This window comes from Labeo rohita, chromosome 23 (assembly GCF_022985175.1).
Source record: "Labeo rohita strain BAU-BD-2019 chromosome 23, IGBB_LRoh.1.0, whole genome shotgun sequence".
NCBI lineage: Eukaryota > Metazoa > Chordata > Actinopteri > Cypriniformes > Cyprinidae > Labeo > Labeo rohita.
In genome coordinates this window covers 10,924,959-11,069,137 of record NC_066891.1, presented here as the reverse complement: position 1 = coordinate 11,069,137, position 144,179 = coordinate 10,924,959, and the positions used below count along the sequence as shown (strand labels likewise).

At 35.4% G+C, this 144,179-nt stretch overlaps 4 protein-coding genes across 6 annotated transcripts in view; 2 read left to right on the top strand and 2 right to left on the bottom strand.

Annotated features, from left to right (window-relative positions):
- The window catches only part of tbx18 (T-box transcription factor 18), a 10,354-nt gene extending 4,716 nt beyond the window's left edge, over nt 1-5,638 (top strand). Inside the window, exons 6-8 of the mRNA XM_051096662.1 lie at nt 641-705; nt 1,976-2,070; nt 3,841-5,638. Of these exons, the coding sequence (XP_050952619.1) occupies nt 641-705; nt 1,976-2,070; nt 3,841-4,502 (822 nt within the window). The 3' untranslated portion in view covers nt 4,503-5,638. The remainder of the gene's footprint in view (nt 1-640; nt 706-1,975; nt 2,071-3,840) is intronic.
- Nucleotides 5,639-83,937: 78,299 nt separating this feature from the next.
- Nucleotides 83,938-85,907, top strand: irak1bp1 (interleukin-1 receptor-associated kinase 1 binding protein 1). Its single transcript, XM_051096667.1, has 4 exons — nt 83,938-84,243; nt 84,321-84,386; nt 84,908-85,038; nt 85,163-85,907. Exons 1-4 carry the CDS (start codon nt 83,950-83,952, stop codon nt 85,416-85,418), a joined length of 747 nt encoding a protein of 248 aa, XP_050952624.1. The 5' UTR covers nt 83,938-83,949; the 3' UTR covers nt 85,419-85,907.
- A 2,769-nt stretch (nt 85,908-88,676) lies between these two features.
- Nucleotides 88,677-93,487, bottom strand: si:dkey-261l7.2 (uncharacterized protein LOC569751 homolog). Its single transcript, XM_051096669.1, has 7 exons — nt 93,409-93,487; nt 93,127-93,257; nt 90,297-90,386; nt 90,122-90,216; nt 89,814-89,977; nt 89,602-89,718; nt 88,677-89,500 (listed from the first exon to the last, which is right to left on the bottom strand). Exons 2-7 carry the CDS (start codon nt 93,249-93,251, stop codon nt 89,405-89,407), a joined length of 687 nt encoding a protein of 228 aa, XP_050952626.1. The 5' UTR covers nt 93,252-93,257; nt 93,409-93,487; the 3' UTR covers nt 88,677-89,404.
- Nucleotides 93,488-97,624: 4,137 nt separating this feature from the next.
- phip (pleckstrin homology domain interacting protein) lies at nt 97,625-142,805 on the bottom strand. Of its 3 annotated transcripts, none has more exons than XM_051096653.1 (39): nt 142,552-142,805; nt 142,382-142,440; nt 142,268-142,297; nt 142,057-142,116; nt 139,424-139,574; nt 138,775-138,873; nt 137,981-138,141; nt 129,789-130,010; nt 127,889-127,989; nt 127,511-127,581; nt 126,299-126,399; nt 124,561-124,601; nt 121,288-121,386; nt 119,442-119,598; nt 119,222-119,356; nt 118,989-119,117; nt 116,695-116,920; nt 116,419-116,538; nt 115,534-115,717; nt 115,183-115,288; nt 114,828-114,959; nt 113,449-113,540; nt 113,127-113,340; nt 111,186-111,299; nt 110,954-111,061; nt 110,742-110,866; nt 110,572-110,654; nt 109,880-109,991; nt 109,162-109,223; nt 106,488-106,640; nt 106,293-106,413; nt 106,063-106,188; nt 105,518-105,590; nt 104,354-104,410; nt 104,081-104,236; nt 102,353-102,505; nt 102,080-102,267; nt 101,601-101,995; nt 97,625-99,150 (listed from the first exon to the last, which is right to left on the bottom strand). In XM_051096653.1, the coding sequence occupies exons 1-39, from the start codon at nt 142,589-142,591 to the stop codon at nt 98,474-98,476; spliced, it is 5,433 nt and encodes a 1,810-aa protein (XP_050952610.1). In that variant the 5' UTR covers nt 142,592-142,805; the 3' UTR covers nt 97,625-98,473. The 3 variants fall into 3 exon arrangements, with proteins under 3 accessions (XP_050952610.1, XP_050952609.1, XP_050952611.1); XM_051096652.1 differs by having other exon boundaries at nt 106,488-106,643; nt 142,552-142,804; XM_051096654.1 differs by lacking the exons at nt 137,981-138,141; nt 138,775-138,873; nt 139,424-139,574; ... (2 more) ...; nt 142,382-142,440; nt 142,552-142,805 and adding an exon at nt 133,312-133,457 and having other exon boundaries at nt 106,488-106,643.
- Between the last annotated feature and the right edge of the window lie 1,374 nt (nt 142,806-144,179).

The window sequence follows — 144,179 nt, the reverse complement described above, 5'->3', positions numbered from 1 at the left end:
TGCATAATTTATTTAGGTTACAATGCTAGGAAAATGACTTAATTTACAAGATGTTTAATTGAAATAATTATACAAATTGCCTAAAGCAGTTGGGAGTTGAAGGGCTCTCGTTCTCTTTATTCATAGATCAAAGCCTCTATGAGACTGAAAGAATGAGCAGCACCCCATAAAGGGCAATTTATTTATAAAGAGCACAGTTGCATATGTGTTTATTTAGGCATACATTGACTTTCCTGTGCCAGCAGTTCAGAAGCAATGTATTGATAAATTGCAACATTAAAAAGAGAGAGAAGTACTTTAGAGATTTTATTTTTTATTTTTCATTGAAATTTGAGTTTGTTTTGATTTGCTGAAACAGATTAATACCAGAGCATGTTTTAGATAAGTTAAAGCTTGAAATCTTATCATCGTTTTTGTGTTAACTGCCAAGTTTTAGAAATGATGTCATCCATTTGTCTGAGCTTATAAAAACACAACACACATGCTCTCTCTCACACACATACGGAAGCAAAAAGCTTATAAAATAAACCCACACACATTGCATTGTGGGATGAGGGTCACTGGTGCTAGGTCAGGGCATTTGACATTACAGGCTTTGGGTCAGTAAGGAGAATGTGTTTTGTGTGTGGATCTTTTACAGATAACAAGACTGAAGATCGACAGGAACCCATTTGCAAAAGGATTCAGAGACTCAGGAAGAAACAGGTAAATTTAATATGTACAGATATTTGTTAGATAATACTGGAACTAAGGGAAAACTATTCTCCAAGGTTTTTAAATACATTTTTATTGATGTCAAAAACTTATCACAGCTGAGTCAAACCCATCTAACACAGAGTAGATCATAGTCTTACTAAATTTGGACAAAGTGTGTAGTTTCTGCTCTTTTTGTAAGGCAGCACAGAAATGACACTTCATAACATTTATATTTCTCTAGCTTTATTTGAAGAAACAGAACATTTTTTTGTTGAACTCCTTTTCTGACATCAGTATAAAGTTATTTCAGATCTATTAAACCATATTACAGGATTATCAGATAATTGTTTATCCAAAGGGAAAAGTCTTCTTTCAGCCAAACGAAAAGATTCCAGCGAAGCCCAGACAAAACAAACATAAAAACAGCGTCACATTAAAAACCATTATACAAAAATAAATGCATAAATGAAACGCAGCACAATAAAAATAATCTCCATCTTCACATAAAACAAGAGAAATAATAAACGCGCAAACAGGAAATGGAGGCTTGTGCGACGCTGACTCGCAAGCTCAGTGGGGAAGTTTAACTCTGCTCATTAGTTTTAAACGAGAGCGTTTTTAACACCCTGCTGAATCACACCGGACCACATACATCCACTCCGCGAGGTCTCGCAGAGCACTTAGACCGAGCCCCGTGGCTCAGTGTTATAGGAAAAGTTAAGCAGTTTGCTAAACAAACTCGGCCACTTGATAGCTCAAGTGGTGTGGCTGATAAAACTGGGGCCGAAACAAGTTGAGGCATCTTGTGTGAATTATCGCCTGAGTGGTACTGCGGAGGGGGTGGGGTAACGTCCACGCTAACAAGGCGCACCGAGCACCACCATTACTTCCAGAAAAAGCAAGAAAATACCCCCCTCTCTCTCCCTTTTTCTTTCTCTCTCCTCGTAAAGCTTTAACTGTGGCTTCCTGCACTCTATGTCTGATCCCACCGATAAAGCTATGTGAAAATAATTATAGCCTTGCCATCGCACACACACTTTATGTTCTTCATTACCTGCTCTGCTTTACTGGCCAAATACACAGTGATAAGGAAAGGGCCTTGCGCTAAGATGGCGCACACTGGATTGAACACACCGTTGGAAAGTTTTGCCAGTTCCAAAACACTCGACTGAGAGCTTTACTGAATCACCCTTGCCTTTGTATTTGTAAGCACATTGAGCGTTCTTGTATATGTCAAAAGAGTGACATATGTTTATTAATCACAATGCTTGTGTTGTAGAATGGGACTAGAGGCTCTGGTTGAGTCATATGCGTTCTGGAGGCCTTCACTGAGAACTCTGACATTTGAGGACATCCCTGGAATAACTAAACAAGGTACTGTGTTTGTTTTTCCCTGCCTTAATATATCATTGCACAATATGTTTATTAGTTCTTTTTAAGATTTAAAGTTTGTCACATTAGTGAAAATACAGAGAAACATTGTCTCTTCTATAAATAGGGTAGAGATGTAAGAAGCACCGCTCATACCAAGCAGGTTTTTGTTACTCAGTGTTGCAAATTCATGCTACTAACTTGAAAATAAGCGTGACTTGCCGTGGGGAATTTCTTAGTCCTCAGGCAAAACTCCTGATCGCACAGATTCCTACTGGAAATACAAGCGAATAAGATAAATGTAACCGCATCTTTACATGAATTTCTTTGGAATAACTTGTGCACAAGAGTTGTGCAACCTTAATCTGTTATTTTTTTTATTTTATTTTTTTTTTAATGTACTGCCATTATGACTTATGACATTATGACTAAGCCTGTATGACTTACTTTCTTCTGTGGAACACATAAGGGAATTGTAAAGTGACCCTGGACCACAAAACCTGTCATAAGTAGCACGGGGATATTTGTAGAACAACAATACATTGTATTGGTCAAAATTATTGATTTTTCTTTTATGCCAAAAATCATTAGGATATTAAGTAAAGATCATGGTCCATTTCCTAATGAAAATTTATAAAAACTTAATTTGTGATTAGTAATATGCACTGCTAAGATCTTCATTTGAACAACTTTAAAGGTGATTTTCTCAATATTTAGATTTTTTTTTTGCACCCTCAGATTCCAGATTTTCAATATCGGCCAAATATTGTCCTATCCTAACAAACCATACATCAATGGAAAGCTTATTTATTCAGCTTTTAGATGATTAAAATAAATAATAATTACCCTTGTGACTGGTTTTGAGGTTCAGGGTCACATATTGTAAAACGTCTCAAATTTTTAATGATACAATGAATGTCAGTTGGGTTAAATGTTGTTTGGAACAGTGTGAAGCTATATAAATTAAAGATTTTTCATTTTTGAGTGACTCTAAAAAATGTAAGAATGCACAAATATTTAAATGTATTTCCTGAAACAGGATGCCAAACTGCAATTTGAATGGAGAATTAAAGAATTCTAAGAAAATAATATAACAGCATTTTTAAATTTGAAATTTTAAAATAAACCAATTCTTTAAGTCTGAAATTACTATATTAGAAAACTGAAATTCTTTTATAGTAATTTAAGAATAAATTTGTATTTGTATTTGTATGAATTTATAAATGAACCGTTCATTTCCCAATCTACTGAGGTTATAACATCTGGTTCAAACATTACAATGCATATGATAACTTTTGTTAACTTTACAATAAGTAAATCCATTTCACCAGCTAATTACTCTTCAACAATGATGCTATCGACCTTATTTTTGCCATAAGAGTGGCCATTTGTACATTTTATGGGTGTGGCTTCCAGTCTCATCCGCGTCCAGATATTTTTATCTGTACAAAACAGCTAGTTTTGCTGCTTGATATTGCAAATTGGTGTGTATTACCATATTATTTTAATGTATTATCTTAATTATGAACACAGTGGTTTGTAGTGCAAACCATTCTACCGTTTACTGCACTTTGTTATTCTTCGCGTTATTTTCCTATAGCGGCTAGTGAACTGGGAGTCTTGCCCATAGGCTTACTTCTGCGCTGAAGAATAAGGTGGATAGAACTACTGCCAAAAAAAAGGGTTCTAAGACAAAATGCTAAAAATGCTAAAAACACATAAGGTCCATATTTTATGTCAGTATGTATCACTAAAATGTATGACTGCTCACAGGTGCAGCTGGCTCTCACGGTGTTGTTGGGTCTTCAGCACACACGCATCTCCTGTCCTCGTCCTCCTGCTCTTCCCCTACATTCCACCTGGGTTCTGGGGCGGGGCCAGTTTGCGATTACTCCACCTGCAGTCGAACAAGCCACCCACTCCATCGCTACGCCCCTCCCCTCTCCGCAGACTCCTACAGTCGACTGGCCAGTCCAGCCGCAGATGCGTTTTCCACTTCTCGGAGCTCCACGTATGTGAGCGGGACCGAAGGTGAAGCGTTCTCGTGCTCACAGACTGGCCTGCCAATCCAGATCCACAGCATGCCAAGCACAACCTCCCAGCTGCAGTACCTAATGCCCAGCCACACCCATAACACGTTTTCCACCAATCAGAGCACACAGGGATCCTATAACGGCTTCCGTCTGCACAGCCCGTACGGTCTGTATGGTTACAACTTCTCCACTTCTCCTCGCCTTGCCACGAGCCCTGAAAAGGCAGCAGCTACGCAAAGTTCATTCCTTGGCTCATCCCCGAGCGGGACGCTGACGGACAGGCAGGTTCTATCCACGGTGGACAGTCTGCACATGCTCAGTAGTAGTCAACAGAATCTTTTCGACTCACGGACTTTGGGGCTGACAAGCTCCACCTCCCAGGTAACAGCCCACATGGCTTGACCTGCGTCACAAAAACTTTGTCGGACTTTAAACTCAGCTGTTTCCTTTGAGTATAAACTAGTTTTGGGACTAGTCAATAGCATAATTTATAATCTGTTGGAGATTCATCACTCTCGCAAAAGAGTTGAGAGAAGGACATACTACAATGAAAATGTAAAGAACTGAGAGAAATCTGCAATATCATTTATGTTTTGTGTAAATGACAGCTGAAGATCACATTGAGGATATTTCTAATAGACTTTATATCATTCTGATGAAGCGGCGCAGGCTATTATTGGACACCAGGGTATGAAAATGCCTGAAGAATCACGTGGGAAGCCCAGAAAACACTTTACAGACAGAGCTTCACGGCATAAAAGGACATCAACCATCGGATCTCATCAAGGTTCAATGAGACCCCAGAACTGCTGGTAGGAGTGTGAGGAGTTTAACAGATGACTTTTGTGAGGCTGGACTCAGTGTCTTATGGACAATAAAACAGAGTTTGGCACTTAAAAGTGAGCAGACTGGGGAAAAAAAGACAGGAAGTTATATCACAAACAGGCTGCAGTTTGCTAGGTGACAATCAGCAGGTAACTGTCACTCAGAGCATATGTTATACTTGTTTGTGCTGAGCTTTTCAGCAGTGGTTTAATCTGAAACTGGACTAGGAAAAAGGAAACGTGGGCTAGTGTTTACAAATTCTCTCCAAGTCGAAGGGTTTTGGTCTGGATCAGCACTGCTGTCTGAGTCTTGGATCAGACAGGGCTGAATGAAACCCGATCCGAGATGATAATTCTCACACTTTATAAATACAACCATTGGCATTCTTCAGAAGGATTACAGTCCTGCCACGAGATACATGCTGATTCCAGGTCAGCTGTCTCGCTCTCGATCCAAGGACTGAAAAGAACGCTTTTCCTTCGCAGACATGTTAGCTTTTGCTAATTTACGTACTAAATGTAATTTTTCACAAATATGGAGAATATGAATATTATTGATACTGTGTAAAGATTTCACTTGCACTTAACGGCAATTTTAAATACTTGCTTTTTAATATCAGGCTTTCTTGCCAGAGTGGCCACAATAGACACTTCCTCCATGTTTGACTCTTGTTGGCCTGAGAATTTGAAAACCATTTGAGCCAAATAAAATATACCCATATGCTAAAGGATAATTGTGGAGTTGTGCATGTGCGTTTCAGCATCAGATGCTTCTCTTGGGGTCAGGCAAAGGTTCTGAATGCCTAACAAATGAAAAATACCACCAGGGGCTCCTGTAGAGGTGCACACACACAAACAAAATGCATTCATCCACACAAAGACATAAAGTTTGAATCTTTAACCTTACAGTTAAAACAGTTTAAAGAAAAAAAGATGAGAGATCACACATGTCAACAACGTTTTGATGTTTATAAACAGCATATTTTATGTTTATGTGACACGGTAAGCGAGTTTGACATCTTCATGTACTTATAATGTGGTTGGGTTTCAGTTTAGAATGTATGTGTGCATCTCAAAGAGGTTAAGCATGAGCTTCTAAACACTACTAACTTTCAACACCTTATATACTGCAAATATAAAAACAAAATATAGCTGCAAGCAGCAATTACCAGGGTTTAAGAGCTTTAAGACATTTGGGCATATATGAAAAAAGACATTATTTAGCAAGCCTAAACCACCTAAACACATTTTTAAAATTATTTTTGTCAAATCCAGCTAATTTACCATAGAAATATTATGTTTTTTAACGTTTATGACTGTTACAGTGCCAGCTGTGGTCCAATCTCCTTAAAACTTCAACATTTTTTGATAATTATTGACCTAGAGAGTCCAGAGAATTGTACTGCAGTGTTTTTTTCCAGGTGAAAAACCTAGGACTAGTTTGCAAAAGTAGGTTTTTGACATCTTCTCAATCATTTGACAAAGATTCAATTGACAGCAGTGGTTCTAGAGGCAAAGTTGTCCATAATTACGAATTCTATTCTATGATACAAATATTATGCATATGTTTGAAAAACTGTGCAATGTAAAATCATTTACGCCCTTGAAAAATGCAATATGGCACCCCAGAGGCCGATTTCTTTCAAATTTCTCACAGACCTTTGGGGCCATGAGTCGAACAGGCCCACTGAGTTTCCTTCCGATTGGCCTCCGTTAACCTTGTCGTTAATGGCGGCCATGTTTTTTTGAGATACGCAAATATCCTTATAGACACTTGTGGCATTTTGGACCAAGACCGTGCTCAGCGTTTTTCACGTTGAGAGGACAAATGGTTGCGTAGGTATAGGCAAGTGGCCAAGCGGTCCTGTGACCTCAGATTGAGCTCTTACATACGTGTTCTGAGTTTTTTGCGAAGATATCTCGTTCCGTTCAGGAGTTTTAGGCATTTTACTAAATTGGCCCTGTCCCTTTTGAACAGTTTTGCATCCCTTTGCCACGGTGAGTCGAAAGGCCAATTTTTTTTTTTTGATAATTATTGATATTTACTCTCCAGAGAATCTTTCTGCACTGGTTTGGTTCTGATCGAGTGAAAAACCTAGGTCTAGTTTGCAAAAGTAGGCTTTTCATAAAATCCAAAATATCAGAAAGTTTCACGTTCGAATCTGTGTTTTGTCCGGCATGAGCCAAGGATTCCAACGACACAAGACACTTGAGCCTGCGACTGACGGTTTTGTACTTTTGATTGCTGTAGCGCCCCATCAGGCTGACTGGGGCAAGGCTTGGTGATGTTGCTGGGCAGTGTGAGTACTACCATCCCTCCAAGTTTCAAGTCTCTACGACTTACAGTTTGGTCTGCACGATCAGTTTTACATGGAGATTGCTGATCCTTGACTATTTTAACAATTACACTAGGGTTTCAATTAGGGGACTTTATGAATTTTGGCTTTTTTTCAACTTTAAATATGCAAAGAGCACTAGACATTGGTATTAGCAGTCTTCTGTTTTAATACATGTTGGGTCAGTACCAGAACCAGTGAGACACCTGTTATGGCCTGAAGGTGATGGACAAACAGCATATGCAGAGAGAGAGAAGGTTGTTGGGTGCTTTTTTATTTTAGAACAGAGGAATGGTTGGCTTGCTGTATCTCACTAACAGGTGACAGCCCCCCTATGGTTGGCAAACCTTACATACACCCATATCCTTGTGCACACACACTCACATTACTGGCTCATTATCAGTAAACCGGAGGACATTAACACTCTGAGGCCAGTAAAGAGCAAACTCAAATTCATACATAACTTTTTAAATCTTAATAACCATCCATTATCAATCAACTTAAATGCTAGTAATAATTCAAATAAGTGCCTGAAAATAAAATCCCAGAAGCGTGTTTATTTTTGCCCATAATGATTTTCATATGCAGCATTAAAGTGTAATATAACTCAACTACAGATGCTTTTTAGATTGACTGACTAACATGCCTTGTGTACTGGTGACCACTGTTCTGCCAGGGCTCTCTTTTCCTGTCAGTGTGTTGGCATACGGATCATCTTTCGGTCCCTCTGTGCCTGGCACCGTTGTATCTCTACGTGGCCAACACAGTGTTACATTTTCACACTCCTGAGTTTGTCTCACAGACATCAATTATGCACTTCTAGAGGACTTTTATTGATTGTGCAATCTGTCTATTGCACATTTACATCTGTTCAGCATTCTAAGTACAGAGAGTTACAGAAAATTACGTCAGGCCTTAAGTCATTAAGACCCCAAAACAGCAGAGAAAGGGCAGAACATTACGTTCGACTGTTCACACAAATCATGAATAATTCATTCTTGTTTAACAGCTCCTCATACGTCCATTATGGTTTGGGAAGAAAGCGAGCCTTATTTCCATCTGGGCAACTTAGGCCACATCACATAACCATGCACTGTTACATATATTCATCCGTGAGTCTCCTGGTACATTACCAAATATATGACATTCAGCTTCAATTCCCACTAATAGCATGCTTACGGTTCACTTTAGCGAGGAGCCTCGTGTTCTGCATTGCATATGACTAATACAAACGCTGGGTACTAGATGATATTTTAGAAATCCATGTTCATTGCTTTAAGCTGTGACTCGTGACTCTTCTGGTAAATGGTAACTACACAGGTAAGTACCCATAATATTTTTCTCAAAATTAATTTCCTACCCTCATGCCGTTCCAAACCCATAATACCTTCGTTCATCTTCAGAACAAAAATTACGTTATTTTTTATGAAATCCTAGAGCCTTCTGACACTGCATCAACAGCAATGCAACTACCACGTTCAAGGCCCAGAAAGGTAGTAAGAAAATCGTTAAAATAGTCCATGTGACATCAGTGGTTTAACTGTAATTTTATGAAGCTATGAGAATACTTTTTGACTTTATTCAACAATTTCTTCTCTTCCATTCTTATTAGTTTTCGATTTCAAGATACCAAAATTCTAAAAGATATTTTTACTTCTATTTTCTCTATATTTAAAGGTCAACAAACATTGACCCGCTCCTTGTCAGAAATAGGCTGGAAACACCTCTAGATAAGGGAGTCAAACTGCCATGTCAAGCCCTTCTGTGTACAGGACATTTCACTCAGATGAAAAAAACAGGGAAGAATTTCCTGCAAGTGTGAAAGGACAAGTGGACAGCGTGTGTATGTCCGCTGACGTTCATGGGTGTTCCAGGAAGAGCACCTGTGGTGTGCAGGGTTGAGCTGTGCTGGTGGTGGCTGATATGTGTATGTGGGGGGGCAAGAGGGTCTGCGTGACCCGTTAATGGCCTGGAGGGTATTTGATGACAGTTGCAGTAATCTGAAGCTGACTGGTGTCTCTTACACTCATTTAATCTTTGTCATCAAATCCCACCATCCATCTGATTAATGGCTACGGTTCAACCCTGTTTTCAGAGCCTTATATCTTGCCATGATGAATGTCGATTTATGGCCATATTTTTCTCTAATATAAGCATGAAAAACTATTACGAAAGACTTCCTCATTCTCCTCCACCCCCCTTAACCGTTAAACTCTGTTTATGTACAGTATGTGTGTGTGTGTCTCTGAGAAACTGATATCTTCTATAATCGTCTTCTCTGTATCTTGCCAGGCGTCTAAACGATCTGTGGCTTGGATAAATCAAAACTGAAATGCAAATCATAGCTAAGGTCAGTTCAGCCCTCTCACAGTGACCCTCCAGTCAGCTCTCATCACACACTAGCACCTTCCATCACATGCTCATAAACGACAAGCAAACACAAAGGTATGAAAGTGATATGCTTTTTATTATTGTTCAGCCCTGAGGCAGTTATGTATGGAAGCCCATTTCCGGCATTGAATGAAAACTAAAAAAAATAATTGATTGCAACTTTTTATCTTACAATTCTGACTTTTTTCTTAGCAATTGAAAGTTTACATCTCTCAATTCTGACTTTTTCAGAGAATTGTGAGATATAAACTCACAATTGCAAGTTATAAGGTCAGAACTCAAAGATATAAACTCAATTTTAAGTTATAAAGTCAGAATAGCAAGATAATGTGAGTTTGTATCTTGCAATTCTGACTTTTCTCGCAATTGCAAGTATATCTCGCAAGTCTGACTTTTTTCTGAAAATTGTGAGACAAACTCACAACTGCAAATTATAGTCAAAATTGCGAGAGATAAACTTGCAGTTGCAAGATATAAGGTCAGAATTGCGAGATATAAACTTAATTTTAAGTTAGAAAGTCAGAATAGCGAGATCATGCAAGTTTGTATCTCACAATTCTGACTTTTTTTTTCTTGCAATTGCGAGTTTATGTCTTGCGATTCTGACTTTTATCTCAATTTTCTCTCAAAATTCTGACTAAATAACTCGCAAATTGCGTGTTATAAAGTCAGAAGACTCAGAACTACAAGATATAAACTCGCAATTGTGAGAAAAAAGTTAATTTATATCTTGCAATTCTGACTTTATTTCTGAGAATTGCAACTTTATTTTTTAATTTGAGAGTTTATATCTCACAACTGTGAGACAAAAAAAAGAATTGTGAGATAAGTCACTTTTTTATTTTTTATTCAATGGCAAAAACAGGCTTTCATAGTTATGAGGTTGAACTGCAATACTATGACTTAAAATTTGATTGGTTTAGACTTAAACTTTGTACATTTGTAGACTAGTTTTCAATAATTTAGGTGCAGTCTCAGTTTGTTAAAAAATTAAATATCCAATATTGGCCAATAAATATCCAAAATATTGCGCAAAAAAAACAAAAACAAAACAAAAAAAAAACACCAATTTTAGCCAATAACCAAATCAATTAATGCTGGTAAACTGTGGTAAATAACGCATCCATAATTATTTCCGGCACTGAATACATATTGATTGTGACTTTTTATCTTTTTATCTGACTTTTTTTCCTCGCAATTGCAAGTTTACATCTCTCATTTCTGACTTTTTTTTTTCTGGGAATTGTGAGATATAATCTCACAACTTTGAGTTATAAAGTCAGAATTGCACGATATAAACTTGCAATTCTGACTTTTTTTTCAGAATTGCATGATATAAACTCACAATTGTGAGTTATAAGGTCAGAACTGAGTAGATTAAAGCAATAAAATATTAGCCAACAAATATCCAAAAAAAAAAAAAAAAAACGCCAATTTTTGCCAATAATCAAATCAGTTCATGCTGGTAAACTGTGGTAAACAACGCATCCATAATTATAATTATATCCATATTTAATTATATAAATACACTGAAATATGTCACTGCTTAGAAATAAAATAGTTTTTTAAAATGTCACAAATCACAAATTTTCCAGATCAGTGGTTTCACATTTTTGAATGACATTCAGTTTTGTCTGAGGCGCTTTGTAGGACACAAACTAGATATGTAGATACTTTATATTCATCTTCGTAAACAGACATTTTATTGGAACATTTATTGAGTGACATTAAAAACTCACTCATATACTTGCAAATCATCATTTGCAACCTTTGGTGTTTTCTATACAGCCAAATATATTCAGATGATGATTTGCAAATATATGAGTGAGTTTTTTGCAAATATATGAGTGAACATTTTTGGCCAGAATCGGTTGCAAACTTGACCAGACTTTATGTCAATGATCAAACGTCTGGACAATGTGAAGTTTTTTAATTTATTTTATTTTATTTTAGGACAAAATAGTACATAATGTAGTTCCATTATTAACTATTAAATAATTATTGACCATAACATAAAAGGCATCACATTTCGATATGCAATTATTTGGAAGACCATAAATCATGTATGCAAATATTACATTATTACTATTGTCAAAAACTTTACCTTAAATCTTTTTTAAACACAGTGTAATCTAATAAAGAAAGAAAAAAAGGAGCAAGTCTGTGTGTAAAGGCCAGTTAGTAAACAGCAAGGCCATTTGTCTTTTGCACGCAGCACAAATAGTGACACCCCACACACACACACACACACACACACATACACATCTAACTTCTCTCGTCCCATTAGCAGTAGAATGCAGAGGGCCAGCATCCCCTCCTCCCCTGTTCAGTCCCTCCTTAATGCTATGGACAGACTTAGCACTGTCATTTATAGCACAGCACACCATCAATCTTAATAGAAGTGAGAAGTGCAAAGAGCCGATGAAACAGCAGCCATGATCACTATTTCGGCCTGGGAGAGGGAGGGAGGAGTAGGACAGGAGAGAGACGAGTGTCCAAGCCAGTAAAAGAGAGGAGGGGACAGGAGAGAGAAGCAATGAAATGCTTGAGAGGTTTTCATGTTACAGGAAAAAAAAAAGGGGGGGAATGAAAATCAGATTAGCTGTTTACATGACTCATCTAATAACTGATGATAAGAAAGTGTGTTTTGGCACAAATGAGTGTGTGTTCATTTGTAAATGTATTTTTCTGTGTCAAATCTGAGGGTCCTAAAATTATTCATAACTATAAAAAATAAAGCTTGACACTTGACTTTTAATTACGCCGTAGCGGAACTGATGGGATTAGCACCAGCAAGGTCATGGATTTGATTCCCACAAAACGCTGATGTTGTATACTGTAAATGCACTGTAACAACGCTCCTGCCAAATCCATAAATGTAAATGTCTGCCAAATACAACATTTTGGGATGTGTGTAAATGAACAGAAATGAATACAACCGGACTGATATTTCCAGAGGGAAAAAAGAAGCGTTTGCAGGGAAGCAAAAAGGGTAAAGTTTTAGTTAAACATGATATGCTGTGAATTACTTCATTTTATACACACACATACTTTTTATTAGGAAATTAATGGAAAATAACAAACCCTTAACCAGAATGTTTGAAAAATACATAGCTGTCATAGACTGCCAGCGCTGTAAGAAAAAAATAAAATAGTAAAAATAATAAGTATGAAAGATAAAACTGATAAAACAGCAAAAGACAGAACAGAATAATATGTGTGATGCTGAGAGGTTGAGATGAGTGAAATTTTCTCTCTACAAGGTGCAACAATTTTAAACTCCCTAAATCTAAATGAGTGTGTGTCATGATGCAAAGCATTCTGGATATATGGACCATGACCTTTGAGTCCTGCATTCCTTAACAGGCCAAGGACACAGCGATATGAATACAGACACGCACACACACAGATATGAGTGGACGATTGCTTGAAACCTTTCCGGTTAAAACAAGCTCAAGGTCACTCATGCCATCTAGTGCCCTTACAAACACCCCCACACTTACTAACATAAGAAGCATGTCATTTTCAGCTGTGAAAAATGACATCCTCATTAAATCTGCACTCCAAGGTCTGTCACCACATATATGCGCCCACACACAGACACACAAACACATATATACTCACATGAAAGAACAACAGCTGAACTAATACAATATTTTATTATAATTGCATCGTCTAAACACTTACCAGTTCAAATTGGCCAAGAATGGATATGAAATTGATACACAGAAACTGTTGTAATAGCATTCTGGCAGATTTTGAGCTATATACTGTATAAAGGCTCACAAAAATATATGTCTCTCTCGCTCTCACTTTCTCTCTGGTGGGCAGTGAGGAAATCTTGGTTTATTTAGGTTTTTGAGAAGAGCTCCGAGTCCCCCCCAGTTCCATCCGGAGGGTTCCTGGACTAGAGTCCACTCTCCCATGACAGCTACATCAACGAGCCGCGGCCCCAAAAACATGCTCTCGTATGCACATTATGTGCGCACACCCTCACACATGCTCTCTCTCTGTAACACACATAAAATAATGTTTCTAAGTTGTAAATAAACCAATGTTTTACAAGACTATATATTTCTACATCAGTATTTTGATGTATACATCTAACATTTTACTTCACAGTACATACATACATACATATAGTGTGTGACCTTGGACCACAAAACCAGTCACAAGTAGCACGGGTATATTTGTAGCAATCGCCAAAAATACATTGTATGGGTCAAAATTATAGATTTTTCTTTTATGCCAAAAATCATTAGTATATTAAGTAAAGATCATGTTCCATGAAGATATTTGGTAAATTTCCTACTGTAAATATATCAAAACTTAATTTTTGATAAGTAATATGCATCGCTAACAACTTCTTTTGGACAACTTTAAAGGTGATTTTCTCAATATTTTGATATTTTGCACCCACAGATTCCAGATTTTCAAATAGTTGTATTTCAGCCAAATATTGTCCTATCCTAACAAACCATACATCAATGGAAAGTTTTATTCAGCTTTCAGATAATGTATAAATCTTGACCCTTATGACTGGTTTTGAGGTCCAGGGTCACATATATGCAGGGCAGATTTGCTGGAGCTCAGAGGTCTGTCTTAGCATTACCCAGAGTCCCTGGAGTGTCTTCTGATTGGCTGTAGATGTGTTTACATCTGAAAAGGAAGGATCAACATGGCCACCCAGGCGGCCAGAAGTCCTCAGAGCTGTCAATCAATCAACACTGCTACTGACAACTTTGTAAATGTAACAGCCAATCAGAAAGCAGAGATCCAGTAACCAATTGGCACTCAGCTTCATCTTCAAAAAAACATCTTTAAAGAGATAGTACACCAAAATATTTGCACATCCTTGTGATGTTCTGCACCCTGTTTTTTATGTAAACTGTAAAAGGAGAATTTGGAGGAAAATTTCCATTTAGCAGCACTTCATATAGCAGTGAATATGATTTGCCACAAGGGACAAAAATTTCTGGGGACTTAATTTTTGTTCTGAAGATGAACAAAGGTCTTACGGGTTTGGAACCAAATGAGAGTGAGTAATTAATGACAGAATTTTCATTTTTGGGTGAACTCCACTTCCAGAACAACAATTTACATGTAATTTACTCACCCCCTTGTAATCCAAGATGTTCATGTCTTTCTGTCTTCAGTCATAAAGAAATTATGGTTTTTGAGGAAAACATTTCAGTATTTTTCTTCATATAATGGACTTCATTGGTTCCCCCGATTTTGAACTTCCAAAGTGCAGTTTAAATGCAGCTTCAAAGGCTCTAAACGATCACAGCCAAGGAAGAAGGGTCTTATCTAGCGAAACGATCTGTCATTTTTTTTTTCTGAAAAATAAATTTTTTATACTTTTAAAGCACAAAAGCTAGTGCTGCACAGGCTCTGGGATGCGCGTCCACAATGCTTCGAATTTTGAACGAATCTTCAGTGTGACTCGGGAAGAATGAGTCGTCTCGGGGACTGATTCGTTCAGTTGCGCATGCGTAACATCCTATTAGGTTCTGTACTGAAATTAGTTCACCTATTTCGAGTGTTCAGGTTTTTCAAGTCGTTGCTTTTATTGGGCTGTCACGTGATGAACCCAAAAACTTGTCAGATAAAAGGTGAGGTGACCTAATCATAGACTAAAGACCCAGGTAAACAATGAATTAATCTTTTCTGTTTCTTATAGCATTATAGTTTTGTCTTGTTTGTAGTTTGATCAACGTTTGTGTAAGCAGTAGATGTGTTAGGGAAGTAACACGTAACATTTTAATTATATTTTGCTAAAATGAACGAAATGACTCAAAAAAAAGATTTGTTCATTTTACTGAACAGGACTCAAAGGTCCGAGTCGGTAAAATGCTCCAAACTTCCCATCACTACTACGAATCACGTCTAAGTTCATCATCTGTGTACTCCGCTTCAAAAAGGTAGAGAATGGCGAAAATCTCTCTCTTATTTTCTCCTACAACTTCAGAATCGTCCAACATTGTTGTAGCTTTTTGTTTTTAAACAGCGTTTGACTTGCACTTTCTTAGTCTTCTTAGTTCCACCTACATTCCGTGTGACCTTTCGACGTGATGCAATAGTACGTAGCGCCGTGAACGCGCATCCCAGAGCCTGTGCTACACAAGCTTTTGTGCTTAAAAAAGTATACAAATTTTTATTTTCCAAAAAAAAATGTCCGGTCGTTTCGCTTGAAAAGAACCTTCTTTCTCGGCTGGGATCATTTAGAGCCCTTTGAAACTGCATTTAAACTACATTTTGGAAGTTCAAAATCGGGGCACCAATGAAGTCCATTATATGGAGAAAAATCCTGAAATGTTTTCCTCGAAAACCATAATTTCTTCACGACTGAAGACAGAAAGATATGAACATCTTGGATGACAAGGGGGTGAGTAAATTATTTGTGAATTGTTGTTCTGGAAGTGGAGTTCTCCTTTAAGCAATTATTCACAAGAACAGCATACAGGTTTGGAACAACATAAGGGTAAATAAATTTGTGGGCAAACTATTGCCTTAACCAGAGCGATCATGCCAAATATCTCAGGGATTCCACTGTCACTAAAACACAATACTAAAAAAGACATTTATGCTGACAGACTACGTATATGTATACATGTATGTGCGTGTTTATTATTGAGGAGGTGACTGCTGAGAGTAACCGATTTTACTGAAAGGCACACACAGAGTCTGGAATGAAAACATACACATACTGAGATGAACTAGACTGAAGCGGCCAGAGGACTGTTCTGCCATTTTAAAGTGTGTAAATCTATGTTGTGTATGTGCATGTGTGTGAGCTGAGCCGTTTACATTTAAATCAGCAATAATCCGAAGGAGTACCAAGGAGGCACACACTCAGGAGGAGTAAAAGAGCATAAGAAATGACCCACAGGACTACAGGAACTACTACACACCCACACACAGTACAGTGTGTGTACAGTACTAACTCAATCCACTGTAACAACAATCAATATTAGGATTAGAAAATCAATCAGATTCTCTTGTCCCATCTGTTCCTGTTAAAGCTAGTTAAACAAACCAAAATTACAGTGAGGTGAATACAAGCACAAACGCTGCTAGATATTGTAGGGTAGCTTAACACATTTGAATCCAACTGTGATTATATATAGGGTGTGAAATGAATGCATTAAATCATCTGGCAATATATTTATTGGAAAAAAATGATACTTTTTCCAGCAAGGATGCATTAAATTGATTAAAAGTGACAATAATAACATTTATAATGTTACAAAAGCTTTCTATTTCAAGTAAATGCTGAATCCTGAAAAAAACATTTTAAAAATGGACCATAATAATAATAATAGATGTTATTGCAAGACAGAACAAAGCTAACTATAATGATGTTTCACATATTTTGTTTTTGATCAAATAAATGCAACTTTGGTAAGCAGTCCTTTCAAGCAGTAGTGTATATGTATTTTTAGAGTTTATGCTACATTCAAGATATATTATGCAATAGGTATATATGTTTAGATTATTTTAGCTGTGTATATGTGGAAGTCTGAGGCAAGCTTGTTGAGAGAGACAGAGAGAGAGAGAGAGATCATTATTGCTGGTAGCCGGATGTGTTGGTAACCCCAGAGGTCAGACACAAGCACGGATTATTCCCTAATCCCTGTGTGTGTGTGAGTGACGCTGTTAAAACATACTCCAGTATATTGTGACTGCAGGTAGAGGAAGCAGGGCTTTGAGTTCCACGTTGTGTTTACATCTGACTGGAAGGAAACAGACATATGCAGACCATCCAAACAATCAAAACAATGAAGTCAATAAAACACAATGTAATAGAATTCAAAAAGCAATGTGAAATTATATAAAGCGATTTAATATAAACTATACACTGCTGTTCAAAAGTCTGGGATCAGTACGGTTTTTTAAAAAAGTCTTTTCTGCTCATCAAGGCTGTTTATTTGATTAAAAATACTGAAAAAACAGTAAAATTGTGAAATATTATTGCAATTTAAAATAGTGGTTTTCTTTTTTAATATACTTTAAAATAGAATTTATTCCTGGGATGAAAAGCTGAATTTTCAGCATCATTACTCCAGTCTTCAGTGTCAAATAATCCTTCAGAAATCATTTTAATATGCTGATTTATTATCAATTCTTAATATGTTTTTTAAACCTGTGATTTTTTTCAGGATTCTTTGATGAATAAAACATTAAATAGAACAGCATTTGCTTAAAACAGAAATCTTTTGTAACAACATACACTACCGTTCAAAGTTTGGAGACTGTACATTTTTTCTTTTTTCTTTCTTTGAAAGAAATTCATACTTTTATTCACCAAGGATGTGTTAAATTGATAAACAGTGACAGTAAAGACTTACATTGTTAGAAAATATTTATATATATTACTCAAAGAATCTTGAAAAAAAGTATCACAGTTTGCAAACAAATATTAAGCAGTACAACTGTTCCCAACATTGATAATAAATCAGCATATTAGAATGATTTCTGAAAGATTGTGTTACATTGAAGACTGTAGTAATGGCTGACGAAAATTCAACTTTGCATTACAGAAATAACTTATATTTTAAAGTACATTCAAATAGACTGTTATTTTAAACTGCAATAATATATTTCATAATATTAATTTTTTCCTGTATTTTTGATCGAGAAATGCAACTTTGAGCATAAGAAAACATTACAAATCTTACTGATCCCAAACTTTTGAACAACAGTGTATATAGTGATATAAAGTGAGGATATTATTGAACTTGATGTCACTAATATTATGTAATCACATAACATATACTTTATATATTATGTTTTCTAATATGTATTCCCTTACAGAAAAGTATAAAATACAATATTTGATAGTCTTTGTTGTATTAAACAAAAACAACAAACAAAAAAGTCTCAGTATTTTTTGTTTGTTGTGTTTTTTTTCGGTTTTGATGCTCGTGAACAGCACTATGAATCCACTCAAACAGATGAATCGAGAGATTTCGACGTGTAAAAGAGACACCAGCATTTAAGGAATGTATCAACTTTGCGGATCATAAGATCTGTGGGAAGAGTAAACCGCACGGGTATAACGGATAAGAGCTTCACCCGCACAACGTCTCCAGCGCTCACTGTACGGCTTATCAACCCTGCAGTCAGATGAGCAGCTTCTGCAGGCTCCAACAGGCCTACGGGAAACACTGAGATCATAGACAGACACAAACACAAACACACGTACACATCACATTGACAATGACAACTAAACTGTTCGTATTTGCCTACTATACAGCAAAACACATGCATGCACACACTCTGATTGCAATGTTGCATAACACACCTGAGCATCAAATCACAAAACTGTACATCATGACACCATGGCAAAAATGTTTTGATGGTTGCTTAGCAACTGTTCTATAATTATGTTTTTACTGCATGTAGTAAATGATCCAAATATCCTGTGTTGTTATTTTGTTTACATGCACCTCCATCAACGACTGTGTGCAACTTTCAACCAAACAGAGAAAAGGAGAATTTCTGCTTCCCAAATCTAGATTTTCAAGAACAAATGTGATCAATATATAATTCATTATCGCATATAAACACACACACATACATATTTTCTGACACCACACACTTACATTCAGTAGTACTACTTATCTGTACACAGGCATGTCAGAGTAGCAGGGAGTATCCGCTGCAGCGGTAAGGTTTTCCGGAGTGTATCACAAATGTGATAGCTCTCTGTACATACCCCGCATTCACACACGCAGACACACAAACACCTACACAAACTGCTCATTTGTCATCTGCTAGTACTTACTGTGCTACTCTTAACTCATGGAAAACTTACAGAAATGTGCATATCTTCTTAGCTTGTAAATATAAATATTTAAACAATAACAACAATTATTTTGAAGTCTACCAAGCCTGCATTTATTTGATCCAAAATACTCCAAAAGCAGTAATATTGTGAAATATATTTTTATTTAAAAGTACTACTTTCTATTTTAATATATTTTAAAATGTAATTTATTCCTGTGATCAAAGCTAAATTTTCAGCATCATTACTCCAGTTTTTAGTGTCACATAATCCTTCAGAAATCATTCTAATATGCTGATTTGCTGTTCAAGAAACATTTATTATTATTTTATTCTTTTTTTAAAGTTGACTATAATTTTTCAGGATTCTTTGATGAATAGAAAGATCTAAATAGTAGTTTTATCTGAAATAAATAATGTTTTTGGGGAAAAGAAATTATAGAAATTAACACTTTTATTTAGCAAGGATGCATTAAATAGGTCAAAAGTGATGACATTCACAATGTTACAAAAGATTTCTATTTCAGATAAATACTGTTCTTCTGAACAATAATAATAATGATAATAATAATTATTATTATTATTATTATTATTATTACTATTATAAGTTTTTTGAGCAGTAAATCAGAATATTAGAATGATTTCTGAAGGATCATGTTACTGGAGTAATGATGCTAAAAATTAAGTTTTGAAATCACAGGAATAAATTTTAAATATATTCAAATAGAAAACGTATTTTTAAAAAAAATAAAAATATATATTTAAAAATGTACTGTTTTTTCTGTACTTTAAAACAACATAAAAAATCTTACCTTTCAAAAACTTTTGACTGGCGGTGTATTTATAGCATTATGTCTATAATTAAAGGGATAGTTCACCCAAAAATGAAAATTCTGTCTTGTATGCACCCTCCCGTTGATCGAAACCCTTAAGACCCTTGATCATCTTCAGAACACTAATTAAGATATTTCTGATGAAATCCGAGAGCTTTCTAAAAAAGTAAGGTCAAAGACTGGCATGGTAAAGAAGAAACTGTTGAATAAAATCATTCGTTTTGTTTTCTTTGTTTCAAGTATTCTTGTAGCTTCATAAAATTAAGGTTGAACCACTGATGTCACATGGACTACTTTAATGATGTCCTTGCAACCTTTCTGGGCCTTGAATGCGTCATAGCCTTGCTGTCTATGCAGGGTCAGAAAGCTCTCAGATTCCATGAAAAACATCTTAATTTGTGTTCCGAAGATGAACGAAGGTCTTACAGGTTTGCAATGACATGAGGGTGAGTAATTAATGTCAGAATTTACATTTCTGGGTAAACTATTCTTTTAAATGTTGAATTGATTGACAGCCCTAGTGTTCACTCCTTTTATCTTTAAATGATTTTGTATTCCAGCTATATTTCTATGGTCTTTTCAGGAGCTTTATGTTAGGGCTGATCATTTTCAGACCGACCAAGTGCTTCACCATTCCTTTAACTGCTCTGGACCCGTGTCCTTTTGTCTGGGTGAGCAGGTTATTGAATCTGGTGTGTTCTGATTTGACAGATGATTTGTGTAAATGTTAAAGGCCAGTGGGAGCAGACTGGGGTTGTAGAGAGCAGGTTAGTGGTTTTACTGGAAGGTTTTACTGGTTTGATCATTACTGGCACCTGGAGAATCAAACAGATGTTGAGAAACTATTAAAAAGACACCACCACAAAACCATGTGTGAGTGAAAAGGGAGAAACTGAAAGACGAGGAGAAAGCAAAAGGCGTATGTGTATGCAAATTGTTAAACTTTTTTTTTTTTTTACATCAAGGTAACAAAGTCAGACCGCATGAAGCTAACACATACAAACAGACACACGCAGGCACTTGCACAGACAAACACATACTTCTCTTGCTTGTCAACACCCCTTATCCTGCCTTTGAACTGCAGGGATCCGGAATGACAAACAGTGGCGCCTCCATCCAATCCTAATCAGAAGATATATCTCATTCACACCCCTACAAACCCTCATTTACACACACACTCACTCACTTCTCACCCTTATCCTGATCTCGTTCTGTTGTCTTCCAGCATTTCTACACTTACTGATGTGAGCAGTGGGCCATGACAATCAGAAGAAAATCTGCCTTCTGATTGGATGACTCATTGGATAAGGGGAGGGGCTACAACAAGATCCCTTACATTTACTGAGGAAGCTTATCAACTTCAGAAAAAAGCATTTCATCTGAGGATGTTAACAAAAACAAACAGTTTCTAAAGAGCTTTAACCATTTTTGCAGTCTGTCTTCACTCAGGAATTAAAACTAAATTTCACAAAACAATTTCAAATTAACATGACTTGAAATTTTTGTAAAACATACTTCAATAATATGTTTTATTTACAATTTCAGAAAAAACGTACAATGTAATTTTTAAAGTATTTATTAAACCGATTAAATATCTATTTTAAATATCTATATTTATTTAAATAAACATTAAAAACTAAACAAAACTAAATTTTAAAAAATAGTTTTGGTTTAATAATAATTGATACATGTTTAGTTTACATTTTTACATGTTCAGTGTAACACACTTTTTTAAAGATCATTTGTGACAGTGAAACTTAAAATGGTAATTTTTTAATGTTTGAACTTTTTACTTTTCTATATTCAATGGCTGAATTGCAAAACATTAAAATTGCCATTTTATGTAGTGAAACTTTAAAGCTGTTATGTGTGTTTGTGTTTTCGTCTGAGTTTGTCACCCTAGATGTGTTTGAACAGGTTGATTGACAGCTTCCTACAGGCTTCTGCTGTGTAAGGAACAGCATGATAAATGGCTCTGATGGCATTAACCAACCATGATAAAGTGGGCCTCCTCACAGAGCCAGGTGGAACGAGCCGACTCCTAGAAGTACCATAAAGTTCGTCCCTCTGGTGCAGCTGGAATGCATGTCCTCACCATTACTGTTAGTGGTCATGCTGGTAGATGAGAGACTCCGAGTTCACTGCCATGACTGTGACATCAGACACTGCGGGATGGGAAATCAATACACCAGGGCTTCTAATTCAAGACTAGCAAGCTGTAAGTGCCAAAGTCCAACCTACTGCCAAACAAATTTGGCAGAATATTTACATTTATATAACCTTCTTAGTAATTTAGTAATTTGAGGCTTAATCTAAATTTTCTTAAAGATGAAGTGTGTATTTTTTGTTAAAAATAATGTTTTTTTCACTTTTGCATTATTTAACTGGGTATTTAGAGTTACCTAATAACCTAAAAGTAGGGATGCACCGAAACGTATCGGCCGAAATGCTTGCGCGTTTTGTCAGTAAAGCCGGTTCTGTAATCAGCGGTAAATGCCATCAGGTGCGTGATTTCACGTTGAGCCGTATATACTACACACAGCCGTTGTTCACTGACGAGCTGCGCAAATCCATGTTCATTATCAGTGTGAATTTGCGCAGCTCGTCAGTGAACAACGGCTGTGTGTAGTATATACGGCTCAACGTGAAATCACGCACCTGATGGCATTTACCGCTGATTACAGAACCAGCTTTACTGACAAAACGCGCAAGCATTTCGGCCGATACGTTTCGGTGCATCCCTACCTAAAAGTGTCTACCCCAGATAGATGCTGACCCACAAATGTGGACATACATCCACATTCAATCATTTAACACACTGAGTTTAAAACAATTCAACTATTTACAGCATATTTAGTTAAAGGAAACTTTCAGAATGAAAATGTACTGATAAATTACTCACCTATATGTGATCCAAGATGATCACGTCCTTCTTTCTTTAGTCGCAAAGAAATTACGCTTTTTATTTGTATACTTTTTAACCACAAATGCTCATCTTGCACTAGCTCGTGCTCACGCATTACATAATCAGATAGGCAGAAGTACCGACCTAGTATTTACAAAGCGAACGTGCAAAGAAAGTCAAACGCTCTTCACAAAAAAGGTAAAACAACAATGTTGATCGACAATTTTGAAGTTGGAGGAGAAAATGCAATGTAGTTTTTTTGGGCCCTACCTAATATACAGACAAAGAACTAACCGCACATGATTTTTTTAACATGATTATGCATTGAGTGAAGACGGGCATGCACATCGCAGAGCTAGTGCAAGATGAGCAGTTGTGGTTAAAAAAAAATATATACTTTTTTTTTTTTTTAAAGTGAATGGCTTTGCTAGATAAGTTCCTTATTACTCAGCTGGGATCGTGTAGAGACCTTTGAAGCTGCACTGAAACTGAAATTTGGACCTATATGGAGAAAAATCCTGGAATGTTTTTCTCAAAAAACTCACGCCTAAATAGGGCTGGGCGATATGGGCAAAAAAATTATCACAATAATTTTTTTTCATATCAGTCAATATCGATAATTATCACGATAAATGTTAAATCTTTATTTCTTTCCAGTTTAAAGTCAGATTTTTGCTCCAAAGTGGAAGTTGTTGTTGTTGATTCAAATGAGTCGCGCTGTTTTGTTCCGCTTTTGGCACATAAAAATTATATCGAACATTTATCGAACTCCTCATATCGTTTTATCGAGGAAAATTATATTGCGAAAATTATCGTTATCAAATTATCGCACAGCCCTACGCCTAAAGAAAGAATGACAAACATCTTGCATGACACTGGGGTGAGTATATTATCAGGAAATTTGTAATCTGGAAGTAAACTAATCCTTTAACAAAAGCTCATATATAACCATAATATAACTTCCATTTACAATAAACAATACTAAAATTCAGCATATAAGTTAACTTAAAAAAATAAAGCAACCAGCTGCAAAGCACAGCGTTTTCTCAAAAGCTGTAGTTATGCCAACTAATTTTTCGAAGTTTAAATGGTTGTTTTAAGTTAAATCAACCTTCTTCAACAAATACATTAAGTATTTGTTAAAGGGATAGTTCACCTATAAATTAAAATTCATATTTTTTCACCCTCAAGCGGTTCCAAACCTGTATGCATTTCTTTCTTCTGCTGAATACAAAAGATATTTTAAACAATGTTCGTAACCAAAACAAAAGGAAAGAATATTATGGAACAACCAGCAACAGTTTAGCTTCCAACATTCCTTAAGAAAGACAAATTTTTCATTTTTGCATGAAATATCCTTTTAAAATTTCAAATGGAGGTCGATTAAACTACTAACTTTAAGAAACAAATTTCCACAACTGTGCGCCTCTAAAGTCCACTTAAAACAAAACGTCTTAGCAGTTGATAGTTGAACAAACCTAACCATAAGAAACACTTAAACTTGAAAAAAAAAATTAAAGGGATAGGACAAAAATGAAAATTCTTTCATTAATTACTCACTCTCATGTGGTTCCAACCCCATAAGACCTTCGCTCATCAAATTAAGATATTTTTGATGAAATCCGAGAGCTTTCTGATCCTGCATAGACCACAATGCAACTACCACATTCAAGGCCCAGAAAGGTAGTAAGAACATCATTAAAATGTCCATGTGACATCAGTGGTTTAACCTTAATTTTATGAAGCTACGAGAATACTTTTTGTGTGCAAATAAAACAAAAATAATGACTTTATTCAATTCTTTTTAGACTATTTTATAGATGTCCTTACTACTTTTCTGGGCCTTGAACATGGCAGTTGCATTGCTGTCTATGCAGGGTCAGAAAGCTCTCAGATTTCATCAAAAATATCTTAATTTGTGTTCCAAAGATGAACGAAGGTCTTACGGGTTTGGAACCACATGAGGGTGAGTAATTAATGAATAATTAATGAATTTCCAATCACAATGCAAATGACCAACTGTAAATACCCTCATAGGTGTACGGACCACTCAAACATATCATCGAATGCTGAAGCAGTGGACTTCACCACCATTTTGGTTCTTTTAGCCCAGTTTGCTTACTCTGTATTCCCGATTAGCAGTACACTAGCAAAGTCAACAGCCTCAAATGTTCCACTGGAAACAAAAATATTAGAGTCGCACAGAATTGGTCAAACCTCAGACTTTCCTGTTAATTTATCAAACACAAACAAAATATCCACAGCTGACACTTAGATGTTAGCGTTGGACCTTAGCGCCTGAGCATTTGCCCGAATAAACGTATACTTTTAAGGGCAGTAGCTGAACTTAACAACAACCACAGAATCTCATCAAAATCCCATTACGGGATTGCGAAATATGTTAGGTGTTGAAAATTCGAGACTGGCTCTGCAAAAAGAGTGGTTACAACTTGATGCACTTATGTTTGTGCCAAAGGTGGTAGCTGTTAGCATTAGCAGGCAGCTGCCTACCGGTGGGTCATAGACGGCAGTCAGCAGTCTGGTCCTACTGAGCGTGCTTGGTTCCCATGACGACCTCCTTCCCCTTTCGCTGGCTCCAAGCATTGCAAATGTAGCATGGCGCTCTGCAACGCCCAATAACCCATCACCGGGGGCAACGGCCAATATCCCATTGCCATGGGCAACTAGTGATGCCTAGAGGAGCGGGACTGCATTAGGGGAAATGGAGGGAATACTGTGGGGGAATTCTGAGAGTGTAATTGAAATAAAATGGAACATGTGTCTTAAAGGTTGAGACCTGCTGGTGCAAGTGGAGTGGAAATATGGTAGAGGGAGTTAGCACTGAGGCTGTTTGTACAGGGACACACAATTACAGACTCCACCACAAAACTCTGGGTTAACAACCGCATACACCTATGCACAGCCTCACATAAATGCATGCACATTTGCATCAAAGTTAGTTTTCCATTCCATTTCCATAAATACACAGACGTCGATGTTTCAGTGGGTCTTTGTGGTCTCCACTGGCTTCAAAAGGAAAATGCATTGACAAGGTATGAAGAAAACATTAAAGACGGAAAATGCGATGAAAACATCATAACGTCTAATCTGCTAAATACATTGTTAAGCTCGTTGAAAAACTGTCAATAGGCGAGACACTGCAAACACCTCAACTTTTTTTTACTAAATTTCACTCAAGCGTCCTGTATTTTGTTTTCTTATAATACTCCCCCCTTTTTTCTTTCCTGCTCTCCGTTTCCCTTTCTCGCTCTCCTTTGCTGTCTCTCTCTCCTTTTTCCTTTATTGTGTGTGTGAGCGTGTGTGTATACTATGTGCTAAGTTTATTTTCTCTCGGTGCTAATGTAAATTCCTCATGAACACCTTCCATCACATACTCAATGATCCACAACGCAAGTCTCCACAAGAGACCGCTTCATCACACATCTTACACACACACAAAATACATACTTCTTAGACCATTTCACCTCAGGGACAACATACATGCACACACACAGCTATAAATGCTCTCAAAACGGAGTCACATTTGTTTGACTGCAGTTACTTAATTAGTATTTTGTCTTGTTTTCTAGTACAATTATCTAAACATCCTTGCAACAAGACACTTTTTAAAAAAGCGGAAAAAAATGCGAATGGGATATGATAAACTAATCCTTTATTTTAAGGACACTTAATTTTAGTGAGAAAAACAAAAACAAAAAAACAGTCAACATTACTGATATTTTATACATTTTAATTTAAAATAAATACTAATTAAACATGATTTAAACATTACATTGGTAATTTTCCCATAAACCTCAGTAAAGTATGGAAATCTGTTTCCTCCCCCTAAATAAAAAATAAAAAAGGTAATTATGACTTTTCATCTCACAATTCTGACTTTTGTTCTTGCAACTGCGAGTTCATATCTCGCAATTCTGACTTTTCTCAGAATTGTGAGATATAAACTCGCAATTGCGAGTTATACAGTCAGAATTGTGAGATACAGACTTGCAATTCTGACTTTTTTCTTAGAATTCTGAGTTTATATCTCGCAATTGTGACTTTGTTCTCAGAATTGCAAGTTTGTAGAAGTCAAAGTCAAAATTGCAAGATACAAACTCGGATTTGCAAGTAAAGTCAGAATTGTTTATATTATACTTATCTCACAAATCTGACTTTATAACTATATATCTAAACGTATTTACCCATGCATATTAATAATTTAAGATACACATTAGTACCTACCTAAAATGCTCATATTAGTACCTATATTGTACATTTTAGTCCCTCCAGTGACAGCTTTTGTACCTTTTTTTCTGAGAGCGCATAATGCTTAATATCTTCATCTCCTGGAGTCAAAGTTTGCTGTCCATGTTTATTTGGGTGCCTTTGACACCACATCTTCGCAGACAGAAGTGTTAACAAGGAGCTTGTGCATCGTGTGTGGCCCGGTGTGACCTCTGTCAGTGTGTGCATCAGCTTGTACATGACCCAATTTAATTTACACCTCAGTTCCCACATTACCTGTTGCTGTTTCTCTCTTTTTTTGAAGAGGCATCTACATCGTACACACAAGTGTGATTCAATGCATAAAAGATAAAGTGTGAGTCGTGCATTCCTGTAGTGGGAGTTTGACCAGCTCTGCTCTATCACACTAAAACAACAGACCACATACACCACCTTTATTACTAGCCACAAATCACACAGCCCACTCTCTCATTCGCCTTGCCCCTTTGCCCCTTCTTATCGCAATGCCTCATTCGCTCTCCCACTCTTTCACAGTTCTCTACCAACCTGATAATATCTAACAACCCAGGATTTTTGTTCATAACACTCCTAAGATTATAACTCAGAGTTCTTTGGAGGTTTTGTTGAGTAACTGACAAATTACTTGCAACATCCAGAGATTGACTGATTTCCCTTCCTCCACACACATACATTTGAAGTCAAAAATTTACATACACCTTGCAGAATCTGCAAAATGTTAATTGTTTTACCAAAATAAGAGGGATCACACGAAAATGCATGTTGTTTTTTTTATTTAGTACTAACTTGAATAAGATATTTCACATAAAAGACATTTACATATAGTCTACAAGAGAAAATAATAGTTGAATTTATAAAAATGACCCTATTCAAAAGTTTACATACGCTTGATTCTTAATACTGTGTTGTTACCTGAATGATCCACAGCTGTTTTTTTTTAGTGATAGTTGTTCATGAGTCCCTTGTTTGTCCTGAACAGTTAAACTGCCCGCTGTTCTTCAGTAAAGTCTTTCAGGTCCCACAAATTTCTTTGGTTTTTCAGCATTTTTGTGTATTTGAACCCTTTTCATCAATGCCTGTATAATTTTGAGATCCATCTTATCACACAACTGAGGACAACTGAGGAACTCATATGCAACTATTACAGAAGGTTCAAACACTCACTGATGCTTCAGAAGGAAAAACGACGCATTAAGAAAAGTAAACTTTTGAACAGAATGAAGATGTCTACATTTTTCTTACTTTGCCTAAATATCTTTTTTATTTTATTTAGTACTGCCCTTTAGAAGCTATAGAAGATACTTACATGTTCCCCAGAAGACAAAAGTTAAACTTGCCCTGATCGTCAAATTCAAAAAGTTTTCACGCCCCTTTTAGGTGAAATATCTTATTCAGGTCAGTACTACATAAAAATAACATGCATTTTGTGTGATCCCTTTTATTTTGGTAAAATAATGATCATTTTGCAGATTTTTGATTTCAACTGTATAAGTCAAGTCAAATTTTCTATTAAAAAAATGACGACAAAAAAACAACAACCTTCATTCAAGATATATCATTTTTTTTAAAAATCCCTGAATCTTATGCAATTTGGCTTCTCACGTAATTCTTGTGTATTCTCAGGTATTTATACATGCATATGTTTGTCTATATGTCCAGTGCCAACAGAAGGGACGTGTGATTGACTCTGAGGTTTGTCCATAAAGAGCCACATGTTTGGGTCCTTCATAAAGCGTAATGACAGATTGTGAGACTTGCACTGCATTGTTACCACATACATCGTGTCATTACAGCAGATCTGAGCACTGTGGTGGAAGATATTTACAATCAGGCAGTTTTTAGATGGCCTCAACCAAACTTAGAGTTTTAACTACCCAGACCCTGCATGGCTAGAGTTGCTAATTTAATCTAGAGAGGAGAGGAATGCTTAAAATACACACGTACAAACACATCAGAGGAACTTCAGCAAACTTCAGTTCCTCAAGCTAGTTTAAAAAAGGCAGAATCAGCTATGTTTATAACTTAATGCTCATGAACAAACATGTTAAATACATGAAACATAGCTTTTTAGGAGTTTGTGTGTGTGTGTTTGTGCGGGTGGTTGTTCAACGTAGCCCAATATGTTCAAGTGAAGAAACAGCGAGACAGTGCTGACACCACATGGTGAGCTCTGAGGTCAAAGGTTAAAGGTCAGGGCATGAGCAGTGGGCTGCTCTGTTAGGAACATGTATTTACATCAAGGAGTAACCTGCCAGACTTTCCTCAAGTAAAAAAAATGACATAACAGCATTCAAGGCTGGTCTACATATTTTTCTCTTCTTTAAAAGGATTTGTAATTACATAGTACTAAGAATAAAACTTTTTATTTGTGGATTTTGATCATTTATAATTTCTGAAAATATTGATCACAGCCTTTTTCTCGTATGATTATAATTAACCTTAAGTATTAAAAACTATGGCACATAATTAGGGACCTATAATTTCCGTAAAGCAGAAAATGCGGACGGATTTGCAGAATCCAGTCATAAAAATAGAATTTACTATGTAACGCGGAATGCCACGGACTTTGCCAAATTTTGTATGAATAAATCAACAGTAGGTCAGTACACATCAAAATGTGATATGAACTAGTGTCTGTGAATATTAAGCTGCAAAAATACTATTTAAATATGAATCCCACGTTCTGTGTGTCTCTGTGTGAATGAATGGTGCAGATGCACAGTTTCATTTAATACTCACATACTGAAGCATGTGTGGCCTCTGCTCTCAAATATGAGTGCATGAAGACACAAACATAATCTCTAGAACTGCTCTGAGAGTTTTATGAGCTTTATGAACATTTTACCATTTCTTTTAAGAAAATCATCATATCATATACAAACATCAACTTAAAAGTCTTCACAGCAATCAGTCACAACAAAAGTTCGGTTTAACTTAAATATTACTATTAAAACATTATTTTTAAAGGAATTTTTACCAGAAATCTTAATTACCAGCATTTATTTACCAGAAAAATCTAAATACACACAGTATTTCAATAAATAAATAAAATAATAATAAATTATTTTTTCATAAAATCAATTAATTAGACATGCTTTGATTATTCAAATTTAATGAAACCATTAAAATGGAATCCAGACAATTATGGAGAAAAATGAATTTGGTTAAAAATATATATACTGTCATGTGAAAAAGTTAGGACACCCTATTGAATTCCATGGTTTTCCGTATCAGGACATCATTAAAAAAAAACTGGTCCTTGGCTGGTCTTTCAAAAATAAAACCTCTGATGAATAACAATACATGACAAATTGCACCGTGTCATTATTTACTGAACAAAAATAAAGCCAAAATGGAAAAGCCATGTGTGACAAAGTTAGGACGCTCTTACTGTTAACACCGGAATTAAGAGGGTAAATAACAGTCAAGCACTGCTAATCAAATACCTTTGATTAACTGATCATCAGCAAGTCTGAGCACCTCTATAAAAACATAAGCTTTGACAGTTTGCTGGTCTGGAGCCTTAAGGTGTGTGTTAACACAATGCCGTGGAGGTAAGACATCAGCAATCATCTTAGAGAAGCAACTGTTGCTGCCATCAATCTGAGAGGTTTTTTCACAAGTGGAAGATATTTAAAACAGACTGTGTAAAGCTCAGAGAAATGGCAGACAACCCAAGAACTACACCTCAGACTCTACAGGCCTCAGTTAACATGTTAAATGATAAAGTTCATGACAATACCATCAGAAAAGTATGGGACAAAAATGGCATGTTTGGAAGGCTTGGCAGAAGAAAGCCTCTTCTATATAAAAAAAAAAAACATTGCAGCACAGTTTAGGTCTGCAAAGTTGCATCTGAAAAAAACACAAGTCTTCTAGATTATGTCCTTTGAACAGATGAGACCGAAGTGGAGATGTCTGGCCATAATGCACAGCGCCAAGTTTGGTGAAAATCTAAAGAGCATATCAGCACAAACACCTAATACCAAAAGATAAGCATGCTGGAGGAGGGCTGATAATTTTGGGCTTGTTATGTAGCCACAGGACCTGGGCACCTCACAGTCATTGAGTTGGCCATGAACTCCACTGTATATCAAAGTATTCTAGACTCAAATGCGAGGGCATCTGTCCGACATCTAAAGTTGGGCCAAAATTGGGTCATGCAACAGGACAGTGATCCAAAGCACACCAGCAAATCTGGTGAGGAATCAAATCTGAAAAGAATCAATGTGTTGCAATAGCCCAGTCAAAGTCCAGAGCTCATCCTGACTCAAATGCTGTGGTAAGAGCTGTGCATAAGCAAATGCCCACAAACCTCAATAAACTGGAGCAATGTTGAAAAGAAGAGTGGTCCAGATTTCTCCAGAACGATGTGGGAGACAGATAAAGTCACACAGAAAATGAATGATTCAAGTTACTGCTGCTAAAAGTGGATCTACAGGCAATTGACTCATAGGGTGTCCTAACTTTGTCACACATGGCCTTTCCCTCTTGGCTGTATTTTTCTTAAATAAATAATGACACTGTGTGATATGTCATGTAATGATGTTTATCTGAGGATTTTTTTTTCCAAATTTTAAGACCTGCCAAGGACCAGGTAATTTTTTATTATGTCCTGATACAGAAAAGCATGAAATTCAATATGGTGTCCTAACTTTTTCACATGAATTTGAAGAAGAAAAAAACAAAACACATACACATAACTCATAAGTCTTCAGTAAACAACCTTTTATGAAATGGAATGGTTCCTTGGATGCTGGAACCATTGTTGCCAATTAAAAAACTTTTATTTAACCATATTATCCTCATTCCAAATATTCTTGCCGTATGACAAAAGGTAGCTTTTTTAGGCCAGCTTTTTGTAAAAACAATTTTTGTATAAACAAATCCAATGATACAAAGATATTTCAGCTTAAAAAATATTCCGTATGCAAGGCCAGTTTTTGAATGGTCTTCCAGAACATCTGGAAGACCATTCAAAAACTGGCCTTGCATCCAGAATATTTTTTAAGCTGAAATATCTTTGTATCATTAGCTTTGTTTATACAAAAATTGTTTTTACAAGAATTATGAGTGGATTTTGGTGTTTACAGGACATCTCTAGTCAGTAAGCAGCATTTATTGCCACTGTGCCCATATTACACACATACTAACATGTTTACAACACGAATTAACACTAACAATGTGTAAACTGTTTACTGCTCATGCTTTACTCATTCATACTCTAAAATGTAAAAAACAGAGTACAAATTAGAGTATTTAACAAATTATTACATTTATGCACTACCATTCAAAGATATGGGGTCAGTAAGATTTTTTAAGGGACTAAGGCTTTTAATTTGGCAATGATGCATTAAAAGAAGGCAAAGACTTTCATTGTGTTACAAAAGACTTCCATTATGTATTATGGGCTCAAGTCCAAATCTCTGCATAGTATACATTAAAGGGATAGTTTAGCTAAAAATGAAAATGAACACAAAAGAAGATATTTTGAAGAATGTGGGTGACCAAACAGTTGACAGTAGCCATTGATTTCTATAGTGTATGTTCCATACTATGGAAGTCTATGGCTACCATCAACTGTTTGCTTACCAAGACTCTTTAAAATATCTTCTTTTGTGCTCAACAGAAGAAACAAATTCATACTGGTTTGAAATGATATGACAGTGAGTAAACTAACCCTGTAAATAGCAAATAGTCCTCCTCTACGTGTGCCTCTAATTCACATTCGTATTTCAGACTCAAATTCTCATTGTTCACTTTCTCTCTTTCTCATTCTCCGTACGCTCTGTTTGCTCTATCTGTCATCAGGCCCACCTCCTATCACACGTTCACAGAAAGGAAAACAGAATCTCCCTCCATCCCTTCATATGTCTCTCCTGCCATTCCTTCATCCATCTCAGAAACTCCGGACTAGTCAAAATAATGCTATCGCTAAGGAAAACACTGCCATGAGGAGGTGCCACAGCAACGGGCGATGACAGCGTCTGCTCACACATTCCAACCGGGAACTATCAAGAGGGACCATCTTCACACACACACACACATGCATCACTAAGACTAAAGTACACAGTTAATACCACTTCAGTAATTCCCTTCAGAGACAAAAATCAGAGAAAATGATGCATAAATTTAAAAAAGGGAAACACTTTCAAATGTGAACATCACAAAGAAACTTTATGTCTGAAAGGCAGTTTGTGTTGCCATTATTTTAGGTTATTTTTGTTTTCTTTGTGCACAAAGTAATCTTGTAGCTTCATAACATTACGGTTGAACCACTGATGTCACATGGGCTATTTTAAAGATGTCCTTACTACCTTTCTGGGCCTTGAATGTGGTTGTGCCATTGCTGTCTATGCAGGGTCTGAAGGCTCTCATATTTAATCAAAAACACCCTAATTTGTGTTCCGAAGATAAATGAAGGTCTTACGGGTTTGGAACGATATGAGGGGGAGTAATTAATGACAGAATTTTCATTTTTTTTTAAGAGTATATTTGCGTAACTAGGTCTTTTTTTATGCTAACTACCCACCATCTAAAACATATCATTTGTTTTAGGGTAGCAACCACACTTCATCTAACAGTTCAAGTTGCCAAAGCCATTTTATGGTGTGTCTTAGTCAACAATGTCACCAAGCAACTACAAATCGGGGACAGCTTTGTTTGTATTGGGCAAAAACATACAATGTACCCAGTATAAGATCTGTCTATCTTACAATGAGACTATTTTTGACCTGCAACACTATAATATTTTCAAAGTGCACACAACTAAAAAAACATGCATGACTTCTAAAGTTCTACTTGTTCAACAACTTCTACACTTGTTGACAAAGCTACAAAAAATTATTAGCATGCTTTATCCAACAATTTGCATAACATATACACTACCAGTCAAAAGTTCTTTAACAGTAAGATTTTTAATGTTTTTTAAATAAGTCTCTTCTGCTCACCACGCCTGCATTTATTTGATCCAAAGTGCAGCAAAACTAGTAAAATTTTGAAATATTTTTACTATTTAAAATAACTTCTTTCTATTTGAATATATGTTAAAATGTAATTTATTCCTGTGATTTCAAAGCTGAAATTTTAAGTATCATTACTCCAGTCACATGATTCTTTATTAAAATTTATTCAGGTTTCTTTGATGAATAGAAAGTTCCGAAGAACAGCATTTATCTGAAATAGAAATCGTTTGTAACACTATAAATGTCTTTATCATCACATTTGATCAATTTAAAGCATCCCTACTAAATAAAAGCATTCATTTTTATAAATATTTGGATCTTTCTCAACTCTTTTTAATTTTGCTAATAATAATAATAATAATAATAATAATAATAATAAATGTCTTATTAACAGCAAATCAGCATATTAGAATGATTTCTGAAGGATCATGTGACAGTGAAGACTGACATGATGCTTAAAATTTAGCTTTGATCACAGGAATAAATTAAATTTGAAATAGTACAAATATTTTCACAAAATTACTGCTTTTGCTGTATTTTGGATCAAATAAACGCAGACTTGGTGAGCAGAAGAGAATTTTTCAAAAAAACATTAAAAAACTTTTGACTGGTAGTGTAGCAAACCATTTCTGTAATTCTCAAATGAACAACAACAAATCACTCTGACAGAAGCCAAATGTGTAAAATGCTCTGTGTTTGTTTTCCAGAAATACATTAAACATACACTGTATCTGCAAACTATTTAATTTGTATGTATACACACCTTTACATTGAGTGAAATATTTATCTTATGAGATCACAAACACATTAACGCATTATTTTAGTTGTTAATTTGACACATACTTGTGTTCAAATGCTTGATTGCACAGTAAATATCACTGACATTTACGAGATCTTTCAACTTCCAACTCTTTGGCTAAAATGGAAAACAAAATGCTCTGACATCAACAGTCTCTCCAGCATATTCAGCCTCTTTCAGAGAACTTCTGAAAGAAAACCACATCAAAGAACGGCCAATATTAAGTAACGCCTGGAGTTTGTTAGAAGCTAATTGACAAAACCTGAAAGCTTAAGAAGAAAACTTTGCGGTCTGATGAGTCTAAAGTTCAACTCTATATTGAGAAAGCAAAGCACTATGTTAGACATACACAAAATACAGATATCCAGGAAACACCATCGCTACTGTCAGACGTGATGCTCATCAGCAGGAGGAACTAGAAGCTTGTTCTCTTCAAGAACAGCATTTATGGAGTCAAATAGTGAAGGTACAAAAAAAATCCTGTGTTTTAAATAAGATTCAAATCCCAAGACTGGGTGGCCTTCATAAAACACAGTATGTTCCTAGAAACCATTTCTGTGATATAATCTCGCTGAAAGGTCCAAACTGGCCAAGTCTGAACCTCCTGGCAAGAGCAAGCAGGTTTTGGGCAGCCATGGTAAAACCTACTAAAAAAATACAGTGACAATGTTCACGGCATTATAGGGTGTCATTTTGGAGGCTGTATGTTTTAAAGGTCACAGCCATATATCATTATAATCTAATGTATCTGAATGTCTTAAACCTATGTTGTACTGTAAAATATGCTGATAACCACTAGAATAAAACAAGTGGTAAAACAGAAAGCCATATGATGCTATATATATATAAATATATATACACACACATACACACACCATTTTCATGTCAATTTCTGTTACAATTATGTGTTTTTAACACTATAGTACTCCGTGGAATTCATTTTACAATTCACCTTTGCAAATGCCTCCAGACCACTAGAAGCAAAATAGCCCTAAAGCACCAAAGATCCACCACAATACTTTATTGTGTGTATCAGGTGCTTTTCCTTGCATACATTTCTCTGACACTAAAAATTATGACATTGTATATGGGCAAAAAGGTCAGTTTTGGTCTCATCTGACCACAAGACACAATTCCAGTTGAAATACAACTCCCGGCAAAGTTCAGGCACTGCAGTTTGTGGTCTGTGCTCAGCAATGGCTTCATCTGTGCATCCTTTCCTAAGCGCTTGTTGACATTGACGTGTCATCTAACAGCTGATTCTAAAGTGTGGAATTCGGAGCCCATGACCCCTGGATTCCTCTACGCCTCTCTCATCGTGTTCCTCATTCAGTGTGGGGGGCAAAATCCCCACGCATAATTTTCTGGCAAATCTGCAGTTGTTCCAGACTTCTGAAACGTTTTGATTTTAGCCTTTGTGCTTAGCGGTATTTCCAACTGTTTATGTATTCTTTTATATCTGTTACCTGATCTGAGCAGTTCAACAATCATCTGTCAATTTTCTGCTGAAAGCTCTGCGGTTTTACCCATGGTGATGGACAAAGGTATTTTACATGCGTGCAAACTCATATTTATACCCTAGGGAAACTAGAATTGGAGAAAGGCAGCAATACAGTTCTTGGAAACGGAGGCCAACTGTAAAGCATAGGATTTCATAACAGCCGCCACTTTGTTTGCCTTTAAATATTCTTAGACAGCGCCAATAGTTCTGAAACCTATGTTTTGGATATGCAATAAAATACTTGAAGTATGTTGTACTCAAACATGGCTACAAACATGTTTGTGCCAAAATAAGACTCATTTGTTTGTGCTGATTTACAGTTATGGACACAAATTAAATGTAGCACTCATTTAAAGGGTGACATATCACGAAAATGTGACTTTTTTCATATTTAAGTGCTAAAATCCCACAACCCAGAAAAACCTAACTTAAAGTAAGCCTTTTTTTTTCAAGCATGTAAAAAAACAAGCCGCTTAGATTTCGCTGTCCCGTGATGTATAAATGGGATCTTATTATAATATTAACCTGTACCTTTAACCTGCACATTTCCAACCACTGGGCTGTAAAACTGTGCAGTTTGCAGACCAAACCATAAGTCGTAGAGATTTAGAACTTGGAGGGATGGTAGTACTCACACCCCCTACAACGTGACCAAGGCTCACCCCAATTGGCCTGACGAGGGCGCTACAGCGAGCAAAATTACGAAATCACTCATAACTCCTAAACCATTAGTCGCAGGCTTAAGTGTCTTATGTCACTGGAATCTTTGGCTCAGATTCGATTGTGAGCCTACTACTTTTTGCAGACTAGTCCTAGGTTTTTCGCTCCATCAGTACCAGACCAGTGCAGAAAAACTCTCTGAAGAGTTAATATCAATAATTATCAAAAAAAGTTGAACTTTCGACTCACCATCGCAAAGGGATGCTTAAACGTTTGAAAGGAGTAGGGCCACTTTTAGAAAAATGCCTATAACTCCTGAATGGAATGAGATATCTTCGCCAAACTCAGAACACTTGTGTAAAAGATCAATCTGAGGTCACAGGAAAAAAATTGCAGAGCTTGGCCACTTGGTGGTGCTATTAGAGGGGAAAAACATAAAAATGGCTATAACTGGCAACCATTTGTATTTTCAACATGAAAATCAGTGTGCATGGTCTTAGTCCAAAGTGACACGAGTGTCTATAAGAACATCTGCATATCTCAGAAAACATGGCCACCACTGGCCGACGAAATTTGAGCATCTGTTAGACAACGTTAATGGAGGCCGATCGGACCAAAACTCGGTGGGCCTGTTCAACTTACGGCCCCAAAGGTCTGAGAGAAATTTGAAAGAAATAAGCCACTGGGTGGCGATATCGCATTTTTCAAGGGCGTAAATGATTGTATGTTGCGCAATATTCGTATCATACGATTGCACTCCTCGTTCCAGACAACTTTGCCTCTAGAACCACTGCTGTCAATCAAATCGTTTGTTAAGTGAGAAGATGTCAAAAACCTGCTTTTGCAAACTAGTCCTAGGGTTTTTGCTCAATCTGGAAAAAAAACAAAAAACACTGCAGTACAATTCTCTGGATTCTCTAGGTAAATAATTATCAATTTTTTTTTTTTTAATTTACCATTTGGGAGGCTATAATGGGATTGTAGCTAGATGGGATACAGCTCAGACCAGAAACTAACAATGAAATTAATTGTTCTACCTAATAGATTGTGTTTTATTAACGTCTACACCGACCCCAACCCTAAACTTAGCCCTTACTATAATACAAAAACAGTATTATTGTTGTACACCTCAACAAAAATAACGTTAGATCGAAGTGCGCATGCCCAGTAGCCAGAGCTGTTTCCCTTCTAGACTTAACCCTATAACTAGGTCGTTTAAAAAAGGGGCCTGTCCAAATTTACCCAAAATCCTATAAAGCCTAATAGAAAACTCAAAACTTCACAAAACCTGCTAAGCGAACAGGTGATTCTTAACAAGCATGCAAACTTTTAAGGAGACTGGACCACAGTTGGCACTTTAACAGTTAAAAAGGGACTCAAAAACACTGTATTTCCATGGTAAATGACCTGGATTTGCCAAAAATGCTTTTTTAAACATTGATTTAGGTGGGTACAGCCTTGCTAAGTAATATATGTAATTTGCTTAAATGCCTTAAGTGCTTGAACCCCAGTAATCACTGCTTGCAGCTATATTATAAACTTGCAATTTTTTCCCCAACTGTTTACCGTCAAAGACATAACCGACTGTTTTTGTAACTCCTGTGTTTTTAACATAAACTTGTGTGTATTTGACAGTTTAAACAGGATAAGACATGAAAGAGAACTTAAGCCCAGAGTATACTTCATATTTTTATGCGTACGCAAGGAACAGCGTACAGTGCTCACATTGACAAGCACTTTTAATTGAGAGGATACATTTACATGAGCTCAGGCTTAAAAGAGTTCAGAAATATTTGTTATCAGTCCCAACTGAACGGGGAAAAATAGAGCAGACACTGGACATGGACAGCCGCGTTCTGTGCACATGCTTCAGATGTGTGCTCTCAGAAAACCATATATCCGAAGTTTAAACTATTATGGTTTAAACCCATGATTTCAGTGCGATAGACATGATAATCAAAAGCAAACAGATTATTTTTTAGCAGAGTATCTGAGGTACAAGCTGTAAAGGCACAGCCCTATTCTAGAAAAGGGGGCGGGGGGTAAGCAGCTCATTTGCATTTAAAGAGACATGCACAAAAACAGTGTGTGTCTGTTTCCACTCAAAAGAGGCAATTTTACAATGATATAATAAATGATCTGAGCGAAGAGACTTTTTCTCTCCTTTCTCTGTTTGGGCTCAGGCTTTTGGGGACGCCATGGTTCTCCCTGTCGTTTGGTCCTCCATCAGCGGAGATTGTGGCTTTGCACGTCTCTCTCTCCTCATCACTCTCTCAGCATAAAGAGCTCCAGATGGAGCGGCCCAGCAGCAGCTGCTAATTGAATGGCACATAAAACAATTTTGCCATTGTCTCAGGAAGTAACCAAATCAACAGCACATTTATGACCACTGATGACCAGTTAAACATACAGGGAGCGGGAGAGAGAGAGAGAAACTAATTAGCTGGGCTTACAAAAACACTCATGATATCCTGGAGAGAGAGCGAGAGGCTGGTATTTTGTCTGTGGTTGTGGTAGGTAGGAGGTTTTTCTCCAGACTTAATGAGGCTGAGATAGGGAGGTCATGACTGGAGAGAAATGTAATGGCTGCCTTTTTGGAAGCACCTGGATTAACACTACATTAATGTCCTGAGGTTTATTAGCTGAAGTATAACGCATAAAAGTCTGTATGGATATACAGTACAGCACATGTACATAAACCATATGCACTCAACAATAAACACATACAGATTTACATTTTGCAACTCCCGTTGAACTTACATTAACACAAGCAAAGGTTAAACATGTTGGTTTAATATTAGATCAAAGAAAAACTATTTCACATTTTTAAAGAAACCCATATTTATATGGTCAATTACATGTGTGCGCTCTTGCCCCTTGGCACTGGGTTTTAGAGTGGCATGTGTGTATATAACGATTGTCGTTGCCTGACCATTCACCAACTTAGTTAAATAACCATTGGTAGAGAACCTGATTAAAGGGAGTAACAATCTGTTTCTGATTGTAAGCTTTAGCAGTACAATAAAAACCAAGAGGCCTTAAGATGTGATTAACAGATAAAGATATTCTTGAGCATTTTGAACAGACTTTCTATCCATCAGCGAATTTGGAGAAAAAAAGCATCACGGTTTCCACAAAAATATTAAACAACACATGATATGTTCCTCAAACTGTAACTCACACAAACATTGTCTGTTTATGATTCTCTGAATATTCAATTAATTAATTGAATTTATAAGATTTTCAGTGTTCTTTAAAGAAGTCTCTTCTGCTCACCAAGCCTGCATTTATTTGAACCAAAGTACAGCAAAAAGAGTAACATTTTTAAATATTTTTACTATTTAAAATAACTGCTTTTTATTTAAATATATATTTGTAAATGTAATTTATTCCTGTGATTTCAAAGCATTTTTTAGCATCATTACTCCAGTCACATGATCTCTCAGAAATCATTCTAATATTCTGATTTGCTGCTCAGAAAATGCATTAGTATTATTATTATTATGTTAAAAACAGTTGAGTAGAATTTCTTCTGTAACATTATAAAATGTCTTTATCATCAACTTTGATTAATTTCTATAATTTCTTTCCCAAAATTGTACTGACTCCAAGCTTTTGAATGGTATAGTGTATAATGTTACAAAAGCTTTTTATTCAGATAAATGCTGATCTATGGATCTTTCTATTCATCATAGAATCCTGAAAAAAAATGTACTCAGCTGTTTTAAATATTGATGGTGATGATGATAATAATAATAATAATAATAATAATAATGTTTCTTGAAACATTTTTCTTGAAACATTTTAAAACACATTTTACATTTTAATACAATTTCTGAACAATCATGTGACACTGAAGACTAGAATAATGATGCTGAAAATTTAGCTTTGATCACAGGAATAAATTACATTTTAAAATGTGTTCAAATAGAAAACAGTTATTTTAAATAGCAAAAACATTTCAAAATTGTACTGTTTTTGCTGTACTTTGGATCAAATAAACGCAGGCTTGGTGAGCAGAAGAGACATTAAAAATCTTTTGACTGGTAGTGTAAATTAATTAAAAAGTGAATTAAAAAGACTTGGCTACAAAATATTTCTCCTTTAAATAAATGCTGTTCTTTTGAATGTTTCATTCTTTAGAGAATCCTGTAAAAAATGTATGATGGTTTCCACAAAAACTATTTTCAGTGACATTAATAAAAGTTTATTGAGCAGTAAATCATCATATTAGAATGATTTCTGAAGAATCATGTGACATTGAAAACTGGAGTAATGATGCTGAAAATTCAGCTTTGTCATCGCAGGAATAAATTACATTGTAAAAAATATTCAAATACATATTCTTTTAAACTAATAATATTTTGAAATAGTATTGCTTTTACTATATGTTTTATCAAAAATACAGTTTTGTTTACAGACTTGTTTTCAAAAACAAAATAATCTTAAGTGTAGTGTGCGTGTGTGTGTGTGTTTGTGTTTGTGTTACATATAGTGGAGGAGGTCTGAGGAGGAAGTGTGTTGGAGGCCAAAGGGGATCAGTCACCCCCCCACACTACGACCTCATCATGAAAGTTTTTTAACCACTGACTCATTTATTACACACACAAAATCAACAGCTCAGTATCACAGCACATACACACACCAGACCACGTACTCCCATCCTTTCTTTCTGTCTCTTTTTAACTTTCCCTCATAAACATCATCTTCCCCCTTTCTCCTCCCCGCTCCATCTGTCTGCAGGGAATACATCTCTATCTTCCTCTGATAAGTGGAGAGGGAAGCGGTGGCGATAATTTACGACATCACGAGACATGAGAACATTCTCTCAGACAGTTGTCCCCATGGCAATGTGCCAAATGTAGGCGGGGCCTCAGGGAATACTACAGGAACTCCGAGCAAAACACTTGCGAACGATAATTGGGATCAAATACGGAGAAAAAAATAGCAGGAGCCAGTGATAGAGCGATAAGATGGAGGAATAAGCTGACGCCTTCATTCCTTCATGAATCACATTTATGGCATTTCATTTGCTGATAGCAGCGGTCCCTCCTACCTTTTCAGACATCGTTACACAGAAAATATGGGATGGTGAACCTTTGTAGTGTGAGCGTTATGTCCGCAGCCAGGCCGGAGGTTATTTATTGGCCGACAGAGGAGAGGAAAGGGGGAGAGCGAGAGCGAGGGATGAGGAAAGAGAGGAATGAGTGAGTGTGTGATCGGCTGCGGCCTTATTAGTGTGATTTACAACAGAGCCGCATTAGTTCAGCTTCATAAGAGCCCCAACCCACAAACACACACACACACACACACACTCACAAAGACAATTACATACATGAAAAACATCATTACCCACTGTAAGTCTGAGTCCAACTTTATGGAATTCATTATTTTACTGTTTTAAGCCTAAATAAATTAAGCAAGAGGATGTCACACACACACTTTCAGACAAAGCAAATCTTGAGAAATGTTCCTCATGAACCTTAATGACACAGCATGTTTTAATCTGACTCTCAGAAGGGGGAAACATGGCACAGTATTGAACATATTCACACACACAGTCACTCTGTGAGTACTTTAGGCAGAGTAAATATGGCCATTTGTGGGTTTGTGTGAAAGAAAAAGCCAAAGGATGAATGGAAAGACAGTGACAGGGAAAGGGAGAGAGGAAAAGTGTGTGTGAGCTGTTTTCATGCTCATGTTCTAAAAGGCATCAGGCGCTAATAAAGAGCTCGGAGTGAGCGGTTGGTGTTTAACATCTGTGAAAGCTATCAAGAAACAAAGAGGTGGTCTTTGACTCTCACTCGCTCGCTCGCTTGCTCTCGCTCGCTCTGTTTTATTTAATTTTTCGGCTCATATTGGCTTCTCACTTGCCAAAGCATTTACAGACTGTGAAAAGCGTGAAGAAAATGAGCAAAAGCAAGAAAAATGAAATGACCTCCACAAACCACTCAGTTAGGTCATTGCTGTTATGAAGCACAGTTTCATGTCTACATCATATATGGTGTAGCACAGGTTTTTAATGCCATGGACTCCAGTCCAGGATTTCTGTTTTTTTTTTTGGAAATTAAGAAATTCATGTTTATTCAACAAGGATGCATTACACTGATCAAAAGTGACAGTAAATACATTTAGAATGTTTCAAAAATTCTATTATTTCAAATAAATTTTGCTTATTTGAACTTTATTTTAATCAAAGAATTGATCAAAGAATTGATTTACACAAAAATATCAAGCAGCACAACTGTTTTGAATATTAATAATAAGAAATCTTTCTTGAGCACCAAATCAGCATATTAGAATGATTTCCGAAGGACTACGTGGTATTTAAGACTATGGAAGTCCATTCTGTCACTGAATAAAAATAATAACAGGTAATTGCAATTTTTTATCTCATAATTCCGACTTTTTCTCAGAATTGCATGATACAAACTTGCAATTCGAACATAAACTCACAATTCTGAGAAATAAAGTTCCAATTCTGAGAAATGTCAGAATTTGCAATATATAAATTTTATAATTTAGATTTTATATCATGCAATTGCAAGTCAGAATTGTGAGATATTAAGTTGCAATAACATTTTTTATTTTTTTATTGAGTGGTGGAAATGGGCATCTATAGGAGCCTGGAGTAATAATGATGAAAATTCAACTTCGTCATCACAGAAATAAATGACATTTATAATCATAAAAATAGAAAACAGTTGCTTTAAATTGTAATAACATTTTACAATAATACTGTTTTTATTTTGGATTAAAAAATGCATTCTTGGTGAACATAAGATGTGTGTGTGTGTCTGTGTCTGTATTAAACATAAATATGTAAGTTGCTTCTAAATTTATACAAAAAAAAAAATTGAATTCGTTTTATTTTTTTCATAAATTCTGTTTTAATTTTTCTAGCCTCTGGTTAAATGAAATTTTAGGGTTAAATTAATTAAATGAAAATGAAAAAATATGGTTAAATGAAAAAAAAATTGTCTTCTCAATTGAAATCAAGAAAATGTATTAAAAGTTTAACAAAAATTACAATTTTAACGCCATATAAAATATGTTTTATTTTTAGCAAATTCTGTGTTTTCCAATAATTTTCTGGATTCCATTTCTAAGTTTCATTAAATAATAATAATCAAAAGCCTCTCTAATTAATTGATTTTATTTTTTTTTAAAAATCTGGAAAAAAATCCTTTAAAAACTATTTTTTAAATACAATTATTATCTGTAGCAGCAATATTATTACATTAAGTAATATATTTATGTCACAGTTTTTTTTTCCAAGTTAGACCTAACTTTTATTTTGACAGGTTTCTGTTTGTATATGATATTGTGTTTTTTTTTTTTTTTTTTTTTTTTTTCAAAAGAAACTGTAAAATGCTCATGAAGTGACTCTCAGAGCAGTTCTAGAGATAATGTTTATGTGTTCATGTACGGCAGAGGTTAAAAACACCGCTAATGTCACGCACGCTTCAGTATGTGTGGAGTAAACAAAACTGTGCGTCTGTGCCATTCTCTTTCATCTTCTGCAAAATTTGCATCTAGTCCAGTCCAGATTAAAAATGTTTCAACAACACTGACATGTATTAACGTGTAATAATAACAGAATTTTATTCAGAACTATTCATCTTTCTTCTCCCTGTCACACACAGACAATTGTGCTACTTCCTCAGTCACTCCAAACCCTCTTGAGTCTTTCAGCAAGAATCTCAAATGTCACACACACTCAAACACACTCATGACTCTGACTGTGAGGTCAACAACCACATTAACACACACACACCGCTGCGAGGAGTGTCTCAGTGACATCAGACATAAAAAGCAGCGTATCATCTTTGCTCCATGAAAGCGGCACTCATGCTATCAGCCCCGTCACTCTGACTCGACCATGTGCGATAACTCTACGCTTGAATGTCTCCAGACAGCCCTTGAAACATATGTATGTCACCCCTATTTTATCTTTACGTGATGGGAAGCCAGGAGATGTCACCCATTATCACATACACACAAAACAAGTCTGTATCATTGCACTGCTGGTTTCTGTCACACACACACATTCAGAAGAATGTAGATATCTTTATGAAAGCATTACATATATGATCACTTAATACAGTATGTTATATATAACTAATATAGTTTATAGAGTTTGCTTGGCTGGGTTAATGTGTTCTATACTCGCTAAGATATTTAGTGGGTTATTTGTGGGTCAGCTGCTCCACATTGTTCCCACACAGGATTTTAAGAGAAAACCACAATGTTTGCATAAGTGTGTATTCTCTCTCTCCTTCTCCTTCTACATATCTGACATAGTTCTTTCAGTCTCCTATAGACAAGCAGAGAGATTTCATTGAAGCAGAGACAGAGGGGAATGAATAAGTGATTAAAAGGGGCGCCTGAGAAGCTCAAACTGTATATTTTCGTGCAGCAGAAGTTATCCTTCTCATTATCGTGGAAAACTGTAGCTTTCTTGCTTTATCTATTTGTAAACACAAGAAAGTAATGCATATGAAGTTCTATCCACTCTAACAAAGCATTTTTTTGTATAGTAAACTAATATGAATGGATCTTTGATGATAAGTAACCTGGTGGAACTTGTCAAGTGGACTGAAACTCCTACATTTGAAGGTCATGAAGAGCTTCAGAGTAATCTTTTATAGTTTTATTAATGTTCTAGAGTATTAAGAACGTTTTGTGGAACCTGTTCAAATTATTCATATGTTCTAGAACTTTTGAGAGAATCTGAAAATCCTCTGAACCTTGATGACTAGTTTTACTTGACGTGTATTCAATTTAAATTATTACTTCACACAAAATGACAGTTCTGTCAATTACTCACCCTCATTTTAAACTCTGGTGGCTTTCATTTTTTCATACAACCAATATGAATTAGAAAGGATGCTGTCAAACTGCCATAGAAGTAGTCCATATGACTCTTGAGCCAGTCTTCTGAACCCTTACAAAAGTTTGGCTTCAAGATTATACATTAATATTCACTGAAAGTAATACCTCACAGTAGCTCTCAAATCTCATTTGTGCTCGCACATTCAAATACATCCCAGACTCACTGGAAAAAAACGTGCCTGTGGTGACATCTCTGCAAAGTGATATTCGGTTGCTTTGTGCATGTTTCATAACTCTTTCGAAGTGAAATGTCCAGTGAATGGTGCTAAAAGCATGTTCAGTTTTATCTGAAACTGCATTGGTCATTGTATGTATAGCTGTGGTTCGGACATGAAATGTCTGGTGAGATGAATTTAAAGGTTAATGCTCTATTGCATTTGAAAGTAACATACCGCCACCACTAAACCCAACACAAAATGTGAGATAATGCATTAGCTGAAGCAAATCTGCAAGTCTTTCAGCTGTTTTATCATCAGACACGTACTGAGTGCTCCACGTCACAAGTACGATGATGTACGGGGGAGCTATCGAGCAAGTTTACTCCATCAAAAAAAGTGTGCTGAGGTCATAACATTATTATGCAGGGAACCACATTCAAATAAGCTTTATTAATTAATAATCTGCCCCTGTAAACAATTAGTGACAAGGAATTAATGTAGTTGGTGTTTAATTGACACCACTGTTAATTTCAGCTGGAAACCAGAGTAAATTGTCATTTTAAACTTTATTGATCCCTGCATTTAAGAGTTAAGATCAAAAGTTTACATACACCTTGCAGAATCTGCAAAATGTTAATTATTTTACCAAAATAAGAGGGATCAAACAAAATGCATGTTATTTTTTGTATAGTACTGACCTGAATAAGGTATTTCACACAAAAGACGTTTGCATATAGTCTACAAGAGAAAATAATAGTTGCTTTTATAAAAATGATCCCATTCAAAAGTTTACATACGCTTGATTCTTAATACTGTGTTGTTACCTGAATGATCCACAGCTGTGTTTTTATTGGTAGTTGTTCATGATAGAGTCCCTTGTTTGTCCTGAACAGTTAAACTGCCTGCTGTTCTCCAGAAAAATCCTTCAGGTCCCACAAATTCTTTGTTTTTTGGGGGGTTTTTTTTAGCATTTTTGTGTATTTGAACCATTTCCAGCAATGACTATATGATTTTGAGATCTATCTTTTCATGCTGAGGACAACTGAGGGACACAAATGCAACTACTACAGAAGGTTCAAATGCTCACTGATGCTCCAGAAAGAAAAACTCTTAATGCATTGTGTTTCCTTCTGAAGAATCAGTGAGCATTTGAATCTTTTGTAATAGTTGCATATGAGTCCCTCAGTTGTCCTCAGTGTGAAAAGATGGATCCTCAAAATCATACAGTCACTGTTGGAAAGGGTTCAAATACACAAAAATGCTGACAAACCCAAGAATTTGTGGGACCTAAAGGATTTTTCTGAAGAACAGAAGGCAGTTTAACTGTTCAGGACAAACACGGACTCATGAACAACTATCACTAAATCATTCAGCTGTGAATCATTCAGGTAACAACACAGTATTAAGAATCAAGTGTATGTAAACTTTTGAACGGGATAATTCTAATAAATTCAACTTATTTTCTTGTGGACCTATGTAAACGTCTTTAATGTGAAATATCTTATTCAGGTCAGTACTAAATAAAAAATAACATGCATTTTGTATGATCCCTCTTATTTTGGTAAAATAATTAACATTTCATAGATTCGCAATGTGTATGCAAACTTTTGACTTCAACTGTACATCATAAAGTTGAATACCTAGACATGCAAATAAGATGGTCAAAAAACAACAAACTTAACTACAAAAACTACATCATGAAAAGCTCATCAGCATGAATAAAGGTGGATGGAAATGTGACTTGTGTGGATGTTTCTTTGATTCTTTGTTCTCTCTATACTATTAATTTCAAGACGCTCTGTGTTGAGGTATTGCAATGGAAACATATCTGATTGGATTACTTATAAAACACTGGAATGGATTTTTATATGTAAGCGTTCTCCATCAACACACACATACACACACACACAAAGGCGGGCGCACACATTCCAGTTTTGGAACTGCGCAAAGCCTGCATTTCCCTTTTTAAGATTTTAATTGCATCCGCAGGGAAAAGACTTCTTTTGACACGTTAGCGTTTCTATTCTAAACCAGAGAGAGGGGGAGAGAGGTGGCATTTGTTAATGGCACAATGCCTGTGTTACCAAGTTTATACATCAAAATAACCAGGCAGATTATAAAGTGGAACAGCGACCACATAAAGACACCAGAAATGTGCAGTAAAGAGAGGCCTATTATGGATTTCATTAGTAAAAAAAAATCTCATGCACCCACTTACCCATACAGTACACACACACAGACATGCAGTGAAAAGAAAAACGTTAAGCCAGAACTAAATGGCACATAGTAAGGACATGTGTTGAGATTTATCTATCTTTCAAACACCTTGTGAGTGCACAGACAGCCTTCACAAAAGCGTGTCTAATACAGGGAAACTTTTTTTAAAATGGTTAGAAGTTTCTACAAAGTTTTGGCATTTAAAGGCAGATTATTAGCATAATGAATGCCACATCTGTGCTTGCAAAGCAGCATCTGGTTATACAATACTGAAAAGTTAAAAACGAATTAATTAATACATACACCACCGGTCAAAAGTTTTTTCATTCATCATAGTATCTGTAAAAAATTAAGCAGCAAAATGGTTTTCAACACTGATAATAAGAATCATTTTTGATAACTGAGCACCAATACTAACTAATGATAAAATCAGTTCATCAGCATCAAAAACATTTTAAAAATTCAATTATTTCAAACTTTTGACTGATAGTGTGTGTACATACTTCCAAACATACCGTGGGTGCAAAAGTCTCTGACCACTGTTTTAAAGCTGAAAATATTTCATCTTTATTTTGTATAAAATGTTAATGTAAAATAAAGAATATAAGCAATATTACATTTTCATATTTCTGGGTCAAAGGTCAGTTTTCTTTTGTTTGAATTAAAGTACACAAGATAATTTTTAATAGCTAATATGCTAATAATATAATCTATAATTATTTTTATGAATTGTATTTTTTTAATACCATTTTAACAGAGAATGTGTCAAAGCAGCTTATTTTAATGATGCAAACAAATTTCAACTGCTGTAAAGCAGCACTAAAAGATGACAATAATAAGGTAAATTTTACAGTTAAAGGAGAAGTCCACTTTCAAAACAAAGATTCACATATGATGTACTCAGCCCCTTGTCATCCAAGATGTTCTTGTCTTTCTTCAGTCGTAAAGAATTTTTTTTTTTTGAGGAAAACATTTTTGCATTTTTCTCCATATAATGGACTGATATGGCGCCCCGATTTTGAACTTCCAAAAGTTCAAATGCAGTTTAAATGCGGCTTCAAACGATCCCAGCTGAGGAAGAAGGGTCTTTTCTAGTGAAACGATCAGTTTTTTTCTTTTTTTTAATTACAGTTTAAATACTTTTAAATCTCAAACACTTGTCTTGTCTTGCTCTCCCTGAGTATTGTGCATTGTGCCTCAAGACAGTTAGGGTATGTCGAAAAAATTCAATCGTATTTTCTCCCTCAAATTCAAAAATAATTTCAAAATCATCCTACATCGCTGCAGAAGTACTGACAGTCTTTGCAAAGTGAACATGCAAAGAAGATCAAACATCCTTAACAAAAAAGGTAAAACAGCGATATAGTTGAGGGAGAACATGAAATGGGAGTTTTTCGACATACCCTAACTGTCATGAGGCAGGCAGAGTAAGACAAAATTAGCGTTTGACATTAAAAAAGTATATAATATGTATTATTTTTATGAAAATAACCAATCGTTAAGCTAGATAAGACCCTTCTTTCTCGACTGGGATCGTTTACAACCGCATTTGGGATTGTTTGAAGCTGCATTTTAACTGCACTTTGGAAGTTCAAACTCGGGGCACCATAGCAGTCCATTATATGGAGAAAAATGCTTAAATGTTTTCCTCAAAAAACAACTTCTTTACAACTGAAGAAAGACATGAACATCTTGGATGACAAGGGGGTGAGTACATTATATGTGAATCTTTGTTTTGGAAGTAGACGTCTCCTTTAAAGTCAGTTCATTGTTGATTCAATTCTGTTTAATAACTGTGCAAAGATAATCAATTATGGAATGACATAAAGACATTTATTAAGGAGCTCTAGAGAAAACAGCGATGTCATCATTGGGTGAGTAATTAATGACAGAATTTTTATTTTTGGGTGAACTATCCCTTGAAGTGTTCCCAAATAAGCAAGTAAATCAAGGTAAAAATAGCAAGGATAATCTTAAACTTTTGGACAGTTCATTTACAGACATAAAGTACCATAAACAATAAATGTAATAAAAGGTTGCTCTGTGTCACTTCGACAAAATCTTACACTTTATAAATGCATGTAAGCAGTATATGTGTGAGTGCATGTTGGAGGATGTGAAACCCATTATGTAGCTAATTAAGGCTGGTCTTGTATCAGCCTTCACCCCCCTGTAGAGAGTGTCACCCACTGTCACTCCCCTCTGATGGCTTTACCATCTCAGTCATACCAGAAAAGACCACACACACCTTCAAACAAAAATTACAGGCACTGACACATTCACAGCTAAACTCCATAATCGTCATCATTTCTATTTTAAAAAGAAAGAAGAATTACGGAGAGAGTGTTTACTACAGGACCGAAGGTGCCGATGAAGTTCAAAAGCATTCAGATCTTCCAGAGAATTCACTCTTCTACAACAAAACCAGATTAAAGCCCAAAATGACATCACTTGGCCTGTACTGGTTTCGACATTATTTTTCTCTTCTTTCTTTTTGTCATCTGCAAATCATCTACAATTACCCTCAATGCACCCACCAGATTACCATTATCACTATTACAACATTCCCCTCTGCTGCCTGGAGACAGAAACAATCCTCTAACATCCAGTCTGCTCCAGTACGGCACAGGGGGGAGCTGATGCTATTAGCTGAACTTGAAAATACTTTTCAGAGAAAGAGTTTACAAACGCTACAACTAATTCTCTAGAGGTTGTTTGAAAGACCTTTTTATATAATGTTTTCCTCTGAACCTTTGATTTCTTGCTGTAAAAGATATCAAGTAATAGTAGTATATTTATCCTATTCAGCCTATATTATTGGTCCTGTAGTTCATTCTAATTAAAATGTACAAAATTAAGTTTTAATGACACATTTTGGGGCTGTGTTTTCCTGGTGCAAAAAGTGGATCCGGAAGCAAAACCGAGTTAGAACCACTGCAGTGATATTCTACAAAACAGGTTCTGAAATACATTTGATTCAGTTCAGATCCTAAACTCCAACCCAGACCAGTTAGTTCTATATATCTGATGTGCTCTTTAACAGAGATGAACATTATGAGAGCTGTCAACTCGTTGCCTTACACTGTAAAATGTGAACAGGTATTTATGATGCACTGGTATCTCATCAATACCCTCTACATAAAGTCAGCAGCTCAGAAATGTTTTCATATTTTCCATTGTGTGTGCATATGACTAGTCTCTTCCTCTCAATAAACCAGACCGTTCTGGCCCGCTGCAGGCTGACCATAATCGCACAGGAGTCATATAACATACTACACTATCACAGACAGTAAGAACGAGATAAAGAGAAGAGACTGTCTATGCGTGTATCCTGGGGGAATTAACCAAAATACTTAGTAGTCTGTTTCCTGGACAAACATTAGCCTTTAAAAGATAAGTTCACCCTAAAATGCTAATTCAATTCACTTAAAGTTTTCAAAACGTTTTTACTCCTGTTGCTTCCAAACCAGTATGACATTCTTTATCCTGTAAAATATTTTGGAGAATGTGCTAGTCAATCTACACATTTCTGCAACTGCAAAGAATTGGAGAGTTCAAGCTTCAGAAAGGCAACAAATGAACAATTAAACTGCCATTCAAAAGTTTGAGATCACTATGATTTTTTAAAGAAGTCTCTTCTGCTCATCAAAGCTGCATTTGATCAAAAATACAAAAAAAACAGTTATATTATGAAATATTATTACAATTTAAAATAACAGTTTTCTATTTTAATGTACTTTAAAATATTATTCATTTCTGTGACGCAAAGCTGAATTTTCAGCATCATTACTCCAGTCTTCAGTGTCACAAGATCATTTAAATTTATTATGAATATTGAAAACAGTTATGCTGCCGAATATTTTTTTTGAACCTGTGATACTGATTTTGGGATTCATAGATGAAAGTAATAGTAAAAAATACCCAAAAAGAACAGCATTTATTTAAAACAAATCTTTTGTAATTATATTCGCTACCATTCGAAAGTTTGGGGTCAATAAATCTTTTAATTCTTTAATTCAGAAAGGATGTGTAAAATTGATAAAAAGTGATAATCTTGATAAAAAGTGATAAGATTTCTATAGGCTCCAAATAATTAAGCAGCACAACTGTTTCCAACGCTAACAATCAATCAGAATATTAGAATGATTTCTGAAGCATCATGTATAACTGAAGTCTGGAGTAATGATGCCAAAAATTCAGATTTGCATCACAGAAATAAATTATATTTTGAAGTATATTAAAATAGAAAATTATATTGCAATAATATTTCACAGTTTTACTGATTTTTCTATATTTCTGATCAAATGAATGCAGCCTTGATGAGCATAAGAAACTTCTTTAAAAAACATTTTAAAAAATTGTACTCATCACAAACTTTTAAACGGTAGTGTAGGTGCTTTATTCCAAATCTTCTAAAGTCATATGAGAGATTTGTGAAAGGAACAAGCCGCCATTTAAGTTACTATCCACTGAAAACCTGCCCTAGCATGTGGGAGAAACAGAGATGTCCAATTTGTTATTTTCAGTGAATAGACTGATTGAGTTCACACTGGTCTAAATGATTCATTTCCGCATCAGGTCCATTCAACTCTGTGATTCAATGTTCCATCCTAACAGTTTAACAACTCACTGAAGGGGACAATTACCAGTGTATAATTCGATAGTCTGTTCCTCACACAGAACTTATAAGGCAGAAGTCATATTGACAACATCTAGACACTTTTTTTAAAAGCTTGAAAGCTCAAATCCCCATTTGCATGGTAATGTGCAACCAAGTTTTTGCATTCAACTTATAAGAATGAAATTCATACTGTTTTGGAACTATATGAAGGTGAGTAAATGATGACAGAATTTATATATTCTGGCGGACTATCCCTTGAATCTGATGCTTGTGAGTTCTTATGTGATCTCTGCCGTGGTTAACAAAACGAATGTAGACCGGGCATCCAGAAATAGCCTATTTTAAGTCATCCAGAGACCAGAGTGTGTATATGTATGTATGCGCTCTCACCCTGTCTCTCCAATATTTGTTATTTAGTCTGTGGCTTTGAAAAATCCGCACACCGCACACACATACACACTCCTCTCTTCCTCTTTCTTTCACGGCACATACACACAGCATGTCCAAACAGCCCTGCAGGGCTTTGCGGGCCAGTGTATACCCAGCTCCGTCCAGATAAAGGAGAACAAGAGAGGCCAGGCTGAGGGGCAAACAGGACGTTCGATTCCTTTGGATGGGATAATTTACAACGTTGAACTTTGACTCTCAAAAATTTTCATGCATTTCATATATGACTGCCTAAAACAAAATGAAAGTGACTGTGTGGAGAATCGATTTGCGATTTAACTCTCTCTCTCTTCATAAGAAAATCCCATTTGAATCTTAGTACATGAAAAAGATTAATCAACAAAATTGCAGGCCAAAAGATGGGTCAGACCAAAAAGAACAAAAATAAATAAACGGAAGGCCTGAATGATCATTTAATCTGTGACTTGCATTCAGCAAACGTTTTTTTTTACAGAAAAATGTGGCAAATCTGTACTCATTATCCAAAAACAGCTAATTACAAAAAAAATCACTAGATGAATCACTAAATGAAATGAACCGTTTTACAGCAGAGCTTAAAAAAAAGAATTGATTGACATTTTGGTTCTGATTTTATGATTAGCATGATTATATTTCCATGTTTTTGCAAATGTTTGATTTCTCTATGGGTTGAAAGCTTTCCGTAGAATGTGGCTTTTGGTTTAGGGTATTTTTGAATCCAACGCAGTGAAAAATATCCCAAACATTTTAACAGTCTGTCTTCAAACGCAACCTCATGTTCCTTTCAGTCTTTTTTAGACCGCCTACATTTAATGAAGTTTCAGATGAAGGAGATCCCTTTTGTGCTTGTTGGATTGTACAACCGTGTTTCCTGGTTCAAAAGAACCAGGCGAAGGAAATGCTTTATATTCATTAAATCCCAAAGCAAATTGTAATCTCACATGCTCATTAAATTAATTTAAGACAGTAATACGATGATTGAATTTCCTAATGTTTTCAAACCTACAAAATACATTATAATAAAACTACTCATTAATTAATTTAATTATTCATATTGCTAAACCAAAAACCTTTTTGTCATTGTCATTGTACAAGTTAATAATCAAAAGGCCTTCAAGCTCTGTGGCTATTTCAGCTTATTATGTTAAACAAGCAAGTTCTTTCCAGTACAGTCCACAGTAGGGTTTATTACATGTAAATGAATGTAATGCTGCCAATCCACAGAGCATCTCATTATAGCACCAAGTCTATTTGTGAATAAGAGAAAGAGACAGAGACAGTGGTGCCTGGCTCCCCCTAGTGTTTCAATATGAATTCATACCTTCAGTTCATCTGTATTAGTTCACTTCCAGTATAAAAATTTACTGATAATTTACTTACGCCCATGTCATCCAAGATGTTCATGTCTTTCTTTCTTCAGATGAAAAGACATTAAGGCTTTTGAGGAAAACATTCCTGGATTTTTCTCCATATAGTGGACTTCAGTGAGGATCAGTGGGTTGAAGGTCCAAAATGCAGTTTCAATCCAGCTTCAAAGGGCTCTACTCGATCCCAGCTGAGGAACAAGGGTCTAATCTAGCGAAGCGATGCGTCATTTTCTAAAAAAAAACAAACAAACAAACAAAAAAACACACAAATGTATATACTTTTTAACCACAAATGCTCGTCTTGCACTATTCTCAAGTCGACTTCCAGCATTATGTAGTCACATTGGAAAGGTCACGCATGACGTAGGTGAAAGTGCCGACCCAACGTTTTCAAAACAAATGTCCAAAGAAAGTCAAACGTCCTTTACAAAAAAAGGTAAAACAATGATGTCAGATGTTTTTGTAGTTGGAGAAGAAAATTAAATTTAGTTTTCACCCTACCCGACCTTTTTGAACCAAAATACACAGACGAAGAACTAACCACGCGAAGTAACAAATAAAACAAGCATTCGTTGTTAAAAAAGTATATACATTGTTATTTTATTTTTTTAGAAAATGACTGATCGTTTCACTAGATAAGACCCTTATTCCTTTGCTGGGATTGTGTAGAGCCCTTTGAAGCAATTTGGACATTCAACCTGTTGGCTTCCATTGAAGTCCACTATCTAGAAAAATCCTGGAATGTTTTCCTCAAAAACCTTCATATCTTTTCGAATAAAGATTGAAAGACATGAACATCTTGCATCTTTGAATGACATGGGGGTAAATTATCAGGAAATTTTTATTCTGAAAGTGAACTAATCCTTTAGCAAAGTTCTTACCTTATGTTCTTACTCTTCAAAGGAGAAGTTTCCAGAACAAAAATTTACAGACAGTTTGCGGGTTTCAGTGTCCAAAAGGCAGTTTCAATGCAGCTTCAATGCTCACTTGTAAACACTGGGTTGGTACTTCTGCAGCAATGTAGGATGATTTTGAAGTTGGAGGAGAAAATGAGATGGGAGTTTTTCAACATACCCTGACCCGGATTACACAGAGTACACATGCGCATCGCAGAGCTAGACAGGACGAGCATTTGAGGTTAAAAAGTATATATTTTTATGTTATATGGAGACTATATGGAGATAATAAAATGTTTTCCTCAAAAAATAATTTCTTTACGACTGAAGAAAGAAAGGCATGAACATTTTTGGCGACAACGGGGTGAGTACATTATCTGTAAATATTTGTCCTGGAAGTGAACATATCCTTCTTCTCTCAGAAATTGCTAGTAAATTCCACAAATAATAAAGAAACGGCAAGTAACACTTTAAATTTAAATGGGAAACTTTCTGGTAAAATGCATTGCAAAAATAAAAAAATAAATACAAGTGCTGGTATGTCTTTTTAGTGTAATTATAATGAATAGGGACAGATTTTTTTAAAGCTTCATAAATGATTTAGAAGCACCACAAAAGTGGCCCACATGGCTCAACATTTGGACATTTTAAAGCAATTAAGTTCCAATAAGAATTATCAATCCAACTGCAAACATCATTTCACCACAACTGATGCAGCAGAAGCTTTCATAAGTGTGTGTGAATGTTTTAGTGTTTCATGTGTTTAAAGCAGAAGTTCCAGGTGTTTGTTAGTTGACCAGATCTCCCTGATTACTGTTCCACTGGGCTTGGTCACACACATGATATCTTCATCATATTTATATAAAATCCATTCTCTTTCGGACCGTTCCTCTTCAGGAGAGAGACAGAGAAGGAAAAGTGACCACTCCTATAAAGTTTCCTCCCAGAGGGGAAAGCTGATCTGGTAAATTTTGACTCCATACATGTCAATGTCACCGACTGTAGCAGTTAACCGTGTGTATTTGAGCATGAAGGAATGGTCTGCACATCACAGGATCTGATCAACAACAGCTTTTCAGCACTGCACCCTTGAATGCAAAGCCACATCACCCATTACAACAGTTACATACGGTCTCATATTGTAAATGGATTTAAGGCAAATGCAACCCTCAACCGTTAAGAAGGCCTAACAGACAGGCAAAAAAACAAACAAACACAACCTCACAGAAACGCACTCAAATCGCACACAGGAACAGTGGTTTTTGAAATAAGATATTAATAAGCATCTACTTGAATGGGTAAGACTGAAATACATATATGTATTTAAAATGCAACCGTTTCTTTTAACTGTAATGTGGGATTTCCATTTCTAAGCTGGTTATATTAAACATTATGATTTCTCTCATTCATTTTTCAACATGCATATTGTCTCTTCCTCCTTATATTGTCTTTGGCATAAGAGCAGCACAACTTTAGAACTCATCAATCAGTATCAATCAATACTGAAGCAGCGTAACAGTGGCAATGGTCTCTCCTCAGCAGCTGGAACGAGTGTGTGTGTGTAAATTCCATCCTAAGGTCAAGGGTCAAATGTCAGGCTCTTACACATATGTCTTCTCAACAGGAGCCTCTCAACTCCTCTCAGATGATCACACACATACGCACCAACACAGTTTCTGAGAGTGATTTGGTGACAAGTCCAATTTCAACTTGAAAACAAAACCTTGTTTTAGGCGGTCATGCAGCTATTTGCTTAAAGTAAGATGGTTTTTTGAGGGGGGGGGGTCAAGTGAAGCGTGCGTGTCAAGCCCTCAGGTGCATTTGTCCACCTGCAACATTAATTGGTCGAATGCTCACTGGCTCACGCAGACATTTGCACAAACTCTCCCTTTGTGATCCTTTCAACCCCTGCAGACAGGGATCCAAGAAGCATGTGTGTGCGTAAGAGTGTGTATGTAGGTAGTTATGCGGGTGGTTAGCAGGCAAATTGAAATTCCATCCATCCCCTTTACCCTCAGCCCAGTCCAGCACAGCTGAAAGTCAAAGTGTGCCCTTTTCTCTCTCTCCTTCTTTGCTCTCTTTAAAGCATTTCTTATCCAAACAGGAAGTTGCCTCCTGACCTGCAGGATGTAAGAGAACACCAGTGGAAATTTCATTAGACTGCACTGATCGCTCGTGGACGAATTAACACACCAATTACCCGCCTCACTGCACCTGTAAAATTTTACTATGTGTCACTCTGACCAAGCCCGGCCACACCGCCTCTATATGTGTGTGTGAGTGAGTATGTGTGTGTGAGTGAGTGTGTGTGTAGGACTGGGAGAGTGCTTATGTCTGGATGATCCGTTTCAGGATATTTTTCGGGATATTTTCGGTGTGCATGTGTAATATTAATGCAACTTAGTAAAAATCATTAGTTCTGGAGTCAGCCTATACTGGTGGCACTGCACATTTTTGAATCACTCAAAAGAATCAGTTCATAAGAGTCATTTGTTCAGAAATTGGTCTACATTGATGGTGCTGTATTGTAAAGTCCCAATTTGCATTCAAGAATCAAAATTAGAGAGTCCTAAATCATAGTATGTTAAAATGAGTATCTCAAAGGTATCTGGGTGCCCTACTATTTCTACTGGAAATTCGAAAAGCAGATCCATGCAGTAATCTAATATTGCCCACATTCCACTGCACTGTGGATTTGGTTCTGATCTACAAACATGAATAAAACGTGTTAAAAAACTACAAACATGGCAGATAAGCTAGACCAATGGTTTTCAGTATTTTAAATAAAATCTTTTCTTGTTCTCAACCCTAGAATAATGCCTGAATAAAGCATCGACTGTGCTTGAATAATGCCTGAGAAAAGCACTGGATGCTACAGAAGAATACTTTTTTTAAGGGTGTTGATCTGTCCTCAGATCTTGCTTGAGTATATGTTATGCTAAGAGTATGTGTTCTGTGTGCATGTTCACAGTAAGCCATAAGCGTAGTCTCACTCACCGACCGATTTGGTCCAGTTCCTCTCATGGTCAGCTAACCATGACCATCATTTAACACTAGCCAGCACGGCACACACAAACAGATACACACTAGCAGCTGAGTGACAAATGGTGTTGATTATATAACAACTTTCACCAATAGATTTGCTGTGTTTAACAAAATAAATACAATTTTAAAAAAGTAAAAACCCATTCACAAAGACATGTTTAGGGCCTAACATTGACAGAAGCGCGCATTCAGATCCTTTGAAAGGTTTTTATAGAATAAAATAGAATAGAATAGAATAGAATAGAACAGAATAGAATAACATTCAACTTGGCATAACTAATTTGGATCACAGCTGCATATGGAAAGACTGATGTAGAATAGAATAGATTAGATCAGATCAGAACAGAACATCAGAAAAAAAGGAGAATACAACACAATACAAAAGAAAAAAATCAACATATAACTACCCTGAATTGAATCAGAACTGTATATGGAAAGATTGTAATACAGAATAGAACAGAATAAAAAAAGAACAGAACAGAATATAATTTTAAAAATCACCACTGAACTGTCTTGAATTGGATCAGAACAGCATACAGAAGGACTGCAATATAGAATAGAATAGAATAGAATAGAATAGAATAGAATAGAATAGAATAGAATAGAATAATCAAACATTGAACTGGATCAGAACTGCATATGGAAGGACTGTAATTTAGATCAGAACAGAATAGAATAGAATAGAATCAGAACTGCATATTAAAGGATCGTAATATAGAATAGAATAAAATAAAAAAAGAACAGAACAGAATATAATTTTAAAAATCACCACTGAACTGTCTTGAACTGGATCAGAATGGCATACAGAAGGACTGCAATATAGAATAGAATAGAACAGAATAGAATAGAATAGAATAATCAACACTAAAATGTCCTAAACTGGATTTAAACTGCATATGGAAGTACTGTAATTTAGAATAGAATATAATGGAATGGAACAGAACAGAATCAGAAGGGCTGTAATACAGAATAGAATATAGAATATAATAGAATAAAAAAAAATCAACATTGAACCGTCCTGAATTGGATCAGAACTGTATACAGGATAGTAATACAGAATAGAATAGAATAGAATAGAATAGAATAGAATAGAATAGAATAGAATAGAATATCAACATTTAACTCTCCTGAATTGGATTAGAACTACATACAGAACAGAACAGAATAGAAAATCTACACTGAACAGTCCTGAATTAGATCAGAACTACATACAGAAAGACTGTAATACAGAACAGAACAGAACAGAACAGAATAGAATAGAACAGAACAGAACAGAACAGAACAGAATAGAATAGAATAGAATAGAAGGACTGTAATATAGAATAGAATAGAATATCAGCATTAAACTGTCCTGAATTGTATCAGAACTACATACAGAAAGACTGTAATACAGAATAGAATAGAATAGAATATCAACACTGAACTGTCCTGATTTGGATCAGGACTGCATACAGAAGGACTGTAATACAGAATAGAATAGAATAGAACAACAACAACAACGTTGAACTGCCTTAATTGGATCAGAGCTGCATATGGAAGGACTGTAATACAGTATAATATAATAATATAATTAACTTTCAACTGTCCTGAATTGGATGAGAGCTGCGTATGCCGGGACTGTAGTGAATATCATTGAGTCAGAGGTGAAGTATAGTGTTGTTGTGTTTGACACTGCTGGGTCAGCGGTCTCTCTCTATGCTTCTATTCATCTGCACTATGCCTTTGAAGCTGACTCACTTTACCCAGTTGAAAAGGGCTGATGTGCAAATGAAGAATGATCAGAGGGCCCAAAACTTTAATATTGTTATTGTAGGACCCCACCGAGGTTTGCAGAATTTCTCACCATTTCAGTCTCACTCTCTTCCTGTCTCCACGGAACACACTCTCACAAACACACGCTGCGTTATTTTTCTCCTAATCTTTTTACTCTGATGTTTGTATGTAAAATTGTGAGGTTTGTGTGTGTGCTCAGCGCTCTAGGAGTGTGAATTTGTAATGTATTTGTGCTGGAGTTGTGCAGCAATGTTGGGAAATGACTATAAATACACTCAGGCCTTTAAAACCTGCCTCTCACCACCGGCCTGGGGCCCGCAGCCTGTTGGCCAAACAGAAGCGTTGCCCGGGGAGTGAAATCCAAGTAAGAGCGGCGGGATTCGCTTATGCTTTTATCCCACCAACGCTCGGAAGTCCAGCAGGAATGTCCCGGAATCCTGCAGTGATAAAATAATCTCTGCATCCTGCTGAGAAACCACAGATTGCCTGTGTGTGTGTGTGTTTGTGAGGGTGTGTAAAACCGAGAGAGAGCGAACATGGCCTAACCTCTCGCACTCGCATCACCCACCTGTAGATGTGCGAGCTGCTGTTAGTTTCTCATTCTTCTTATCTACTGGCATGTAGAAATACAGTATTTTATTTAAAGATGGCAAATACTAATGCGTCAGGATGGTCTAGTGATCTAACAACCAAAAAAAAAATACTTTTAATAGATTTAGTGATAGTTAAAATTAACAACAATGGAGCACCAACAAATTAAATACATGCACTACTTTTAAATAAGTCAAATGTATTTTATCATTCAATTGGTATGACGGCATAATCTAGTCCAAGTGTCTGACATTTCTCTGCTGCGTTTTAAACCAATTCTTTTGCCGTTGTTAAAGAGGTTTTGTGTGATCTGAGAGCCAGCAGAGGTCTACCCTGCCCTGAGGAGAGGGTTCCACTCACACGTTTTATTTCACATTTTTCCTTTTATTTTCAACTTCCCTCAATTTTCTCCATATGTCTAACAGCCACAACTGCCGCTGGAGGGGTGTATGCAGGGTGGAAGGAAAGAAAGGAGAACAAAATGAGTGTTAGAGACGGAGAATGCAAGGCCTGTCTGAGCCAAATATGACCCATCAACACCTCGGTCATCTGGATCTGTGGAAAACTGGAGACTGTGTGAAATGTAATTTATATATTTGATCATTTGAAACTTAGTGGATCTAATGGCAAAATACAGGTAAAAGAATCAAAGAAATGGCAAGTTTAGGACGTGCTCCTTCCTTCAGATGGATTAAAAATGAAAGTAAAATTCTGTCATGAACTACTCGCCCTCATGTCGTTCCAAAAATCGCATGAACTTTGTTCATATTTGGAACACAAATTAAGATATTTTTGATGAAATCTGAGAGCTTTCTGAACCTGCATAGACATTCTTTCATATAATTCGATATTCAATATAATTATCACAACAAATGTCAAATCTTTATTTCTTTATCTTTCTTTATTAAATTAAGTTTAAAGGCAGATTTTTGCTCCTAAGTGAAAGTTGTAGAAACCAGACCACTGTGATTTTAAACTACTCTTTATGGTCAGAACATGACAAACATTTCATGTTTTTTAATTTATTACTTGAAATGTATTACTTTTCAGTAATCTGACAGTAGCTTGAGATAGAATGCAGATGTAAATTTATGTTCATTATCAAAAAGAGTAACATTTATAAAAACTGTAACAACATTTTTATTTGGTGAGATTTAATTATTCTTTTTGGAGTTTTATTAAAATGAACTATTAATCTTCCATAGTCGCATACATTTAGATCATGATAACCACAGTTAAAACCACACATATAGCACCTCAATACCATGAAAAAATAACTATATGGTTTCTAGGTATTTGTGTGATTCCATGATGCGGAAAACCTGGATGGAATCACTGAATCCAGTCAGAAAAATTTGCTTTATGGAATGTCACTGAATTTGCCAAATTTTGGATGAATAAATTAAAAGCAGGGTAGTACACTTATATCAAAACACAATGTGGCCTAGCGTCTGAATATTACGCCCCAAAATACTATTTAAATATGAACCCTGCATGTTCTGCGCGTGTCTGTGTGTCAATGAAAGGCGCAGAAGTGTGGTTTAATTTACTACATACACTGAAGCGCACGCAACCCTTGCCGTGTTTTCAGCCTTAATATCTGAGTACATGAACACAAACAATCTCTAATACTGCTCTGAGAGCCTCTTTTGAGAAAAACTATCATCATATCATATACTAACAGAAACGTAAAGGTCTTCACAGCAACCCGTCAAAAAAAAATTTGATTATAAAAGAAAATATATAACAAGAAAATATTAATCTTCGTTAATTAAACCATAAAAACAGTCTAGAAATCCAGAAAAAATTTAAGTGGAAAAAAACGGAATAGACTAAAACTTGACATGAAAATTCCACATTTATGCCACAATGGTAAATGAGGGCGATTTGTAGACTGGAAAGCCAGTCTCATTGTGGACAGCGTTTCTCCTGTTTGTCAGCGCTGTTTCATCGGGTTCTAAACTAGTTTAAATCACAAGTCATTTTTTCGCTGAATTCAAGTGCTTCACACTGGATCTCACAGTGCTGTTTAGTGGTCATGTGACCAAGAATTATCAGTAAGTAAACGCATCTGCCATTTGAACTTTGAGCCAAGAGGATAAACGGTCCGTGTGGCACCGTTCAAATGAGTAGCCATGTTTCCTTCTGCTTTTGCTGCATAAACATTATATACAACATTTATCAAACTCATGTTAATGCTTTGAGGAAAATAAATTATAGTCATCGTTTTATCACCCAGCCCTAATAGAAAGCAACGCAACTGACATATTTAAGGCCAAGAAAGGTAGTAAGGACATTATTAAAATAGTCTGTGACATCAATAGTTCAACCTTTTATTTTATGAAGCTACGAGAATACTTTTTATGTGCAAAGATGCAAAAAAAAAAAAGATGATATATATTATTTAACTTCTTCTCTTCCGTCTTCAACGTGCGTCGTTATTTTTGTTTTCTTTGCGCACAGAAAGTATTCTTGTAGCTTTATAAAATGAAATTTGAACCACTGATGTCACAGACAAACATGACTTATTTTTGTCACACAGAAATATAGTACGGCCTCAGACATTTGTAAAATAAATAAATTAATTAATTAATTAAAAAAAAAATAATTAAACATTTTGGACAACTTTTATAGTACATTTCCTTTGAGATTTTTATAATCCTTGGTAACTGTCAATCTTTGTTGCACAGACAAGAGCAGCAAGGACATTCTACTAAACATCTCTATTCGCCTTCCACAGAAAAAAGAACGTCATATAGGTTTGGAACGACATTAACTATTGCGCTAAACTGACTTGTTCCTTTTCAGCCTTCATCCTTTCCCGTAGCCTCTCTCCTCTGTGTACTTTGCTCCATTTGGTCTGCCGTTCCCACACTCTGTATAGTGAAACTGTCAGTAAGTCTCTCTCTCATAAACTTGTTGGGTATAGGGTGAGTATGTGTGGATTTTGTGTGTTCAGTGGACCGCGGCAAACCCTGCACCAGCCAGGGTTTAATCATCAGGGTGTGCCCTACAGTTCTCCCAACCTCCCTCACTCCCTCACTTGCGCTCTCTCTCCCTCTCCAGGTGTTTTAATGGGATTTGATTTTATATCCGTAGCAGCAGTAGAGCCATATAACGGGACTCGTTTTGTATCCATGACGATCACACGCACACACTGCGGCCACATGTGAAGTTGAAAGAGTGTGCGAGCGTGCACGTGTGTGTGCACGTATGTGCGTGTGCCCCGCTGTTCTCCGTCTCCGTGAAGACAGCGAGGCCCTCTTCTGGCGGCGCGTCAAAGCCGGCTATCACCACGGGAGCCGTGGGTATGTTTACAAGGAAGTGAGTGTAAGCTCTAAAAACATCCAACAGAATCAGATCAGAGCTGGAGTGCGAGTATGTGTGTGTGTGTTTGTGAACACTAAGCTTGACTTTACCTCCCTCCGGTTTCCCTGGTATAATATATCAAAGCTTCTCTTTATGTGTGCGTCTGTATGTTCATCTTTCTCTTTAGATCGCCGTTCGCTCTTACACACCTGCCACCGTACGCGCCAAAACACATCCACACAAACTCAGACCCTCATCAGAGTTTGAACGCACAGTGGACGCACAAAAACATGAGCACACAATTTTAGATATGGACATACCTAACTCATAAATGGGCATAAAAATATTTTTTTTAGTATCTCAATTGCTTCTCAAAGAGATTTATGTTTGAGATTTATGTTTCTGTCTTTCTACAGAAGATTCAAAAAAGCAAAGATTTTCCAAAGTCCACTAAAGGTCTCTATATGAACTCAAATATTTCTCATCCAATTCTTCTAAGACCAAATTATTAGAATGGTTATCCACATTAATTTTTTATAGCTCTAATATTACTGTACCTACAGGCTTACATACAGGATTCATCAAAATAAAACAAAAATCACAATATGACAGTACAATTATTTAAAGGCAAGAAATGTTTCAAAGTAATACTGCAAAATTAAACATTTTCTTAAATACTATTATTCTACAATAAATTACAACAATATTTGTTTGTTAAATATTTTTATTTAGTAATAATTTAATTTAGTAAAAATTTAATGTAATTTTAATTTGTGCAGCCTCATTTTGAAATGAAAAAATAAATAAATGACAAAATAAAATAGCAATTTGACCTTTTTCCCCAAATTTGTGCTGAAAGTCAAACAATCTTTTTAGAGTAATGAACTTTGATAAAACATAACTAATATTTCAATCAAGACTCCTGAACTATGAAAAAGGCTTCTTCTTCTGGGAAATTACTATTGTGATAAAAAAAAAAAAAAAAAATAAAAAATCTTATATACTATTCTTATTTTAATATTTGTCAGTTTGTTCATTAAATTTTGTAATAATTTAATTTAATTTAATTTTGTAATAATTTAATTTAATTTTGTAATAATTTAATTTAATTTAATTTAATTTAGGCCAACTTGTGCAGCCCTACAAAGCACAGTAAAACTGGCAATTTTTAATTGCATTTTAAAATGAAACTGCAATATTTAAATGAGAAAAACAGCAATTTGACTTTTTTTCCCCTAAATTTGTCAAGTCAAACAATAACCACATTTGTATCTATTTTTATAGTAGCAAACTTTGATTTAACATAACGTATATTTCTGTTACAACTCCTGAGTTATGAAAAGGGCAACTTCTGGTAAATTACAATTGTGATCAAAATTTTCTTAAATACTATTATTATTTTACAGTGAATTAAAAAATTAATATTTCTTAGTTTTTAATAATTTAATTTACTTTAATGTAATTTAATTTAATTTAATTTTTCAATGTCTCTTGTCAAAAGCATTATATCAATATATGGATAGGTCTGTAAAATATTTTTCAAGAGACAATCTGTGTGTGTCCAAGTATTGAGACCTCCAGTACACCAGCACCAAATGGTGTGGATAGCTGAGGTCACAGGTCGTCCAGGAGGACCTAAAGGGCACAAAGAAACAAATGGCAGCTCTAGTGGCAGAGTAAGAATTTGTTGGTAATGAGACCTGGCTTCTCAGATGCTGGATGCTTGTTAAATCATATGCCTGAAGTTGTTCAGCATGGTTTCTTTGAAGTACCTTAAGCATCTTTTGCTCAAGCAGGAAAGAGTAGGATAACTGTAATGCTCAATAAATGTTAAAACGTACTGCGATAAACTCCCGTGGATGTGCTCCCACACTTCAATCGTCTACCTCCAAGAACAACAGACTATTTTAGCAAAAGATGTCTTATGTAATATTTGCTCCGTAATCAGAATTTTATTTCCAATTATTCAAATCAAAGTAATGTAATTTACATTCATTACATACCATCATCACAATTTTATAGCATGGATGTTATGAAACATCAGCCTTTGATTACTTCTAGATTCCAAATCGATGAAATTACACATTAGGCTGAGTGAGTGCTAATATGCCAAAGATGTTTGTATATATAAATAAATGAGCAGAAACCAAAGTGTTACAATCATCTCTTTTCTCCTAATGTGTGATCCTGCATTAAATTACCACTAACTGTCTTTCAGTTGTCCATAAAAAAATATTATTTCTACAGTGTGCTGATTCTCACAGGATATGTACGTAAAACCTCACTGTTGTGTGTGTTTTAGTAGCGTTCACTCTGAGGAGGTGTAGTGTGGTCAAAATCGAGAATGACAGGACAAGAGGAAACAGGGGGCGAGTCAACTTCCTACACAGAATGACAGAACCAATCACTATCTCAGACCACACACACACACTCACACATAAACTACCTCACACATTCATACGGATTTATCAGTTCACACAACCCTAATTTAGATGGGAATTTCCTTACGAAAAAGAGAAAAACATGATTAACTTAGTTTGACTTAGTGTTTATAAATAAAACCTGTTATAAATTAGTCAACAACGAAAAATGTCTCCAATTTTTCATTCTACCGTTCTCCGTCATTTATTAAATACAGTTGGAGACTCAAATGTCCTCATTTCTTTCAGTTGACCAGTCTCAGCAGAGAAGCTGAAGGAAACAGATGATTTGAAGCTCAATGTTGAAAACTTGAGTGAGGTGGACCGTAACAAGAAACAGATGCTCGAGTTGCTCTCGTTCCTCCCTGTTTCTCTCTCTTTCTTTCTCCACTCCCTGTCTCTGGCTGCGCTACAGATTACATTTTATTTTCATCTCAAAGTGGCTTATTAAACATTCATTTAGATAAAAATTTAATGTCTGTACATTGCAGACATGCTACAGACCTCAGAATTAAATTCAAGAGAATAATGAGAATAAAATCTGTTATGAAGATTACATATTGTAGCCAGTGACTTTCTATATTTGTACTGTTAGTAGTTATGCTAAAAAGTAAAATAATAATAAAAATATATAGAGAGAGAGTTTTAGTACTACGTTATAAAATAATTGCAAGATTATTCTAGTAATTTTGACTTTTTAATCAAAATATTATGACTTTAAAGTCAAAATATTTTGACTAATAAAGTTGAAATTGTGAGAATAAAGTTTAAATATTTCACGAAATTATGATAATTAAGTCAAAATATTTTGAGAATAAGGTCAAAATTACAAGAATTAAGTAGCAATTACAAGATTAAAGTTATATTTTGAGAGTATAGCCTATATTGCGCATGCCTACTAAAATATTAACTTTAATTGCTACGATTTAATTCTTGTAATTCTGACTGTATTTTCAAAATATTTTGACTTTATTCCTGAAATATTTTACTTTATTTTCAAAATATTCAACTTTATTCTTGAAAATATTGTAGTTTATTCTCAAAATATTTTGATTTAATTCTCGTAATTTCAACTTTATTCTAGTAATTTCAACTTTATTCTCAAAATATTCAACTTTATTTTGAATTTTTTTATTTTTTATTCTGGAAATATTTCGTCTTTATTCTCACAATTTTGACTTTATTCTCATAATTGACTTTATCCTCTTAATTTCAACTTTATTCCTTAAATATTTTACTTTATTCTCAAAATATTCGACTTCATTCTCATAATTTCGAATTTATTTTGAAATGTTTTATTTTATTCTGGAAATATTTCGACTTTATTCTCATAATTGACTTTATTCTCTTAATTTCAACTTTATTCCTTAAATATTTTACTTTATTCTAAAAATATTCAACTTTATTCTCAAAATTTCGACTTTATTTTAAAATATTTTATTTTATTCTGGAAATATTTCGACTTTATCCTCTTAATTTTGTCTTTATTCTCAAACTATTTTGACTTTATTCTCGTAATTTTGACTTTATTCTCGAAATATTTTGCCTTTATTCTCATAATTTTGACTTCATTTTGAAATATTTTATTCTGGAAATATTTCGACTTCGTCCTCGTAATTTTGACTTTATTTTCAAAATATTTTGACTTTACTCTCGTAATTTCAGCTTTATTGTCAGAATATTCTACTTTTTCTGCTATCAAATGTGCAAAAACATTAGCTACATTTAAATCTAGACTCAAAACTCATCTGTTTAGCTGTGCATTTACTGAATGAGCACTGTGCTTCGTCCGAACTGATTGCATTATGTATAATCATTTTCTGTTTTTAACTGTCTTAAATTTATTTTAAATACATTTTTAAATCATTTTTAAATCATTATATCAATCAGTTTTTACATTTTACATTTTTTGTTTTATTGTTGTGATCATTGTTTTTATGATTGTTCTACTTCCTTTTTTGTGATTATTGTTTTTATTATTGTTTTTATGATTATTCTACTTCCTTTTATGTAAAGCACTTAGAATTACCTCTGTGTATGAAATGTGCTATATAAATAAACTTGCCTTGCCTTGCCTTTTTTTTTAATTTTGTTTTATACTGTTAATATTTCAACATTATCCTTGAAATTGTGACTTTATTCTCAAAATATTACAGCTTCAATCTTGCAATCTTATATATATATGTATATATATATTTATTTATACACACACACACATATATGCATTCACACACAAATCTCAGACAAGACTGCATTCAAAAACCTGGTGTGCATTTCCTGCAATACAACCAAAATATACAGGGCAGACACAGCTGATCCGACTAAGCTCGGACAAATCTGCCAAACGGTTATCAAATTAAACCAAATTAGCGAGATAACAGCACCTCACAATGCATATATACTTTCAGACTGGCTTGCGAACCTCACAAAGGCTCTTCAAATAAACCAGTGACAAACCAAAACACACACATCCGTCTAAGGGGGGATGTGTGCTGTCAGCAAGGAGTCGTGAGGAATATTGCATTAAAAGAACAGGAGAGGAAAGTGAAAATTGACACATTATTATTGTGGAAGAGGAGGACAGCGCAAAGGAAACAGAGCGAGAGACCCCAGATCTAATCGATTCCATGCTCGCTTGTTAAGATACGCTGCTTTTCTTCTGCTGACACATAAAATAAAGAGAGCTGGTAATGCTATCTCTGAAAAATCCACTCCACCAAGATCTTGCTAAAACAGGCACAGCTGTTAAATGGATTTTCTCTTAATGTAAAGCCAAAGTAAGACATCACTGTAAAAAGAGAGAGAGGGAGGCAGATGATATCATCCATCTTTCACCCCTTCCTCCTCCTTCATCCCTCGTTCGGCTAATTTAATTGTCAAGGTGAAAACGGGAAGTTCTGTCGTTTTGCTTCATAAACATCGACCAGTCATCGGCTAGTGTGTATTAGCACAGGCTTATCTCCGGCGTGTTGCGGATGATGATGAATGCGCGTCTCCCTGAGGTCCTGTAGAGAATATATGTGTGAGCGAGAGAGCGCGTGTGTTTTTTGTGTATGACGGATGGTGTAACGAGTGTTTATGGTGCATGTCGTGTGGTCTTCAGGTTCGGAAAAGCGTTTGCAGGAGGTATGGTCTTCTCCAGAGGCCGATCGCGATCTGTTCCGGCCACAGAATCTCATGTAGGAAGGTTCACTGGAAAACCAGAGGAGTCTACAATATGACTTCACTTTCAGAAGAGAGACGAATCATGTCGAAGTAACGCACATGTAATTAGAAACAACCGAGGGCCAAATGAGATGATGCCAAAGGCATGAGTGTGTAGTTAAGTAATTCATTCTCACAGTGTTTTACGAACGCAAGGGCCAATTAGAGCATTGTAAAGATGTGAGGTCTTTAATGTGCCGGCCGCAGGTGTATTTGCACATAGTGAAAACGTTAAGATAAAACACACAGGGCTTCTGCATTCACTTTGCTAAGAGGGAACACATGGAGTGTGTCAGTGGGATCAGAAAGGTGCACAGCTTCATGCTTTATAATAGTCTGCATGGACCAGAGGCATTTGCTTCATTAAGTACCCCAACAATGCTTATAAATTAATACTTAATTGACAGCATTTGTTACCAGAAAAATAGTTTTCACTTGTCCACCCATTTCTTTAAATTTCCAAATTACAATTCTGTCGTTAATTACTCACCCTCATGTTGTTCCAAACTCTTAAGACCTTTGTTTATTGTTTATTGTCTGTATGTTGTTGCTGTCTCTGTGTACTGGAAGCTAATGACAGTAAAACAAATTCCTAGTATGTGCAAGCATACTTGGCAATAAAAAAAGATTCTGATTCATCTTCGGATCACAAATTAAGATATTTTTGATGAAATCTGACAGCTTTCTGACCCTGCAAAGACAGCAACGCAGCTAATTTCAAATACATTTTGTGTGCAAATAATTTTTATTCAATAATTTGAGTTTTTTCAACAATTTCTTAAAAATAAAATATGTAAGTTTTTGCTGATAAAGGGCGCATATTCCAAAAAAAAAAAAAGAAAAAAGGCGTAGTTTGATGACGCCGTGATTGATTGCGGAATCGTGGGAGTTATAGTCTTCATTCTCACAGCTGATGCAATCCGACGGGACTCGGGCAGAAATCATGTTCTTTGATAAGCTAATGTATTATTAAAGACTTATTAAGGTCACTGTAGTATGAAGCAGGGTGGGGTAGAAGGTCGTAAAAGTGAAATGAGGCCACTGGAGAAATTGCTAATGAAGGACGAGCGCGATACACGGCTCGAAAGCTTTTATTATGCCACAGTTGACCGCTTCCGCTTCTTCCGGTCATGCGTATGTAGGAAATGTTCCATCATACCAGATACATTTGAGGGTGTTGAACTGTTGTTATAATGCTACTCTGTGCATTCGTCACCTGTCTAATAAAATGCATAACATATTAAAACACCTTTGGGGTTTCCATGTTTTCTACAAAGTAAAGTGGAAATTGAAGGTGTCTGACGTCATATGCAGGCGATGCAATGACAGTCTGTTACACTAGCTAAAATTGCTTATTTCTCTGGATTTAAATATTCTTGGAAACATCTGGGATAACGGAAATACACAAGTCAGAATATACAACACTGTTCTAGTGGTTTTTGGATATTTTAATCAAAAAATCATATATTTTGCCTTTAAAGTCATTATTTTTGTTTTCTTTGCACACAAAAAGTATTCTTGTAGTTCATAAAATTAAGGTTCAACCACTGATTTCACATGGATTATTTTAACAACATTGCTTACTACCTTTCTGGGCCTTGAATGTGGTAGCTGTGCTGCTGTCTTCGCAGGGTCAGAAAGCTTTTGGATTTTATCGAAAATACATTCCATTTTGTTCTGAAGATGAACAAATGTCTTACGGTTTGGAACAACAGGAGGGTGAGTAATTAACAACAGAAATTTAATTTTAAACATCACTGACTCAACCAATGATGTAAGTTTGGGGGAGGGACTATATCTCTTTGTTTGACCAATGGCAAAAAAGGGCATGTTCAGAGAAACCTGTTCGAAACTTTTTTTCCCCAATTCAGGCTGGTGACGCTAGCGGTGCAGAAATTACACACTTAACATTTTAAAAGTATATAAAGTCACATCAATAAACTTTTTTACAGTCCACAGCACGGTTTATCCCTCCATTTGGTCTATTTCTTCTTAAAACAGAGATCAAGAGATTTGTGTTTGTACCTTTCATCTACGTTTGTTCCTTTACTGTCAATAATGAGGTCTTAAACCACTTGGTCTGTGGTGAAAACAAAACAAAGAGCCAGAGTTTCCTCTCTTTTGTCTTTTTATGCTCGCATTTTCCGACTGCGTTCGGTGACCGTGTTTTTTCCCCCCTTTCTCTTCTCTTCCCTCTTATTGTTGCTGTAAATCCGAAGGGCCTTTTTGCAGTTTTACTGGAACAGAGAGTCATTAAATGGTTGATTTCAGATGGCAGAGTGTGAATGTTTTAAATTAACTTTATTGATCTGCTAGTCCACCAGTCAGCCAAGGAAAAATTGACACCCGCTTGGCGCATGGGCAGTAGATTTGCACCTCGACCGTTTAAAACGTCTGCTTAGCAAGGCTGGCCGTGCTCCATGCACTCGCACTCTGCTTTGTTGAATACAAACACACTGAGTTGACTATTTGAGGACCTGAGAGACTGGTATCAGATAACAAAGTGAATTCGTATAGATGTTGTTCCTTTGTGAAACAGCACAGTACAGCACAGCATTTAAAATGTATACCCTCACCCTCACAATATTCAAATATTTGATCCAAAAATTTACACACTTCAACTTCAAATGACCGTTTGGAAACTTACAGTAATCGTCATTTATCATCTCAACAATCGTGTTTTTCCATACTCTCAATCATTCTCTCATTGTTTTCTCCTTCTGTGGACCCAACTGCTTTTAATTCAGCCCCAGCATCTAACTGCCAATCATTCTTTTGAGGGGGGCTTCCAGGGGTCAGCTGACACTTAAGCGTTCAAAGACCAGAGGAAGGAGAACTTATGGTTTTGATGGGTAGACTACTAGGTGTGTATTGGGGAAAAGGCATTTCTGTCAACGCCTGATTGTCTACTCACAGGAGAATATTCTTAGTTACCACACACACGCATCACTCTTTTATTTAGAACCAGTTCTATTTTTTAAAATAACATATTAGCCGCTTTTCCACTATCAGGTACGGTTCCAGTTGTGTTTCCACCTGAGCCTGGTACGGCATGGCACGATTCCAAACCGTTCTCAGCCCGGAATTCTCGGCACGATTAGACAACCGTGCTGAACCGTGCTGATAAGAGTGTGTGTGCTAAGCGGAAGCGCACCATTTGATCAAACAGCCAAGTAAACAGCTACGCTGCGTTCATAGCTCATGCATTAATACTGTCAATAAATGTGGTATTTTTTAGAAAGGTTTTACCTTCTGTGTCCGTCTCCACTGGCATGCTCCTCAGCATTTGTTGGTAACGTGATACCTGTGGTCGCCTTCTGTTTATTTAATTTTTTTGCGCCAAGAGTTGTGTCCTTTTTTTCTGTTATTTAAATAAGTAAATATCAGATTTAAAAAAGGAGTCCCAAAAACAGAAATATCGGATCATTGTCCATATGGCTGTTTACATTACAATTGCGTTACCAAAGCAATGACTGACGCATTTGTATTTACATTCCAAAGAATTCCGTTATCAGCACCACAGTGGAAAATGAAACCGTATCCATGCTGACTGACCCGGATCGGCACAGAACAGAACGGTTAAGCAAAGGGAACGGTTCAGCCCGATAGTGGAAAAGCGGCTATTGATGTTTGGTTCCATTAATGGATCTCAAGAATACTTCATTAAATGCAGCAAAAAATGCAGTATTTATCTATTCAATGGAACCAAACAATCAGAAAACACTGTGATCTGACTGATTGTAGTTTGACTCCTGAATCAAACACACACAAGTAACAAATCAGACTGGTTGTTCATATGACTTCATTTTGTTTGATACAAACTAAAATTTGATTTTTGAGTAATTTTTGAAGATAAATTTGAAGAACTACGAGATCAAAAAAAGGAAACATCCACAAATTAACTCTTTACAATAAGATTGATAACACGCATTTAAAAACTACAGTAGATACAGGACTATTTCTCGATTTTAACTGATTCTCATTTTTACGAAACAATTTTCATTCTTAAATCCCAAGAATCAATTAGTCTAGCCTGTTTTCAGCTAATGAACACAGTATTGTAGCCAGCCTCCCATCCAATAAATCGCAATAAGCTTTGAGCTTTAATACTTCTGATATGAAACAAAGTCTCAGATTTCAATCTCAAATTGTGTCCCTTTTATTACAGTATTCAAACAATAATTTATTTCAAAGTTGATCGATTCACGCTGCCACTTCGCTACCACAATCTCTCACTCCACATTAAAGGCTTACTCCACCCCGAAATAAAAATTTGTCATTAATCACTTACCCCCATGTCGTTCCAAACCCGTAAAAGCTTTGTTCTTCTTCGGAACACAAATTAAGATATGTTTGATGCATTCTGACAGCTCTCTGACCCTCCCATAGAAGCAATGTAATTAACACGATCAACGTCTAGAACTGTAGCAAGGAGATCTGTAAAATAATCCATGTGAAATCAAGGGTTCAACTATAATTTTATGAAGCTACAAGGATACTTTTTTTACGCAAAAAAACAAGAAATAACTTTATTTAACATGCAAACAGCATGCGTAGTTTGCATTCAGGGGATCCGCTCCAAAATAGAGCTATGGTGATGCGGAGGAGACGAATTGTGGAATAAAGTCATTATTTTTATTTTCTTTGCGTACAAAAAGTATTCTCGTAGCTTTGTATGGGAGGACCAGAGAGCTGTCAGAAAGCATCAAAAATATCTTACTTTGTGTTCCGAACATGAACAAAGCTTTTACGGGTTTGGAACGACGTGGGGGTAAGTGATTAATGACAAAATTTTCATTTTGGGGTGGAGTAACCTTTTAATGTGGAGTGACAGGTTGTTGTAGCGTGAATCACACGTGAACTGATCATCTTTCCCACTTCAATACCAGTTTCAGCATGAAATAAACATTAATAAATATCTGACGGTATGTTAAAAGGAAGAGTACAACTTACCGAAAGCTGTATCCTATCTCAAGTAATCACTTAATCAGTGTTTCAACAGACGTCAATAAAACTAATACAGCTTGTAAACAAAGTCACGTAACATCAAATTTCCCTTCAAAAAACATATTTGGTGATTATAAACTCATTAGTCAGCTTGAAAATTGAACTTTAGAGAGGAGCATTTTGCTAAACACATGCACCATATGACATATTCCTTATAACTTTACTGTTCCTCACTGTTTAATTTATGTTTGAGCAAAATCTTTCCATTTTTTTTGACAGACACCATTTAAATGTTTATAATTTCAAAAAACAAATTGGAGTAGAAATATAATTATGTAATAGCAACTGTATTATAAAGCGTCTTTCAGTGTAATGTAAGTGTTTGTATACAAATCAGTTTTGTATACAAATCAGTTTTAACCTTCAATATTATAGCAATGTAGTACCAACTGGCTTTCATGTATATTTTACAGCATTAGTTGAAAGATTTTTTTATCCTTGAGAAAATCTGGCATGTACTGTACCTGATATATATCCAAAATAATCAATAACAGATTGAATCAGAAATCGAATTGCAAGCTTATGAATCAGAATCAAATTGAATCGTGAAATTTGTCAAAACGCAGCCCTAGTAGATACAATGAATTTCCATTTCATGGCAACTTTAAAAGTACTACAAGAACCATTAAACTGAAGCATTCTGGAAGGAGGAACCTGAATCATTAAATTCTCTGCTATTCCTATTATTAAACACTCTATAATGTTCTCACTAACTCTCTCCTTGACATTTACAAACACACATGTAAACAGATACATAAATTTTATCAGCATTTCTTAAGTACACTTCTACTACTACAAAAAAAAAAAAAAAAAATCTCCGCCAACTCCTGTCTCAAATACGCCACTCATTCACTGCAACCTCACCAGTCACAAAGTACAAACACACACACAAGGCCATTTTCCTGTCTACTTGGTCTCCTGTGCGTCCTGGATGTGAATAGGTACTTCATTAATTTCATCTGTTCGAAGCTGAAGCCCAGAGAGCCGACTCCATCATTATACCAATAACTCTACACATTAATCTCCCTCCTAGACTCTGTTATTATACGCCACTGCCACGACTTACCCAAACACACACACATTCCCCATTCCTCTCCCCTCAATCTGTGGGCAGAAATATCACGGCTCATCCTCTATGTTTCGCCCAGATCCATTACGAAATACTGGACCTGTTTAAATGAGACCCCAGTAGAGGCTCAGTTCTACTGCAGGGGCGCCATTTTGGCTCGGGGAGTCTGGCTTAAAGCCTCAGCACGTCCCAGAGCAGCACTGTCTTGGCTCGACTCTGCTGTGGCAGTTTCCTGTAGCTCACGGAGGTCTGGGTTTTAGCATAGGCATGTGCTGCCCTGTAGAGCCAATTGCTCAGTCAGGCTAAACCCAAAGTGTTTAAATGAGAGCGAGATGAGAGGAACTGGACGTTTTTGCCTGTGCCAAGGTGAAGGGAGGATATGTGGTTGTAAAACGAACATTAGCTGGTGAATGAGCACTCAGGGCATCACATTGGAGGGGTTTGCAATGATAATTTAACATGTATGGTTATAGAGTTTGGAAACACTACCAGTGTTACTCTTTTAAATCACCACATTAAACTCTTACAATCTCTTTATCATAAATGTAGATTGTTTAGTTTAGATGGCAAGTTACATATAAATATATAAAATATATAATTATAATAATAATAACAAAAATGCAAAAACATAAAGAAATAATTAAGCCTGTCAAATAATGCAGAAACAGAAAATGGCAGGAAAATTTGTTGTTATAATTGTTATAATAATAACAACAACAACAATAATAGACATAAAACTAACACAAGTTATAAAAAAGACCTTTAAAAAAAGGCGAAAAGATCAGGAAAAACTCAACAACACATCATCAAAAAAGAAAAATCATAGAACAAATAAATAACATGAATAGAAAAACACATTTATAAAAATATAATAATAATAATAATAATAATAATAAATGCATAAAAATTCATAAATAATTAAGGCTGCCAAATAACGCAGAAACAAACAAATTGGCAGGGAAAATTTAGTTGTTAAATGTTGTTAGAATAATAATAATAATTATTATTATTATAATAATAACAACAGATGTAAAACTAATAAAATTATAAAAAGACCTTTTTAAAACTAAAAACAAAAAACTCAACAAATATTATAAAAAGAAAAAAAAAATCAAGAGAAAAATGCAATCAACAACAATAATAAGAATGTCAAAATTACAAATTAAACCTGCCAAATAATGCAGAAAACAAACAAAATAATTTTGTTTTTTATAGATTAAGATTTGTATTTTATGCCCATAAATACAGTTTTTAACATAAATAGAAAAACACATTTACAAAAATATATAATAATAATAATGCAAAAAATAAATAATTAAGCCTGCCAAATATAATGTTATAACAGTTTTAAAAAATACCTTTAAAAAAAAGATCAAAAATAACAAAAAACAAACCCAACAAATAATTTTAATAAATAAAAAATATGAACAATGCGATCAAAAAAATAAATAAATTAAATTAAATTAAATAATAATAACAACAACAACAACAATAACAATAATAACAATAATGAACGCAAATAAATTAAGCCTGCCAAATAATGTTATAACAGTTTTAAAAAATTACCTTAAAAAAAAAAAAAAAAAAGATAACAAAAAACAAACCCAACAAATATTTAAAAAATAAATAAATAAATAGTGTCCTCCTTATTACTTGGCTACCTTCTAAATAATAAATAAACTAACATTAAATATTGATTTAAACTGGAATTACATCATTAAAATATGATTAAAAAAAGACCATGGAGTGATGCAGATGACATGAAACAAACACAATGTCAGAAACTGGTTGTCAGGGAAAACAGTCACTATACAAAAACATCTGAACACAAAATGCAATGAATGACCAATCCAGAAACAAGTATTCAAGTAACCAAAATAAAATGTGTGCAATAAATCAACATAACTCCTACTGAATCTTTTGCTCGACAGTGAAAGTGCAAATGCACCAAACTCTCCTGAGTTGGTAGAATAAATTCTGGCATTAAAAATGGCACAGTCCTAAAGAGAAGTCCAGAAGACCATTCCTCTGAGCCCAGATGACCTCACATGTGTATTTTCCTCTCTAACATTTTATTTTTATATTTAATAATCACATAAAAAAAGCTTAGTGTGGTGAACCAGTCTTATGAGGTTACAGGGCCGGAGAATCTGAAAATGGCCTCTTTAATTCCATTCCTCACTCAGTGGGTCACGCTCAATTTTTCCCAATAGAATCGCGGCCAGCCAGATCACACGCTTCTCATCTTATCATCCTCTAAGACCGCTGCCAAATAATCGCAAGGCCCCTTTAAAAGTGTTTATTTATTTGTTTGTGACATTCTGGAGTTCAGAAAAACAATAATTCACTCTTGTTATAGATGCATACTGAAATAATACACTGTTAAACTATTAAAGGAACTCCCACCACAACACACACAGGATTCTTTCTGTGGTTAAAATGTATCAAGGGTTTGAATGACAATAAAAAGCAGCTTCAGATTAGTGGGGACTAGGGAGAAGTCCTGCAAAGATTTTCCATTATCAAAAAGATTTACAACTTCAGTCTATCAGTGCAACAGAAGAGAGACAGAGTCAGATGGCGGACATGGTGAAAGACCTATTTAAAGACTGACGAATCGTCAAGTCAAAGAAAAAATGCTTACGATCCATAAAACGGTTCCTTTATCCACACAATAATGCATCAAAACACATTCATATATGGGTGCCACAGGCCACAGGGTGGGAGGTGGGGGTGCAGCTGGCTCTCTCTCATTAGCCGAGTGTTTGGATCAGGAGTAGCTCTTGTTACAGCAGTAAACTGCAGCTTTGAACTTTTAATAGAGCTCTGAAATCCAACCAGCCTTTAAAATACACATTTCTGCATAACAGAGCGAGGCTGAAAGAAAGACTCAGAGAACGAGGGTGAGAGAGATGGAGAAAGCACAAGGGAGAACTAAACGTACGAGAGACAGAAAGCTGAGAGCTTACTAAAAGAGATTTCATAGATCTTAAACCACTCAAATACTCAATAGTCAAAAGTCCCAACAGCACTTAATTTTCCATCAGCGGTTTGCCCAGATGTGACTCAGCAGTGGCCCTCAATAGAAAGCCCTGTGGGTCAGAACCAAAGGTGAGGCATTAACAAACCAGCTCTAATGAGGCAGAACTGAATAAACAATCATATTTATCATGATTGACAGGTTGACATGATTGACGTGATACTGCAAAAGATGCAACGGCATTATGTTTCTGTCATTTAACATACTGACAAGCAAAAAAAGCGGTGAAAAATTAAATAAATAAATAAATGAGAATTATTTGAAATCTACAGCATGCTTATTCTAAACCTATACGTGAAACTTTTTTTTTTAAATGGGGAGGGAGAGTCCCTTTTATAATATGGTGTATAAACTGACAGTATTATGTTTCTTTCTGTTTCTTTCATTTTACACTACCAGTCAAACGTTTTTGGACAGTAAGATTTGTCTTTTTTTTTTTTTTTTAAAAAAAAAAAGTCTCTTCTGCTCGCCAAGCCTGTATTTATTTGATCCAAAGTACAGCAGAAACAGTGAAATTCTTAAGTATTTTTACTATTTAAAATAACTGTTTTCTACTTTAATATATTTTAAAATGTAATTTATTCCTGTAATTTCAAAGCTGAATTTTTACCATTATTACTTCAGTCATGTGATCCTTCAGAAATCATTCTAATATTCTGATTTGCTGCTCAAAATAATTTTTTTTTATTTTATTATTATTATTATTATTATGTTGAAAACAGCTGAGTAGAATTTTTTCAGGTTTCTTTGATGAATAGGAAGTTCAGAAGAACAGCATTTATCTGAAATAGAAATCTTTATCATCATTTTTGAACAATTTAAAGCATCCTTGCTAAACAAAAACATTCATTTCTATCATTTCTTTCCTCAATAAAAATAAAAACAGCAAATCAGCACATTAAAATAATTTCTGAAGGTTCATGTGACACTGAAAGACTGGAGATGCTGAAAATTTAGCTTTGATCACAGGAATAAATTACATTTTAAAATATATTCAAATGGAAAGCTGTTAATTTAAATAGTAAAAATATTTCACAATATTTACTGCTTTTACTGTATTTTGAATCAAATAAATGCTTGGTGAACAGAAGAGACATTTTAAAAAACAGGTAGTGTACTGACAAGCAAAGCAAAAAAAAAAAAGGAAAAAATAAGAGTAAATAAGGAATATCTGAAATCTACTGCATGCTTATTCTGACAAAATAAAATAGTTTTGGGGTAAAAATGTATAAGTTAAACATTTTTAAAAAATAGGGAAGGAGAGTCTTTTTATAATGTGGCTGTATAAACAGACTTCAACATGTACCCTTGTAGCTCTTCATTACAAAATTAACAAATGTTATATAGAACAATATAGGACTTTGATCTGAACTTGATATTCTGAAGTAATATGTCTATCACAAAGTTTTAATGTATATGTAAACTGTCATTCACATTTCTGAAGATGTAAACAAGAAATGGACTAATAACAGAGTGAAAATAGAGATTTTGTGTATAAAACTTGACCAAATGACATGCAGCGCATGAGTTTGTTTATTTGAGCTAATATGTATTTAAAGGCCATAGAGAAAAAAAACATGAGCACCAAATGTTATGAACTGCAAGGAGGACTTTTATTCTTTTTTTTTTTTAAACTTATACACTGTTGAAAAAAAAAGTTATTAGAGTACAGAGTAAGTTCCTGAAATGTGCATTTTCCATGCAATTAAATTCTGAGATTTATTTCACCAGAAATTTGCAAACATTTTTTATTCACTGTAGAGTCTAAATAAGAAGTTATATTTGTTTTATTTGTTGATAAGTTTTATTTGTTGAAATTTATCTGGCTAAAAGACAAAATGTGCATCTTATGCATACAACTAAGATACTTCAGCTTAATTTGAAACCGTCCAAACAAGTAGGATTTTAGAGGCTCCTAATGTCACTGACATATCTGAGTTAAACTGGAGCGCCACAGGGTTAACACATGGGAAAAGACACACAAATACATATACATTCATGCCCTCAGGCAGACTCAGCACCCCCTCTCCCCTGCTGAAGTCTCTAATCATGTCCAGGAACACGAAAGACAAGTCCAAACGCATTTTCCCAGGGCTCACAGCGAGCGGGCACTTTGGAGACCAGCCACTGCCAATCAATGAGAGAGAGGTCAGGTGGACAGAGGTGTCACATGACATCACAGACAGGTGGACTACGCAGGTGATCTCTGATGAAAATTAAATTACTGAAACCATTTTTTGGTGAATTTATGTAGCTTTGTAGTATTATAAATGGGGAAAAGAGACGAGTCTATCAAATTTAACACCAATGCAATGCAATAAAATAAAATTTAATGTTCAAAATGTTAAGGCAAAATGATGTATTCAAAATTTGAAGCCAGATTCGCTATGGCTGACACTGAGGTCATTTCTTTTAACTCCATGTAGGCCACAGAGAGAGGGATAAAGAGTTTATGTTATTTTTCATTTCCTGGGAATTGGCCTCGTTTCCACAGCTCGACTGCTGCGCTTCCGTACGCAACTTATCGGATCGCTTATCAGTCCGTTTGAAGCGCTCAGTGTCTCCGAACCCCACGCCTGCACCCACGATCCCAGCTTGAACATTAAATATTCCTTCCTTCAACAGAATGGCGGCGGTCCAAAGTCAAAGCCCACACGGCTAAGCAAATAAAAGAAGCCATTGCATGTATCTTGGCAAAGACACATCATCAGATAAACAGTTTCAAAAAGCTAACACAGAACTATGCGCAACCCGAGACAATATCAACAAATACGTCCTGAGCATTTTCGGACCGAGATTAGACGGAGGGCTTTATGGTTTAATACAAACAAACAGACGGGCTTTCAGTGGCCATGCATGAATCACAGTCTGCCTTTAATTCTTTATAATATGTACAATAATAATCTGAATATAATATATAATATTCCATTCTTTTTCATGTCACATTAAAATATATATATATATATTTTTAAAACTCTATGCTTAATAAAACAAACGTTTATAAAATATGTTTTCAATTAGTGCAATGACATGAACTGTGTTTTGAATTGTGTAAACTACTAAAGGTTGGCATCTGATTTGGAAACAAATCAGTAAATAAGTTTGGTTATAAAACAAACAAAATGTATAAACAATTACAATGTTTTAAAATGGCCTATGTCTTATATATATATTTACTTGATCCTTAAAAAATGATTAAATAAATATTGTGTTGAGAGATACACTACCAGTCAAAAGTTTTTGAACAGCAAGTTTTTTAATGTTTTTTAATAAGTCTCTTCTGCTCAGCAAGCCTGCATTTATTTAATCCAAAATAAAACAATACTGTGAAATATTTTTACAATTTAAAATAACTGCTTTCTATTTGAATATATTTTAAAATGTAATTTATTCCTGTGATCAAAGCTACATTTTCAGCATCATTACTCCAGTCGTCAGTGTCACATGATCCTTCAGAAATCATTCTAATATGCTGATTTGCTGTTCAAAAAACATGTATTATTATTTTTAATTATTGATATTATTATTATTATCATCAATACGTAAAACAGCTGGGTATATATATTACAAAAGATTTCTATTTCGGATAAATGCTGTTCTTCCGAACTTTCTATTAATCAAGGAAAACCTGAAAAAAATCCACTCAGCTGTTTTCAACATAATAATAATAATAATAATAATAATAATAATAAATGTTTTTGAGCAACAAATCAGAATATTAGAATGACTTCTGAAGGATCATGACTGGTGTAATAATGCAAAAAATTAAGTTAAAAAAAAAAATCACAGGAATAAATTACATTTTGAAATATATTCTAACAAAAAAGTTATTTTAAATAGTGAAAATATTTCCAAATGTTACTGTTCTTGCTGTACTTTGGATCAAATAAATGCAGGCTTGGTGAGCAGAAGACACGTTTTTAAAAAAGACATTAAAAATCTAGTAGTGTATATACTGACAGGCAAAACAAGGTGAAAACAGTGATATATAAACTGACAATATTTTAATAACTTCAAATACCCTACAAACTACCCAAATACCCCTTTTTTGAAAAAGTTCTTATTAAATTGTCCAATGGTGATATCATACTAAGCGGGTACTATTTACTATTAAATTATAAACACTTGAAATATTTTCAAATGATACAGTTTTGGAATTTACTAACTTGTTTCTAGCAAAATGAGTTCTGTTTGATTCTCTGATATATCTACTTGTTTTCAAACGCTCTATGTCCTTCTATGAATAGAGTCATGGCTTTGCTAGTTAGTTGATCTGTGCTGCCCTCTGCTGGTCATTTCTCAAGAAATAATTTGCTTTCAAACGCTAAGAGGGTAAAATGAAATGAATAAACGATTCTAACTATTTTAAATGTACAGACTGAAATACGTTCGTGATACCACCTACCAATACATACGTTTGGAACATTTCAGATATTGCTTTTGTGACGCACAACACGCTGTGACTACAACAACAACGACGACGACATTTCCCGCCATGCACTGGACACGTTACCATAGCGCCACGTTGGTTTACCAACAAAGATGGCGCACAGCCCGTCTCGTGTCTTTGCTACAGTTTCACCGACTGCTTGTGATGTATACCGAGACGAAAACGAATTGGCGTTTAACCGGGGCCGCAAGCAAACACATTTACACACGCAAAGCAACGCAAGAGTGGTTCAGATGACAGGCTGCGCGGAGTTATCCTGTCCTCCGGACCGCGCCACCGTCACCATAAGCGTCAAAAACAGTAAAGAAAATGTTAACGACGTGACCAACAGCGTTACCCGAAGACTGGAATACATACTACAGACTGTGAGACAGCATGATGTCAAGGTGCTGAATAATTACAATTTGTGCATTTCTAGAGAAAGAGAGAACAAACTATTCTAATAGTTTTTGTTTCCAAACAGGAGGAAAACATCACTGTGACCAAGCATTTGCAAAGAGAGGAAGAGCTCTTCCACATGCAAGCTGAGGTAGGACGGTTAACTTAGTTGTTGGATCTGTCCTATTTAACTTATTTTATAATATATGTGCCCCCGGACCAGAAAACTAGTCATAAGGGTCGATTTTTTGACATTGAGATTTATAAATCATCTGAAAGCTGAATAAAGAAGCTTTCTATTGATGTATGGTTTGTTGGGATAGGACAATATTTGGCAGAGATGCAACTTTAAAATCTGAGGGTGCAAAAAAAAAATCGAAATATTGAAAAAATCGCCTTTAAGGTTGTCCAAATAAAGACCTTAGCAATGCATATTACTAATCAAAAATTAAGTTTTGATATATTTACAGTTGGGGAATTTACAAAATATCTTCATGGAACATGATCTTTAATTAATATCTTAATGATTTTTGGCATAAAAGAAAAATCGATAAATTTGTCCCATACAATGTATTTTTGGCTTTTGTTACAAATACCCCTGTGTTTCCCAAGACTGGTTTTGTGGCCTAGAGTTGCATATTTTCTCCCTAATTATCCATTTTGTCTGTGCAGGTGCTTGTGGTGTTTTCAGATTTTGAGAAGATGCAACAAGCTCGCTCAGTTTTGATTGAAAAACTTGACAAAAGCGTGTGTGTTGGTGACCCTCACTACAGTCACAGTGCCGAAAGCCTCGGTTTGTTAAGGTGAACAATGCTTGAACAGTGTCAGTTCTCATGTAAACCTCCACTGTTAGCCTGAACATAGCTTTTTTATGTAGAATTATTAAATTATCCTCTTTAAAGGAGCATTTTTTTTTCTATTCTGCAGACGGCGAGTATGTTTGGAAGCTGTGGACAATGCCCGGCTAAAAGCCAGCGAGGCGTGTTGCATTTTGGGACAAGCTCTGGGACGGCCACTGCTTGTACGTGAGGAGGAATCACGAGAGTGGACCAGCGGCCAACAGGAAATGACTGGCTCTCCTCTAACACCACATCAGACTGGGGTTACATTAGTCTCTGCCTCTTCACGTGTGTTTGTGACCTTTGAATTGCGACCGAAGGACAGCAACAGGAGGAACTTTTGAAATTTCCGTTCAGCAATATTAATAATAGTACGTTATTTTATTTTTTTGCTGTTTCAACCTGTAAACAATGAAGCGAGCACAATAGAGGAACACTGTTATTCACAAAAGGGCCTTAAAAATAAACATATAACTTTCTACTGGCGTTTTAACTTAATAAAGTCCTCAAATTCCAGAGTATAATGAATAGCACTGTGTGCAGCTCATAAGATAATGCTAACATTTGTTCCAAACACTGATAGAAAGCATTGTTGAATTCTGAAAGCATACTTCAAATGCATACTTGCATATTGATGCATGAATGTGTCTTGAACACGTAACGGATGACATCATTATTTGTTTCTACTAGAAATCACTCACGGTCATTTATATTGTAATTTGTGACAACAACATATGGCTAGACATGCTAGATGACTAAAAAGATCTTACTCACAGCCTCTAACATGATTTGTCTTTAAAGTTAAAACTGCACTGAATGTCAGGGGAAAAATAAAATAGTGTGAAATATGCTACTTGTTTATGTGATCTTTATATTTGTCAGATGATCTATCTTTATGACACTGAACAAGATGTTCATACCCTGTTCTGAAGCTGGGAAAAACACTGTAGTGTTTCATACAGTAACTATTAAGTTTTCTTGATAGATGTGGAAATAAACTAAAAGCAAAAGCAAAGAGGACTGTATAGAGAGAAAAGCCTGCAGATTTTAAACAACAATAGCAAGGGGGTTAAGACACAACATAAGCCACAGATAAACTCTGTGAATAGAATCAAATGAAAAAAAGCCCAATGAGGCCTACAAGTATGCAGTTTTTGCGCTACTAGTGTCATCTAGTGGAACTACAAAAACAAAGCACGTTTTCAGACAACTTTTGCAAACGCCACTTTCGCGCCTCATTGCTTCACCAACTCAGCCATCACAAACACAGCTTTTAAATGTCTTAAAGGTGAATATAAGTGTTAGCAGGTATAACTAGGCTACATTCAATACAAGGTCCAACATAATAGCAATACTACAGGTAGTTTAGCTTACCTGTCCAGAAGAAACTCTGCAAGTTTGTCATATGGGGTGAAATCCAAACACTCCATCAAATTCCTCCATCTTGTAAAACCCCTGCCAGTGTTTACACTCGTTTCACTGTGCTTACTTGTTATTTGCCAATGTTCTTTAGTTAAGTTTTCGAAACTTCCTTGCACTTCTGTAACGGAATTTGAAGTTTGGTCCCAAATGACGCACTACTACCTGCTGAACACACTTCGGCTCAGCCTGCTACAGAAGCCCCGCCCCAAACTCTTGCTATTGGCTGTGCGGAGATACATAGGTTGACAGGCAGGTAAACCATCCTATCATTGAACGAACATTTTACGGCGAGGTCTAAGCGAATATTAACAACCAGTTGCTGTTATTAAACATTTTAATTAGAGTTTGAAAACAACACACAATCATAACGACTACCAAAGTACTTTCATAACTGCTATTTTTGATCCATCACTCCAAAAACGTAATGCTTGAAGAAAAAAAAAAACAGGCCACATATCTGAACCTGCTGAACCGCATTCATTTTATAACTCACTTTAGTTCCCATACTCATTAATGTGGCTAAAGCATTTTTATTAGTATTATGAGGATGTGTTTTTGGAGGAGCAATGTGTACTCGGTGGCAGTGTTGGGGGTAACGCATTACAAGTAACGCAAGTTACGTAATAATATTACTTTTTTCTAGTAAAGTAACGCATTACTTTTGAATTTCTTAGAAAATAACTGTTACTTTTTCAAACAAGTAATGCCAGTTACTTTTTTCCCCATTTTTTGATTGACAAGTCTCCTGTCAGGAAATTGTGAGTGAACATGATGTTACTGTATTCTAGACTAAATGTGAACATGCATTAATTCTTACTCACAAAAACAGATTCAGTATTCCTCAAAATGAATAAAAACAGTGAAATGCAAACTCAGAATATGACACAGCCTTGCAATAATTAAATATGTTAAATAAAACAAATATCCTTTATGTATTTATTCCCATTTTATTAACCAGTGTCTTTTCTGCTGACCTTTGATGATGCAATTCAACCATACTAATAAGCAAAAATTACGATTCATTTCACTTTTGGTGTAGAAGGGCATTAGAATTGTTTTATATTAAAAACAAAGAAGCTAGCCCTGCCCAGATTTAAAAAGTAAAGCAAAAGTAACATAATACATTACTTTCCATATAAAGTAAGTACTCTGTAAAAAACAATTTGAGTCAACTTAAAATAATTTGTAACCTGGCTGCCTTAAAATTGTAAGTTCAGTCAACTCAAAAAAAGTTTATTCAACTTAAAATGTTCAATTATAGTAAGTGACAACTTAGATATTTGAGTTGAATCAACTTAAAATTTTAAGGCAGCTGGGTTACTTACCCATTTGTTAAATTTAGCAGACACAAATATCTAAGTTGTTACTTAGTACAACTTAACATTTCGAGTTGACTGAACTTATTTTAGTTGACTGAACTTAAAATTTTAAGGCAGCAGGGTAACAAAATATTTTAAGCTGACTCAACAAATTGTGTTTTTTATTTTTTACAGTGTAGCGTAATTAGTTACTTTTTCAGGGAATAACGCAAAATTGTAATGCATTACTTTTAAAAGTAACTTTCCCCAACACTGTTCAGCGGTTCCCAAGGCATTATGGGAATGGCATATAGAGGGTTTGCACTTGTCATAATTTGGCCAGTTACCCGGATACGCGGCCATATTGGCGATACTTGGATGTAAACAATAACATGGATTGCATGGTTAATGTACTACTGAATATGTTGTTCTGCTAATTTATGCTGTCTAAACTATGGGGAAAAATGCATGGAAGCTGCTAAATCATATAGAGAAGGACTTATTAAGCAGGAAAAGGCACAATATTTTGACAAAGTTAATAGGTGGTAAAGATACATACCCGCAGTATTAATTAAGATATTAGCCTTAATTAAATATTTCACCTACCTGACCGGGAATGATAAGAACAAACACATGTTGTCAAGATTCTTTCCCTGGAAATCCTGGTTCAGTTTGTCCAACCACAAACATCTTTTGTTCCTCAGACAGTTTTTTGCACTCTTCTCCTTGATTTGTTATAACTTTTGGCAGTCTGTAGTACTCCAAATGTTTTTCCCAGTCCGACTGATTAATACCACCCAAAACAATAAATGACCAACAAATAATTGCTCAACAAAATACGCAGTTTTCGTTCGGTTCAGTGGGATTATTTACACTCAGTGCCGCCAATATGGCTGATTGATGACGTGTTGTGAAAACACTCTATAGACTGATGGCTTTCAAAAAAGAAAGACAATATTTTGAGTAGGCCTATTTTAAATAAATTAAACTTTAATAAGAAATCATGTATTAATGGCATGTATTCATTTTAACACTGTTTACCACATTCTCAATACTGTTTTAAACAAATCCTATTTTTCTCATGTAAATACATATACTAGATCATATTAACTGAAAGTTTACTTAATTGATTTTCTGGAATCTGTCTGAGTCAGGTCAACATGTGTGTATTTTGATCTAATGGCATTTTATATAACATTTCATTTCATTTATAACTGACCTTTAACACCACAATTGTTTTCCTCATAACTTCATCTCTTGCAAAGTCTACAAGGCATTATCATTTTAATAACATAAAAGCGATACTAAAAATTGCATTTTGTGTTTTAGTTCTGCCCTGAGAAAGCGCTTATCATATATTGACATATATTCCACAAGACTAAGTTTAATAACTGGACTTACTCAGTCTACATATATATGGAATGTAAACAAGATTTATCTCTCAAATTCGCTTCCTTTTGTCTTTGTTTTTTTTCCCATTGATTCAAAATAATCAATACTGTTGAGGGGTAGCAGTCACCATGCCTGTGTTTCCAAGTGTCCACTGTACACAAAATTATGGCGCCACTGTGTTTCAAATTGTTTTTAAAACCTCTCAGGTTTTCACTCCTTCAGTCGTCAGGGTAGATTTCTTGCAACCATTTCTCCATTACAAACTTTTCCCCATCGAAGTGTGAAAAATACCGCTCTAGAATAGGAATGTCAGGCTGTAGCACAAGACACAAACACTGATTAAGATCTAAACAACCTTTAGAAACTATCAGGAAAACACAAACATTATAAGAAGGAAATAAATATTCCTCTGCACCTGAAAGCCTTGAAAGAGCTTGACATTATACTGGGGAATGTATCCAATCAGTATTGATGAGGAATCAGGTCCACTGAACATAATTCTGTAATGAGGAGTGTCCTTGGCTCTCTCCAGCTACACACAAATACACCTTTTTAATGGACTACTGTTATATTTCTGTGGTCTAAGATTTCATTTAAATGAAAACAGTGTTTATGTACATTACATACCTCTGAATCGGTGTATTTCTTTCTCTTATACCACTCTGGAGGGGCTCTGAGTTCTGCATCCCATCCCACGATCACCCCCACCATCTTATTTTGTGTCTCTATCACAACTTGACCTACACGGTGCAGCACGTATGTTGGCCTGGGTCTTCGCACCTCTTTTGACACTGATCAGATATAAACAATAATCTATCATGTTCTGTTATGTGTATTTGTCCACATTCATACCCCAGTTACAAACAAATTAAGTTTTAATGCCAGATTACAAAAATATATACAGTATCTAAATGACTGCTGTTCAGACAAATTACCTGCAAAGTACCCGTGCTCATTATCATGCATCATCAGCTCGATTGCAAGCGCTTCTTCTAGAGTTGGGTACTCATCCTCTTCCTCTCCGAAGGTCCTGTAACATGACAATGACATCCCACTTCAGCATCTGAGTGAATCAGAATTTGTTTAAAAAGAAAATTTGCATATACTTACGGCAGTTTGGGAATCCAGGTATTTAGCCAGTCAACCCAAGCAGTCGTGTTCAAGTAGGATTTTCTTATAGAGTCCCACGTGTCAATTATTCTGAATATGGAAAGATGTAATGAGATATTTCAAGCAGTGACAAACAGCATCATACAGTGTCGATTATAATTTTGAACCTTTTTTGAATACATTTTAAACTGTTGGATATATTTTGACACCTTAATTGACCCATAGCAGGGAGTTTGATTGACAGGAAGTCTGACCAATCATAAACAAACCAGATATGAAAGTCAATTAACATCAGTGGACTTGAACTTCAAAATGATGTGTAGTTATGGCTGAAACAAGATATCTTCTGATGTTCGTGCTATAATAAGTAGTAAAGAGGAAGAGATGAACTGCAATGCTACGGCAATCTGTCACAACATTAAAGAGCCACAATATGGTATTTATTTTTTGAATCTCTTAAAATAAAGCTGAGACTTTGTTTCATACCAAAAGTATCTGACAAGACAGAGCATGGTACTTCTGGAATGAAACAAGCTTTCACTTTTTTTTTTAAATTCAAACAATAAATAGTTTTGTGGCACTTTATTGTGTTGAGACAGATCACGGAAACCGATCGTCTTTGCATATTTACTTAAAGCACAAAATAAACAAATGAACATCAGAACGTATTTTATTTCAACTGCGGAATGACGTCAATACAGACATTCAATACAGTCAATACAGTTTTTCCACCAATTTAGAGGAGAAGTCCACTTCCAAAACAACAATTTACAAATAATTTACTCACCCCCTTGTCATCCAAGATGTTCATGTCTTTCTGTCTTCAGTTGTAAAGAAATTATGTTTTTTGAGGAAAGCATTTCAGGATTTTTCTTCATATAATGGACTTCAATTGTGCCCCCGATTTTGAACTTCAGAAATGTAGTTTAAATGCAGCTTCAAAAGGCTCTAAACGATCCCAGCCGAGGAAGAAGGGTCTTATCTAATGAAACGATTGGTCATTTTTTTCGAAAAATAAAAATTTGTATACTTTTTAAGCACAAAAGCTCGTGTAGCACAGGTTCAGGCATGCATGTTCACGACGTACTATTGAATCATGTCGAAAGGTCACGTGGAATGTAGGCGGAACCACAGACCCAGTGTTTAGCAAACGTGCAAAGCCTAAGAAAGTGCAAGTAAGTCAAACGCTGTTTACAAACAAAAAGGTACAACGGTGTTGGACGATTCTTAAGTTGTAGGAGAAAATAAGATTTTTTCGCCATTCTCTACGGAGTACACAGACAATGAGCTTAGACATGATTCGTAGTAGTGATGGGAAGTTCGGATCATTTTACCGACTCATTCAGCAAAATGAACGAATCTTTTTTCGAGTCATTGCGTTAATTTCAGCAAAATCTGTGTCACGTAACAGCCCCACAAGATGAACGAACGACTCGAAAAACCCAAAGGCTCGAACAGGATGTTGCACATGCGCAACTGAACGAATCACTCCCCGAGATGACTTGTTCTTCACGAGTCACATCAAAGTGAACGAATCATTCAAGAACGACCCATGGACGCACATCCGAGAGCCTGTGCTACGCAAGCTTTTGTGTTTAAAAAGTATACAAATTTTTATTTTTTGAAAAAAATGACCGATCATTTCGCTAGATAGAAGGGTTTTATCTAGCGAAACTTATCTAGCGTCATTTTTATTTATTTTTTTTGAAAAATAAAAATTTGTATACTTTATTTGTTTCTCGGCTGGGATCGTTTAGAGCCCTTTGAAGCTGCATTTAAACTACATTTCGGAAGTTCAAAATCGGGGGCACAATTGAAATCCATTATATGAAGAAAAATCCTGAAATGCTTTCCTCAAAAACCATAATTAAGACAGAAAGACATGAACATCTTGGATGACAAGGGGGTGAGTAAATTATTTGTAAATTGTTGTTTTAAAAGTGGACTTCTCCTTTAAGTCCACCGAAGTTAATCTACTCTCCTGTCCCATTTGTTTGTCAGACAAAATGGCAGATTCAGCATTATGATTGACCAGATCGCCTGTCAATCAAGCTCTTTGCGAAGTGTCAATTGAGAAGCAGTCAAAAATTTGGACAAGGTTTGTTTCTATGATCTTCAGAACAAACAAACAAACAAAAAAGAACAATATTACAAAAATACAAGAAACTTGTGTACTAGACAAATACAAATTATGGCTATGTAAAAGTCATAGCTGACATTATACAGAATATAGTATACATTACAGTGAGAATTGGTCCCCAAACTAAAGTGTAATCTGTATTAATTAGTGTGACTTGTATTAATATGAATTGATTTATAACTCCACATGAGTGCAAAAGAAGATAGTTAAAAATGGTTTACCACCAAACCTGAAATACAGTGTCCCTGAAATAATTTTAAATTTTAGGCTAAAATTCACCAATGCTGATGTTAAATACTGTAAAACAGTAATACTTTGGACTATTATTACAATTTCAAATGATTTCTATTTTAAAACATTTTAAATGTAATTAATTACTGTGATTTGCTGCTAAAGAAACATTAGTCTATTATTATCAAAGTCGAAAACAGTTATGTTGATTAATATTGTGTGCAAACCATGATACATTTTCACAGAATTCTTTGATGAACAGAAAGTTAAAAAGAAATGACTATTAATTTTGATGAACTTGTTGCATCCTTGCTGAATAAAAGTATTACTAAGTAAAATCTTACTGACCCCAACTTCTCAACTGTAGTGTGTACGAGAGGATAATGCCGTTTTTAAAAGCATATTTTTCCATTTTAATTAGTCCCGTAGTGCGACATATATACACACACGTGCGTTTACCTCTGAGTGGCGATGTGTCGTTGTATCTCGGTACCGCTGGTCCATTTGGAGATGAGATATTGCGCAGGTAGAGCTGACAGCAGGAGCGTCAGCTGCATAATCACACCTGACGTGATTTGAGGCATCACTGCCTGTACATTCAATATCACAGAGATTTCACATCAGCACATTGTTACTGTTACTGCTGTATTTTTAAGTTGAAAAAAAATATATATAAAATATTTGCACGCTATATTTATTCTTTAATATTTCTTGAACAAATTGCAGTTAAATGTATCTTACCTTCTGCAAGAACTTAAATGAATAAACAGAATTCACTATCGCCACAGAAACTATTTTTAACTTGATAACAGGAAGAGCGCACCGAAACTCTTAGTTTGCTATGCGTTGTGTGAGGATTGCCTTGAAAAATGAATATGATATTTACATGCGGGTAGTTTCGGTTTGACACCTGCGCCTGTAAGTTGAACATTATTAGGCAGAGCGCGTCCAATAGCGGCGGCCCACGAGAGGAGGTGTGTACGCGTCTCGCGCCGCCACGTCAGGAACGGATGCAACTCTGGTACGGTTTTTTTCTCAATTGCTAGGACACTATATCCGTTTTATAAGCCAAATATCCTGAATCTTAACTAAAAGTTAACTTTTAATTTCTTTTTCAAAAATATAAACACTGTTTGTAGTTTCACACCATGTGCTCATGCAGACATCACTCACATTCATACTTCTGGTTTGTACAGTTGATTTAGTAATTATTATTCTGTGGTGATAGTTTTGAGAAATGTGTTTCAACTGCATTAGCAATTGAGGAAAAGCCTTTATTAAGATTTAATACAATGTAGGCTACATTTATATTTTATTAATGTATTTAATAAAAAAAACACCAGGACATGTCAGCACATTATAAAAACAGTTTTGAAATGCTGACAGTCTGTGGGGTTAAGGGAGCCTGTTTATATATATATATATATATATATACACACACACACACACACACACACACACACATTTTTCTTCCCGTAGTGGGTGCGGCAATTTAAAAAATTTATGAGTGGCTTCCGGTCTCATCTGCATCCAGCCTTTTTGGTTGTACAAAACAGCTCGTTTTGCTGTTTGATATTGCAAATTGGTGTTTCTTACCGTGTTTTTAATGTAATATCTTAATTACGAACACACTGGTTTGTAGTGCAAACAGTTTTACCTCTCTTTACTAATCGTTTTCCTATAGCGAATAATGAACCGGAAGTCTCACCCATAAGCTTGCTTCTGCGTTGAGGAAAAAGGTTGATATAATTATGGTACGTTTTCCTGACAATAAAAAGCAAGTGGTTTATTGCACGTGCAGTTACGTGCAACTAATGCACGAAAGAGGGCGCTGTTCACCAGGAAATGGATTATCATCAACCATTTAACGGTTTCATATGATACCTTGATCCTCATAAAGTTACATTTAGTGTCTAATAATTTTAAGAAGTGTCATATAATATGAATTTGATGCATGTTAGGTACCAATTCTTGCAATTATAAGAGCAAAATTTAATAGCTTCTTCTAGCTAAAGAAACATTGTAGAGTTTAAAGTCTTAAATTCGCAACAGAAATGTCTGAGATTTTAAAGATTTGATTTCTAGGCCTGGAGATCACAATTTTAACTGAATGAAATGAAAGCAAAAAAAATGTTAAAGAACAGAAGAACAAGACATTATGTGGAAACACAAATGTTTATTTCCTTAAAATATCAGTATGAACTAATGTGACAGCAGTACACCCTACACATACATTCTATTTAACGTCTTTATTTACATTTTTTCCTTTATATAAAAGTATACAAACTAACATAGAAAGACCTCTCAGTCTGAGGATATAAGACCAGAGAGGGGAAAAAAGACCCTGACCCCCACAAACATGACTGTACCTTCAGATTTGAAAGACCGGAGAATATACTAACATGCATCCATCTTTAATCTCCATTCTAAAACCTGTCAATCAGTCCGTGAGACGTCACTTCCTGTGCAGTATGGTGGAAATAGAGGGGTCGTGAGTCAGATATAATACAGTTCTCATGTAGCAACAGATTATAAACACCAGCTCAATAAAACATGGGGCTTGTACATAAACACACACACACAGAAATGGACATCACACACACTCCAGAGTCTCAAACATGCGTCACCTGCATATAAAACAGCCACATACGTTCCCATCAAACAGTCTTATACGTAAACTACACTCATTCAAAGGCTTTGGTTCATCAAACCAGTTTTAAAGCTATGGGCTGGATTAGCTCTATCGTAATGGATGACCCAGACCACAACTGCTGAAAGTACGCAAGAACCTACAAAATCACATGGCGACAAATCAGACCGAATGGAATCCGGCTCTCGTATACGCTGCATATGTGAGTCCGGACCTCGAGGTGGGATACAATACCTTCAGTTCTACATCACACAGACACGTACGTACACGCAAAAAAGTCAAGGCACATTCAAAACACAGAATACGACATGCACACTGCCTCTTGTGTGATTCGCTGCCCTGCGGTTTCTACCGAAGCCGAGTCGATGCATCAGAACGGGAAATATCAAACACAGTGTTTCAATGGGCAAAAACAAAGTCCTCTCTGCTAATGAATTGAGCAGTTCCACAGTAATTCAATGAGTTTAGATAATACAGAGAAAGAGACCTGCTCTCTGGGCTAGATGAGACTACAGGTAGAGTGTTGAGAGAGTGAGGCAATGGACTTGGCTACACACACATATTAATAACTCTCAATAGTGGTTTGAAGGAGCATCAAACAGTGGCGTCAAAAGTACTTGAACGCATGAGAAATGGCTTGAAATATATGAATGTCATTGCATTAAACATCAAAATATCAAACTTTTTAGGTAAAGAGAAAAACTTAAAGTAGGGCTGTTATTTTAAGAATTAATCTAAATTAATTTGATTTTTCAGTTTCGCAAAATTCTAAAAGTTTGGGGTAAGTACCTCTTAAATAAATACTTCAATTCAATGAAAATGCATTAAATTGGTCAAACGTGACATTTTTAAAGAATTTTAGTAAAGTAAAGAACTTTACTGTATCAATATTGAGCAGCATAACCGTTTTCAACACTGATAGTTATGAGAAATGTTTCTTGAAGACAAATCAGCACATTTCAACGATTTCTGAAGGATCATGTGACACTGAAGACTTGAGTTGAATGGCTGCTGAAAAATTACGCTTTAAAATATATTTTAAAAGAATTCATATAATCACCCCTATATTCATATATTAAAGTGTAAAATATGTAAATAAATTATTTTGAAGGATAATAATTCATAATATTTATTTTTTTTTTACTGTATTTCTAGTTAAATATACACAGACTTGGTGAGCATAAGAAAAAGCCCCAAATCAAGGTGCAAATCAGTTTAAAATTGAAATTGTTTTGTAATAATTTGCAGTCATTTTTAGATAATTGTTAAAAGAATAACTAACATTAACCATTATTATATACAATTTTTCATGACTAATATAATTAATCACATACACTACCAGTCAAAAGTTTTTGAACAGAAAGCTTTTTAATGTTTTTTTTAAGTCTCTTCTGCTCACCAAGCCTGCAATTATTTGATTCAAAGTACAGCAAAAACTAAAATTTTGAAATATTTTTACTTTTTAAAAAAACTGTTTCCTATTTTAATATATTTTAAAATGTAATTTATTCCTGTGACTTCAAAGCTGAATTTCTAGCATCATTACTCTAGTCACATAATTCTTCAGAAATCATTCTAATATTCTTATTTGTTGCTAAAAAACATTGCTGAAAACAGCTGATTTTTTTCAGGTTTCTTTGATAAACAGAACATTCAGAAGTCTGAAATAGAAATCTTTTGTAACATTATACATGTCTTTATCATCTTGATCAATTTAAAGCGTCCTTGCTAAATAAAAGTATTCGCTTCTTAAAAAACAAAACAAAAACAAATTATACTCACTCCAAGCCTATTACAATGATTTCTGAAGGATCATGTGACACTGAAGACTGGAGTAATGATGCTGAAAATTCAGCTCTGTTCACAGGAATAAATTACATTTTACAATATATTCAAATAGAAAGCAGTTATTCTAAATATTAAAAATATATCACAATATTACTGCATTTGTTGTATTTTGGATGCTGCTTGGTAGAGACTTAGTAGAGCAGAAGAGACTTAAAAAAATCTTACTGTTCAAAAACTTTTGACTGGTAGAAAAATTCATTTCCAAATTAACGTTAAACTATCGGCCATATTTTAAAACCTGCCAAGGAAAGTGAAATTAGTTCTGTGACAATCTCGCCCATCATTTATCTACAGGTGCCATCTAGTTTGATATTTCATTCTCCAATGCAATGACATTCAGATATTGTCCAAACACTTTTTGTGTCCACTGTATTTTTAAATCATGGTTAGTTAGGGATCACAGTGCATTTTGGGAGCCTGATAAAACAGGCATGGAGTGATGATGTCACTATTATCACACCTCAACGACTGCAAGAACTCGACACGCACGCACGCACACACACAAACACACACACAGTGGTCATGGGTAGATATGCAGCTCACTAATCTCTATCCCAGCAACAGATCAATAACACACGTTTGTACTGAATAAATCAATGCGCTGAAGCATCAAACGCACTCTCTCACACAAACTGGGGAGTACAAAGGAGCCACAATGTATCGAATGTATGAAAAGGCACAAGGTATTGCTAATTATATAAAAACATGCGTGAATTACCACTGCCACTGATCTTGACTTGCAGAGAAAGACGTTAAAAAGACAACACGCGATTTATGAGGTCCTTCTCTGCACTCCACTACAGCTTTACAGCCACTTACACAATGTTAAAAATAGATTTTTTTCGAACAAGTGTTTGATTTGTTGCCCTTAGCAACAACCGTGTAAAAACAATGCATAAAATTAACAGTTTAAAGAAACAAGATAAGTAAAAGCACTCGCACGCATACACACACGCTCGAACATCCTCAAATAAGTGCTTTCTTGAGAGATGAAATCAGGTATTTGGATTCATAAGACTGTATAAGTACCTTTCTTCACTGGCATTCAAATAGTGCATATGAAAATCAGTATTAAACTGCATTTGTGATTTTTCTGTGGAAGAAAATGTAAAAGGTGGGGGGTTTCAAGGGGCTATGACTCTACAAATCACCAAAAGAGTCAAAGATTCAAAACGTGAGAATCATTTTAGAGAGTCAGAATGAAAGATTCAGATAATCACGACAGTCTGATAGCAGCAGGAATGGTTTCCCCTTCCCCGATGGGTCGAGGAGGGGTTGTGTCGCATAGGACATGCAAAGTTGGCATTGTTACCAGCCAATAAGGTTGGCTTTGGCCTTCTCGGTGAGCTTGCGCACTCTCCCCTTGCTTGACGTGCCGAAAGTAATCGAGGCGTCCTCAAACAAAAGCTGTCTTTGCTCTTCCTCAGAGTCTTCTTCGTTATAGAAAGCTGTCCTTCGGCCCTGGTTACGCGTTCTCATCTGCCCTTTCGAGCTCCCGTCTTCTCCCATATAAATTTCAGGCTCCTCCCTTAGGGCGGGGCCTGGCGTAGAGGGCGTGGTTTCTTCGTTGCCACGCCGGCTGCTCCTTCGGAGAGCTTTGGGGCTTGAAGGAGCTGGGGGATCTGGCGTCCTGATGACTCGTGGTCTGCCTCGTGGTTTCGGACACTCTGGAGTCACTACCCCTGAATCTGAAAGACTACTGTCCTGGGCTGTAGAAGAAGCCCCGCCCTCATCACCAGTGGACAGATGAAGCTCCTCCTCGTGGGAGGGGCTTCTTTGTAGGGACTCCAGCTCTTTCTTGCTCTTCCTCCCTCTTTTTTTTCCAGAGGACTGGGGCAATGGGGGTGGCGGTACCACTACAGGCGTTTGTATTTGTGCGTCTAATCTGGGTCGGCCCCGGCCTCTTCGTACCACTCCCAGAGTCACTTGACTGTGACCATTCAAATGCAAACTATTTTGAGGAGAAGAGTTGTGATCGACTGGACCTAAGAAAGAATGAGAATATGAGTACAGATCAAACACTCACAGTTACTCTAACAGATGCTTTTTCCAAATGGCTAACAATAGTACAAAAACAATGCCAATATTACAAAATAAAGCATTAAAAAGTGTATAAATCACTTGTTTTTCTAAAGAAACATCGTCCAACAGCAACACAAGCAGGTAAAGTTACAACAGTAATCCACGGCTCTGTCACCTCCCCTGAGCCCATTGAGTATAACAGATCCTCTAAAGCGTGTGGTGAGTTTGGTCAGGGGTAACTAAGAATGAATAGTGAAAGTCTCTTAAGAGAAGGCAATGCCTCCTTTGGATATGACTGGTTATGATCAGCTGTGATTGGTTCATGCAATAAATCCCGCCTCTTGTGTTTGTGTGTGTTTGCGAATCAGCCTAAATGAACAATGTTTTAAAAAAGTAAGCAAACAAATTTCAAAATAAGATCATCAAAATAAGACTTGCAATGACACAATCTGTAGGAGTTTGAAATTTCAAGTAAATCTACATCTGTGACCAATATTTACAGATCTTTGATGACTGACGATCCGAAAAACTCAAAAACAGTTAGAAGTTAACTATTAAAAAGAATAGATCAACATAAGTTAATAAATAAAATATACTGCTTAAATTGTTACTGCCTTGAGGTATTATTTTGGAATAAATGTAAAATGTTTAAAAACACTAACTTGATGAGATTCATACTTGGCTTTAATAAATGCAATACTTATTACATTGTTAATGTAAAAAGATTAAACAGAATTGTTTTTTGTTCTTTTTATGATAGTGTACGTAATGTTTATTTAACCATGATGAACGTGAATTTAACCATGAAAATGTGACTAGAACATGAATTTGCATTTGATTACATTTTTTTTTGACGACTTAGATATAAAACAAATGTAACAAAAAGCAAAAGTATTCTCAGTGGAGTTTAAAATGGTTTACCACATTTGAATCAAGAAATATCTACATATTTTCCTCAACATGAAAAAAATCATATATATATATATATATACACACACACACACACACAAAAATATATATACAAAAAAAAGTCTTTAAAATCATTCAAAATGTTTACATTTACATAAGTGAATTTCAGAAAAAAAAAAATATGCAGACATACTTTGAGTTCAGTTTAACACATTTTAAAAATTAAATGTTTTCCCGCAAATCAATGCAGAAATATGAATTTTTCTAAACCAATTTAGAAAAAAAAAAAAGTAATTCACAGAAGTAATCTCAACAATTTTAACAATTTTTAAAATATTGAAATCAGCAAAATCACCCAGATTTTCTACAAAATCAGTTCAAAAGAATGTTTTAGTGGTAAAATGATTTTTATGAACAAAAAAAGGTTAGTGATTACTTTGGGCCTACAGGAACTACATTGTAGAGCTCTCAACTAAAGATTTTTCTGGTGGACTAGTAGTCATTTAATTTAAGCATTAGCCGAATAATCGCACGTTTTTAATAAACAATTTAAATCACAATAATGAAACTTTAATTGTGTACATAGCCTAATAAATGCTATGATATGAATATGAATGTGTCAGGGAAAAACAGTAAGGAGGCTGCATTAACATTTAAAAATCTTACTGATAAACTAATGGTTTGTTTTTTTGGCCTTAGAAATGAAGTCGGTGACACTGTCTCGTCATCTCTGCAGTAGTGATGCGCCTGTATGCATGTCATATGGATGACATAATCTGAGAGTTTTTGTTTTTCATTTAAATTGGTTCATTTGAAAGCAGACATTTCGCTCTCTACAGATACATTTTTTGTGTCTGTAAGGCAAGTATACACCAAGTTTCACGCTCAAGTTCAGAGACCGAGGCAGCAAAAAGCGTTTGCTTTCATTATTTTACAAAAGTTCAATGTTTTGTTGTTATTGTGAGAGCACACAAATAAACGTAGAGTCTTCACAGATTCGAAAGACGTATTACTCTTATCTGTATTTCCAAAAATGACCACACCGGCACCTTCAACTGTCATGCAGTAAGCGTGCTACTATTCAGCTTCCGCAATCTGCACAGACACTTGAATAGCACATTTTTCTAGGTTAACATTAGATTGAGCGGCCATGTAAAGTTGCTACTACTTACACATTTCAAATGATAGGACATATTTAAGGTCAATGAATGATGTCCTGCTTGATGTACCGTATTACCACATAAACCAGCCATTAATAATCTGTCCATCACGGACTGCGTAACTTGGCCAACTTGTGGATTTACATTTTTTTTCTGCAACTAAGCAACTAATACACTTTTGGTCGACCAAGTCTCTTCACTTCGACTATTGGTTAATCGACTATTAAGGGGCAGCCCTACTACATTGTGTACTAAAGGTTTCCAGGAAACATTTAAAAATCCTCTTTCGTGTAATAACATCAGCTTTTCACAACAAACGCTTAGTTTAATCATCTGTTACTGACCTGGTGTGAGTTTTACAGGCGTCCGAAGTTTCCTACGAGACTCTCTGGCCCCGCCCTCAGTGGTGTGGGGAACTGCAGAGCTCTCGGTTTCCCTAGAGACACCAATGGAGTGAGAGTTCTGTGTGCGCAGGACTCTAGAGGAGGGCTCTGCTGTCTTACTGTGGGTGGGTGGAGGTGGAGGAGCTGACTGTGTAGAAGGTGCATCTGTGGGTTGGGTTCCAAAACGGGCCGAGCTACGTGTCCGACCAGGGACAACAGGTGGCTCAGCCTTGCCGTTGACTTGTGGATGTGTTTGCCGTGAAGATGGAGCCCGGGAAGGTCCAGCGGGAGTGGGCGGAGCCGCATTGTCCGATCGAGGAGGAGCGCGAGACGAAACCCGACGCTTCCTTTCTGGACTGGACATCAGAAAAGAAGAAAACGTGTATGTGATATTTCTAGAACATAATATTCTGGAGTGACCAATCAGATGCTGTTTGTACCTGGAGGCGGAGCTTGAATGTGAAGAGCTCCTCCTCCTCTTCACAGACTGTCTGGTCAAGCGCTCGGTGTGCAGCCGCTGACGAGTGAATCTCTCACTGTGCAGACTTTGAGCAGCTTTAAAATCGGTCAGGATTGAACTGATATGCTCTTCAAACAGAGCGGACAATCGCAGACTCATGCTATAGATCTGCATACACAAAAATGCACATGAACTTTGATGAACTGGTTTGGCTGTTTTTAAAATGAAGGGATAACTGGACATGATCTCATACCCTGGACTTTTTGCTGGGTGTATAGGCTTTGGAGTTGCTGAAGATGAGGCGTACATCTTTACAAAGATCCATGGGAGTGTCATACTCTCCTTCTAACAGGCGGTTCAAGACAGTCCCGAAGTCCATAGGAGTGTCCACGATGTCCAAGTAGTCCTGAGAGAGGTATTTTTGATGAACAGGGCATATAAGTAGACAGTGCACTGCAAAAAATCATTTTCTTAATCAGTATTTTTGTTTTGCTTTCCAGTAAACATCCACCTAAACATCCTTTAAACAAGATTTATTCATTTTACACTACCCTTAAAAAGTTTGGGGTTGCATGTATTTGAGCTGCATTTATTTGATTGAAAAAAAAAAAAAGTAAATATTATGATTTTTTTTTTTTTTTTTTACGAATTAAAACGACTGTTTTGTATGGATGCCGTTTCCGCCACTGAGTACATTTTTTTTTTTAAATTCTCACAATTCAGATTTTTTCCCCCGCACAATTCTTTTTTTTTTCTCAATTCAGATTTATATGAGATATAAACTCGCAGTTTCGAGTTATAAAGTCAAATCTGAGATATAAACTCTCAAAGTCTTTTTCCCCCTCAAAAATTGGACTTTATAACTCGCAGTTGCAAATTTATATCTTAATTCTGATTAAAAAAAATCCGAATTGCGAGAAAAAAAATCCGAATTGCAAGTTTTTGTCTCGCAATTCTGACATTATTTCTCGCAATTGAGGTTATTTCACGTAATTCTGAGAAAGTCACAATTGTGACTTTATATCTTGAAATTTTGACTTTATACCACAAGTTTATATCTCAATTCTCAGAAAAGTCAGAATAGCAAGTTTTAATCTCGCAATTCTGACTTTATTTCTTGCCATTTTGAGTTTATATCACGTAATTCTGAGAAAAAAACTCAGAATTGTGAGTTTATATTTCGCAATTCTGACTTTATATTGTGAGAAAAAGTCGCAATCACCTTTTTTATTTTTTATTCAGTGGTGGAAATGGGCTTCCATTGTTCATTTTTGAAATATTTTACAATTTAATTTATTCCTGTGATGACAAAGCTGAAATTTCAGCAGTCACTTTTCCAGCCATTAGTGTCACATGATCCTTTGTATATCATTCTAATAAGCTGATTTTGTGCTTAAGGAACATTTATTATTGTAAAGGCTGAAAACAGATGTCTTTCCTACCGTTTTTGATCAATTAAAAAAATAAATACATAAATAATAAAAAAATCTTACTGACCCCAAACATTTAAATGGTAGAGTATATAAAAATATGATAAAAAGGTAAGATAAGACAAGAAGAGAATATATCATAAGTTTATTTTTCCTACCCAATTGACAAATTGTTGTTTTTCTGGTTTGTAATTAAAAAAAAACAATTTGACAATCATCTAGATACTAACTTATCTTGTTTCAAACATGTTTAGGTATTTTCACTGGAAAACAAGACAAAACATATTAATTAAAAAAAGATTTCTGCAGTGTGTATGTAAATGCTTTGTGTATACATGTAGATGACTCTGTTACAGTTACGCAAAAATCCCTGAAAAGTATGCTCTATCATGAGTTTTTGAATTTTTTGTTTGTCCAAAGGTAATAAATATTGATATGTCAACAAACAGCAGGTGGTCTGAGGCTATGGCATCCCTCAGTAATTCCCACCTGAAGCAACAGGTATAAACAGTTCTGTGTGTATGTGTTTTCTACATGTGTCTGTGTGTTACCGGATACTCCTCCAGATCCACAGGTTGTCTGAAAGGCTCTGAATCTTCACACTGAAAGATGAGCTCCAGCAGCTCTCGGCAACGCCCCTTCCAACTCTGAGGGTCTGATGACGGTTTACTGCGCAGACTCCTCAGGATAGGCTGCTGCTGCTGCCTCTGAAACAGAACCACGCTCTCAATTAGCCATGATTGCCAGATGTAAACAATTGTGATGTATAATCAAATCTTATCTCTGTAGCCCTGTTAAAATTATATAATATTAGTTAAAGTTACCTTCTTATTGCGGCTAGATGTACACGGTGCCTCATGTTCTTCATCCTCATCTTCATCCTAAATTGGAAAAATGGTGGCAATCAAGTCATGTTAAAGTCCACTTCCAAAACAAAGATTCACATATAATGTACCCACCCTCTTGTCATCCAAGAGGTTTATGTCTTCCTCAGTCGTAAAGAAATTATGTTTTTTGAGGAAAACATTTCAGCATTTTTCTCCATATAATGGACCGATATGGTCCCCCGAGTTTGAACTTCCAAAATGCAGTTTAAATGCATCTTCAAATGATCCCAAATGCAGTTGTAAAAGATCCCAGCCGAGAAAGAAGGGTCTTATCTAGTGTAACGATTGTTTATTTTAATAAAAATAATAAAATTTATATACTTTTTAATCTCAAACGCTCGTCTTGTCTCGCACTCCCTGAACTCTGTTAATTCTGGCTCAAGACATTTAGGTTATGTTAAAAAACCCCAATCGTATCTTCTTCCTTAACTTCAAAACTCATTTCAAAATCATCCTACATTGCTGCAGAAGTACTGACACAGTCTTAGCAAATAAACATGCAAAGAAGATCAAACACCCTTAACAAAAAAAGTAAAACAGCGATACAGGATGATTTGAAGTTGAGGGAGAACATGAGATGGGAGTTTTTCAACATACCCTAACTGTCATGAACTGGAAAAAAACAGAGCTCAGGCAGAGTAAGACAAGACGAGTGTTTGACATTAAAAAGTATATAGACTGTATTATTTTTATGAAAATAACGGATTGTTACGCTAGATAAGACCCTTCTTACTCGGCTGGGATTGTTTACAGCCACATTTGGGATCGTTTAAAGCCACATTTAAACTGCCTTTTGGAAGTTCAAAATCGGGGCACCATATTAGTCCATTATATGGAGAAAAATGCTGAAATGTTTTCCTCAAAAAACTATTTCTTTACGACTGAAGAAAGACAGACATGAACATCTTGGATGACAAGGGGTGAGTACATTACATGAGAATCTTTTTGGAAGTGGACTCCTCCTTTAAGCACTGACATAAAAACACACACTTTTACAGTTCAGGTGCTTGCAAGGCACCAAAAGAACAATGTCAAAGGCACTGTCAATGCATGAAAAAAATACATGAGTGGTTTACAAGTGTGTGCTATAATGACACTTACATCGCTTGAATCTGAGAAAGCGGTTTTCTTCATACTGTTATACAGTGGAATAATATCTGTACAGCTTTGGTCCCTAAAGAACACAGACGTAGACACAGGCAATCAAAAAGCAGCCCCACGTATGGCTTTAAAGTAAATGATGGGGATGCACCAATATTACAATTTTATCTTATGAGCCAATAATTAATTTAATGTTTTTGCTATTAACTAATAAATAGACAATACTAAAATACAATTATTAAAATACAATTTGTCTAAATAAATAAAAAACACTACAATAAAAAAAATCTATCAAAATGCTACAAATAAATTTATGCATGCCAGCATTTTAACAATGCACGTAAATAATATGTTTAAATATTAACTTTAAGTGATAACTAGATTATGGCAAAAGTAATATAAAAGTAAATATAAAGAAAATGACTGTGTATAATTGAATATGGGATATCAGGCGATACAGATAAATTAAAATGATAATATTGTGCATCCCAATTCAACACCACTGGTTCAGTTTCATTTGTAATTTTAATTTGTGATCGACTTACTTGATAAATTGTAGCATGAGGTCAGATACAAATTTGGCAGTTTTGACAATGAACGCGCCTGGTTCATTGAAGGTTTGAGCGTTGTGTTCAATGTAGCGTACCTCCCACATCAACGACGACATTCGCCTGACAAAAGCAAGCAAATAACAGATGCACATATAATTTGATATAAGATATGAAGAGTTTATCTAAGTATTTGACTGTGTTGTCCATTCAGAGTTTGTGCTGACCTATAGAAACGGTTCTGTAGTCTTTGTCGGATGGTGCTCAGATCTGTGACATAAGCTACTACGGTGCAGTACGTTGGATATGCTTGCAAGTCCACTGGCAGTTCAAATGGTGCAGCCACATCTGGAGGAGAGAAACAACTACTATTATATTTCATCTGTTTTGGACACAGCTATAAAGATATGATAATGTCTTACCCAAAGTGCAAAGCTGGTCGATGCCCCTAATGATGCGCTCACACTCTTGGTCGCGTGTGCGTGAACCCCACTCTCCTTCTAGGGGTTTGTACAATAAGGCTTTCTGCTCCTCCTCAGTTAGAGGCACACTCAGACCTAACTCGTCAGGAAATGCTGCTGCAGACAGACGGAAAAAATAAGACGGAGGAAAACAAGAGACAGACAATCACAGCTCAGTTATTAAAACAATGCCAGCTGGACATCAGAACAGTTGATACTCTCAATCTGATGGTTGCTGTGACGACTACCATGTTTGTGTGTGTGCGCGGGTCTGGTTTTGCCTATGTTTGTGGACCAAATGTCAGCACAAGGACATTAAAACTTGAAATCACTAACATTTTGGGGACCTGCCAACAGTTCCCAATAGGAAAAGGATGCACAATAAACATGCTCTATTATGTTTTAATGGAAATGTAAAAAAACAAAAAAACAAAACAAAGGTCACAAAGCCAATTACCTAAGGAACTGCGTCCAATATTTTAAAATATAGGAGTGTGGTACCTTGTATTAAGTCTGAGCCGTTTTATGTTTCTCAACATGTGCTTATGTGCTTGCTTTTATTAGTGCTGTGAAAATTAATGTGCTATGAAATTAATTAAATATGTTTTAATATCATTCAGTTGAGCACAGTTAATGCATTTACCTAACGTGACCTTACAACAGTTTCATTCTGTTTTGAGAGATTTCTACAGACTAGCTTCATCAGCATAGGTGGTTCAATACACACCCCAATCAATCTTGTATTTAAAATGATGGAAACATTTTTTTTAATTGAAATGTTTAATTGATTCAGTTCAAATATAGACCAATTTTGGTGCTTTGTGGGCAGAGCCTATCTGGTGGCAGAAAATGACAGTTTTCAAGGAGCAGTCTATGGAAGGCATGGAATAAAAGAACCAAAAAAGCTCTTTCTGAATTTAGATTTTTAAATTCCAACTTTTTTCTCACAATTCTGAGACTGTATCTCACAATTCTGATCAGAAAAATCAACTCATCATTTTTTCATTTCCCTTTGGCAGTTTTTTCCCACACTTCTCCCATGCTGTTTTCTTAGAATTCACAAACCTGCAATTGTTGAGTTAAATCGAGTCTGAACTAGGAGATATAAACTTGTACTTGTGAGAAAAAAGTCTGAATTGTGAGATAAAATAGGTAAATGTTCGATAATATGTTTTAAATTTAAATAACTGTATATATACTGTAATACTGTAGGGCTAATATAATATGTCCCCTATGAACTGCATATATAAATATTATATAGAGCAATTGTTTAAATCAAATTTATGCTTTAAAAGTAGAGTAATCATAGCAGATATCACGCATAGTCTGTTCATTTAAACATCTGTGTTTAGCTTCAAATGGCATCTTTGACAACAGTATTCTACAAAATTAATTTTCATTCTGATTCTGACATCCAAAGGCACAATCCATTATTTCTCTTGTTCAATGTATTTTACCTGTTTACTGTGACGCCTACTCCAAATTGGTCTATACAATTCATATAAAAGTTTGGGATCAGTAAGATTTTTAAAAGTTTTGAAAGAAGTCTTATCCACTTTTTACTTCCTGTAAGAGTGGGTGTGGCCATTTGTAAATTTTATGGGTGTAGCTTCCATTCTCATCCGCGTCCAGCTATTTTTAGCTGTACAAAACTGCTCTTTTTGCTGTTTGATATTGCAAATTGTTGTTTTACCATATTTTAATGTGGTAAAACAGCGAACCAGAATGAACTGAAGTCTCACCCACAGGCTTTTATTTTTTATTTTATCATAGGCCCATTTATTTGATCAAACATGCAGTAAGAACAGTAATATTGTAAAAAAAAAAAAAAAAAAAAAAAAAAAAAAAAAAAAAACATACATTTTCAGAAAACTTTGAATAACAGAAAGTTAAAAAGAGCAGCTTTTATTAAAAGTGTTTAAGTTGAAATGTAAGTCACTTTTGATCAATTTAATGCATCCTTGCTTTTATTAGATCTTATTTTATTAGTAAAATATTTAACCCCTTAACTGCCACCATCCTGCCACGCCTTCAGTATATTACAATTAAATCTAATCATTACAAACTATATATTTTTGGAAAGGACTAAGACTTATTTGTTGCAAATTATGTAGGAACAGTAATAGATTAATTTATGACGAGTGCACCTCAAAAAATCTACATCATAACAGGTGGCTTTAATTTTACAGCAATTTTAGATTAAAAAATATTTTGTAAAATAAAACTAGTACAGTACATTTTCTTAACAGTAAATTTAAAATTCTATAACTTTTTTTATTGTCTGCTAATTGTCTCCTTTAAAAGTAAACCAACTTTCGGTCTGTATTCAAAAACATTCATGAATTATATCAATGCAAGTTTGGATAGTGCACTTTCACGTCTATGTTCAAAAATGTAAGGTGAGAGTTCAGGGGTTAAAAAAATTAGAGTAGTGTAGCTAGAACAAAGCACATTAATTTGCAACCTTTGGCAGAATTGTGGCATTTCACATATATTCTCTGTATATTTATTTCTAGGCAAATTAAATCAAGTTTAAATTAATTGTGATAAAAAAAATTGGATATTAATCAAATCGACAATTCAAAGTAATTTGATTTTATTGACAGCTGTAGTGATAGTGAGGAACACATCATACCTTCATTGGGAATCTCCTCCATGTCCCATGGGCTCATCTTTTCTGTATCTCCATTATCCCAGCTGCATCACACAATAACAAAAAGCTGTCAGTATTATGTCATCTACTATAACCCAAAAAAAACGTGTACAACACCACACTAAGCTCACTAAAGATTTCTAAAACTCCATATAAACCATGTTAGTCTTAAATTTAACAGTCAAAGAGGCAGTGAAATTATGGAGCAATTAAAGCCAATAAGATTTGTGTTTTAAACTGGCTATTTGTTAACATAGTTAAGACAACAAACAACAGAGTTTAAAGGAACACTCCACTTTTTTTTGAAAATAGGCTAATTTTCCAACTTCCAACTTAACTAGAGTTAAACAGTTGAGTTTTACCGTTTTCTTGATTCTTTTGTTACATCGTGTACTAAGACCGACAGAAAATAAAAAGTTGCGAGGCCAATATGTTTTGGAACTATACTCTCATAAAGGGCTACCACCAGACCCGGAGATCGGCTGAACGGATTCGAAAGCAGTAAAACTCAACTGTTTTAACTCTAGGGAGTTGGAAAATGAGCCTATGTTCAAAAAAAGGAGTGTTCCTTTAACACAGAACCAATAGAGTGTACTGTTTGTGGCCTCATGGTTTCATGCCTGGTTAGGACACAGTGTAACAATAATTGAATTACTCTATAACACGTGTAAAGATGTGTAGATGGACATGGAGAACTGACCAGACATTGTAGCACTGGAAAAGAGAGTCAGGATATTCAGCCTGGTACGGCTCCTGACTCTCAATCGTACCAAACCACCAGGCATCATCTATCACTGCCCGGAAACGATCACCTGACAAAATAAATCCATCTCAAATCAGACACAATTACACAAGCTCATCAACTCTGTATAAGGAAAAAGCAATTAACAAAAAGCAACAAATTAAGTTAAAAAAAAATTAATAATAAAATCCATGCAGACAATTACTTGAATACCTCTTCTATTAAAAAAAATATTTTTAAAAAATGTGTGAACTAACTGCTTAATAAAATAAATGCACACACACACATATAGATAGAAACAGGAAACAGGAAATATCACAGAAAAAAAAACCTGTGACCCCTCATGACTGTGTTAAAGTCAGTTTATTTATAAAAGAAGAAAGATATTTCAGGTCAAAATCACATCTTTGCAAGGTCTAAGGAAAATATTTGAATACTTTTTGAATACATTTGTTTCTTTTTTTACAACATGAATAAACCAAGATGAATCCAAAGATGACAATTCTGAGAATTTAGGACTTTCATTTTGAACTAGAATTTAAAAAGACTTCTCCTTTTCATCATCTAAAAAATCCCTGTATGTCATTGACCCATTTAAACCCGTAAAAAAACCCCATCTGTGCAGAAACGCTCTCAATTCACACACTAACCAATCATCCAGTTCCTCTGTCGTGCATTATCAAACTGCTGCCGGAGTACCAGGAAGTCAATGACATCAGGCATGTCGTGGTACCTAAGACAACAATAGAAATGCGAGTCACAGGTTAAAAGCCACTCAGCGATGATCATCTTCACTGTGACTCATGCAAACTGAACTCACTTCATAGAGAAAGAGCCGCCCGTCAGTTTGCCAGTGTCTGGGTCCAGGAAGGCCAGCTTCAGACAGCACAGAGTAGGCAAACCCACCTCATACTTAATGCCCACTATCTTCAACAGCTCCTGCTCCTGCAGGCACGCAATCACAAACCATTTTCACATTTTATGGTGTATAAAAATACTGTGAGGATAAAGTTCATTTCGTTGAAGACCTACCCTGAGCTCTAACTTGTGCCAGGGCTGTTTTTTAGGATTTATACTGAAGATCTTGTTTTTTTTGGCCATCTCAACGTAAGCTTCATGGCCTTGACGGAAATAATATACCTGTTCACAAACACAAAAAGCAGTTTAATGCTACAAGCATGCTTCCACACACTACATAAATAATACTGTTTCACATTTTCATTATGCTTTAGCAGACTGTTGTACTGAGGAATGCGTTTTTCACCTCATCGCCCATCTGTGGAGTAAAGGGGCATCTCCGCGGCATGGTGTCAGTGATCCAGGCGGAGGGCAGCCATTCCTCTAATGTCAAACCCTGGTTCTGCAGTTCAGGTATTCTCTGAACATATAAATACACACACATATAAATATGACTAGTTCAGAGTAAAACAGAGCAGGACTTTCACACAAATCTGAAAGTGAACTGAAATTGTCAATGGAATTTAAACAGAGTTAGCTTTATGTCCCTGGGGCTATTCTTTATTGTAATTAAATTATAAAACAGATTTCAACATCAATTAATTAATTAGTTGCTACTTTTCATTTGTCACTGCATTTTCTTGTCTCAGATGTAGACTTTTTAGACCCTCAAGAAGTAAAATAAAACTTTTATTGCATAAAAATGAGTCATAATTTTAGTCAAATAAAAACTGATGACTCAGCTATGGCGTCATTTCCACCACAACCAAATATTTACAATTTATAAAGTTCTTTCAAAAGTTTGTGCACTTGGTTTCCAAGGAGACAACAGTGTCAGTGGAAAAACTTGAAATGAAATATGAGACATTTGAAGAATACAAAGAGAGGGAGAAAAAAAAGTCAAGGTTTTCACAAGGTTCCTCACAAAAAATGTGTTTTCCAATCATGATGTAATTGTAAAATTATAAAACGTTATAAGATAATATTCAATTGTGTGTAGTTTGGAGGCATAAAATGCTAGCTATAAAATTAGCCTTGGTAAGGGAAAAGAAGGTTATTTTACTCCAAAAATGTTTAAAATGTCATTTCTGCCTTAAATGACATCTGTTCATAAACTAGTGAGCTTGATAAGCATGTTTTAAAGGGGACATCAGATGCCCATTTTCCACAAGTTGGTTCTTCAGCCTCAGACGTCACACCTACGGAATGGAATGTTGGCTAAACGTCTGATGCATAAGGCACACTTAGCTGGAAACACTTCAGGAGTTTTGAAGTAGTCATTGGATTGGTTAGATTATGCAGGATTTCCGGTAGACGTGTGTGTCGCGTTCTTTAACGTTCTGCCTGGAAACAAAAATACTGTGGCACCAAATGCCCTCGCGAAAGAAGAAAGTCATTGTGTTTACAACTGTGACAATGAGCACTTATCATAACTAAATGCTGGATTTTCAAAAGTATATGAAAAATTTTAAATTCGTGGCATTGAATCTTTAAAACATGTCCGTTATTGTGGCAACATTTCCATGCTCCTAAACATGATGCGGCACAAACAAAACGTGATTGGTTGCTGTACCTGTCAGTCATATGGCCTCTTGGGCGGGCCTTAGCCATTCAAAGCGGCCAAAGTTCCCAGACCTTCTGCCATCAGTCTGAAGGTCTGGCTATGCGAGACTAGTTGTTTAGGGTCTTCATGAAATGTCTGCAACATACTTTGGTTAAAATTCTTCAATGGTCGTGTAAAACAATGCCAATTTTACCTTCTTAATAACAGCTCTGTTCACAGCAAGCTGTTTCAATGCATGTCCCTTTACATGATAATGAGCTACTGCTCACCACACCCCTCTCTTAAGTTTTTTGTGTATTTGCCTTGAGAAAATGAAGACTCTCGGGTTTACTTTTACCTACAAAACACCTGCATTGCTTACGAGACGTTGTTGCTACAGCTGCTCGACTGCTACAACTGGCTGAGGGCGTAAATATGCTAATACGAGAGAGTCCGTCAGCAGCCGTGGGCGGGGCCTGAGCATAGTGATGTCATACTGCTCCAAAAATTAAAACGGCTTGACAATTGAGGCCGTTTTGTTTTGGGTTTTTTTAGGTTAAAAAAAGCTGTGAGATTTTATCATTGTAGAGTGGTTGTGTCCACACAGACACATTTAAATGCAAACACCATGTAAAAGCGAATTTTGCTTCCGCTCCCTTCAAGCGAGGTGTCCATAGTCGAAATAACACGCAAAGGACCACTGACCTTCCGTTTCTCCTTTGGCTTCTTTTTCTTTGGTAGTGCTCCGTCTTTGTCCTGCTTTTCTTTCCTCCTCTCCTTTTTGGAGTCTTTTTTCTTCTCTCCATCTTCTTCTGAGCTGCTGGTATTTTTCTTCCTTTTCTTCACGCTGGTCTTCTTGGGCGGTTCAAGGTTTATTCCAGCATCTGCTGTCCAGTCCGAGTAATCGCTGGAGTAATCGCTGCAATTATAAACAGACCCAGTATATATGTGTGACTCTGGATAAAGTATTTGTATGTCATATATATGACACTGTGTCATATGAAGTTTGAGGGTAATGAACATTCACCTGGAGCTGCTGTTATCATCAGGCCATGGTTCTTTCTCCTCTCTCTCCTCATCTGATGATTCTCTGCTTGGAGGTCTTGCTTCAGTTTCTCCCTAAAAACCGAGTGATACAAAAAAGACTGAAGATTACCAAACTCTTTTTATGCCATTCTCAGAACACACGAATGGTTCCAACATAAAATTTCAATATATTTTAAATTGGAAATCTGGTTTTCAAATCAACACACCAAGTCTGATGTCACTACACTGGAAAATTCGTTTTATAATTCAGCATTTTTGTCTTGCTATATTACTGGTTAAGAAGATTTTTTTTTTGCAGTGTAACAACTGGAAAGTATAAAATATTCACAATCAAGCCTGTTCACACCAAATCTCAGACTAATAACCAGAGTTTTTTTTATTCTGATGACTGTCTGAATAATGTTTGGGACAATTTATTGCTATTATAAAAACACAAAACAATATTTCTATCTCAGTGTGATGTAGATTGTTTCATTTTAAAAATGGTCATGCATCTTTCTCATGATTAAAATTATGATTTGGTGTTAGGTATTTACAATACAGACTTTTTCTTATTGCTCATTCTGTTGATTAAGAAACTTGCTATAAATGCACACTCTTAAAAATAAAGGTTCTTTATTGGCATCAGTGGTTCCATGAAGAACCTTGAACATCCATGGAACCTTTCAAATGCAGAAGAGGTTCTTTATAGTCAAAAAAGGTTCTTTAGATTCTTAAAATGTTCTTCAAAATGGTTCTTTCAGGAACTGTTCACTGAACTGTTCTTTGGAGAACCAAAGTGCAACATTAACACTATGAATGGACCACTCATATATCTAACAGAGATTTTAACACTACAGATGAAACAATAACACTTCAGACACAATGGCAATAAAAAGACAAACACCATAATAAATGAAACTGTTCCAGTTTTAAATGTTCAAGACAGCATTAATTCAAAACTGACCCTATGTACTTCTGTAATACACATTCCTGTATAGTGAATAATTAATCTATGACAGTCTTTCAACAAGAGTTAATAATTTTCCCTGCTTCTGAAATGCAACTTTCCTTTTGGATTCCTGTCATACTGAAACCCTTTTCCCCTGATTTAATCAATTCCTGATGGAATATATATATATACTATTTTAACAATGCCCTTACTACCTTTATTGGCCTTGAACACGTCAGTTGCATTGCTGTCTATGCAGGGTAAGAAAGCTCTCGGATTTCATCAAAAATATCTTAATTGTGTTCCGAAGATCTTATAGAATTACAGAATTACAGAATTTTAATTTTTGGGTAAACTATCCCTTTAAATAGGCAGTTACATTAACTATTTATTATTCTTTAAAGGAACACTGCATCTTTTGACATTACCTCAGAGGCACTGTGTTCCTCCTCGTTAGGTTCACTCTGACGGCTCGTTTCCTCCACGGCCAATCGTGTATGGTAGTTATGCTGGTTACCCTGGTGACGGCGCCCCTCCTCCATAGAATTTTCTATAGCATGCTGGTATGAGAAATAACATTACACACACATTAATTTCCATGTTAAACAGCAACAATGACTTAAGCAACATGTCATCAAGATACATTTAGCTGGGCATAAATGGTTGTGATGAATGATGCTGCACACAAACAGTACATTTCATCCAATCAATTAGTGAGGCAGACCAGTTAATCCAGATTTTTGTCATACATTTTTAAACTAATGATCAGATAAGATAATTTACCCGGTTTTCTCTGTGGTACTGGCTGTGTACGCTGCGTCTCCTCCTTTCTGATCTGTAGATGTTGATTTCCTCCTCTCCTTTAGCTGCACGCCAGATCTCCTGCTTACTGGATTCACAAACACATAACAAACAAACCGCATTACATTGTAAGAAAGAATAGAAAATAAGACATGGTCTTGTTTGAGTAGCACGTGTCTATCAAATGATTAAAAATGACAGAAATACAAATGTTTAGACTTCATTTTACATCATAAGGTTTGTTCGTTTTAATTCTCAAATCATTTCCAGGTTTAAAATAACATGCAGTCTCAGACCTTTGAAGGCCACTGTATTTGTGTGTGTGTGTTTTACCAAGCTATGGCTGGTGATAGTTCAGGAACGAGGACCCGTCGACTCCAGGCCACCAGGTCTCTTTCAGTGGCGATCTCACTGCGTGGGGCGTTACTGTGCATCTGGCGAACACCTTCAATCTGTCCACTGCGTCTCAGACCCACGTTAGGTGGAGAAGAGACTTCTGTGGGAGAACTGACAGATCCTACACACACAAACCAGACATGCAACCAGCATCAACACTACTGTAAACAGTATCATCCCCCACCGGTTTATAAAGATCATCTGATGACATTTTTATACTTTACAGAAGCGATAACATTGACTTGCTCACTGTGGGGAGTTGTAAGGCACTATTCTTCGTAAAGTTGCTTTGGAAAGCATAAAAAATGCAGACAAATTACATTGTCTGGCCTTTCAATGGTTCTAACTGTAGACTGTTGAATGCATGTGTCAATTTTTCTTTTATGCACTGTTTATTGTTTTTGTAATATAATGCAACAATTTTCTATAGTTGATTACTTTTGGTATTTTTTTTCTTTAACTGAATAATTGATATGGCTGAAAAACATCAAAAGCTGTTTGCTATTTTAATTATTCATTGTTATTGTTAACTAAAACTAAGATGAATAAAATTTTGTAATTAAAATAATAATATGAAAAATAAGAAAAAAAAAAAAAAAAAAAAAAATTAAAATAGCATAGAATATATAAATTATACTAGTATAATATTTTACACAATTGTTATATACTGTAATTACTGAATAAAATATTTGTAATTATATAAGCATATGTAGATAATATACTGGCATCAAGAATCATGAAATTTTACTGGCACTGATTGGTATGAAATATTTCAGTATTTAGTATTAGTATTTAGTATACTTTACAAAAAATGTGTTTTACCTCTGCTGGCTCTGATGTCAGATCCCAGTCTCTGGTCCTGCTCTTGCTGTAGTCTCTGGATCATACTATCTAGAGGACTAGAGCCTTCTGCAGCCTGCTGACTAACCACCTGATTCAGCCCTGAGTGAGGAAATAAAAAAAACAGAGACATTTGAACACTGAACACAGTTCAGTAACAGATTGCAGGTATATGTCTGCGTAAACAAATAGCCAATAATTACTTGAAGTCATAAAACCACAGAAAGGGAACAAAGAGACACTGTTTGCGTTTCTTACCTGATGACGTGAGCCCCATCTGGGGTATGAGCTGTTCCTCTCTGCAGTTCTCTCTGCCAGGAACCAGTCTCTGGAAGCGTGGAGGGTGAGGATTTCCATCTACGTCCACCAGGAATGGCGGCGGCATGAGGTGAGGTGCCTGCTGGGTCTGTTCGTCCAGCACAAAGTTATGGGCGTCTCGGATAAGCGGCCGATAATCAGTGTGAAAGAACATCTGATCTGCTATCTAGAGAACAGATCAATAGATACATTCACAACAAATACACATATACTAACTGAATAACATAAACAGTGGTTTAGACAAACAAAGGCTGTTTAGAACACAGAACCACGTTATTCTTAATACTTCTGCAGATGCACTACATACAGTATTAGTATCATATCAGTTGTTGATGTAACGATGCACCCCAAGGCATTTGAAAAATCACTACAAATATGTGATGAATCAAATTGGTTGAGATTTTAAAGAAATGCGATTCAGTTGGGGGTGGGAGTTCATATGAATGTATCTCTGAGGGGAAGTGACTGTCTTTAGAAATGTTTAGATGGTATTTTCTTTTCATCTTGCCTCTGTATAATGCATATTAAAGTGGTGTTCATAAGGCAGCTGCTTTGTTTAAAGCAGCAACCAAGAAAAAACACACTATCACTGCTGTTCCATAAGTGCCACCTACTGGCAGAGAGTGAATTAGCATTTTCTTTCAGCTCGTCTGCTGTTTTTGTTTCATGCAGATGTTTTATGTAGTATAGTTTTTACAAAACTAAAGTTAGAACATTTTGTTATTGCTTCAAATTTTAAAATTATACAGTGTAACTTAAATTAAAAACTGATCATACTGCATATATACAGCACCTTTGTTTGGACTGTGATTAAAATACTGTGGTTGCCTCTAATTTTAAATCAAAAGAGCACAAGCAAAGTCTTAGTATGTTTAAATGAAGAGATTTCTTTTGTTTTGTTATTTTATCATTTATTTGATAAATGGGGCTTACTGCTTTATTTAGTTTTGTTATTTGACATATTTGACAGCATTTTGTCCAAGCATTAATGAAAGTACACATTTTCTTTTATAATTTGTCTCAAATCTCACTTTGTTAAAAAAAAAGTGAGAAAATCATATTTTAAAATCAGTATTGTGAATTGAATCGCATTGTCAGTTGAGTGAATCATTACATCCCTAGTTGATATTAGAGATATTTAAAAATATTGGCATCTGCCAGTATTGACTATTTATTTGTGCGTGATTGTATCCCCAATTTTTGTATTTAGATTAACATTTCTGTCACCTAACTCTTACTTAAATCTAATCGTTAAAACAATAATTTATTAACACTGTTAAATATAATCTTTAGCAAATGTCACAATGAACATCCATTTTCATACTTTATATTATGTTGTGATGCCTAAATTTACTTGCAGCACTTTAAAACATTAATTTTAATTTTTAGTAATTTTTTTTTATGTATTCCGACAAAATAATATAAAATACCAACACTGTCCATTTATCAGGGTTTTTTTTTTGCTTATCTGCATATAAAAATAATTTTTAATATTTGAAAAATGAGATGAAAACACTGTTGCCTTGGAATCTAATTAAAATATTCAAGGATAAGTTGAAGTACTAAAATTTCATTCATTCAAACTGAATTAAAGCTAAATGGAAAATATAAAAAAGCACATAAAAATGACAAAAGCACGTAACAAAATGACTAAAACTTAAAATTAAAATAAAATCACTGACTGTATCAAACATGCAATATGATGAGGTCATGGACAATATCATGAGGACAATGTGACAATACATTATTCAATATAGAGTGAGTAAATCCAGCAAATAGTATGCTAATACTTCATTATGAACATAGTGTCTGAGGCTACATTTATACTAGCACGTTTTCATTTTAACACATAACTTTTACTACAATTACGCCTGTCGATTACACTACTCTGGCATTTACAACCTTCAAAAACTGAGACTTTTGAAAATGCTGCAAACCCCGTCTTAGTTTGCCCTGTGTTTCCTTGACGACTGTGTAAACAGTAACATCATGCTCACTGATGTACCTCCCAGTTACTAGCAACCAACTTCCTCTTTGCACTTTTACATATATGCGCAGTGTGCATGAATAGTCATGTGACAAGCGTTTTCGGTTGTGTAGTGTGGGCAGAGATTGTTTTTGGAATGCAGTGAAAATGCCAGTGTAGACAAGGATCATTTTCATTTTAAAATGATGATTTAAAATGAAAAACACTAGTGTAAACAGGGCCTAAGACAGCCATAGGCATTCAGTACCTTGTCATATCTGCTGCTAGAGCCAAAGCCAAAGATGAGCAGGTGACCGTGGGAGTCCGTGCATGCGAAATGCTGCCCATCTGGAGAGCACTTACAGTCAAAGACTGCACCGTGGCCCTGACCCTCAATCTACATACAAACACACAAAGATGTTTGTGAGACACAATAAACATCAATAAATCATAAAATCTGCATAGATTTGTGATACAGCGGAGTGTTGGCAGTTAGTTTACCATGTTAAAGTAAGAGCGTATTTTGACTCCTCTTGCCAGATCCCAGACGATTGCGTTTCCGTCGTGCCCAGCAGAGAAAAGCACTCTGGAATCAAATGGATGTGGCTCCAACACAAACACCTCATCCTCATGGCCCTATGGGTGGAAGTCCATAATGACAACATTATTCATCACATATTGCCTCCTTTCAGTCATTCTGGAGAGATCTTTACACTCTTACCATCAATACATGAATAAGATTCCCTGTGTAAGAGTTCCACACTTTCAATGTCAAGTTGTTCGCAGCGGTAATGACTGTGTTGTCGTTGCAATCCCAGGCCACCATAGTCACCTTCAGTTTGGTAACTTTGTCCTCTAAAGGCGGAGGGTTGTACTTGCTAAAAAGACAGAAATGGAAAAAATACTTTATTCAAAATAGTGTGACATTTTGCTTTACAGCTGGCCTACTTTTAAAGAGCAAGAGCAATGACAGACAAACCAGTACACAAAAACACATATATAAACAAATTCAAATCATTTTATTAGAATAACAGTGAGTCAAATTGTCAAGTAAAATTTATCATGATTTATGATTTAGAATGCCTAAGAATATTGATGTATTGATCTTTTTTTAGGGCTGTCAGTTTGACGCATTCACTTAATTAATTAGTTATGAAAAATAATGTGATTAAAATATTTTATAATATAATATTTTATAATATAAGACCGCCCCCAGACCTGTGTGTCATCTTCATATAGTTGACTGTTGACAAATATGCAGGGCAACAACTCCATAAATGCAGTTATGCCCTAAAATTCAATATATTGGTGCCAAAAATGCCCCTGTATGTGTTTTGTCTCATATTTGTATTTATCGAATGCGGATTTTGTCCCGATCTATCACGAGCTTAAATGTGATTTAGTGTATGTGAACAGTTCAGTAAAAAAGAGGTAGATAATGTGTTATATTTTAAACACAATATTATGTGTTTCTGCTCAATTTTGCAGAGAACATATTAGATTTGAAGCTATAGCAGAATTGTTGCATGTCTCCGAACAACACAGCGGTGTTTAGTTTCTGAATGAATCCGTGTTTTGAACGAATTGTGTAAACCAATGACTCAAAAGCCCATTCACAAAGTGAGCCATTTACTTCATACCTAAATGAATCAGCCATTTGAACGAATCAAATGAATAAATGAATGACTCATCAAGACATTTACCGCCACCTGCTGGCAGATTTCGTTTCTTATTTAGAGTATCATTTCATTAAAAAGAAGAAGAAGTAAAAATAAAAACATTAAAAGGATAGTTCACCAGAAGAATTTTGATTCTGTCATCATTTTTTCACCCTCATGTCATTTCAAACCTTTCTTTTGTGGAACACAGAAGGTATTTTGAAGACTGCTGGTAATAAAGCTGTTTTGGTTACCAATGACTTTCATCGTATGAACACAAAACAATGAGATGTTTCTCAAATTATCTTCTTTTATGTTCCATAGTTTACGTTAGACTGTTGCAGCCTAAATGTTTATGTGTAATAAATTCTATGTTGAGTCAAATAAAACATTTTTTTTCTAAAGCTGCAATTTGTAATGTCTACTTAATACTTTCTCATTTAGCATAAAAATAGCTTAAAATAATCTTTTGTGGGTATTTTCACAGTCGAATTTATTCTGCGATTAATTAGATTAATTAATCGAACCATCATCATGTAATTAATTAGATTCAAAATTTTAATCAACTGACAGACCTACTTTGTTTTATGTCTTAAGGTTTCTTTGTTTCAAGCCTTTTTTGTTTCAAACCTAAAACTTGCTCCTTATTTCCAGCGTTAAATTACATTTTACACCACAAATTGAGAAGATAATCAGCTCTTCAAATAAAATATGAATCCATTGTTGCCTTTCCATTGGTGGCGTTACAGTGTTGCATCTCAGTCGCTCCTGTGCAGTCAGAATCAATTGCCCTCATGGGCCTTCCAAGTAATTATGTTGCTAACGATCAATTGTTTAGCAAACAAAATGTAACATTAATGCACAAATAATGAAGCCATATATTTGAGCAGTGATTAACGTTTCTCATACCCAGGTAGTTTAGTGGCCATATCCAGGAGAGTGCTTCGCCAGTCCTGCTGCTGCAGCTGCCATATCCGCGCTGTGCCATCTCTACTGCCGCTCACAAACCTACACACACACAGAGTTAAATTTCCTGCTCAAAATGTCAGCTATACAAATACATACTCTTGAGTCTTCATGAAAAGGAATTAATGAGGCACACTCATAAAATTTTAATCCACTAAAATTTAAAACTTCATTGCTGCCTTAAAATGTTTAGGCAAGATGTGGTACAACAAAGATTTATTTCACTTCTAGCGTTTTGAATTTACTTACAGAGGAAGGAAAATTACTCAAACCTCTGAAAACTCATAAAATTGAGTAAAAATAATAGATTAACTTAATAATTATGTTAACTGGATAATGAAGCGTTTTTGTTTTACAATGTACTAACTTTATATTAGTCTATAAGGCACGCAATGTGTCAATTTTTTTTTCCTTTTAATATAAAATCAATAACTCAACGTTTGATGCACTAAAAAACACTTATAATGTACTTAATTTTAGTATGACAGTTTTCCACCCTCTCTCTGACCCTAAAAATTATATGGTCCATTATTGATACTGTGCCTTTAAGACCGCCAATGTACAATTTACTCCAATGATATGTGAGTAAAAGTTGTAGCATTGATATGACATAGTATTAACATGTTTACAATAACATAAATTTTGTGTATGCGAAAATATAAAACTTACTTTCTCAAACTGCAATGGATTGTTTTCCAGTTTTCAGAGAATTTATACTGAATTACACCCCCCTCCCTAAAAAAACAATCCTACCCTGTTGGCAAGTTTTTAAATTTTAAGCCATATTTTCTTAACATTCTTAATAAGTCTAAACATCTTGCAGACTTTTTCAATTTTCTTTCATAAATTGTTCAAATTGTTTCTGGTGATGTTTACATATTTGTATTGGAAAAAAGGCAAAAACACTGATTCAGTAAATATTTGATTTGCAGTCTAAAGCAGTGACTTTTTTTATGGTAACTCTTTATAATAAGGTTCGTTAGTTAAAGTGTTGTTAATCAGTGCATTATCTAATATTAAATAACTATGAGCAATACATTTGCTACATTATTTATAAATCTCTGTTAACATGAATTAATAAAAGTACAACTGTTGATTGTTAGTTCATCTTAGCTCATGTCCATTAATTAATGTAACAGATAAAACTTTGCATTTTAATAATGTATTAGATCTTTAAGGTCTGCAGAGAAAGGGATTTTGTTGTCTGTACCGCGAACGAAACAAGCAAAGGGGCGATAGGGCCTTTGCAGTAGCTGCCCCTAAGTTATGGAATAGGCTACCACTCCATATTAGGTCTGCTCCCACTTTAGGCTCTTTTAAAAGCCTTTTAAAAATCCACTTACTCCGCATGTCCTCTCCAAGTGAAGAGGGTTGAGCTCTTGTTTATCTATGTTTTATTGTGTGGGTTTTAGTCTGTTGTTGTTTTATTATGTGTTTTTTATCTTATTTTAGAAATGCTTGTACAGCACTTTGGTGCAACTCTTCGTTGTTGGAATAGTGCTTTATAAATAAACTGAAACTGAAACTGAATTAGATGTTGCAAACTGAGATTAATAAATGCTTTTTACATTTTTTAAATTATTTGTAAGCATTTTTTAATGTTATTACTAGTGCTGTCAAATGATTTAAAAAAATTAATGAATTAATCACACTGAAATGCGATTAACCGTAATTAATCCCACGTAACATTAGTTATAATGTTATTAGACTTAAAAAACAAACTTCTCATTGTTTACCTGTGCCCTTCAGCAATTAGGAATCATACAAAAATTTAATAACGTTACCAAAAACTAAATACTAAATTAAATATCAAGAGAATCTTTAAAACTACAAAAATTATTGATTTCCTCTTTTTTCTTTTGTTCTTTGATTAACCGACATCACAGCAGCTGGGTTATTAGCTTATTTGGATGCTATTACTTTAAGAGCTGCCACTGCTGAACGTGACACGGATCTGATATGCAAGCTTTAATACGAAAGGATACAGGCTACAGCGCACCGCCGCATTTGTGCGTGCAATTGAATTGTGCGTGTACAAGCACAGAATAACAGCTGACAGCTGATATTGCTTTTTATTGACATGGCCGACAACATCTCATCTGATCGCAGTTCAGTGTTGTTCTACTGAATCTCCCTCGTCACCTGTACGTTTCCCGCGCTCATTTGACTAGCACCTGGCAATGAAGTTAAGCTGAAGTGCATGTCTCAAAAATCTCCAGTTTGATGTGGTCGTAAAGACATTCTGCGTCTAAATAAATGCACTTCTTGTCAAGAAAAAAAAAAAGAGACAGAAGCAGCGGTTTTGAGCGGTGTAGCCACTCAACCCTGGCTCCACCCCCGCGTTAAATATTTTTAACGGCGTTAAACTGGCAAAATTAATCGCATGTGTTAATGTGCTAATTTTGACAGCACTAAATGTTACCAATTTTACTCTATAAAGGAAAAATTGCATTACACTGAAGGGCAGTGAGGTTGTAATTTTTTTCATGAGCCGATAAATGTGCAACAACGTAAAAGTGTATGTTTTACTCTACGAGGGAGCATGGATCTATAAATGAATCAGAGTTTATTACTCTGTTAATTAGGACTGTGTATTGTCTGTTACTCTGTGAAATCTACTCATTTGTGACATGGTTTTCTTTTTTTTGACAGTACACTCTGCAGTTCTATTGATTGGTGAGGTTTTTTCCCTTCTTATATATGTAACACTGGATCCTGTCTCCTTCGGTGCAAAGAATCTGTTCATGTGAACATCCATCTTTTTAATTCCTTAGAGACCTGTTACAGACCTCTCCATCTTATTACTCTCCTTCTCTCTCTTACTCCTCCTTTTCTCCCTCTTCTCCGCTGTCACAATCTCTATTTCCCCCCTCCCCCAATGCAAAAACATTTGCTCATTAAAGTAGAGCGAGTGAGGAACATAAAAGAGCTCGCAGAGACTGAATAAAGAGCTGGTGTGTATGGGTAACTGTCACATGCCTGTTGTTTAAGTAGAAAGACATTTCATGCACTTGAATTCTTGTACAACGCGTATCTGAAACGCATGTTTGCGTGTGTTGGAAACAGGAGTGTTTTTATTCTGCTGACAACATCAGCTTGTAATAATTATAAGAACCCCCAGGTTCCATTAATCTAGCAAACCTGACATATAAACACACACACTCTCTCTCACACAATCGCACATGTACACAGATAAATGGAGCCAGTGTTGCTCACCGATCGCCACCATGGGAGAACTGGATGCTGTCGACTTTATCCTGAGGAAAAAGATGAAGTCATTAAAAAACATGAGGGGAACCTCAAAATAATAATGAATTCCTGCAACAGTGAATCCAGTAAAGAGAATAAAAATGAGGTGCTTTAACAATACATCAATGTACACACAATTTTAAAAATACTGAGAATTTTTTTAGGTTGAAGCTATTACATATGTTAGTGCTTTCAATCAAAGATGGTAGTTAATGTTATATTTAATTAATCTTTATTTAGGCACAGCATGTAAAAATTTGTAATCATAAATCTGTTTTCACACTGAATCAGCAAATTATTGTAGAAACAACATAAAGAAGATATATTTTAAATATTTGTTTACTGCCATCTGTGAATAAAGGCAAGTTTCACAGATACCAAAACTAATACTGATACTGATGCCTCTGTTAAATTTTTTTTTTGTTTGTTTTTTAAGTTATGGAAATATGATTACTAAATATAGACATTAAGCAAGATAAATTTGTGGAAATTGTTTACTAAATAAATTTTACAGTTTAATTTTTTAAATAATATTACAGTTTATAATTTAAGTGAACTATAAACAATCGTCACATGAACCAATAATAATACATTTCTGACCCTGGACCACAAAACCAGTTGCACGGGTATATTTGTAGCAATAGCCAACAATACATTGTATGGGTCAAAATTATTGATTTTTCTTTTATGGTAAAAATCATTAGGATATTGAGTAAAGAAATTTCCCAGCGTAAGTATATCAATACTTAATTTTTTTTTAAAATTACTCATATTGTGAAATAAGATTTTAGTCATATCGCCCACCCCTATTCAGTACTATGTAATACGATTTAACAACCCCCCAGTGCATGTATGTGTGTGTAATATATCGCTGTCAAAATAACCTGTTAATTTCTTCAATAAATGCTTTTATTCAAAATAATTAATGCATGCATTTTTTTAGCTATGCAAATATTTTTCCACGTCAAATATATTTAAGTACATTCTATATATTTGCCTGTGATCCTGTCAGTATCTTGCTTGTTGCAATGATAAAAGTGTAATTGGAGAAATAAATGTAATTATTTGTTGTATCGAGAGGATTAGCACTCACATAAAGCATAATGATACCAAATGCTTTACTTAGTAACTTCTTGTTTATTGTGAAAATGAATGCACAAAAAAAAATGTGACCCTGAACCACAAAACCAGTCATAAGGGTCAATTTTTAGAAATTGAGATTTATAAATCATCTGAAAGCTTTCCATTGATTTATGGTTTGTTATGATATGACAATATTTGGCCGAGATAACTATTTGAAAATCTGGAATCTGAGGGTGCAAAACAAAAAGACCTTTAAAGTTGTTCAAATTAAGTTCTAGCAATGCATATTACTAATCAACAATCATGTATTGATATATTTACAGTAGGAAATTTACAAAATATCTTCTTGGAACATGATGTTTAGTTAATATCCTAATGGTTTATTGTTGGCTAATACACCCGTGCTACTTAAGACTGTCTTTTTTGGTCCAGGGTCACATATTATTGTGAAAATCACTGCTTAATATATGCTTTTTTTTTCGTAGTTGTGTGTTTTGCTTTTCTATTAACAGAGGCATTGGACAGGGCAATAGAAAGATCTAAATTGCATTTTATGTTTGGTTCCACTATATTATTAAAGGGTAAACCAAAATGCAAACAACACACAAAAAACATTACATACAGTGTGAGATTCCAGCTCAGATATCTTCTCTGGTTGTCCATCTCCAAAGTAATAAACCCTAATGATGTGATCAGTGCTGCCTGTCGCGAGGAACATGCCACCTGAAATACCATCAAATATTACTTAACATTACAGAAATTACATATAACACAGCATTAATGAGCATACAAACCAGAAAAAAAATCTATCATTAACAAATGTTTTGTCAATTTTCATGCAGGCGCATTCTCGCAAGTATCAGCAATAATCACAATATTGCATTCATGAACAAGAAAACTCAAATGAATTCAGAAGACATAAAGAGGAAAGAACCAGAATCCGTTTCTATCTTTGTGTAAGTGTGTATGTGTGTATCTGGGTGAAAGCCAGTTGAGTGTTTCTTTTCTTCAGTAATGTGTATTTGAAGAGCTCCTGCAGTGCTGAACACTCTCTTTTTAAAAAGTCTGTGATATCTGTCTGACAACAAGATATTTATAGCCTCACTTGCAGAAAAATGTTTAAGCCACAATGATCCGCTGTCACTCTATAATCAGCTATCAGCTTTCAGAACAATGAAAACACGGTAACAAATAATCACTTAATATCATGTTTCTATGTGAACGCATGTATTAATATAGCCATGAGTCTTAAATATCACAATTTGTAGCTGAACTACAAAATTTGCAGACGAATTTATCAATATAATCACATCTATAAATATTTGCTTAGAAAAGCCCCCAAATTAAGGCAATACGGCAAACACAAGCATTGACAAAGTGAATTAGAGTCAATAATGTTTGTTTTATTTCCATAATATTGACTTTCATCCTATCACTGTTCTACGGTCCACAGCAATCCATTTAATCAAATTTGTCAATCTGTCCAAGAAAGATTTAGGGGCTGTTTACACAGGACTGTGCGTTATGTTGACAGCCCTAATAAATATAGATTTTCCCACACGTTTTATTCCATTTGCTATCTCATATGATATATAAGATCACAACTGTATCATACGTCATAAGGTAAAGCAGTTACACAAACTGGCAGACGCCACTGATCAGTGTCTCTAAACTCCAAAAAGACTCTTAAAAAATGTTTTCAGTCCACACCAAATTTTACTACACGCTTGGTGTTTTAACATGGCTTCCTGTGACAGTCTGTGAATGATAAAGTATAACTGACAAAACGAGAGCAGGTAGAGGTGAGAAAAGAGCTTTGACACTTCTAGCCTACCTGCACTAAAAGAAGAACAGATCATCTGCACGCCTGGTCTGGGCCGCTCGGTGAATTTGCTGGGTCGCTGCCTGCACACATGATAAGTTCAAGAAACATGATAAGTTCAAGAACAGAGTGACCCTTATTAAAGGTGAAAGGTGTAATTTCTGTACTAAAATGGAATTGCAAAAACAATAAATGAAAAACACTGAAACATATGATACGTATTTAGATATATATTAGGTTCAGAAGAAAATGGCATGCTACAATTCCATGTTTCTCATTTGCAGTAATTCAGCTAAACAAAAAGAGCTTTAAATACTTACTCTGAAGGGTAAAGAAAACACTGCAAAGCTTAAAACCCCTCAGATGTGTGCAAGAATAAAGAAAACTCACCCGAACTTGAGCGTGCGTGCATCCCACTGCCAGAAACAGATGGTGCCGTCAGCTCCAGTGGAGGACAGGAACCTCTTATTGCCACTGCACAGAGGAGAAAACTACACACACACAGCCAAAATGGGATTACAACACATTAAACATTGTCTCTATGAGTGGGTGTGCGATTGTGCATTCTTATAAACACTGCAAAACATATACTGTAAATTTAATGTAATTTTTTTTGAGAGAGAGAGAGAGAAAGAGAAATTCATTTTATTCAGAAATGATGCATTAAACTGATCACAAGAAACAGTAAAGATATTTGCAACCCTGGACTACAAAACCAGTCTTAAGTAGCATGGGTATATTTGTAGCAGTAGCCAGCAATACATTGTATGGGTCAAAATTATAGATTTTTCTTTTATGTCAAAAATCATTAGGATATTATTTTTGATTTTTGATTAGTAATATGAATTGCTTGGACAACTTTAAAGATGATTTTCTTTTGGAGAAAATGTTTTATTTAGATTTTTTTGCATCCTCAGATTCCAGATTTTCATATAGTTGTATCTCAGCCAAATATTGTCCTATCCTAACAAACCATACATCAATGGAAAGCTTATTTATCAATTTCTAAAAAATGACCCTTATGACTGGTTTTGTGGTCCAGGGTCACATTTACATTTGTGATGCAATCTATAATAAGATTTCTATTTTAAATAAATTATACATTTTAAACTTTCTATTCATCAAAGAATCACAAACAAAAACGTATCAGTTTCCACAAAAATATTAATCAGCACAACTGCTTTATTCATCATATTAGAATGATTTCTGAAGAATCATGTGACACTAAAGACTGAAGTAATAGCTGCTTGAAATTCAGCTTTGCCATCACATAAATAAACTACATTTTAAAATTGATTAAAATAGAACACCATTATTTTAAAGAGTGAAAATATTTCATAATATTACTGTTTTTACTGGTTAAATAAATGCTTGATGCTCTTGATGAGCCTTCTTGTTTGTTCAAAAACATTAATTATCTTACAAACCCTAAACTTTTTGAACAGCAGTGTATATTTGTGGCTACTAGAAGTTTCACAGTCATATTCACAGTAGTTCTGCAGTTTATTATAATTAATTAACACTATTTTTTGACTACACAGTGAACAGGATCAGGAAGTGACTGTAATATAGCAGTGCTGTACTGTACACACAATAATTAGCCGTGTCTGCATTACAATAATCTCTGTATATTGTGCCATTCTGGCACTTAGGCTCCTAGCATGCACTGCAGATTGAACAAATTATGTTGTTGTTTTGTTTTAGTATTATTTATTTTACTACTAATTGCAACATTGAAACAAGCATTTTCAGTAAAGCTGCTTTGAAGCAACAACAAGCCTTGTGAAAAGCGCTAATCAAATAAACTTGAATTGAAAACTATTTTGCTGGCCTGGTTTATAACTCATAATAAAAGTTTGCCTTCTTACAACAGTACTACTTTGACCAATTAAGTACAATTAAGGTTAATTGTTTATAAAAGATGATATTTTTGCATTATATCTTAAAAAAATAAATCAAAATGATTTAGTTTATTTTCTCCATGTACAACCAATTGTGTTCTGTAACACTGGCAGGGAGAAAATTAATTAAAAGGTCCAAGTTCCCAGCCAAAGGGAACATGAATCACCATAATGGTGACTGTTTACACTATTATCCTACAGTGGTGTGCAATATGGTCATATTTTGCTGTAATTTATTGTGTTACCACAACAAAAAAGACCTAGACTATTGCTATTGATTTCACAGTAAAAATAAAAAAGTCTCAAGTAGAATCCTTTGTACTAACGAATCTCTCATAACATTGTGTGTGTTGTAAGTGTTAAAATGTGAATGTGTATGCGTCGCACACCTGTAATGACGTGATGGATGCCGCGTGGCCCTCCAGTACCGCCAGCGGGGCGCAGGTCTGCAGGCACCACACTCTGATCATTTTATCACAGCTGCCTGCTGCCAGCAGGGTGTTCTCATAATTCACAGCCATGTCTGAAATCTCTGCCGCATGACCTCTCAGTGTCGCCAGCAAACGTCCGTCATCCGTCGCCCAGATCTTCACCAAACAGTCGTCCGAACCCTGAGGATACACAGCACACACGGTAACCCCTCAGACCCTGCCAAAGTCGTCCGTCAGAATGATTTTTTTCCTTCAGAAGTTCTCTTTAGAAAGTTTGTTCTCTGTGCAGCCAAAGAAAATCCACTAGAATTTAGTCAAGTGTTTTACAAATTAATTAACTCAAGCAGAAATTCCAGGCAAAACCCCCCCCCACCCCGGGCCTCTAAAGATGGGCATATCAAGTCATTTAAATTTACTTAATACAATTACATAGGCTCACATAACAAGCTCGGTCTGCACCAAAAGAAGCACATTACCTAAGAGTGAGTAACAGTAACCAAAAACGAAACTGATGTCACCCTGAATCAACCTTTTTGTTTTATGTATTCAAAACCACTTCGGGAATTTACCTTACTCATAAAGTCAGCATGAAATCAAAATGCACTCTATTTACTTTATTACCTGAATTCCATGTTATACCAAAGAAAAAAACCTTTCCCTTTTCCTCTGAAATATCGTTCCTTTTTACTTAAAATCTTTTACATATCTACCTAAATAGGCTATTGGATAATGCTAACCAATAGCCAAATAGCTATTCAGGCACTGTTTTTATGTGCGGATATTATTTGAGAAAAGACCAATCTTACATAAAAGCTATCCTATGCACAACTGTAATAATAAAATGCTTTATTTATTAATAATACTTTATTAATAATAAGTTCCCACTTTATATTAGGTAGCCTTAACTACTATTAGGGCCCTATGATTTCTGCAATGTGAAAAATGGAATTGCAGAATCCACAGGAATTTACGGTTTGACGTCACGGAATTTGTCAAAGTTTGTATGGATTAATCAAAAGTAGGTCATTACATTATAACCAAATCATGATAAGAACTAGTATATGTAAATATTAAGCCGCAAACAGACTATTTAAATATTAAGCCTGCATGTTCTGTGTGTCTCTATGTTAATGAATGGTGCAGACGTGTGGTTTTGTTTACTACTCGTACTAAAGCATGCGTGACGCTCGCAGAAATTTCTGCATCTGTCGTCTCACTAAATGAAGACATAAATATATGATCAACCTCTCAGAATTGCTCTGAGTGTCACTTAATGAGCATTCTACTGTTTCATTTGAGTACTAGCGTCATATCATATACACACGCAAATTTAAAGGTATTCAAGGCAACCCGTCAAAATAAAACTTTTGTTTACCTCGAAGTCATTGTGGCAGGAATACATTACTATTGTTCAGCTGAATGTATGTAATACTACTACTACTACTACTACTAAAATTATTAAAACCTTATTTTTTAAGGAATAATCTTAAAATTTTTCTTAATATCAACTTTTAATAAATTGATGTTAAATTGTTTAAGTTTCATGATTTTTTTACATTAGTTACATGCTTTTTGATTAATACAGTTTAATTTAACCATTAAAAAGGAAAAATTAAAACAGAATCCAGTAAAATTACAACAGAAAAAAAAGAATTTGAAAATAAATAAATAAATGAAATTTTGAAAAAAATAAAACAGATTTCATAGGGCCCTATACTATGTACTTAAATCAAAAAATAAGTACAATGTATTTACTGTGTTTATATTGTATTACAAAACACTTTTGCCGCTGTTGAGGTAGGATACGGGTAAGTTTAGGGACAGGTTTGGTAGTATGAGTAGGTTTAAGAATGGGTTAAGGTGTAAGGGAGGGGTCAACAGTCTAAGTATAAATGTAATTACAGAAATTATTTACAGATGTAATTACATGCAGTTATTTTTAAAATATAAGTACAATGTAAAAGCATGCATGTATACAAGTTAAGGCCACCTAATATAAACTGGGACCATTAATAATATATAATAATATTTATGTTTGAGTTTAAAATAATATTAATATTAATTAATTGTAAAATATGTAGTGGAACAAGTGTTACAGTATTGTTCAAAAGTTTGGAGACAGTAAGATCTTTTTTCAATTAATAGATACTTTTTTCAGCAAGAATGCATTAAATTGATCAAAAATGCATTTACAATGTTACAAAACAAAGTATTTCCAATAAATGCTACTTTTTAAAATTCCTGTTCATCAAAAAAAAAAACATTCATAACAACAATAAGAAGAGGAAATGTTTCTTAATGCCACCGAATCGTCGTATCAGAAAGATTTCGGAAGGATTGTGTGAAACTGAAGGGAATAAATTAAATTACATTAAAATACATTAAAACAGAACAGTTTTAAACTGTATTAATATTTCATAATATCACTGATTTACTGTTTTTGATCAAAAAAATGAACGCAGCCTTGGTGAACTTAAAATTCTTCTTACAAAAGCCTTTAAGAAAATTCTTTCTGACCCCAAACTTTTGAGTGCACATCATCCCAGTGTTTCCATTATAAATGTCTTGCAACACAAATGTTACTATTTGTTATTAATACTACATCTAGCGAGTCAAATGTGAATTTACTGCAAGGGGAATCGAAAATGCTTTTAACCTAAAAACGCAGCACTGTGGCATTGCATTTCCATGACAACAGGCAGAGGACCATCAAAAGCAAGCGCTACCTACAACAACTTGAACCCCATCTTTCATTCACAGCTTGATTGAAAGATTCCCTAAGATAATCAGCTTGCCATTTTCCTCCTTGTTTCATAAACACGCTTTTACCAACATGAAAATATCACTGTTGTTTCCTGAAACACTGGAATTAACTGTGATAATAACATTGATTTTAGCAGGCCACACATGCATATCGAACTGAGCAAAGAAAAATGATCCCCAAGCCACACACAGAGACGAACATTCCCGAAGATCTGTTAAACACAGACGGAATGCCAATGACACACTGGCTAATGGCTCAGGAATATGAAAGAGATGATTTTATTCATGGCTCGCAGCCAATTCCATAAAAGAAACACTTTTTTCAACGTGCACGCACAGACACGCCCCCCTACGCCGGGAGAGAAAGACCTACAGAAAGAAAAAAGAGAAGGAGAAAACACAGAGAGACCAAGATTGAAAGAGGAAAAGACAAAGAGAACAGGAGCAGAAGAGAGAGATAGAGGGAAAAAGGGAGGGAGAGGCAGAAAGAGGGGGAGTAATCCTTGCTGTTCAGCCATTTTTGGAGCATTAAAACTTGCAGAGTAAAATGGAACCCAAGAGTGCACACTCAAAAACACACATCAGCAAAACACACACAGGCACGATCCTACAGGACGCTTAAAACCAGAGCTCTGACGAACGCTAACAACAGCTCGCGCCAAAGCCTGAGAGTGAGATAATGTCCGAGAAACGCCTGAATCAAAACACGTGCACCTACCCACACATACACAAACACAGAAGCTTTAAGAAGTTTGTGGACATGATGATGTCACCGAGCAACAGTATGCTCGCCCCGCCGGAACATGTGAACGACCTTTGACCTCTACACTTATCCCAGAGTCAAAACATTATCCGTCCCCGTGAGATCTGAAGGCTCACTGTCTAAAAATACCCTTTTAGTTACTAGGAAATGAAGACAGAGTTTCCAGTGTAGCACAACACTGGACAAAATAAAAGAATTACTCATTGAAAATCCAACAAAGAACCATAGAGAGATTTATTAAGGACACACACTACTGTTCAAATGTTAGAGGTCAGTAAGATTTTTTTTTCATATATTTTTGAAAGAAGTCTCTTATGCTCACCAAGCCTGTATTTATTTAATCAGTAAAACAGAAATACTGTCAAATATCATTACCATTTAAAATAAGTTTTCTATCTTTATTTTTACATTTTAAAGTGTATTCCTGTAAAGGCAAAGCTTAATTTTTTAGAAGCTATTACAATTTTTAGAAATCCATCTAATATGCTGATTTGGTCCTCAGGAAATATTTCTTATTATTATCAACGCTGGAAAAAAAGGTTTGTGATTTATAACAGTGCAATATTTATAACAACAATATTTTTGTGGAAACATACATTTTTTCAGAACTTTTTTTGGGTAACACTTTACGAAAGGGTTCATTAGTTAACTAATTAGTTAATTAGTTAACATTAGTTATCTAAATTAGTTAACATGAACTAAGAATGAACAATACTTCAACAGCATTTATTAAAGTTAATTTCAGCATTTACTAATGCATTATTAATATTAACTAACACTAACAAAGATTCATAAATACTGCAATAAATGTATTGTTCATTGTTTGTTCATGTTAGTTAATACATTAACTAATGTTAACAAATGACAGCTTACTGTAAAGTGTTACCCTTTTGTGTAACATCATGTCTTTACTTTTACTTTTTAATTTGAAAAAAATCTTACTGACTCCAAATTTTTGAATGGTAGTCAAAAGTCTTTAAAAAGTCCACAGTCCACAATAAAACTCTGTATTTTGACAAATGTAATACTAACTAAAAATGGATATGAAATATTTAAAATTCTTTCTTATTCCTAGGTCACTAATCAAATACATACATTTCTGAAACTGATCATGTGTACAGACAGACTTTCAGATGTTCTTGTTTCCACTGAAGCATAATATGCTCTTGGGATCATTCTCAAATCATGCAAGAAAACATGATCTTCAGGTTTTACACAAACTTGTGGAGTTTGCAGCTCGACTGCTGGTGTCACTTAAGCAAAAAGAGAACAAACAAAATACTGAGAGACTGTTCAACTACAAAAATGCAAAACAATCCTTTTTACTAATGCTCTCAAACCTTTGAATCAAGATGCATGCAAAACACTTCCTGTACATGATGAATGACTCAGACACATCCAAACAGGCCAGAAATCGTTACTGATAGGATAATAAGAGCAATCTGCATTTACATGTGTTTATTTTATCCAAATCATCTCGCAATGTAAAATAAACAACGGCTCTATTAATAGTACTCCATGATAAACTATAGAACAGCACTTCTGAATCACAGTAACTATGTACAGTGTGAACATGTAACTCTCTTACGGGTAAGTCCCTGATCAACTCATAAAACCACAGCTGCTTTCAGAACCTTTAAAATATCCCAAACCCTCTCAGACATCTGGACCAAACAGAGATCAGATCCCTCAATTCAATAGGTCATTTGAGACTATTATGTTCATTGGGGGATTTTCAGTGTTAAAGCTTTTGACCTCAAGTGTTTTATTATTATGAAACATTAACAGCACCCTAAAACTGTGACATTCCTTTAAATTCCATAATGGATAGACACACAGCTGTATGTATATAGTTTAATGAGGCATACAGACTAATTAAAGGCATACTGATTTAATTTAAAAACGGCTGCACTGTACATCAGTTTTTGTTTCTTCTGACTGCTCGATCAGTACACTACATTTATATGGAACACACAGACGTTCCAGAACTTATTTAAATGTTATACTGGATATTAGACATTAAGTATGTTAAAAAGCAAAAAACATCACTTTGTAGTGATGGCCTTTAACTACTATGTACTTACATCAGAAAATAAGTTAAATGTACTTATTGTGTTTATACTGTATTGCAAAACATTTTTGCTGCTGTTGAGGTGGGATATGGGTAAGGTTAGGGACTGGCTTGGCGATATGGGTATGTTTAAGTTTGGGTTAAGGTGTAAGGGATGGGTAAACAGTGTTAACTATAAAGGTAATTACATGCAGGTGTTTTTAAAATATACCAGTGTTTCCCCTACCATTATATTAGGGGGAGGCACCCCGCTCCCACCAACAGCACCCCCCGCCCCCCTTGAAGGTCAAGTTAATTTTATTTTCAATATAGCACCAGATTACAACAGAAGTCATTTAAGGTTACCTTTCCTATAGAACAGGTCTATACAGGTCTATAATCTTTTATTAAACAAACTAAATATCCTTATGGTATTTTTCTTATTTACACGACGACATGTCATTTCTGTCTCTACATGGACGCGCGTCTATAATTTCTCCTCCGCAAAAACACTGACAGGATCATGAGTCCATTCATAAAAACGGAATTTACTTTATAGCGCAGAATGCCAAGGAATTCGTCGTTTTTGGATAAATAAATCAAAAGCTGGTCTGTCACTTAATTCGGATTGCGATATGCACTAGTGTCTGTGAATACTGAAATGCGAAAAGACTGTTTAAATTCGAATCCTGCATGTTCCGTTTGCCTCTGTATGTACGAATGACAGTTTTGTTTACTACACAATTCCTGAATCATAAGTGACGCTCGCGGTGATTTTCTGGCCTCACTATATGACGACATGAACACATAAACTTAATCTTGCTGTGAGAGTCACTTCATGTGAATTTTACAGATTCATTTGAGAAAACTAGCATCATATCATACTGTATACAAACAGAAACTAAACAACACCCCGTCAAATCAAAAGTACAGTTTAACATGTAAGTCTTGTATTACTTTTGTACAGTAAAATGTAGGTCTTTATATATTCCTATTTCTGCCTAATTTAAATGAAACAATTAAATGATTAAAAGATTAACCACTTAATTGTAGAAAAAAATACTACAATTATTAAAACTTTTTAAACTGAATATTTACACATTTTTCTTTCATGTTTTAACAGTAAACCTCTGTTTGTTTGGCAAAAAATAAAAGGGTTTAATTTTCATTTGATTTAATAAAAAAATGTTTATTGCCTTCATTTGATTATCAGAAAAATTAAAACACACATGAATTTCTGGGGGGAAAAAAAAGATTGTAGGGCCCTATTGCTTAAAACTCCAAAGCTGTAAACCTAGAGGAAACACTGTATACAATGTACAATGTAAAAACATGTATGTGCACAATAAGTGCACTGTATAAAATGATTATTTTAAATGTAAATACATAGTAGTTAAGGCTACCTAATATGAAGTGGGACCCAGATTTATAATGTGGGATATGTGGAGTTGCACACTATACACTATAAACAAGGTTTCCACAAATTTTGACCAATACATTTCTATTTCTGTCCTACTCATTTGTGATCACTGGATAAGCATTTAAAATATCTTAAGTAGCACAGGTATATTTGTAGTAATAGCCAAAAATAAACTGTATTAGTCAAAATTATTGATTTTTCTTTTATGCCAAAAATCATTAGGATATTAAGTAAAGATCATGTGCCATGAATATATTTTGTAAAATTTTCTACCGTAATTGTATAAAACCTTAATTTTTAATTAATAATATGCATTGCTAAGTGCTTCATTTGGACAACTTTAAAGGTTTTTTTGCACCCTCAGATTCTGGATTTTCAAATAGTTTTATCTCGACCAAATATCGTCCTATCCTAACAAGCCATACATCAATGGAAAATTTCTTTATTCAGCTTATAGATGATGTATATTTCTCAAACTTTACCCTTATGACTAGTTTTGTGGTCCAGGATCACAAATGTTTATCCTTACAGTAATTATCCTTGGCTAATAGCTAATAAATTAAAAAAAGAGCTTGGCATACCCAAAAAAATGAATATTAATTCAAATAAATCTAGGCCTAGAATTCAAAACCGTAAAATTCACAGATTTTTTTCCACGTCCTTGATATGGCAGTATAAATAAGAATAACACTTCCTAATCCAAAGTGTTTTCAAACAAGCTCAAAACCTTGCAATCATTCTCTGAATGTTTTTAATCTCTTTTGAAAAGCTGATGTTGAAGCCGTCCCTTCAATCCATCCAATTAACTCTAACAATAAAACTCAACAATAAACTAATATGTACAAAATATCTTCTCCCTGTGGTCAAACCACTTAAATGTGTTCCCAGATACACATGCAAGCACATACACACACACAAAAGCACTCTGAGAGCACAAGAACATGACGAACAAATTAAAATTCCATAACCTGATGCAATACTACACAGAATACTGTACTCAAAAAGAAAGCAAAAGAAGGGCTCACAATTCAAATACTAATTATAACATTTCAGACACATATTATGTTTTAAAAATATCCATATCCTCAATTTCAGAAAAAAAAGAAATCATATTTAATTTTTTTTCTAGTCTGTCATAAAACCAGATGTCTTACTGTGAAGATGCGGCGACCGGTGCGGTCGAAGGTGACGCAGTACACAGACGACAAGTGTCCCAGAATTCTCTTGTGCATCTTCATATGTTGGTAAACAGCTGTAGGGACCAGCTGACCCAACCGATATGAGCCATTCAGCCTCCGACTGTATATTGTTTCCACTATAGCACACAAGACGAGCAAAACAAAATGAAAGCAAATACATTTAAATCTTCAGCTTTCTAAGTAACTTCTTAATATTACTATTTCATTTGCAACAAAAAACATTCTTCGTAACACTTTACAAAAAAAGTGTCTTTTGTTAACACTGGTTAATGTATTAACTAACATGAACAAACAATGAAGGCTCAACACATTTATTACACTATTTATTAATCTCTGTTAATGTTAGTGAATAAAAATACAGCTGTTCATTGTCTGTTCATGTTAGTTCACAGTACATTAACTACCGTTCAAACAAACACATCATTTTAATAATACTTTAGTAAATGCTGAAATTAGCATTAACTAAGATTAATAAATGCTGCAGAAGAACTGTTCATTCTTAGTTCATGTTAACTAATGTAGTTAACTAATGTTAACTAATGAACCTTATTGTAAATGCATGGTCCACACTTTTTAAAATTCAAAATTACATAAAAAAGCAACATATACTTCCTTTTTTTCAAAATATATACTGTATTTCAATAATCAAATCAATATAAAACAGTTTTTAAAAAGGTATAAGGGTGTGTATGAATGTTGTTTTGTCCACTGGAATACTTCAACACAACAACCAATAAGAGGTGACTTACCAATATTGGGCGGGCTTCCATAGATGACTGGCGGCTCGGGTGGCCTGCCACAGTGCAGGGCTGCGAGGGCAGAGCCCTTCCATACCACGTGCTTACAACCTGGCAACAAACACGTGGGAGTGTCACTAAATATATACTGTAAAAATGACTGAATCCCCAGGCACACTTACACAACTGGTATTGACACATAGATCCACCGCAAAGCAATATGTGATTACATGCTTTTGTTTTATTTCTATGAAGACCAATTGCAGTGTTCTTGATAATGTTATATGTATAAATGCTGAAGTTTTAATTGCTATGGAATCAGTTTTAATTTGAAGGCAGGATTATTACAAATTCCACTACTACTGATCAACTATCATTTCTTTTGCTTATATATCCCAGGCATGAAATGTCATTTGTAAAATTTAAAAAGTTAAGTAAAATCCTTAATGAATTTACCAAATGTGAAGGTTTTTTCCTATCTTCAACTGTTTAAATTCAGAAATCAGTAGCACTCGAAATACACATCTTATGTATACATTCCAGCATCGCTTCAATACTTCAATTCAACACATCACATTTTTTGCTTAACCTGCAAACTGGTTAACTTGCTTATTATAAAATATATGATGAATATATTTAAAATGCAAACAGATACACTCACTCTTGTTTGTACGTAGCACTGACTGGCGTCCAGCTCCCAGCAGTGAGTTAACTCCAGGTACGCTGGCTGGCACTTCTCTTTCTAAAAGAGGACTCACTCGCTCACACAACTGCAACAGGTGATCTGGAGAAATGTGCCTGTACAATTTGACCTATACACAATCACGAACATGCATTAGGGCAAACAGATCTGTTTTAAATTCCTACAAATATTTTTGTAAATAATTTTATATAATTTTCAGCATACTCGATTCAATAATCAATGTGTTGTAATAACGCATGCATACAAATTAGATATTTAAAAAGAAGAAACAAAACATTATGTTTTTGTGCAAACATAATGCAAACATTTCGTAACCTTGCAGTCAATTTAAAGTCTTAACGCTTATCTACACAAACACCTTTTTAAAAATATAATTACAATTACATAATTTAATAACTACATTTTCTACTACATTCAAATTTAATCAAATCGTGTAATGTGAATGCTTTCATTACAAATTACCAGCATGAATTAAGAATGAACAATACTTCTACATGATCTATTAATCTTAATGTTAATTTCAGCATTTATTAATGCATTATTAAAATCACAAGTTTTGTTTGTTAACATATTGCACTGTGAACTAACATGAATAATGAACAACTGTGTTTTCATTAACTAATATGAACAAAGATTAATAAATACTGTAATAATTGTATTGTTCACTATTTATTTATGTTAGTTAATACATTAACATTAATGAAGCCTTATTGTAAAGTGTTACCCGCGTATTAAAAAAAAAAAAACAATTAGATAACAAAATGAATGTACCTAAAAGAGCATTTACCAGACATTGATAATGCACACATAAAAACCGGTTATAATTCTAATCTTATTGAGGATTACACTCGCCACATCGTTTTAAAACAATACAGTGTTACTGCCGTATTGCAAGGCTCTTTTTATCTTTCCATATTTTCCCTAGAGATGAATCTAATCTACAGTGTAAAATGTTCACCCCCCTGCGCAACGCGTCAGTCCGGGCATCTTTTATCAAGCCTGTTCAGCAGATCCAGCTTCCAACGGCAGACCAGTAATTAATGTGGCTTTAATTGCATTTAGCGTCGTCCTATTGGTCTACAAACGCGCGCACACACACATTCCATATCTATCCACACATACACACGAACGCTGAGCTAATGACTGGATGAGTAAAGCGACGTTTAACATTGAGTGAATCATGGAGTATATAACACTAATTATAAAATTAAAATCTAAATATATGTAAATACACGGTTTTGTTAATGAATCATCATGCCTAATGTTTTAGTATTACATATTAATTATTAAACTAATAATTGCTAAAAATATATATATTTAACATGCGTAAAATAACATTTCCTTTCATTACAATTTTAATGCAATATTATTATTATTATCATTACTTAATTAATCTTATGAATAATGATAATTAATGCAGATTGCATAGCTCATTAACATATTGATCGAGGGACTCGAGACATAACAAAAAAAAAATAATTGACAGCGCCAACATCAGGCGGTGAAGTCTCGTGCGTGTTATTCCTACCCACAATCTGCAGGCACGGGCTTTAACATCTCCACACACGGCAGTGAAATCATTCACGCACGGTCACACACACACAAACGCAAACACACACACGCATTCACTCACTATAATACACTGGGATCTAGTGGCGTAGCGGCGCGCGAGATCAGTCAATCGCGAATACAAAATAACAGATTCTCGCTACAATGTGTGTGAATTTCACCGACGGAGATACAGCGGTAACAGCCTGTGTGATTAACAGACAGTTGTATATTAGTTACGCAACTGATATATATTGGGGGCTGGCCATAACAGGGGCTGGATCAAAACACACTAAGTTTTAAAATCAAGATATTTCGCTATCTCTCAGTTCGAAAGCGGCATCAAACTCTTTCCGAGAGAGATTACAACGTGGAAACGCGAGGTAGCGAAAAATGCAAATAATGCGATTAATCACTTATTTAGCGTTGTAAATATCGTAATTAATAAATTAATCAATACGTACTCATTTCGATGTACCTCTCATTTGTATTATCGGCCTCAAGACTCTTAGCACTGTCTGTTCGAAAATATTTTCCTCCGAAGAAAAATATTGTCTCGGCCACTTGCAAAAAAAAAACTGCAGCGCTCTGCTGAGATCCTCTACGTCTCCGGCTTTGTTGCTTCCTGCTCCAAAAGCTTAGTTTAAGTGAAATAAACTAAGGTAAAAGGAGTATTTTACCCTGACTATGGTTGTACTACATGTAGCAGAGCGCCTCCATCCCGCCCCGCTTTCAGTCTCTGGCGCACTGGTCCCTCCTCCCTCCGCTCCCTTCCCCTTATAGCACCACATTCATGACGTCTCTTTATTTCTACATCAATTTTAACATCTATTTACACCTTGCGGACAGCACTGTGGCCAAACTCACATCCCCGAGGTCAGGCCAGGCTCTGGGTTCACCCGTTGACGGTCCTTTCTAAGCCTGAGGTTGGTTTTTCCCCGTGTGCTCGGGTTAAGTTTTTTTCCTGATTTAAAAATTGCGGGAAATTCAATTTCTTATTTTGCTCTCTAAAAAGTTTTCTCTCGGTTATAGGGATCCCTTACCAAATTTTCGTAACTCCCTGGGTGTTCTTTGCCAGTCCAGTCAATCCTTTTGGGTAACAGCTGTAACGGGAAAACAGTGTTAAATAGGTCTAGGTAAATTCTAGGCGGTCGATTTTGTGTTTTTAAACCATAAATATGAAATCTGCGTGAAATTAACAGCCTAAAGTGCAGCGCAGTGAGATGCGACGCGAGTAGGGCTCTCGCTGCTTACCTCCTTCTCCTGAACCTCCCGTATCAAGGTCTGAAAAAAGCACAAAAATGGCAAATTACGGTTCGATCTTTTCCACAAAGGTCGTTTAACATCCTAAATTATAAAATCACCCACCTCTGCCGCGTCCTGACAAGGTCCAGCTTCTAAAAATCGGGCTATTAGGAAGTACAGTTCTGCGAGATGGGGGAGAATGAGCTACATTAGCTTTCAAGAAGGACGTGGTGGGAAAGGCAGATGTATATAAAAATATTCCAACGTCACCTTTCTCAATCCCTTTTACTCACCGGATTTCAACTGCGCGATGTGTTTACGCTCAGCAGCCATGTTTAGGGTTGTTTTGGGGGTGAAGGAGAAGGTGTGTGTGGCCGTTCTGGGAAGCGGGTATCGCTGGGCTGCCCTATAGTTGTCAGTGTTTGTTCACCAGGAAGAGCTGCGCCTCCATTCACCCAGCACACACAGAAAGCAGATCCGGCGCGTCGAGCGAGGCTTCCGCGCTCGCGCAAAATAGTCCCTCTCAGGCGCAACGTGCCACGCGTCGATGCGGGCAAACATCCCGGGCGCCGGGGCGTTTGGGGTTTACAAGAAACGACGTTTCTAAAACTTACAGTTTAATACACGTTTAGGTGTTTGTGAATATTTTAGGTTTCAGTTTACGCTCCTCACCCCCTCCTCCCTCCAAAAAGCACAACCCCTTTGCGCAGGAATACACGAGTCTAGTACGTACGCGCAGGACTGTGCTGTCAGGGAGGCTGCGATGCTAACGCTGAAGGGGAAAAAGAAGCAATGGTGGCTCATTTTGTGCAATAGTTTAGCTATTTATTCAGGCTACGGTTATTTGTCTGCTAAGTCCCGGGCCCTGAGCTTTAATGGCGGCTCTTGTTCCTCGGTCTGTCGACCTTGCAGGCAGCGAAGCACCATGTTTCTCTCACAACAGCATATTGAAGCTCACTATCAACACCTGAATACTAGCCCCGTATTCGTGTGTTTGTAAAGTGTATAAAAGTCCATTTGTCTTAATCTTAAACCAGACTTATTCCAAGGAACCCACCCCCTCTCTCGGTTGTGATTTGGATTGGGAAGTCCTCCATTTCTTTCCCAAAAGCGAGCGGGCAGTAAAATGGGGGAAGGGTTGTAAACAGGGAGAATGTAATGAATTAAACCTTGTAAGTTACAGGAATCCAGTGACTAATGGCAACAGCGGACAAAATAGGACATCGGTGATTTTATATATATATTTATATGTCACACTAGTCTATCTGTTCTCAAGAAACAACATACAGTGTGTCCATGTTGTGTAAAACACAGTTATATAAATTGGACAAAGTATTTGAATACTTCTGTCCACAACGCTGTATTAATTACATATAAGTATTACACATTATTTTCCATCTTTTTATCTAAATGAAAGCAATGAAAGGCATAAGCTGAGGATGTTTAATTTAAATGAGCCAGCTGAAGTTGTGCCTCATCCTGCGGCCTTAATTTAGGTAAACTTATTTATGAGTGAGTCAAACAACATTAAAGGCCTATTGAGTTTTAACCTTCTGTAAGGAAAGTGCTGGATTATAGCGGTTGTGTATTTTATGATCTAACCAGTCTAAATAGTAAGTTCCCTAATTAGTTATCCATGTTAAATAAACACCACCAGCTGTTTTACAGTCAACACTTGTGGAGTTTTAAAAGAGGCTAAACCTACTTTTTGCTTTGACTGTATTTTGCAAGTGATGCAAATGAAAGTTCAAACTGGGGCTTAATAACCCAGCAACCATTAATGAATATAAAAACATACAGCAATGTTTTTTTTCCCCGTCATTTTACATTGAATGTATTTTATGTGCATATGATGCATATTTACATATATACAATAGTTTTTGTGTATTTGTGAATGTACGTTCTTTCTTTAATATTCGGC

Excerpts from the sequence above, each read along its gene's own strand:
- irak1bp1 (XM_051096667.1), top strand. The coding sequence starts at position 83,950 with ATGGCGCACAGCCCGTCTCGTGTCTTTGCTACAGTTTCACCGACTGCT. Across the intron at positions 84,244-84,320 it reads TGAGACAGCATGATGTCAAG|GAGGAAAACATCACTGTGAC; the intron begins GTGCTGAATAAT and ends GTTTCCAAACAG. Across the intron at positions 84,387-84,907 it reads TCTTCCACATGCAAGCTGAG|GTGCTTGTGGTGTTTTCAGA; the intron begins GTAGGACGGTTA and ends TTGTCTGTGCAG.
- phip (XM_051096652.1), bottom strand. The coding sequence starts at position 142,591 with ATGGCTGCTGAGCGTAAACACATCGCGCAGTTGAAATCCG. Across the intron at positions 106,189-106,292 it reads CTACAGAACCGTTTCTATAG|GCGAATGTCGTCGTTGATGT; the intron begins GTCAGCACAAAC and ends TGCTTTTGTCAG. Across the intron at positions 104,411-105,517 it reads CTTTCTCAGATTCAAGCGAT|GATGAAGATGAGGATGAAGA; the intron begins GTAAGTGTCATT and ends TTTCCAATTTAG.
- si:dkey-261l7.2 (XM_051096669.1), bottom strand. The coding sequence starts at position 93,251 with ATGCCTCAAATCACGTCAGGTGTGATTATGCAGCTGACGCTCCTGCTG. Across the intron at positions 89,978-90,121 it reads TGAGCACGGGTACTTTGCAG|TGTCAAAAGAGGTGCGAAGA; the intron begins GTAATTTGTCTG and ends ATATCTGATCAG. Across the intron at positions 89,719-89,813 it reads AGAAATACACCGATTCAGAG|CTGGAGAGAGCCAAGGACAC; the intron begins GTATGTAATGTA and ends ATTTGTGTGTAG.